General features: G+C 46.2%; 2 protein-coding genes across 4 annotated transcripts; one reads left to right on the top strand and one right to left on the bottom strand.

The window, feature by feature from the left end:
• Positions 1 to 19,858: 19,858 nt before the first annotated feature.
• Positions 19,859 to 48,950, bottom strand: EIF2S2 (eukaryotic translation initiation factor 2 subunit beta). The gene is made up of 9 exons (XM_068262418.1): positions 48,766 to 48,950; positions 32,288 to 32,468; positions 31,052 to 31,152; positions 30,830 to 30,965; positions 29,716 to 29,810; positions 27,734 to 27,882; positions 27,579 to 27,635; positions 23,121 to 23,206; positions 19,859 to 20,358 (listed from the first exon to the last, which is right to left on the bottom strand). The coding sequence occupies exons 1-9, from the start codon at positions 48,778 to 48,780 to the stop codon at positions 20,183 to 20,185; spliced, it is 996 nt and encodes a 331-aa protein (XP_068118519.1). The 5' UTR covers positions 48,781 to 48,950; the 3' UTR covers positions 19,859 to 20,182.
• A 65-nt stretch (positions 48,951 to 49,015) lies between these two features.
• On the top strand, positions 49,016 to 71,422 carry LOC137542176 (putative nuclease HARBI1). Of its 3 annotated transcripts, none has more exons than XM_068263901.1 (5): positions 49,016 to 49,095; positions 57,027 to 58,084; positions 62,563 to 62,931; positions 64,690 to 64,749; positions 69,562 to 71,422. In XM_068263901.1, coding segments are annotated over exons 2-4 (1,128 nt in total). In that variant the 5' UTR covers positions 49,016 to 49,095; positions 57,027 to 57,327; the 3' UTR covers positions 64,692 to 64,749; positions 69,562 to 71,422. The 3 variants fall into 3 exon arrangements, with proteins under 3 accessions (XP_068120002.1, XP_068120001.1, XP_068120000.1); XM_068263900.1 differs by lacking the exon at positions 49,016 to 49,095 and adding an exon at positions 49,123 to 49,201; XM_068263899.1 differs by lacking the exon at positions 49,016 to 49,095 and adding an exon at positions 49,508 to 49,751.
• The last annotated feature ends 66,584 nt before the right edge of the window (positions 71,423 to 138,006 follow it).

Here is a 138,006-nt window from a genome sequence, read left to right as displayed (position 1 = left end):
TGAAACGCTGGCCAAATGGGAATATATGTTCCATGTGTTCTCAATGGAGACAATGCAATTCATTATTGATGCAAGAAAAGCACAAACAGAAAATTTAGAGGAGGAGATTAAAGGAATACAGGAAAAATTGGCCCCCTTCAGATCGACGAAGGAATATTGTAATATGGAGGTGAGTATATATAATAGATTGGAGTTATTGGAAAAGGAAATAGTGACAAAAAAATTAAAGAAGTTCACGAGAGACTCAGTCCCTATGGAGGGAGTGAAAGAATTGAGAAGTATGGTAGAGGAAACTATGGAGGGAGAACAGTCCCAGTGTGTAACTATGATGGGAACACTCGAAACCATTGATGAGATTGGAGAAGAGACGGTGAATGAGGGAGAGGGGGCCAGATGCTCAACTCTACAAGAACTGGAGTTGGTAAGTGAGGAAGAACATTCAGATGATTTCAGTGAGGGTGAGGATCTAGAGAACATAACCTTAACTCAGTTTACACCCCATGGAGCCCTTAATATAAGTAATGGTGGGTATCCTAAAAAGAGAAGACAAACAGGAAGTAATCAACCTAGATTAAGTATGGGGAGCCCCAGGAGGAATAGCAGAGGGTATAGTAAGGGCAGGCAGAGCACGCCTAGCCCTGGAAGGTTTAGCATTACGACATCCAACAGATATTCACCATTGATTGGGAACCCAAATGATGGATTAGCCAGTATGGGGGACTCAGGCAATGGGAATAGGACACCTAGAGGTCAACCATTAAAAGGACAGGAGGCCTTTAGAAGAGGTAGGGGACATAATTTTCTGCCAAACCGGACACCCCAATCGAACCAAAAGGGGAAATGGGGAAATACTGTGAGAAATAAAAACAATATAATAGTGGAGGAACCACGAAATTCAATTAGCCACTATTTTTTACGGACACCACGAGTGGTAAACGGAAAAGGGGGTGCAGGGGGGGTAGGAAGAGACGTGAAAAAGAAATAAAGAATGAGGAGACAACCATTATGGCAAAAGGGGTATTTAACCTAAGTAAACGAGAGTTAAAGAGGGAGGAAACTCATCTTCTTGCAAAAGGTTTAAAGTTCGCACCTAACAATAAAGTCAACAAATTTGACACTTACATAAGTGTGAAGAAATTCATGAGAAAAATGTGTCTAAGGAAACACTTTTTGAAGAACCCTATACAGAAGGAGAATACACAATTGACTTCTGCACATACTACATTTAGAAACCCCTCAACTTTTTTCCCATTAACTGAATATAGTGAGGCAATGACGGCCTTTGAAAATTTGGTGGAAAAAGACATTAGACATTTGAAGGTCAATAAGTTTGGATATGATAACTTATCCTGTGGGGAAAGGAGAGCTCTACGGGAACTCCGAAATGATCCCGAAATAACGATACGCCCAGCAGACAAGGGGGGGGGCATTGTTGTTCAAGACTCCTCTGTTTATCATAATGAGGCATTGCGCCTATTGGGTGACTCAGAGACCTATCACGTCTTGAGTATGGACCCAACTATTAGATTTGCAGGGGAATTAAAAAAGTTGTTGGATGAGGGATCACAACAGGGGATCCTCAATCAGAAAGAGTATGAGTTTTTGGACGTAAAATTTCCAAGAAGGCCGCTGTTTTACCACCTGCCAAAGATACATAAGGACATTAATAATCCGCCTGGTAGGCCTATCATATCGGGGGTGGGATCATTAACTGCTAACCTTTCAAGATATGTAGACTCTTTTTTGCAGCAATATGTGAAAGGCACCAGAGCATATATAGAGGATACGAAACATGTCTTGAATATATTGGGAGGTTTGCAGTGGGAAAATAATTGGATACTGTGTACCATGGATGTCTCCTCCCTGTATACGATAATCAAACATGAAAAAGGACTGGAGGCAGTCAGATCCTACTTGGAAGGAGATGAAATGTTGAGTGAAGAACACAGAGGCTTCATCCTCCAATCTATTAAGTTTATCTTGGAGCATAACTATTTTGAATTTGGGGGGAGGTGGTACTTACAAACCGGGGGGACAGCCATGGGGACCCGGTTCGCACCGGCCTATGCAAACCTGTATATGTCCCAGTGGGAAGAACAGTATGTATTTGGAGAACAAGATGGTGGTGCGAACCTGGTCCTCTGGCGACGTTTTATAGATGATGTGTTGTTAATTTGGAGGGGGGATGAGGCATCTTTGGAACAGTATGTTGAGCACTTGGGTCAGAATGACTGGGGTATTAGATTCACTGTTAATATCAGTGCCAGCAATGTGAATTTTTTGGATTTGGACCTATATGTGGAGGCTCAATCTCTGAAAACGAAAACTTTTCAGAAAACAGTGGATGTTAATAGCTACATCCTATACTCCAGCTGTCATCTCCCACGGTGGCTGGACAACATTCCCGGGGGGCAGTTCACGAGGCTGCGCCGCAACTGCACTGAGATTGGGGAGTATGAGTTGGAGGCGAACAGGCTCGTGGACTGCTTCGTGGAGAAGGGGTACCCATTAGAGCAGGTGGAGGAATCGAGGAGACTTGCTGGATTGAAACCTAGAGAGGATCTGCTATCTACTGATAAAAATAAAAACAAGAAAGATTGGGATGCAAATAACTTCAGTATGGTACTTCAACATACCACACAGTCTAACAGAATAGCGGGAATAATCCGCAAACACTGGGATGTATTAAAGGAGGATAAGATTCTGGGGGAATTAATTCCTGAGAAACCAGAGCTAATCTTTAAAAAGGCACCGAATATTGGTTTATCGATAGCCACGGCGGCGAATGAGTGTAAACATGAGGGGGCCACACTACGGGAACATAGAAGAGGGGGGTTCACTAGATGTGGTCTTTGCTTAAATTGTAGGAGAACAGAGAACCCAGGAAGAATACTGGAGGTGGCAGGACCAGATCAGACTACCTATAGAATTAAAGATTCGATTACTTGTACAACGATGGGTGTGATTTATTGCATTCAATGCCCCTGTCAAAAAAGGTATGTGGGGAGGACTAAAAGGTCACTACAAAGGAGAATTGGGGAACATTTTAACAATATAGAAAAGAAAAGTGAGGGACACCCGTTGTCCAAACATTATAAAGAGAAACATGGGGGGCTTTTAAAGGGTACTATCTTTTATGGTCTGGAAATTATCCAACCTGGGAAAAGGGGTGGTGATTATATTTGTAAAATGTCACAGAACGAGTCAAAATGGATCTATCAGTTAGAAACACTAGCCCCAAAAGGTTTAAATAGCGAAATGGAGCTCTTTGCATTTTTTAAATAAATTTTATGAATTTTGATGTATTTTATTATGAATAGTATGAATGCAATGGTGATGAGGATGTTATGTTTTATTGGTGATCACAGAAAAAGAAGAATGTGTAATTGGAGTGTTTCCCCTTAAGAATTGAGGATTCCATGGAATATTTGCATAAGGGTGGAGCCAAACGGAGATATTGCAGCATAAACAGAGACGAGGTGACCAACCACTCTAGCATTACCAAATCCTCCTGATGAGGGCCAACGCTATTGGCTGAAACGCGTAGAGGTCGTTCTAATGCAAAAGTAATCTGCTAAGGAGCCCCAGGACAGAGCAGGCTGTGTAAGCGCGCAGCAGCCGCTCGTGAACAAAGGTCCAGAGGCTTACGAGGTGACGTCACCCGACCTGACACGCAAGCCGGATCAGCTGAGCGGAAGTGCGGCGAGCGGGGTTCTGAGTCTAACAAACGGAACCTACGTATGCCGCAACAGGACGCCGAGAAACGCTTAGGAAGGCAGCGGGCAGAAGAAGCTCATATGAGTGAGGAAGGTCCCAGCAAAAAGATGTTCATGCTTACGAGCAAATCTTTGTGAGAAACCACTGCAGATTATCCAGAATACTGGTCACGTGAGTTTATGTGGACACTCTCTAAGATATATCGAATGAGTTGAAATTTATACTTATACTTATACTTGAACTTGGAGGTTTACACCACAGCGCTTTCCCCAAAAAGGAACTTTAAGTAGTTACAACCATATATGCCGCAACTGAAGAACTATATAGGAGCATTAATCCTCTAGGAAGGGATTTAATGTCAGAAACTGATCGGATCTCAATAGGGGAATTTGAATAGAAGGGCCCTTCTATTGTATGTGTGAGCGTATGAAAGGGTGATCTATTTGCGTATTTGCACAATTATTGGCACCTGGTACATTGTGATTTTAACAGATTTTGAATAAATTGTGACATGGTATTTTTCCCGATTAGCGCATGTTATTGATGTTTTTATAATTTATTAAATGTTTCACCCAGCCTCATGAGCGGGCCGGCCCTGAGAACACAATCTGAACATGAAAGATTCCCCTACTATCTTTCTCCAGCAACACACAAAGGGTGCCCAAAGGAAATCAATCATTTATCATGTGGGGCAGGTATCGCACTACAGGAAGTATAGCCTGGTGTCTTTCGGAAGGATGGTGCCTGACAACCTGCATGTGTGTAGTACGGATAATAAATAGAACATTATTAGCAAAAAACATTGGATCAGACTGTCACAGTTGCAGTTTAGAATCCACACCACACACCCTTTGAACTTTCCAGCACTAAAACCTTATTTCAAGCTGTCTCTCACCGTTTCTTGGCTGTTTAAGCTCTTCAGAAGACAGGACTGATGTCGATCAAGCTGTGGACTGTCTACTGGAAAACAGAAAGGGACTTTCACATAATTTCCTAGTAGGGCTAGTATCATGTGTGAATATGATTATCTCACCATGTAACTTCAGGTTCATTTTAACCACTTGCCGACCGCCTACTGCATATTGGCGGCGGCAAAGTGGCAGCCCCAGGACCACGTAACGCAGAATGGCGTCGGGTCCTGGGGCACTGTTTTGCCGGGGATCGCGCGCTGGGATGTGCGTGCATCTGCCGGCAATAGGCTCCGCCCACCCGTGATGTCAACCCGCCGGCCAATCGGAAGCGCCGGCGGGTTGTTAACCCGACGATCACTGCATAGGAAGCGTATAATACGCTTTGTAATGTTTACAAAGTGTATTATACAGGCTGCCTCCTGCCCTGGTGGTCCCAGTGTCCGAGGGACCACTAGGGCAGGCTGCAGCCACCCTAGTCTGCACCCAAGCACACTGATCTGCCCCCCCCCTGCCCCCTGATCGCCCACAGCACCCCTCAGACCCCCCCTGCCCACCCCCCAGACCACTGTTTGCACCCAATCACCCCCATAATCACCCATCAATCACTCCCTGTCACTATCTGTCAACGCTATTTTTTTTTAGTCCCTAAACTGCCCCCTGGGGACTCCTGATCACCCCCCGCACCCCTCAGATTCTCCCCAGACCTCCCCCAGACCCCCCCCCCCCTGTGTACTGTATGCATCTATCCCCCCTGATCACCTGTCAATCACCCATCAATCACCCCCTGTCACTGCCACCCATCAATCAGCCCCTAACCTGCCCCTTGCGGGCAATCTGATCACCCACCCACACCATTAGATCGCCTGCAGACCCGACATCAGATCACCTCCCAAGTGCACTGTTTACATCTGTTCTCTCCTCTAAACACCCACTAATTACCCATCAATCACCCCCTATCACCACCTGTCACTGTTACCCATCAGATTAGACCCTAATCTGCCCCTTGCGGCAAACCAATCACCCGCCCACACGCTCAGATTTCCCTCAGACCCCCCCTTATCAATTCGCCAGTGCATTATTTACATCTGTTCTTCCCTGTAATAACCCACTGATCACCTGTCAATCACCTATCAATCACCCCCTGTCACTGGCACCTATCAATCACCCCCTGTCACTGCCACCCATCAATCAGCCCCTAACTTGCCCCTTGCGGGCAATCTGATCACCCACCCACACCATTAGATCGCCCGCAAACCCGCAGTCAGATCACCTCCCAAGTGCACTGTTTACATCTGTTCTCTCCTCTAAACACCCACTAATTACCCATCAATCACCCCCTATCACCACCTGTCACTGTTACCCATCAGATTAGACCCTAATCTGCCCCTTGCATGCACCCAATCACCTGCCCACACGCTCAGATTGCCCTCAGACCCCCTCTTATCAATTAGATCGCCTGCAGACCCGACGTCAGATCACCTCCCAAGTGCACTGTTTACATCTGTTCTCTCCTCTAAACACCCACTAATTACCCATCAATCACCCCGTCACTGCTACCCATCAGATTAGACCCCTAATCTGCCCCTAGGGCACCCAATCACCCGCCCACACCCTCAGAACGGCCTCAGACCCCAGCCCTGATCACCTCGCTAGTTTTGCATTGCTTGCATCTATTTCCCCCCCCCCCCCCCACACTAATCACACCTTGAGACACCCATCAATCATCTCCTGTCACCACCTAGTACCCCCTAACACACCTACCCATCAAATCAGGCCCTAATCAGGCCCTAATTTGCCCCATGTGGGCTCCTGATCATTCGGCCAAACCCTCAGATCCCCCTCAGACCCCCTTCCGATCACCTCCCCAGTGCATTGATTGCATCTATTTTCCTCTCTAACCACCCCCCGAGACACCCATCAATCACCTCCTGTCACCCCCCTAGCACTCCTATCCATCAGATCAGGCCCAATACAACCTGTCATGTAAGAGGCCACCCTGCAATCAAAATTTGCAGATGCTTATACCCCTGAACAGTCATTTTGAGACATTTGGTTTCCAGACTACTCACGGTTTTGGGCCTGTAAAATGCCAGGGCAGTATAGGAACTCCACAAGTGACCCCTTTTTAGAAAAAAGACACCCCAAGGTATTCTGTTAGGTGTATGAAGCGTTCATAGAAGATTTTATTTTTTGTCAAAAGTTAGCGGAAATTGATTTTTATTGTTTTTTTTTTTTTACAAAGTTTCATTTTTCACTAACTTGTGACAAAAAATAAGATCTTCTATGAACTCACCATACACCTAACGGAATACCTTGGGGTGTCTTCTTTCTAAAATGGGGTCACTTGTGGCGTTCCTATACTGCCCTGGCATTTTAGGGGCCCTAAACCGTAAGGAGTAGTCTAGAAAACAAATGCCTCAAAATGACCTGTAAATAGGACGTTGGGCCCCTTAGCGCACCTAGGCTGCAAAAAAAGTGTCACACATGTCGTATCGCCGTACTCAGGAGAAGTAGTATAATGTGTTTTGGGGTGTATTTTTACACATACCCATGCTGGGTGGTAGAAATCTCTCTGTAAATGGACAATTGTGTGTAAAAAAAAATCTAATATATGTCATTTACAGAGATATTTCTCCCACCCAGCATGGGTATATGTAAAAATACACCACAAAACACATTATACTACTTTTTCTGAGCACGGCAGTACCACATGTGTGGCACTTTTTTGCAGCCTAACTGCGCTACAGGGCCCAAAGTCCAATGAGTACCTTTAGGATTTCACAGGTCATTTTGCGACATTTGGGTTCAAGACTACCCCTCACGGTTTAGGGACACTAAAATGCCAGGGCAGTATAGGAACCCCACAAGTGACCCCATTTTAGAAAGGTGGCACCCCAAGGTATTCTGTTAGGTGTATGACGAGTTCATAGAAAATTTTATTTTTTGTCACAACTTAGCAGAAATTGATTTGTATTGTTTTTTTTTTTCACAAAGTGTCAATTTCCGCTAACTTGTGACAAAAAAAATCTTCTATGAACTCACCATACTCCTAACAGAATACCTTGGGGTGTCTTCTTTCTAAAATGGGGTCACTTGTGGGGTTCCTATACTGCCCTGGCATTTTAGGGGCCCTAAACCGTGAGGAGTAGTCTAGAATCCAAATGCTTCAAAATGACCTGTGAATAGGACGTTAGGCCCCTTAGCGCACCTAGGCTGCAAAAAAGTGGGGGGAGAAATATCTCTGTAAATGACAATTTTTTGATTTTTTTTTACACACCATTGTCCATTTACAGAGATATTTCTCCCACTCAGCATGGGTATGTGTAAAAATACACCCCAAAACACATTATACTACTTCTCCTGAGTACGGAAATACCACATGTGTGGCACTTTTTTGCAGCCTAACTGCGCTAAGGGGCCCTAAGTCCAATGAGCACCTTTAGGCTTTACAGGGGTGCTTACAATTTAGCACCCCCCAAAATGCCAGGACAGTAAACACACCCCACAAATGACCCCATTTTGGAAAGTAGACACTTCAAGGTATTCAGAGAGGAGCATAGTGAGTCCGTGGCAGATTTCATTTTTTTTTTTGTCACAAGTTAGAAGAAATGGAAACTTTTTTTTTTTGTCACAAAGTGTCATTTTCCGCTAACTTGTGACAAAAAATAAAATCTTCTATGAACTCACCATGCCTCTCAGTGAATGCTTTGGGATGTCTTCTTTCCAAAATGGGGTCATTTGGGGGGTATTTATACTATCCTGGAATTTTAGCACCTCATGAAACATGACAGGTGCTCAGAAAAGTTGGAGATGCTTCAAAATGGGAAAATTCACTTTTTGCACCATAGTTTGTAAACGCTATAACTTTTACCCAAACCAATAAATATACACTGAATGTTTTTTTTTTAATCAAAGACATGTAGCAGAATAACTTTCGTGCTCAAATGTATAGGGAATTTTACTTTATTTGAAAAATGTCAGCACAGAAAGTAAAAAAAGTCATTTTTTTGACAAAATTCATGTCTTTTTTGATGATTATAATAAAAAGTAAAAATCGCAGCAGCAATCAAACAGCACCAAAAGAAAGCTGTATTAGTGACAAGAAAAGGAGGTAAAATTCATTTAGGTGGTAGGTTGTATGACCGAGCAATAAACCGTTAAAGCTGCAGTGGTCTGAATGGAAAAAAAGGCTCTGGTCCTTAAGGGGTTTTATGACTGCAGTCCTTAAGTGGTTAAAGAAGGCAAAATTATATTTAGCATAGATTTTATTTTTTAGAAAGCTGACTTTTTGGTTTCTTCAAGCCCCTTAAAGAGACCAAAAAGCTGGGTCACAATGAACCTGCTCGATATTCTGTATACCTTTCATTTGTCACCAAGAAGTAGTACCCCAAGTCAGCCACCGGGTGGCAGCTGTGTACTGGCAGGAAATATTTTTCTATGAAATCACTGGTCCTCTTATGGCAGTGCTTTAACAGAAGAATAATTTGGCTACCAGGAGTTCTTTTGATTACATATTGATATTTCCGAGAGGTGTAATGTTTTCCCTTGTGCCAAGAGCAACTTTCAGACAGACAGCAGTGACCTCAAAGATGTAAAGGATAAGCAAATGTATAAAATGATCGCTCCCAAATGCCCCTTGTATCAATAGTAACAATTAAATTAGAATCCATTATTGATCTTACCTCTATGATGGAACTGGAGTATTTCCCATTGCCTGTTAGTTGCATGTTCCTCCCCTTTACTTACATATGGTGATGTGAATTATCCAGAGTTGCTGTGTATGACAGCCAGGGCCGAATTTACCATAAGGCACTGTAGGCATGTGCCTACAGGTGCCTGATGATGGAGGGGCAGCTCACTCCCCTCCCGAAGCTCCTCCCTCCCTCTTTAACTATGCAGACTAGTCCCAAGCGAAGAGTAAATGAGAACTTACTCACCTGGCTATTGGCATTCCACTGACGAGATCACCCTTCAGTTGGGGGCACCACTGGCTACTTAATAGTGAGGGTACCTCTGGCTACCTTATACTAAGGGGCACCTGTAGCTACCTACACCAAGCAAGGGAAGTAAGAGAGGAGTGATAGCTGGGACAACCAGCACACTTGTGGTGCGGTTCGGGCGGGGTTTGTAGGTTCATCGAGGGTGAAGTCTAGGGTGCCAGTACATCAGTGCCTATAGGCTCATGTGATGCAAATCCGGTCCGGATGAAAGCATTAAAAGGGGACCTTCCCCTAGCTGCATAGGACGGTCAGGTGTGAAGGAGAGTACAGGGTATGCAACTAAAGTCAATGGCTACCCCCTTCCCCCCTGTACTCAGTGGTGTAGCGGAGAAGCTTGGGGCCCCAGTTTGAGTTTTACATGGGGCCCCAAGCACTCTATTAATATGACAACCCAAAACTTACCAGTGTCAGAGAGGTGTAATCAGAGTAAGGAAATAGTTTGTTAAAAATGACCACTATTCATTGCACATATAGAAGTGTTTATTACCAACAAAGCAATAATAAAAAGCTAATAAAATGGGCGAGGAAAGGCCCCTAATGGGCCCCTATAGCCCAGAAGCCATTGTGCGCTTGCAACCTCTGCATCCCCTATTGCTATGCCACTATGTCAACTCCTATATTCTCTCCACAGCCTAAAGGTGGGCATACATTATTTGTTGGCCACCTGATCAACCATCTGAGAGAGCCCACTCTGATTGAAATCCTATTATATTACCTGCCGCCTGCTGCCCCACTATGTATTGGTATGCCTCATGTACATACCCCATTCCTCCTCCAATGACTTCTCTCTAATGCCAGGGGCACCAGTACATGAGACAATGGTCACATGGTACATGAGCTACCACAAGCAAAAAAATGCTTTCATATTCACCATGGGCCCGGGAGAGGGCATACTCATTACATGGGGGCGGGGGGCATTGACTATAGGAATATGGATGTCACCACTGAGCACCCAACCGAGCCCTTTTGAGGGAACATATTTCAGCATGCCGATCTTTCTTGGTTGGATGAAAAGTGATTGAAACAATCTATCCGGCAGTAATGTTGAGGCATCAAATCATTATAATAAAAAATGTACAAATCAAAACTCCAAGCCATCTTTCCTGTCTTGTGTGCTGCCCAGCGAACATGAGGAATCTAGCGCAGGAGATTTGGGCGCAGTCGGCGCCACCATAAACCGTAATAGGAATTACGGCTATAGCGGCACACAGTAAGTAACTTTGCCGCCATCAGAAGACAGAGCTGAAGTTACTTTTAAAACACTATAATTTGTCCGCCAGCAATAGCTGGCAGCCAAATTACATAATTCCACACCATCCCACGTGGACCTGGAGGGGGAATGGTAATTAACGCCGCCGGGACTTGTGCAGGAGCAGGATCAGCCCTACCGGCTATATCCTGCGCCCAAGTCTCCCGGCGGCATTTTCATACATATGCCTGCCCAGGGACATAACCACAAATCATAGGGACCCCCAGCAAAACTTTGATGGGGTCCCCGAATGTTCACACCCCTTCCCTTGCCTCCACTTGGTGACTCTCACAGCCTGGTGGCCCATCTTGCAGGGTCATAAAACAGGTGTGGCCATCATAATCTTCACACCCATAACAAATGTAGCCACAAAAACCCCTGATCAGGAGGATGGACCCTTTTATAGGAGGGAGTGAAGTAGTAATTTTGCCCCCTTACACCTCTAGGCCCCCCTGCAGTCACAAGGCCTGCTCCCTTGTAGTTACGCCCCTGGTGCTGCCTCAGGCATGAGCAGACTTGCCCCACCTTGTGATAGATTAGTAGAATACCACTTTAACTTAGTGCCTATATACCATCTTGAATCACTTGCTCTCATTATGGGTTTGTAACACATGAATCATACCTCTCAACTTTTTGAGATAAGAAAGAGGGACACTTAAATCACGCCCCTGCAACACCCTTGATCACGCCCCCATTACACCCCTGATCACGCCCCCCATCACACAACCTAGTCACGCACACCATACATATGTTGTTTTATAATTCAAACCACACTAGTCCTTTCTACCCTGTAGTATAAAACACTGTAGGAGGCGCCCATAGGATACAAAGTGGTAATAATGATATCAGTATGCTAAGGTAAGAAAGAAGTCTTACCTGATACGAAGACTCAAATACAGAGTAAATGATAAATAATTTATTTCGCACTAAGACTTTTCTAGTCTAAGAAATATATCAATGTAAAGGATGGGAATAAAGTTTAGCCGATTAAATCAATTTTTTCAGTAGAAAAAAACCATTTACATAGAACTGTACATGAGACCTGAAAGTGGGACAAATGAACAGAGCTTTAATAAATCACTGAACCAGCAATCAAAACAAATACAGGTTGCATTTTATTGACCTGAAAGCATCAAAGCTGGCTCAGGGCTACACTGAAGCACACTAATAATCCCAAGATCCCGCTAATAAAACAACATGCAACACTTTCATGAAAAGCAGACGTATGATCCAATATTGTGCTCACATAGCCTATATAATAAACCAATCATGAGACTGAAGACAAAGCGCAAGTTCTTTCACTGTACCCCACATTACACTGAGTGATCAGCTGTCAATCTACGACTCCAGAATCAACACAAGGAACATCCTCATTTCATAGCTCACGTTGTACCCAATTCAGCTAATAAGAAAGCCAGGAGATGTTTCGGCTGACAATGTAATCTGTAACGGCAATACATGTTGGAAGGAGGATAATAGATGCCGCTATAAACTATGAATAGTACTGTATGGATAACATAGTACACACACACTTAAGGTGGCCATACATCTATAAACTGGTGGGTGATTGGCCATCCAATTTGATAATTGCCATCAAGTCGGACAAAAATCGGTGCCGCCAAAAGCATGCCATGTGACCAATTTTGGATCGAAATGCTGGAAAATCTTGGGTTGACATGCTCATGGCGGTAAGGGTGTACAATATTCACAAACTTCGAGCTTGACGGAAACCCATCCCTGGCTGCTGTCCCTTCTAATGTACATGTACACTCCTCTTCCGGATTTGCACGCTACTTCGTTGCCAGTGCATTGCGTTATAACACGTGCGGGAGTTAGTCCACACAAAACAATTTGCACATTAACAGGGGTGCCGCGAGTAGGGAACAGCTAACCACTAAACCTGTTTGTACATAACAAACAGATAATAGTTACACTATATCTAACTCCCCTTTATCATAGGCCTTTATTGTGTCTGCATACACAGACATTAATACATGTTGTTTGTGGTCTCCATGACACAAGTTCACTGTACGTATTAATGTTATTTGTTGTTGTCCCGATCGGTTATGAAAATATATATATTTAAAAAAAATTACAGTTTAAGTGCCTGAGAGGCCTTTTCTTTTGGTACAAGTATAAATTATATATTCCCCCGAGTATTCAAACTCAATTAGTAGTTTTTGAAAGAAGGGAAGCAAAATGCAAAGGAGAAAGCGAACAATATCACCAACTGAACGCAGATTTCCAAAGAATAGCACGAAGAGATAAGAAGGCATTCCTAAACCCGCAATGCAAGGAGACAGAAGAAAATAAAGCAGGAAAAAACAAAAGATCTCTAAGAAAATGAGAGATCTCAAGGGAACATTTTACACTAAAATGGGTGTGATAATAGATGAAAAATGGTAGAGCCATAACAGATGTAGAAGAGATTAAAGAAACCATGTAACGAAAAAACCTCCCCTGGGGGGTACTCACCTCGGGTGGGGGAAGCCTCCGGATCTTATTGAGGCTTACCCCGTCCTCCTTGGTCCCACGGCGGCGGCGATAAAGCTCCCCGAACAGCGGAGATGTAAATATTTACCTTTCCGCCTCCAGCGCAAGCACAGTATCGGCTCTCTGCTCGGAGATAGGAAGAAATAACCGATCGCTGTTGGGCTGCTCTACTGCGCAGGCACAAGTCTCCTGCGCAGTAGAGCGGACCCGACAGAGATCGGCTATTTTCGCCTATCTCCGTGCGGAGAGCTGGAGCCAGGAAAGGTAAATAAATCATCAACTAAATAAATATCAGCGCTTGTCAGACTTGTCCAGGGAGGATTCCGGGACACTTCGGGAGAGCCAGGGCTGGATTGCCTGCAGCTACAGGGGAGGGGAAAGCCTCACTGGGACCCTGAGGCATCCACCTCCCGAGTTGAGTACCCCCTAGGGCAGTGGTCTCAAACTCGCGGCCCTCGATACAATATTTTGTGGCCCTCGCCGGCAAAAGCTTCCTTATAGTTCGCTTCAGTGCTCCCAAGTAATCTGCCGCATCCCTTCCACTAAACAAGGGCTGCAGAGCCCCCAAATCTCCTGGGGGGCAATCCGCTGGCATTTCCTGGAAGGGGCAGAGCTTTCAGCTTCAGCTCTGCCCCTCCTGACGTCAATCGCCGCACGGATCGCCGCCTCTCCCCGCCCCTCTCTGTAAAGGAAGAGTGAGAGGGGCGGGCAGAGGCGGCGATGCGCCGCGATTGTGAAATTCCTTATGCGGCCCAGCCTCATCCTGACTTTGCGTCCTGCAGCCCCCAGGTAAATTGAGTTTGAGACCCCTGCCCTAGGGGAACTTTTTTTTGTTACAGGTTCTCTTTAAGAAAATGTGCCAAGAATACACAGACGAACTTTACAAACAAGATCTCAACTTCACTGATAACCCCAATGGTATTTTTGAGCTAGAACCAGACATTCTAGAGCAAAGTTTCTCAAACTTGTCCTCGTGACTCCCCAACGGTGCACGTTTTGCAGGCAACCTCACCTATGCACAGGTGGGGTAATTAGTGTCTCAGCTGCATGGAATCTACTCAGTGGAGGCACTAATTACCCCACCTGTGCATAGGTGAGGCTGCCTGCAAAACATGCACTGATGGGTAGTCACGAGGACACACTTGAGAAACACTGTTCTAGAGAAAGCATTGCTAACAATGAAGACTAGTGGAGATGGCGGAATTCCAGTTGAACCATTAAAAATAATAAAAGATGTGCTGCACTCAATATGCCGGCAAATTTGGAAAACGCAACAGTGGATACAGGACAGGAAAAGGTCAGTTTACATATCAAATTTCAAAGAGGGGCAAAGCCAAGGAATGTTTTAACTACTAAACAATTGCCCTCATTTCACAAACTAAAGGTCCGTACACACGTCGGACTGGAGGCAACGACGGGTCCGTCGTCACCTCCCGCTGGGTGGGCGTTCCAACGACAGTCCGGCGTGTGTACGCACTGTCGGCGGACTGATACGGCTGTTTCTGAGCGATCCGCCGCGGATCGCTCAGAAACAGCCGTATCAGTCCGCCGACAGTGCGTACACACGCCGGACTGTCGTTGGAACGCCCACCCAGCGGGAGGTGACGACGGACCCGTCGTTGCCTCCAGTCCAACGTGTGTACGGACCTTAACAAGGTTATTGCTCAAGATTTTCTGGCTAGGCTTCAGCAATGTGTGAACTGAGAACTACTGGAAGAGCAAGCTGGTTTTTGAAAAGGCTTGAGAACCAAAGATCTAATTGCCAACCCTTGATGGATTATGGAGAAAGCAAGGGAGTTTCAAAAAGCTTCGTTGACTATACCAAAGCCTTTGACTGTGTTGATCACAATAATTATGACAAGTTCTTAACCTCCCATTAAATTTCCCTAGGATTTCTGTGCAAACAGTGGTTCAATTAATTTTAAATGTTTTTTTGTACTGGGGAAGCTATCAGAGGTACACAATGAGGGATCAGCACGCCAATGGTGAGTATAAGCCCCAGTATAGGTTAGCCATCTATAGGAGTCCCAGTATAGATAAAGCAGTATAGGTAAGCCAGTTATGTGTGTCCCAGTATAGGTAAACCAAAATAGGTAAGCCAGTTATCGGTGTGTGTCCCCAATCCCTGGCACTAAACAGCAAGTGGAGATGACATCAAGTCGCGTCCCAGTGCTGTGGACAGTAGACTGAGCTGTACGCGGCAGAGGAGGGTGTGCGGAGGCGATAAATCGCCACTTGCTGTATAGCGCCGGAGATCTCAGATGCAAGGAGGGAGGTGGGGGGGTCACAGTGGGCGGATTGCTGGGGAAGCGGGGTATGGCTGCAAGGAGGGTTGTTGCTGAGGAAGGAGGGACAGGAACACCACTGAAGGGAAGCCGCAACTTATCTGTCCCGCTGGCTCCATGTGGGCTTCCTTGGATGGCTGGATGCATGTTTGCGCACTGTGTGTAGCACAGATCTCTACCCTCTGTGTGCCAATAGGCATCCAGCCATCATAGGGAATCCCATATAAGTGAAAAAAGCAGAGCCGGCGGAGCAGGGCAGTTTTAAATCTCCAAGAAAGAATTTTCTAGATCACGCTAGTGTTTTTTTTAATAAAACTCAATTTAATCACAATCTTAATTGAATATCAAATATCTTGGTTCTATACTGATTTCACCATCTTACATCCCACACACTGTCACGCACAGATCACATCCACAATCCTACTGCAGAAGGTAAAAAATAAAATGTAAAAATATAAAAATATTTATAAAAAGTGTTGAAGTTTTAAATCTCCCTCAAGGCATGGGCGAGCCAGACTCATCCTTACCGCTTTTAGCTGGACGAGTCAGACTGATACTTACCGCAAAGGAGGTCAAAGATATGAGAGTACCGGATCACTTTACACATCCCCCCCGAGGAACTTGTATGCAGGTCAAGAAGCAACTGTGAGAGCTCAACATGGACCAACTGATTAGTTCACTACTGGAAAAGGAGTATGACAAGGCTGTATATTGTCACCCCATTTATTTCTGTTTCAAAAAGTTTATTGTAAATTTGAACATTGAACAATTACAACAGTTTGCAGAGTTCTGCGTGTTGTAAGAATGAGACACTAAAACATACAGATTATACAGGGGAAAGGAACCTCATAGTCGCTATAAGCCCTTGTCTAGAATCAAGAATGTCTACCTATTTAATTTACCATACAGTGGTTTGCAAAACTATTTGGCCCCCTTGAAGTTTTCTACATTTTGTCACATTACTGCCACAAACATGAATCAATTTTATTGGAATTCCACGTGAAAGACCAATACAAAGTGGTGTACACATGAGAAGTGTAACGAAAATCATACATCATTCCAAACATTTTTTACAAATACATAACTGCAAAGTGGTGTGTGTAATTATTCGGCCCCCTGAGTCAATACTTTGTAGAACCACCTTTTGCTGCAATTACAGCTGCCAGTCTTTTAGGGTATGTCTCTACCAGCTTTGCACATCTAGAGACTAAAATCCTTGCCCATTCTTCTTTGCAAAACAGCTCCAGCTCAGTCAGATTAGATGGACGGCATTTGTGAACAGCAGTTTTCAGATCTTGCCACAGATTCTCGATTGGGTTTAGATCTGGACTTTGACTGGGCCATTCTAACACATGGATAGGTTTTGTTTCAAACCATTCCATTATTGCCCTGGCTTTATGTTTAGGGTCGTTGTCCTGCTGAAAAATGAACCTCTGCCCCAGTCTCAAGTCTTTTGCAGACTCCAAGAGGTTTTCTTCCAAGATTGCCCTGTATTTGGCTCCATTCATCTTTCCTTCAACTCTGACCATTCCCTGTTGAAGAGAAGCACCCCCAGAGCATGATGCTACCACCACATTTGACAGTGGGGATGGTGTGTTCAGAGTGACGTGCAGTGTTAGTTTTCAGCCACACATAGCGTTTTGCATTTTGGCCAAAAAGTTCCATTTTGGTCTCATCTGACCAGAGCACCTTCTTCCACATCGTTGCTGTGTCCCCCACATGGCTTGTGGAAACTGCAAACGGGACTTTATGCTTTTCTGTTAACAATGGCCTTGTTCTTGCCACTCTTCGATAAAGGCCAACTTTATGCAGTGCACGACTAATAGTTGTCCTATGGACAGATGCCCCCACCTGAGCTGTAGCTCGTCCAGAGTCACCATGGGCCTCGACTGCATTTCTGATCAGCGCTCACTTTGTTCGGCCTAGAAGTTTAGGTGGACAGCCTTATCTCGGCAGATTTACAGTTGTGCCATACTCCTTCCATTTCTGAATGATCGCTTGAACAGTGCTCCGTGGGATGTTCAAGGCTTTGGAAATCTTTTTGTAGCCTAAGCCTGCTTTAAATTTCTCAATAACTTTATCCCTGACCTGTCTGGTGTGTTCTTTGGACTTCATGGTGTTGTTGCTCCCAACATTCTCTTAGACAACCTCTGAGGCCGTCACAGAGCAGCTGTATTTGTACTAACATTAGATTACACACAGGTGCACTCTAGTCATCAGCACTCATCAGGCAATGTCTATGGACAACTGACTGCACTCAGACCAAAGGGGGCTGAATAATTACACACACCCCACTTTGCAGTTATTTGTAAAAAAATGTTTGGAATTATGTATGATTATAGTTCCACTTCTCACATGTACACCACTTTGTATTGGTCTTTCACGTGGAATTCCAATAAAATTGATTCATGTTTGTGGCAGTAATATGACAAAATGTGGAAAACTTCAAGGGGGCCGAATAATTTTGCAAGCCACTGTACATGTGGAGTATATAATGCGAAATGCTGGATTGGATGAAGCAAAAGCGAGAATTAAGATTGTAGAAGAAACAACCTCAGATATGCAGATATGACTCGTTAGATTTAACAATATTACTTAAAATGCAGTATAGTAAAGCAAACTCAAGATGTCACTGTCTGTAATGTGCTGTAATCTCCATGGTATTGCGATTTCCTGTATTCATTGCATTCTTCTATGTTCTAAGTAAGCTGCATCGCCTCATGGTTGTGTATAATTTAGCTCTAGATATTTTCTTCAGTAAGGAGTTCTAACTTGTTAAACTGGGTAGCTGTGTGTACAGACCACTCTGCTCCCTCAGGTGTACAGTGTTTGGAGGGATTCGATCAGATAGATCCCTTTCTGATCAGATTATGATCCTATCTGTTGGCCATATCGGCCAATGTATTGCCAGCTTTAGGCCCAACAGTTCTGCTTCAGTATTGATAAAAGGTGTACACTATCAGATGTGGTAAACGATTGGTATCTGCCATTTTCCAGCTTACCCCACTCAATATTAGATCTGATCTCAGCAAAGGTCTCCATTATCTGCACCGCCAGATGCATTATAAAGCTAACACTACCTCGCTCGTATTACCACACTGCAAACTGCTGGCTCTGGATAAATGTATATCTGTATCACAAGTCATGAAACAGCAGGAAATGACATCACAGGTAATTTGCTAGCAATGTTCTTTGTAGAGTGAATATACCACAAGGGACGGGAGGATTGGTATTCTAATCACTATTAAGCTAGTGGAGCACACGATATGAAAAACGAGAGATTACTGAACTTTCTTTCTCCTGCGACACAAGCAGGATGCAAGCGTTAATCTGCCAATCACACAAAACAAAAAAGCAGACCATGTATGTACAGTACACCTCCCTTTGTAGCAGTCGGAGCCAGGCGCATGCATAGTCCACCCTGTGCATGTATTGTGCTAACACGCAGCTGCCATGGCCAAGAGCATCCTGGGTATGGCACAGTTTGGAAAGATTCAGAACTGCGCATGCCCAGGACGCTCCCAGCAGCTACACAGCTGTAAGGTGTACAGAGAAGGTGTATAATGTACTGTGCACGCACCCTGGAGATCTAACTGGAGCTCTGAACAGGGCATACAGCAGCAAGATAGAGGGGAGAGGGGATATAATAAGGAACCTGGAGAACATATAGATCACAGTGACAAGTATGCTTAATCAAACAACTTGAAGAACTTTTGTCAAGTAAAAGATGTGCAAACGACAAGGCGTTATCACTGATAAGAGACGACCAACGACTGATAAGATGCAAAAAAAAATTACACATGCCTGGGGCTTCCTTCAGGCCCCTTCACACTGATCGCTCCCTTGCTGTCTTCCACCGCCTCCTGGATCGAATGGAATTTGCCCCGCAAAGTCCTCCATTTGGCGCAGGCCGCCCACGCTTCCCAGTCGCACTCCCGTAACCAAGAGCGTTCTGCACCGTACTACTGTGCCGGAGCAGAACACTCACGGCTGGCCATGGGCAGTACGCCCCAAACCGGAGGACTTTGAGGGCCCAATTCCGGATGAACCAGGAGACTGAGGAGGACGGCAAGGGAGCTGGAGGAAGCCCCAGGATGTACATTTTTTTTACATTTCTCGTCTCAGGTTTACTTTAAGGGAACATTTAGTCGTCATACAGGAAGCATTTATCAGTAGCGTATAAAATAAAAGGCACATCATCTGTGAATGTTATAATAACTTTAATGTACTTTGCATTTTACACAAGTCTGGTTAAAAATGCATATTCCCCCCTTTTCCTCAATACAGCTGGTAAAATGTTTTCGGTGAGCGGTGACTTCGTCCAATTATCAGCCTCACTTTGGATATTTAGCAAAAGTTCCTTCTGCGCAAGACAAAGAAAAAAAAAAAAAAAGAAAGTAAAGAAAACAAAGCCAAGCTTTCCTGCCCAGTCTCACGGCATTGGTTACAATATAAAGGCCAGGAATCCCTGAGTGGCGGGCCTGGCCACGCAGAGTATCCACAATCTGTGTTGGTAAAATCCGCCTGCTAATTGGCTTTGGCACGGAGTTGTGCTCTCTTGCCCGTGACTGCCTGGAATCCGGTTTTGATGCTAGCCACAGAACAGCGAGAATGGCAGGTTTCGCACTGCAGGAAGTATAGCCGGGTGTCTTTCTGAAGGATGGTGTCTGGCGACCGGCATGTGTGACAGGTGACGTATTCCTCTGCAAGACAAAACCACAGAAATGAGAGGATGGGCATATTCAGCAGTAATGCATCATGGGTGATCTTTCTTGCTCACACAGCGCAATAACTGAAAATACCTTTTGTTTTAACGTGAACCTGAAGTGACATGAGAAACAAACACATAGGATACTAGCCCTACTAAGAAATTATAATATAAAGTCCCTTTCTATTTTCTAGTACAGCAAGAGTTAAAATACTTGAGTTATCTATGCAACAGAGCTTCTCGGAGCTTGTCTAGTCAAAGTCCGTCCCATTTTCTGAACAGCCAAGAAACAGCGAGAGAGAGAGCTTGAGATAAGTTTTACTACAAGAAAGTTCAAAGTGACATCACTTTTGCTTATCTTACAGTGTGTGGGTTCTAAACTGCAACTGTGACAGTCTCATGCAATATCATAAATAAACTTATAGAACTGACAATAAAAATATGAGACTCTTTCCTTTGCTACTAATGTTATATTTGTTATCTGTACTAAACAATTCATTATCTCATAAGTTTTCACTTCAGGTTCACGTTAAGACGGCAACATTAAGCATAGTTTGTTTGTTTTTTTTGTTTTTTAAATAGATGTCTTTTTGGTCTCTAATCCCTTATGCTGGGGTACACACGTTGTGATTTTTCGCATGATTCACCAGATCGATTCGATTATTTCTAACATGTTTGATCGGGTTTCGATGGATACAGTCGTCGATTTTGCATATTAAGTATGCAAAATAGACGGCTGTATCTCCATCGAAACCCGATCAAACGTGTTGGAAATAATAAAATCAATCGCGCGGGAAATCGCAACATGTGTACCCAGCATTTGAGAGACCAAGAATCTGGGTCCCCATGACCCTGCACGATATTATGTATACTTTTTTTATGTAGAAGAAGTGTCCTGTTTTCTTTTGCTGTCAAAGCTGTAGTACCCCAAATCAGCCACAGGGTGGCAGCTGTGAACTGGAAAATATTTTTCTTTGAAACTGGTCCCCTTGTGTCAGTGCATTAAGGACCCGCTTCGTCTAGTGCAGAAACCGGGCCGAATCCGTAGTAGCCTCGCGGGGAACCGCTGCCATAGGAAACAATGGCGTTTCCGTGCAGGAGGCTGCGAATCCCATAGCCGTGCATGGCGCGGCTCTGGGATTCATCAGCTTTCCCGCTGACCAGGAAGTGCCACCTCGTGTCTCGCAGCCGCACGCGGTGTCTAGTGGTAACGTCCCTTACAGAAGGCTAATCTAGCTACCAGTTCTCTGGATTACATATTGATATTTCTGAGAGGTGCAATGTTTTCCCTTGTGCCAAGAGCAAATTTCAGACAGACAGCAGTGACCTCAAACATGTAAAGGATAAGCAAATGTATGAACTGATCGCTCCCAAATGCCCCTTGTATCAATAGTAACAATGAAATTAGAATCCATTACTGATCTTACCTCTATGATGGAAGCATTTCCTATTGCCTGTAATTTGTATGTTCCTCCCCTTTGGTTGCATTCAGTGATGTGAATTATGCAGAGCTGCTGTGTACCGTGTACAGCGCTGCGATCTACAGCAGCACTGTGCTGGGGACAGCCATGTGACACCACTGTCCCCTCCAGAGTATCGGCGGTGCTCTGCTGTCTTAGGCTGAAGCCTATGACAGCCGATCACAGTGATTGGCTGGCGGGAGGGACCGGGATTGAATAAAATAAAAAAAAAGTGTAAAAAAAAAAAAACACCGGGGGAGCGATCAGACCCCACCAACAGAGTGCTCTGTTGGTGGGGAGAAAAAGGAGGAAATCACTTGTGTGCTGTATTGTGTGGCCATGCAGCTTGGCCTTAAGGCTGCAGTGGCCCATTTTACAAAAAATGGCCTGGTCTGTGGAGTCCTGAAGAGATTTAAGAGAAACTGTAAGGTGGAAATTAACTCCCCACCAGTGTAAAGCTGATGACAGATTTGTCAGAGAAAACCCAGTTCTCAATGGTGGGAAAGTCCTGCAGCCAATGGAAAGCCATCTGGAAAGGTGAAATCCCTCCCACTCAGTGACGTTGGTCCTAGGACTAGTTGAAATTTAGCCTTGGATGCACAGCCTTGTGGGTAATTATATCACATACAGTTACATCCTGATTTGCATAATGCTATTAAAGAGAGCCTGACGCAAATAAAAAGAAAAAACAGATACTTACCTAAGGAGAGGGAAGGCTCTGGATCTTTCCTGTTCCTCCTACGATGCCAGTGATGGATCCCCACCTCATTAGCAGTCTCTGACAGACTGCTTACTTCCGCCGCAGTGGGAGGCTTTTGCAATATTCAAAAGCCTGAGTGCTCCTGAAGACGGCCGATCCGTACTGCGCATGCACGAGAATGCGTAGTACAGATCGGCCGTGTTCAGGAGCACTCAGGCTTCTGAAGATTGCAGAATTTGCAGATTGTCTTCGACCGGCCGGAGACTTCTAACGGGGGGTCCAACGCTGGCACCGTAGGAAGGGGAAGGCACTATAGGACCCAAAGCCTTCCCTCTCCTTTGGGGAGTATCTGTTTTTTGTTTTCAAATTAGCGCCAGGCTCTCTTTAAAGGCCGGTATCTCAACACTCCAAATTGAGGCTAGGGAGGGGACCCTTCAAACTACCCAAGTGTCAAACCGCAGCACCCAGCAGCATAAGACTGCTTCGATATTCCCCATCTGGGGAACTAGCGGGACTGGGGGCTGCAACTTGGCACAGAAGACATCCAACATGCGGCACAATCACAGCACAAGAAGAGTAAAGTATAAACACACTTACTGATATATCTTCGCAAGACATTCTCTATCTGTTTCTGTTGGAATCGGCCTTTGATGACCAGCTGGTTGTTACCATCTATGGAGCCACTGTGATAATAGAAAATGAAGCAGCAGGTCAGAACCCAGCGGGAGGTAATCATACACACTGCAGTACTTTATATCTTATGAGAGCCGCTGGGATGTAACCAGAAGGGCAGCTCGGGATAAAAGTCAACAACATACCGTACCAGACACACTATCTGCCTTCAATTAGCACAATAACGGACATGAGCTCTACATACACACTTTATTTTCAGCCAAAAGTGTCATTCCTGATGGTTTTGGCTGAAAATCTTAAGTGTGTACAGTACTGTGCAGAATAGATAGGGGTGACATGACAGCAATAAACAATGTTACACAGGGACCTTATAGTATTCAACAATGGTACAAAAAATAAGTTGTAACAATGTAGGGATAAATATAGCAGAGAAGTCGCTGAGCCCATATGGTGGCAGAGAAAAGCACACTGGGAGGAGGGCCCTGCCAAACAGGCTCACAATCTAAAGGGTTGGGGTAGATGGACATATAATGGAGGGTGGGGTGTGTCAGCCACTGACAAATACTTCTGGGTAAGTGGCGTAAGACAAACTAATAGCACGTTAACACGTTTTGCAGGTGTGATCGCTAAATCCAGAGGATCAAAGAGGATAACATGCCTTTAGCAGTCTGATTGAGGAATACTCACATTTTCTGTAAGTCATAAGAACAGCCACAGGGAAACGATAGCTACAGGAGAAACTAAGCACTACCCACCACATGCAATCCTTAGGGCTGATTCACACTCTGGTGCTTCTGCAGAGCTTTTCAGCACTTAGCTGACCACCGGCAATCAGCAAAGCGATGTGACTAATGTATCCTTATGGGATCATTCTCACTGCAGCGTTGCAATCTGCATAAATCGCAAATGCACTGCATGCAACATTTTGGGGGTGATGGCGATGTGATTCTCGTTCCCTTCAATGGGAACTGCAAAGCGCAATCACAGAAAAATAATTTCCCATCGCAAAATCACAATAGCTAGCCAATCACAGTTTGAGTTTTGAGCCTGAGCCAGTCCTCACTCCCCTTCCACAGGGTGGATTGGTAGAACTACTTCTCCCAGTTCCAGTTGGGTGTGTTCCACACATATGCTGCCTCACTGTATCAGTGGGGAATGGAACCCACAACAGGCAGTAAAGGACACTGCGGTGAACAGAGGAAAATCCCAGCCTTATAACAGCACGCTCTACTATGCCAGCTGTGATCAGTGACCCAAGCATAAACCGTATGCAATTTGCCTTCATATTGTTGCTTTATATTGTTCATGTTTACAGCAATGTCTCTTCATGTCACATGTGGCTTAAAACACCAAATTTCTACTGGTGCTACTGGTTCCCCATAGGTGTTGCTAAGACCCAATAAAGAATTCACAAGTGTGAACTCGAAGCCGTCTTTCCTGTCTTACTCCTGTGTGCTGTCGCAAGCGTGAGTAGTCTTGCCCCACCTTGTGGTAGATTAGTAGAATGCGCACTCTTTGGCTCCTTTTCCACTAGCAATCGCTAGCGTTCACGCTAAACGCTAGCGATTGCGATTCAGCAAAAGTACAACATTTTGCGGTGATTTGCTGATGTTTGCGATTGCGATTTTGCTATGCTATGCACTGCATAGCAAAATCGTGGCAATAATCGTTCCGCCGCGCAATCGAGATTAGGTAAAAAATGAATCGCGGTAGTAGAAATGACCTACCGTGATTCCTATGTTAAAAGCAAACGTAGAGATTTGGAAAAATCACTAGCGGTGTGCGATTTTGCGATTCAGCAATCGCAAACGCTATAGTGGAAAAGGGCCCTTACTTTGTGTCTATAGCATACATGGAAAACTCTGGCCGTGGGCCAAATCTGGCACTCAGAGCCATTCAATTTGGCCTTCAAGTGGTTTCCCCACTTTGCATTACAGGATCTTCTCAAAAAAATTAGCATATTGTGATAAAGTTCATTATTTTCTGTAATGTACTGATAAACATTAGACTTCCATATATTTTAGATTAATTACACACAACTGAAGTAGTTCAAGCCTTTTATTGTTTTAATATTGATGATTTTGGCATACAGCTCATGAAAACCCAAAATTCCTATCTCAAAAAATTAGCATATTTCATCCGACCAATAAAAGAAAAGTGTTTTTAAAACAAAAAAAGTCAACCTTCAAATAATTATGTTCAGTTATGCACTCAATACTTGGTCAGGAATCCTTTTGTAGAAATGACTGCTTCAATGCTGCGTGGCATGGAGGCAATCAGCCTGTGGCACTGCTCAGGTGTTATGGAGGCCCAGGATGCTTCGATAGCGGCCTTAAAGGGGAACTGAAGAGAGAGGTATATGGAGGCTGTCATGTTTATTTCCTTTTAGACAATACCAGTTGCCTGGCAACCCTGCTGATCCTCTGCCTCTAATACTATTAGCCATAGCCCCTGAACAAGCATGCAGCAGATCAGGTGTTTCAGTGGTTCAGACTTATAAGTCTGATCTGACAAGACTAGCTGCATGCTTGTTTCTGGTTTTAATCAGATACTACTGCAGAGAAATAGACCAGCAGGGCTGCCAGGCAACTGGTATTGATTAAAAGGAAATAAACATGACAGCCTCCATATACCTCTCTCTTCAGTTCCCCTTTAAGCTCATCCAGAGTGTTGGGTCTTGCGTCTCTCAACTTTCTCTTCACAATATCCCACAGATTCTCTATGGGGTTCAGGTCAGGAGAGTTGGCAGGCCAATTGAGCACAGTAATACCATGGTCAGTAAACTATTTACCAGTGGTTTTGGCACTGTGAGCAGGTGCCAGGTCGTGCTGAAAACTGAAATCTTCATCTCCATAAAGCTTTTCAGCAGATGGAAGCATGAACCCACTTTTGAACCAGAAACAGTGGCAGAAGCGCCTGACCTGTGCTACAGAGAAGCAGCACTAGACTGTTGCTCAGTGGTCCAAAGTACTTTTTTTCAGATGAAAGCAACTTTTACATGTCATTCGGAAATCAAGGTGCCAGAGTCTGGAGGAAGACTGGGGAGAGGGAAATGCCAAAATGCCTGAAGTCCAGTGTCAAGTACCCACAGTCAGTGATGGTCTGAGGTGCCATGTCAGCTGCTGGTGTTGGTCCACTGTGTTTTATCAAGGGCAGGGTCAATGCAGCTAACTATCAGGAGATTTTGAGCACTTCATGCTTCCATCTGCTGAAAAGCTTTATGGAGATGAAGATTTCATTTTTCAGCACGACCTGGCACCTGCTCACAGTGCCAAAACCACTGGTAAATGGTTTACTGACCATGGTATTACTGTGCTCAATTGGCCTGCCAACTATCCTGACCTGAACCCCATAGAGAATCTGTGGGATATTGTGAAGAGAAAGTTGAGAGACGAAATACCCAACACTCTGGATGAGCTTAAGGCCGCTATCGAAGCATCCTGGGCCTCCATAACACCTGAGCAGTGCCACAGGCTGACTGCCTCCATGCCACGCCGCACTGAAGCAGTCATTTCTGCAAAAGGATTCCCGACCAAGTATTGAGTGCATAACTGAACATAATTATTTGAAGGTTGACTTTTTTTGTTTTAAAAACACTTCTTTTATTGGTCGGATGAAATGAAAAGGCTTGAACTACTTCAGTTGTGTGTAATGAATCTAAAATATATGAAAGTCTAATGTGTATCAGTACATTACAGAAAATAATGAACTTTATTACAATATGCTAATTTTTTTTAGAAGATCCTGTATGTTTGGTCCACTTTAGACCACCAGGGAAGCTATATTTTAGGTGAAGCCCTAGAATAGCAGGGAAGCTATGTGGGAGAGGTAGGGGGAATGCACTATAAACTAAGGAACTGTATAGGGGAGGGTGGGGGCCTCTAGAAACCAGGGAACTGTATAGGGGTTGGAGGGGGGGGGGGGGCAATAGACACCTGGGACCTTTATAATGAAGGAAGTTGGCCTGTAGATATTGAGGTTGGCCAGTGACTTGTTTCCAGTGTATGATTTCAGCTCACTTTGTATTAGAGTTTGACACTCCCGGTCTATACCATCTTGAAACATTTGCCATCATAATGAGTTTGTAACACATGAACAGAGCTGTAGTAAGTCACTAAACTGGCAATCAATAAAATGCATATATGTTAGTATTACTTGACCTAAAACGCATCACAGCTGGCTCAGGGCTACACTGAAGCACACTGATGATCCCAAGATACCGCTAATAAAACATGTAACATTGTCAGGAAAATCAGATGTATGCTCCAATATTGTGCTCACATAGCCTATATAATAAACCAATCATAAGACTGAAGACAAAGCGTGATTTCTTTCACTGTTACCCCACATTACACTGAGTGATCAGCTGTCAATCTACGACTCCACAGTCAATACAAGGAACATGGTCATTTCAGAGCTCACCTTGTACCCAATTCAGCTAATAAGAAAGCCAGGAGATGTTTCGGCTGACGATGTAATCTGTAACGGGAATACATGTTGGGAGGAGGATATTAGATGCCGCTATAGATCATGAATAGTACTATATGGATAACATCACAGCACATGACCACACTTACAGTTTGCAGATATCTGTGAAATTAACAAAGGAGGTTTTCTTTGTTCCTACTCTGACCACCTGCGGCGGCTTCATCACGAATTTCCTCTTCTCTCCGGCCACCATGTCCGGATTCTTCTCCCGCATGATGTTAAACACTCGGTTTAGCAGCTGCAAAAGAATAGAGTGGAAGAGAGTGTAAAGGGAAGAAGCTTTTACATTTATAGCAGGAGATAAACCAAAGGCACCAATAAGATTAAAATACACTAAAAACTGTTTAAAAACAGGAATGTAGTCGTGGACAGGAGACACAAGCGGTCTTTTTGAAAACACAGCTTTATTAAGATAAGACTCCACAAGCGACATTTCGCAGATCTATCCAGCTTCCTCAGGAGAACATACATACAGTATAGGAGTATCTGTCTTAAGTTTGGCACCTGAGGAAGCAGGTTAAACATTTGAAACGCGTCCCATGCGAGTGATTACTAAAGCAAGTGTCTACTGTTGTGAGGCAAGTCCACCACTAAGGCCCCATTCACACTAGAGCGTTTTGCCGGCGATTTCGGCAAAACGCTCAAGCGCTAGTGCTATGATACCCTATGGGCCAGTTCATACATGGGCAATTTGCTTTAATCGCCGGCGATTAACGCAAATTGCCAAATGCAAATGCGTAGCCTACACCATTTTCAGGCGATTTCTCAGCTATCGCGTTTCAGTGCTATAGAAGCGCTAACCGCTAACTGCAGTGTCCAGTTATTTTTCCGCGTTAAATCGCTGAAAATTCAATAACGCAAAACGCCGGCGTTTTGCGATTCCAAGTGTCAATGGGGCCTCACTCCCTTTTAAAACGTTTTTAGTGCTTACACACACTACAGAGTGCGACTTCTTAATCCAAGTGGGGTTGGGTTTGTTCTCTCGTCCCGCATTTACAGAGGTTGCCTTTGAGGTAACCCATGTTTGCGAGTATTACTACTTAGATTCAAATAGCAATCCTTTATCGCTACATACTACAGCATATCAGGCTCTCTGTAACTAATATCAGTGCTCAGCGGTTAAAACTCTAGGTGTGATCAGAAGTGGGAAGACAAACAGAAGCTAGCACACCCAAATATGCCACTACTGGTTTGTCATCACAGATTGCTGTACACACAGACATTTTGACTGACCAATTTAGCTACGTCCATGTAGTATGAGGGACAGATTTTGAATACTATGAACTGATCGTGTAGGTAAGTTCCTATACTACATGGAAATACTGTAGTAAGATTGGCCAATCAAAACTGTGCGCGCACTCTTAACTTCTTGAGGACTGCAGGGCTAAACGCCCCTAGTGACCAGGCCATTTTGAGTAAAATTGGCCACCGCAGCTTTAAGGCCAAGCTGCAGGGCCGCACAACACTGCACACAAGTGATCCCCCCCCCCCCCCCCCCCCTTGTTGGTGGGGTCTGATCGCTCCCCCCATGTTTATTTATTTTTTTAATAAATATTATTGTACGTGTTTTTTTTTTTTTTTTAAAACACCGTTTCTTTAACTCCCCTCCCCACAGCCAGCCAATTACTGCGATCGGCTGTCATAGGCTTCTGCCTATGAGAGCGGATCGCTCTCTTGTTCCCCAGGGGGACAGCCGTGTCACACGGCTGTCCCCAATGCAGCGCTGCTGCTGATCGCAGCGCTGCACAGTCTAAATAGATGGCAATCACGCCGTCTAACAGGAGACTGAAGGCAGGGCGGAACTCCGTCCTCCCAAGCAGGAGATGCGCACGCAGCCTGTGCGCGATCTCCTGCAAAACAGAGCCACAGGACTTTACGCCAATTGGCAATAGGCGGTCCTGGGAATGCCGCCGCGGCCACGCCCATCGGCGTGACGCGGTCGCCAAAAGGTTAAAGAGCACTGGGATCTCTCCCCCGCCCCCCCCCCTTTTTATGGATGAAAAGGAGGGTGACCGGCACTGGGGGGAAAAAAAAAAAAAAGTAAAATACATATGTTTCAAAGGATCCTTACCTCATCATATGTGTAATCTCTCTCTGAGCCAGCCCACGCCAGCGGGGAGCTGAAGGAAATTCCATCATCTTTCTTATTGTCATCTTCTTCGAAAGCTGGAAGACAAGACATGAACGTTACAGGAGATGAGGAGAATTTTTACACAAGGAATAGACCAGGCGGTTCATTCTACTAGTCACAAGCTGTGTCTGCAGGTGAACTGCAGTCTTGCAAAGGGATGCACTATTATGGGTGCAAATATCATCTGCCATGTCTGGAGAAGCATAGCTGGCTGAAGACTAGTAAGCAAAAATAACTTTTAATGACAAGTTAAAGATGGCTTGTGTAGCACTGATATAGGTAATTTTTTGTCAGTGCACATGTACCTCTTCTTTACAAATGCAGAATATCTTTAGAGTCTTCTTTCTGTATTAACACAATTGTAGCATCACTAGGAAGGCTGAGTACTGAATGTGAAAATTCTAAAAATGTGATAATTGTTCAGCACAAAACAGGACTCTATATGAACCATAGCTGAAGAAATGTATTACAATAAAGAGGACTCTGGGATTCCAGGAAGCACTTTGAGTTCTGGAACTTGTTGTGCTAACTAAGCAGAGACAGGGAACTAAAGCAATGTCTGCACTGATTGCATTGGACGGGGTGGGGTGTGTTGATACTATGCGCATTGCTGAGGAGGGATGATTCTTGTTGGTCCATTGGTCTAACCAATTGTAGCCTGATGCTTGTGATGGGGTTTTGGGATGGGTATTACAGCGGTACTAGCTTGCAGGGACCCAAATGGACAGCGTTGAAATACCCAAATGAAGGGCAACAGGTATTGAGCAAATCGTAGGTGCCGAGCATCCTAGTGAAAACTGGCACCATGCATTCGCATAGACTAGCATTCCATCAGCATCCGCCACCATGCACTTCGCCCGGCTGATCCCAAAAGGTCACACAGGACCCAGAGTTGAGTTCCGCTTATAGGAAAAGACTGAACAGATCCATTCCGAATGGACTGATGTGAATGGATCCTCTTGCTTTGGATAGGATCCGTTCCGTTTCTCTAAACAGAACATTTTTAGTGCCAGTGTGAGCACGGCCAAAAAAACATCCACACTGATAAACCTACCCTCATCTTTATCATTGAAATCGTCATCCTCTGGGAACTTGACGTTTTTCTTTTTCTTCTTCTTAGACAACATGAACTCCAGGTCATCCTCCTGAGACTCTGAGGCCTCCTGTGACTCCGCCTCTATTTTTAGGCTCTGTGGAGAAAACAGACAATAGACAACATTCTCAGGAGAGCTCCACCAGAGTAATGACAGAGTCTGCCTATCTCACTGTTCTGTACCTTTAGGCCTTCTTCAGCTTCTTCCAGATCAAACTTTTTGGCTTTCTTTTTCTTCTTCTTCTGATTGAAAAAATTCAAGTCGTCCAGATCATCAGGAGCGTCTGTGGCAGAAATAAATACTTGGTCACTATGAACCACCATCAATAACTACATGGTATTTAAATGCTGCCAAATGACTAGCAAACGCCAAAGTCTAATAAAGTTTAGTGTACGCACTAAAGATGGGTGGGAGTTAGGAAGCTATGCAGTCTCAAAGTGAACCACAGAAATTACAGCTAACCTGAGACGAGGGGGGGTAAATAATTCATACTTGCCTGGGGCTTCCTCCACCCCCATGACCACCACTGCCTCTTTCGCTGTCCTTCCCGGAAGGACGGCAAGGGAGGCAATGTTGGCTGGTAAAGAAATGTAATTTGGTGCTCCAGCTATTGCTGGTGGCCGAATTACAACGTTTATATCATAATTTGGGTCCAAATTACTCAGAGATCGCTGCTGTAGCCATACGTCACATTGCGGTCTATGGCGGACCCTAAATAGATGGTTAGACCCGGCAGTCAGTGCGCACAGATTTTCTATAAAATTTCATGCTGAAATGAAAATCTTCTGAAAATCTGTTTGTGGAGGGAAATTGAGCAGATAGATCACTCTCTGATAATGATCTGAGAAGGATCTATCAGTTGGCCACATCCGCAAGTGTATGACCAGCTTTAACCTTTAATATGCTGATATCTTTGCTATAAGCTGTATGCAGCTTGATGAACACTTTAATGGTAGGAGCTACAGACTAGGCACTTCCTGTCTGTGGGAGATGGGGGGGGGGGGGGGTTAAACTTACCCATGCTGTCGCCCATAGTCTATGTGCTCCACTCACGTTCCACGTCACTCTCATGCTTCCTTCTTCAACCCAGAAGGAGGAACGCGAGTGGAGCACATCGGCTATAAGTGGCAGCATTAGTAAGTTATCACCTCTCCCCCCCCCCCCCCCCCCCCCCCCCCCAAGGCAGGAAGTGCTACCCGTAATTTTAGTTACAAGCAACCTTACTACTAACCTCCTATGAAGTTGACGTGCTGCCGAACTTTTAAATACACTCAAGAAAAAAAAAAAGTTGACCACAGCCAAGAATAATGACTGGGGCTGTGCACTTCCACATGTGCGCTTGATAAACGGTTCCCACTGTGAGCTGCAGTGCCTCAGCCAGCTCCCCATAAGACACGATAACAAGACTTACAACCCACCTTTCTTCCTAAAGGACTCATCGTCTGCATCTGCATCCCTGTCCTCCACCGGCTCTGGCTCCACCTCTTTAGTCTCAGGAATCTGAGTCTCCTCCACCTGCTGCTCTCCTCCCTCCTCATCCAACATAAAGGGCTTCTTCTTCTTCTTTTTCTTCTTGGACATGGTCGGGTCAAAAATCATCTGCAAAAAGAGCGTGAGATTTCTGAGGATTTTAAAGAAGATCGCTACTTATACATGTTGAAAATAACACTTGCCTTGCCAGGGATATCTAATACTAGTTACTAAAAGCTACAAGATATACTTTCATCACCCAAAATACTTGTTTAATGGAAAACTCAGGGCCGGCCCGCCCATGAGGCGGGTTCCTCAGGCGGCAGGAAGTGGAGGGGCGGCACCAGATGAATGGCTGTGACTGAGCGGGCGGGGGGGAGCCAGAGCCGCGGTGAGGGCAGCCCGACCTCTCCCTCCCTCTCCCCGGGCCGCCCTCCATGCTCCCCCCTCGGACTTTAGGCAGCAGAATTAGCGCGCAGGGAAGCGCTGCTGTACACAGTCACAGCCTGTTACTCACCTCCCTGGATCCGATCGCCGCTCCCGCCCTGCTGGTCTCCTCTCTGCAATGTAGCCGCTGATACATTACACACGCGGCTGCTTCCTGTTTACACAGGAAGCAGCCGCGTGTGTATCAGCCGGCTAGGCAGAGAGGAGACCAGCAGGGCGGGGAGCGGCGATCGGATCCAGGGAGGTGAGTAACAGGCTGTGACTGTGTACAGCAGCGCTTCCCTGCGCGCTAACTCTGCTGCCTAAAGTCCGAGGGGGGAGCATGGAGGGCGGCCCGGGGAGAGGGAGGGAGAGGTCGGGCTGCCCTCACCGCGGCTCCGGCTCCCCCCTCCGCCATTATGAGGGGGCACCTACCTGGGCAAGCTACCTATCTATCCTATACTGTCCTATACTGGGGGGCACCTACCTAATCTAACCTGTTTTGGGGGCAGCTACCTATCTATCCTATACTGGGGGGCACCTACCTAATCTAACCTGTTTTGGGGGCAGCTACCTATCTATCCTATACTGGGGGGCACCTATCTAATCTAACCTGTACTGGGGCAGCTACCTATCTATCCTATACTGGGGGGCACCTACCTAATCTAACCTATACTGGGGGCCAGCTACCTATCTATCCTATACTGGGGGGCAGCTACCTATCTAACCTATACTGGGGGGGCAGCTACCTATCTAACCTATACTGGGGGGCACCTATTTAATCTAACCTATACTGGGGGCCAGCTACCTATCTATCCTATACTGGGGGGCACCTACCTAATCTAACCTGTTTTGGGGGCAGCTACCTATCTATCCTATACTGGGGGGCACCTATCTAATCTAACCTGTACTGGGGCAGCTACCTATCTATCCTATACTGGGGGGCACCTACCTAATCTAACCTATACTGGGGGCCAGCTACCTATCTATCCTATACTGGGGGGCAGCTACCTATCTAACCTATACTGGGGGGGCAGCTACCTATCTATCCTATACTGGGGGGCACCTATTTAATCTAACCTATACTGGGGGCCAGCTACCTATCTATCCTATACTGGGGGGCAGCTACCTATCTAACCTATACTGGGGGGCAGCTACCTATCTAACCTATACTGGGGGGCACCTACCTAATCTAACCTGTTTTGGGGGCAGCTACCTATCTATCCTATACTGGGGGGCACCTACCTAATCTAACCTATACTGGGGACCAGCTACCTATCTATCCTATACTGGGGGGCAGCTACCTATCTAACCTATACTGGGGGGGCAGCTACCCATCTATCCTATACTGGGGGGCACCTACCTAATCTAACCTATACTGGGGGCCAGCTACCTATCTATCCTATACTGGGGGGCAGCTACCTATCTAACCTATACTGGGGGGCAGCTACCTATCTAACCTATACTGGGGGGCAGCTACCTATCTATCCTATACTGGGGGGCACCTACCTAATCTAACCTGTTTTGGGGGCAGCTACCTATCTATCCTATACTGGGGGGCACCTACCTAATCTAACCTGTACTAGGGGCAGCTACCTATCTATCCTATACTGGGGGGCACCTACCTAATCTAACCTATACTGGGGGCCAGCTACCTATCTAACCTATACTGGGGGGCAGCTACCTATCTAACCTATACTGGGGGGCAGCTACCTATCTAACCTATACTGGGGGGCAGCTACCTATCTAACCTATACTGGGGGGCAGCTACCTATCTAACCTATACTGGGGGGCAGCTACCTATCTATCCTATACTGGGGGGCAGCTACCTATCTAACCTACACTGGGGGGCAGCTACCTATCTAACCTATACTGGGGGGCAGCTACCTATCTAACCTATACTGGGGGCAGCTACCTATCTATCCTATACTGGGGGGCACCTACCTAATCTAACCTGTACTGGGGGCAGCTACCTATCTATCCTATACTAGGGGGCACCTACCTAATCTAACCTGTACTGGGGGGCAGCTACCTATCTAACCTATACTGGGGGGCAGCTACCTATCTAACCTATACTGGGGGCAGCTACCTATCTATCCTATACTGGGGGCAGCTACCTATCTATCCTATACTGGGGGGCACCTACCTAATCTAACCTGTACTGGGGGCAGCTACCTATCTATCCTATACTGGGGGGCACCTACCTAATCTAACCTGTACTGGGGGGCAGCTACCTATCTAACCTATGCTGGGGGGCAGCTACCTATCTAACCTATGCTGGGGGGCAGCTACCTGTCTAACCTATGCTGGGGGCAGCTACCTATCTAATCTATACTGGGGGCACCTACCTAATCTAACCTGTACTGGGGGCACCTACCTAATCTAACCTATACTGAAGGGCAGCGACCTAATCTAACCTATACTGGGGGGAAGCTACCTATCTAACCTATACTGGGGGCACTTATCTAACCTGTATTGGGGGCACCTACCTACCTAGCTAGCCTATACAGGTGGCAACTATACTGGCTACCTATACTGGGGGCACCTACCTAACTAACCTATACTGGGGGTACCTACCTATCTAACCTATGCTGGGGGCAACTATACTGGCTACCTATATTGGAGGCACCTACCTAGCTAACCTGTACTGGGGGCACCTACTTATCTAACTTATACCGGGGGGGGGGGGGGGTGCCTGCCTATCTAACATACTGGGGGCAACTATACTGGCTACATATACTGGAGGCAACTACCTGGCTAACCTATACTGGGGGCAACTTTACTGGCTCACCCATGCCTGGCCACCTATACTCGGGGGGGACCTATAGCTGGTTACCTATACCGGGGGGGGGGGGGGGCGCGCAATTTTTACACCCTCGCCCTGGGTGCATTTTAGCCTAGAAACTGCACGGTTGCCGCCGGCCTCCGAGTCCGATGACTCTGAGCTCTGCGGCCTCTCCTGTCTCCTCCAAGGCTGCATGCTGGTGACGCTGCCTAGTGCCTAAGCCTGCTGATTTGATGGCGGCGGCTGCCGCCCGCTCTGCTGCCCTGGCTGCGGCTGATTGTCACGGTCAGTCACTGAGCAGCGAGCGCCGCCGACGTGTCGATAATGATGATAAGGCTGGCTGGCTGCCGCTCATGTTTTGTAGAAATATTGGGGGGGGGGGGGGGGGGCGCCTTTACGATCTTTGCCTCAGGCAGCAGAAAGTCCAGGACCGGCCCTGGGAAAACTATAACAAGAAATTGTAACATTTAAAATGCATGTAAAATCATACAAATAAGAAGTATATTTCTCCCAGAGTAAAACGAGTCAAATTGCTTTTCTAGTATGTTGCTGTCACTCATAGTAGTTAGTAGAAATCTGACATTTTTGGACTAGTGCATCTCCTCATAGGGGATCCCTAAAAGGGATGTATACAAAGATGTTGGCTGCCCAAGCCTGAGAATCCCCCATGAATAGATGGGCTATTCCAAAACCTGTCAGATTTCTATCACCTACTTTAAGTGACAGCAACATAGGAGAAAAGTAATTTATATAGCCCATTTTAGTGGTCCTTTAAGATTATTTCAGGTGACAGTAACTTGTGTACCGGTGTCACTCAATGTCAGCAGCTTCATCAGTGATCAGCTGATTTGGAATATTTCCAGTGGGACACCTCCTGTTCATCCTCCATGAAGAGAGGAAAGTGCTGCTTGTCACAGAGTGTAGCAGCAGATCTGCCAGTTGTGCAAGGAAACTGCCCTCTGAGGCTATCAGGAGAGATTGTTTCCTGTGTAAACATCAGCAGTTGTTGATTGAGAATCAATGGTGTAGCTTCACCAGGTACGGTATTTATTTTTTCCACTCTGTGCAGAGCAAAGCTACGCAGATGCCTTTTCTAGCCAGATCTTTGAGCAATGATTGGGGCGACTGCTAAACAGCTTAGGTGGAGAATCTAGCATGTGTGGAAACAATGTGGGCAGCTGCAAAGACACGTTAAAGGTAGCCATACACTGGCCCGATTTGCCGCCGTTCGACAGCAGATTAGATCACTGGGATCGAATCTGCTGCCAATCGCACCCTCCGATCCGATTTCCTCCTGAAATCGGATTGGTCCGTCGATCGCGCCGCGCGGGAAATTACCGTCGATCGCCCGCGGGTAGGGAGCGCGTCGCTAGCGGCGGCCGATCCGATACAGGTATACATTACCTGACGCTGGCTCCCGGGCATCTTCTCTGCGCTGCACCGCTCTGTTCCTGCTCCATCCCAGGGTACATTAACTTCCTGTGTCACTGCAGTGACCAGGAAGTTCAAATAGAGGGCGCTCTATTTGAACTTCCTGGTCACGGAGTGACATAGTGTACGCTGGGATGCGGTGCAGCGCGGAGAAGAGGACCCGGAGCCAGCTTCAGATAACGTATACGGGGGGGGGGGGGTTGGGCCAGGCGGCAGGAGCAGCTCAACAGATTGTGATCGGTTTCAGGCTGAAATCGATTCACAATCTGTTTGCAGTAAAGGCAGCCATACGATCCCTCTCTGATCAGATAGGGATCTGTCAGTTGGTCGATCTAATGGCAAATCGACCAGTGTATGGCCACCTTAAATAACTACAGAGGATGGGAAGCACAATGAACTTATCTATCTGTGACTGGGAGGACCCATGGTGTATATCCTGCATCACAGTGCTGAGGTCAGCAGTCTCCAGGCAAATTGCTGAAGCAGCTCCCACAAAACAGAGTTGCTGCAGGTCATATGGCTGAACAAGCCAGGCCACACAACCTAGAACAAAAGCACCATGGAGTGTCCTTACACAGTGAAATGTACGCTTAAAGGACATCTGAGGTGAAAAATTGATGAGAAATATAATTGTATCTATGCTCATTCTCCTAAAAATGACTTTTAGATATCCCACATCCGAGGTGACAAGTGGCATTATGAGATAGACATGTATGTACAGTGCCAAGCACACAAATAACTATGCTGTGTTCCTTTTTTAAATTCTCAGCATAAAGTTACGAATCAGGTATGGAAGTGACAGTTTTTGTCAGGATCGGGTCAGACTTTAGCATAACCCTCACTAATAAGGAATTACAGCCATAAAACACTTTCCTGGCAAAAAATGGCTTCTGAGAGCAGGGAAAAGATATAAAGGGTCAATAGTTCATAAATTTTAGCTCTGGCATACTTTAATGAGTGTCACTGAGAAGAGGCCATGAACAGTAAAAACTTAGAAAGCAGATTTAAAGAGAATCTGTACTCTAATATTCTTACAATAAAAAGCATACCATTCTATTCATTATTTTCTCCTGTGCCCCTCTGTGCTGTTTCTGCCACTCTCTGCTGCAATCCTGGCTTGTAATTAACAGTTTTAGGCAGTGTTTACAAACAAACTAACCAGCTTCTAATAGGCTCAGCTAAGCATAGTGTGTGAGTCATTCAGAGTGTGCAGGGGGCCTGCAGAGGGTGTGTATCGCTTCTACCAATCACAAGCAGCCCTGCACATTCCACACAATCAAGCCTTAGCCCGACAAACAGGACAGAGGAAAGATACATTGATTTATTACAGAGACAGTGTAGTTAGGAAAGACTGCAGTAAGCCAGAGCAGATTAGAACAGGCATAGGAACTTATAGGATAGAAGAACTAAGGCTGAAAAATTTGTTAGAGTCTCTTTAAATATAAAATAAAACTGTGGGATAGCAAAAAAAAATAAAAATCTTTTTTTGTAGTAGGAGGATAGATACAATGGTTTAGCTCAGTTTATTTTCACCTCGGATGTCTTTTAAATCTAGTTTTTACATTTTTTACTGTTTCATTGCCTCTGCTCAATGCCACCATCATTGAAGTATGCTAGAGCTCAAATCTATTAATTATTCAGGGCTGTGGAGTCGGAGTCGAAGAGTCGGAGCAAATTTGGGCACCCGGAGTTGGAGCCGTTGATTTCATAAACTGAGGAGTCGGAGTCAGATGATTTTTGTACAAAATCCACAGCCCTGTTAAGTATTAGACTAAGGAGTCAGAGTCGAGAAGTCGGAGCCATTTTGGGTACCCGGAGTCGTGGTTTCATAAATTGAGGAGTCGGAAGATTTCTGTACCGACTCCACAGCCCTGGAATTATTGACCCATTTTATCTCTTTCCTGCTCTCAGAAGCCATTTACTGACAGGAAAGTGCTTTATGGCTGTAATTACTTATCAGTGAGGGTTATGCTATAGTCTGACCCAGTCCCAACCCGGATAGAAACTGTCACTTGCATACCTGCTGTTTAACGTTTTCAGGCAGAGAATAAAAAAAAAAGGAAAACAGCGTAGTTATTTGTGTGCTTGGCACTGTGCATACCCATGTCTATCTCATGTCACCTCAGCTGTTCTTTAACCCAATTTTAAACTCCCTGACCTCTCCCTGTAATCCTTCCATAAACTCCTTCAGTAGAAATAAATTGGGAGTCTTAAACCACAGTTTGATCAGCTTTTTAAAGGAAACCAGAGATGTCAATAATGAGTGTTTATCAGGGCTGTGGAGTTGGAGTCGAGGAGTCAGAGTAATTTTGGGCACCCGGAGTCGGAGTTGGAGTCGTGGTTTCGTAAACTGAGGAGTCGGATGATTTTTGTACAAAATCCACAGCCCTGTTAAGTTTTAGACTAAGGAGTCGGAGAGTCGGAGTCGTGATTTCATAAACCGAGGAGTTGGAAGATTTTTGTACCGACTCCACAGCCCTGGTATTTATACTTACCTAGGGCTTCCTCCAGCCCCATGAGGTGCGTGGGTGAGGGGCTCCGACCATACACACACCCTTTGTGGTTGCTGGCGTACACATGGACATGTGGCTGCCAATACACAAGCGCCCACACTGCTCTGATAACCACATTGCCATAGCCTGGAGCCAGCGGTGGACACGGACAGGTAATGTATAGTGCACTGGGCACATTTAACATTAGAGACTCTGAAGCGAGTGAGCTAGGATTTGATTAGTGTAAAGCACTATAGGTAATGCTAAAACGCTGCTATCCCGCAGAAAAACGAAGGGTCTTTACCCCCCCCCCCCCCCCCCCCAAATCCCCTCTTCTAGGTCTGGGGAGCACTTCCGGCTTGAGGCAGAGCTAATGGCTGTAGCTCTGCCTCTCAGCGCGTCAATCCCGGCTGATCGCCGCCCCTCCCCGCCCCTGTCAATCTGCCTTCACAGAAAGGGGCGGGGGAGAGGCGGAGATCCGCCGGCAAAGCTGCAGCTCATAGCTCTGCCTCTATAAGCAGCAAAATCCACGACGAAGAAAGTAGTGGATTTTGCAGGGGGGATTTGGGGGGTAAAGACCCCTCGTTTTGCCGTAGGATATCGGCATTTTGGCACTATGTAAGGTGCTTTACACGAATCAAATCCTAGCTCACTCGCTTCAGAGTCTCTTTAAAAGGGAAGATCCGTGCAGACTCGCCGCAGCTCCTCTCCCTCCCAGCAGTGAAGAAGCCGACCTCGCCGGGTCGGCTTCATGTGCGCTCCACGGCGGGGGTCATGTGGTGTAAGGGACAGCATCGGGTCTGTACTGCGCAGGCGCAGTAGTTCTGCGCCTGCACAGTAGAGACCCGATGACGTCCCTACACCACGTGACCCCCCGCCGTGGTGCACACAGAAGCTGACCTGGCGAGGTCGGCTTCTTCACCGCTGGACACCGGTAGGGAGAGGAGCTGCGGGGAGGGCACCGATCGACTGCCAGGAGATGGAAGAAACCCCAGGTAAGTGCAATTTGTTTTTTATAGTCTGCGCGAACCTCCCCTTTAAGGTGGACAGCGTCGGGCCGGCAAGGCGGCGTCACAAGGCCGATTCCGATTGATTTCAACATTAATCGGGAATGGGCCTGCAGTGTATGGGCAGCAAATAGATCCCTCTCCAACCAGAATCAATTAGAGAGATTTGTCTCTTGGTCGAATCTGCCCATCATCGCTAGATGTATGGGCACCTTTATGGCCATGAAAAGAGTCATTAGCAGTTTGGCCACCGTGCTCAAGTTATCTCATGTGAGATAACTCAGCGCTGCCTAGCCCCTAAATGTGAAGTCGCACAGGGAGAGCACTTTGATATTTACCTGATCCAGGTTCGGCATGGGGGGCGGGGGGGGGGGGCGGGGGGTGACTTGACGCGCTGCATGTGGCAGGGCTGAACCTCCTTAGTGGTATGATTCTTCCCATATTTTAGTTTCTAAAAAGCAGTATAATGTTTTCTCTGGAAAGAATCAGGCCACTAAGTGAAGGCAGGGTTGTGGAGTCAGAGCAATTATGGGTACCTGGAGTCAGTCGGTGGATTTATAAACGGAGAAGTCGGATGATTAAAGTGTGAGCTAGTCTCATGATTAAAAATGGCTCTCAGTTTTTCTATGCTTATGGAGGAAAAAAAAAAAAAAAAAAAAAAAAAAAAAAAAACACGTGTGTTCCTATCCACATACATCAATCCCCTAAGCAGACCTGAACTAAGAACTTCCTCTCTGCTCTAAAAGACATGCAACAGCATAATAAAGTAGGACATCTTTGTTACAGCCGATACAAATCCTACAATAAATCTGCAGCGTGTCTACTTCCTGCTTTCATGGAAGCAGACTTATTGGTATCATCCTTTGTTTACCAATTAACTCTCTGCCATGGCAGTCAGCTGACACAGCTGAGGGATCAAATTACACTAGTGATTAGACACAGATGAAGTGGAATTAAACAGGTTAAACTCTCTAAATACATACAGGGTGCATTTCTCTGTGTTTCCCTTCCGTCCTGTGCAAGTGTTCAGGTCTACCTTAAATGATCAATATTAAAGCAGTGCAAACAGAATTACCGGTATTATAATTGTGTGTAACTACTGCATTTCCTTCTCAGTGCAAACCAAAAACGACAACATTATGATACAACAGCAAGAAAGAACTACAAAGCGCTGACTAACAGATGATGCGAAATGATGCAACAGACAGACATCATTCAGAATGGACTCATTTATAATGACAGCTGCTACGTAGATACTCTTGCCAGTGCTGAGTCACATGTACGGAAATAAAAGATGGCTCTGTCTCGATTAGCAAAGATTGCTATACCCAGCACACACACACTTACAACAATTACACACTTACACCAATTGCGTCCCTGAAAGACCTTTCCAGGAACAACTGCTGTACAGTCTATTCTGCAATTTGTTCTATTCAATAGAGATGTGAGAGATGAGAGCGAGTGGGGGGTTCCCCGCTGTGGGGACTACAATAGAGGACTATGTTACACTAAATACTCACCACCCGATCGAGGAAGATGGATCCAGCGATTTCCGCCTGACAAGCGTTCCACGATCCATCCTCCGGCCAGCGGGTACACACGACTTCACGCATTGGGCACAAACAGGAAGTCATGTGATTGCGGTACTTTGCGGAGTCGTCAGGGATCTCAAAGATCCGATCCACCCTGGTCATTAGTGACGAGTGCTAAACATTGTTCGCATAATTACGCACCTGTACCCAAGTCACAAGATTGCTGAAACGGTCGGTCAAAATAATAGTCGAGAAAACTGCATAGTGCCTTTACTGTAACATTCAAAACAATACCAGAAACATAGTACCTCAAAAATGTATGCAAATTCCACTTTTCCTCTAAAACCGGTCCCTTAAATCAACATGCAAATAACAGAAAACTTCCTATCGCAGATAAAATAAGGACACTATGGCAAGAAGGTAATTGACCCTCTCCAACAGAGTTTACACAGTGATGTAAGCTTGTTGCCTAGGTGACAACCTTTTGTCACTGTATATATTTTCACCCTATGTATGTCTTTCCCAGTATGTTGTTTGAGCAACTGCTGTGAGTTGTACTGCACAGGACCTAAGGTGGTTGATAACACCAGGGCTGTGGAGTTGGCACAAAAATCATCCGACTCCTCAGTTTATGAACACACCGACTCCAGGTACTCAAAATTGCTCCGACTCCCTAGTCTTATACTTACCAGGGCTGTGTATTTGGTAGCAAAATCATCCGACTCCCAACGCCTAAGTTTATGAAAACACTGACTCAAGGTACCCAAAACTACTCCGACTCCTCAACTCCAAAGCCCTGTATAACATTGCCCCTCGGACTTATCTACTCACCCAGTTGTATATAGCTACACCCCTCCCTGAGGCATACACAGGGAGGTGGGGAATCAGCAAGGACCCTAGCACACCAGTGTGGTTCACACTAGTACCTCCCACATAACCTGGTTGGGGAGGTTTTTATTTTCATATTGCCTGTTGCTACTTAAAGGGATACTGTAGGGGGGGTCGGGGGAAAATGAGTTGAACTTACCCAGGGCTTCTAATGGCCCCCTGCAGACATCCTGTACCCACGGAGCCACTCACCGATGCTCCGGCCCCGCCTCCGGTTCACTTCTGGAAATTTAGACTTTAAAGTCTGAAAACCACTGCGCCTGCGTTGCCGTGTCCTCAATCCCACTGATGTCACCAGGAGAGTATTGCACAAGTCCAGTATGGTCTGTGCCTGCACAGTACGCTCCTGGTGCCATCAGCGGGAGCGAGGACACGGCAATGCAGGCGCAGTGGTTTTCTGACTTTAAAGTCAGAAATTCCAGAAGTGAACTGGAGGCGGGGCCGGAGCATCGGTGAGTGGCTGCACGGGCACAGGATGTCTGTGGGGGGCCATTAGAAGCCCCGGGTAACTTCAACTCATTTTCCCCCGACCCCCCTACAGTATCCCTTTAAGCAAACATTTATATCTCTGTACTGCACAGGGCTGTCCTTAGGACCCTATATATCAGTGGTCCTCAAATGAGCACCCCCCGAGGCTTTAAATATCGGCATCCTGCATATAGAATAGAAGTGCTGGTACCCATCCACATACCGTAGAAGTCAGTGAGCAGTCATTCGCTGGCATCCAATTCTGCACACACTGCTGTCAACTGGAAGACAGGTTGTCACCTGGGTATGCTTCTCTGTCTGGTGCACAAAGAAGTTCTTCGGGCGTGACTGAATGGCTGCTGCTGGGAGTTCTCTTCCGGGCATGATGGGGGGGGGGGGGGGGGTTAAATCAATACCTAGATTCAATGTAATGTTTTTCAACATTTTATGTATGTTCCGGCCCCCCAGCAGTCTGAAATATGTTGACCCGGCCCTTGACCGAGAAAGTTTGGGGACCCCTGCTATATATTATGTCTTTCCCCTAAGTACAATATTTGAATGTAGTTTGTTATAGACTCTGAAGTGAGTCTAAATTTACTTTAACACGTAGTCATGTTAAGAACTATAACCCCTGCTAAACTGCCGCTATCCCGTGGCAAAACGAGGGGTTTATACCCCCCAAATCCCCTCTCCTAACTCCGGGGAGCGCTTCCTGAATGAGGCAGAGCTTATGTAGCTCTGCCTCTTAGCACATCAATCCCGGCTGATCGCCGCCTCTCTCAATCTTCCTTCACTGAGAGGGGCGGGGAAAGGCAGAGATCCGTGGTGGATTGACGCCCATGGAAGCAGAGCTGCACCTCATAGCTCTGCCTCCATGAGCAGCAAAATCCACGACCAAGAAAGTCCTGGATTTTGCAGGGGGTATTTGGGGGTATAAACCCTTCCTTTTGCCGCAGGATGGCGGCGTTTTAGCAGGGGTTATAGTTGTTAACATGACTGCATGTTAAAAAGTGAATTTAGACTCGCTTCAGGTTCTCTTTAAAGAGAACCCGAGGTGGGTTCTAAGAATGCCAATTGCACACAGAGGCTGGGTCTGCATATACTGCACAGCCTCTGTTGCTATACTGATCCCCCCACAACCCGCCCTGCGCTCTGCTTGACCCCCATAAATCATACGCCGAGCTGTTGACACGCAGTGTGTCGCAGCCAACTGTTTACCTCTGGATCTGTCACTCTCGCCACTCTCCCGCCTCCTCCATAGCACCGGTCCCCATCCGCTTCCCTTCCCTCCCCGCTGTTTGGAGGGAAGGGACGCGGGCCGGCGCTATGGAGGAGGCGGGGGAGCGGCGAGAGTGACAGATCCAGGAGGTAAACAGCTGGCTGCGACACACTGTGTGTCAACAGCTTGACATATGATTTATGGGAGCAGAGCAGAGCGCAGGGGGGGGGATCAGTATAGCAACAGAGGCTGTGCAGTATATGCAGACCCAGCCTCTGTGTGCAATTGGCATTCTTAGAACCCACCTCGGGTTCTCTTTAAGTTCAGGCATGGCTACCCCTCACACTGCGCTAAATGTATGGTTGATGTGGGAACCTTCTTTCATCTAATGTGGGCATGTCCTATTGTCAATTTATATTGTAAACAAGTGGTAAAGTTTATGAATGATCACATGGGCTGTGATTGAGTGTAATCCTAAACGAAGTTTACTCTGAATTTTTCCCGACACCCTATCGGGTAAATACACCAAGCTTTTATTGTTGGAAGTTCTACATAGTAGTTCGCAGAAGTTGTTAACCAAGCACTGGATTACAGCCATGGTTCCTACTTGCAGTGATTGTATCCGGGCGGCGGTAAACCACGTCTTACCTTTTAGAAAGCGCAGGGGTGCACTTGTCAAATAGGAAAGGATTTGGACATTGTGGATCTCATCTCGGTGGACACAACTGTAGAGCTGGGCTGCACAGCAGTGGCCACACTTCTACATGTTGTCCAGAGCCATTGACTGGTGACTAATCTTAAAATATGTTTGATTTCTGGAATACCATATCCTGTCCTCATATAACTTACCTTTATATGAATAATCTGCTCTTTCTGGTGAGCTTAAACATGCTCGTTCTACGGTATTTTGTTTTTTCTTTGACTGTTATTGTTGGATGTTTTCATGGTTAAAGGGAACCTTAACTAAGCCGAGAAAAAAAGTTTCACCTACCCCAACCCCCTGCAGCTGCCCTGTCTCAAACTGACCCTCCGGTACCCCACTGGCAGCTAGTTACGTTTTTGGGGATTGACTAGTTGCTGGCAAGTGCGTCTACGCAGTTCTGGCCGCGCGCGTACCCGATCGCACTACCGCCGCTGTGGCCGTCCTAGGTATGTGTTGCACGCATTCTGCGCCTGCGGAGGACGGCAACAGCATCGGGAACACAATGCGTACTGCTGAAACCGAAACTAGCTGCCCGCAGGGGAACCGGATGATCGGTGAGGGAAGGCACGGGCACAAGACATCTGCAGGGGGCTGGGGAAAGCCCCAGGCAAAAACTTTTTTTTCTTAGCTCAGTTAAGGTTCCCTTTAAAGAGAACCTGAACTGAAAATAAAAAGTCAAAATAACCATTCACGGGTCATACTTACCTCCCGTGTAGTCTACTAAATCTCTTTATCTTCTTTTGCGACCCATTTGGCCACTTTGATCAATGGAATTCTCTGTCCTCCATTTTAAAAATGGCCATTACACCATAACAGCTTCCTGGTCAGCACACTATTAAACTGTAATTTGACCCACTTGAGCCACAGGGAAACATGGACATTATCTTGCACATTCAGTTGTAACTGACAGCTGCTGATCTATAACTGACAGCAACTGGTATATTTCAGTTCTGACAAAATATTGTCAGAACTGGAATGGATCACTGTAAGAAAAAAATGGTGAGCTTCTGAGAGGAACTGATGTGAGATAAGTATGTAATATTCATTTGCAGCTACGTCATGTGTTTATTTTAAATAATTTTACTCACTACTGGTTCCCTTTAACCAAGTCTTTATTTCAATACTGCAAAGGTGTGTCCGTATTTGAGATTTTCTTGTACACTGACAAAATAAAGCTTGGTTTTATGGGAAAAAAAAATTGGATGGGCAGCACCCTCTCTGAATTCTAGGCTTCAGATAGGTTGTATTAATAATATGCCCACACTATTCTGCCAATTAGAATGTTTTAAGCTGTAGACTTACTAGGATTGGAGAACTGTTTCCTATGGACTTTCTTGTAAACCATACTAGCTCCAAAGATCATACGATGCAATCAGTCCCTCCTGATGGAAAGAGCCCACACAAGTCCAAAACATTCTTCCATAGTGATTACATGCAGTTACCTGCACTGGCTTATTGTACGTGCCCAACAATGACTCTGCAGACTACAAGTACATAATCACTCCACAGGAATTACATACTGGTATCTGTATGACCCGCTACAATAAGCCCATGCCAACTTTATTCAACCCTAGGGAATTACATCTTGATAAAAGCACTACCTGGCACGATTAAGTCCAAGCAGATCCATTGTAAGGCAGGTGCACACCAGAGCGGAAGCGTTTTTTAAAACGCTTGCAGGGGGAACACCGCTTGGCTAATGAAAGTGAATGGGACAGCGAACACCAGAGCAGGTCGTTTTTTTTCCAGAAACCCAAACTCGGGGGCTGCAGCATTTTTTAGATTTCTGGGGAGTTTCTGCCTAAAACTATAGGAAAGTGGAAAACTGCTCTGAAAAACGCTAGATCAGAGCGGTTTTCCGGCCGTTTTTGCTACAGAAGCTGTTTAGTAACAGCTCTACTGTAACAATATTTGTTATCTGCTACACAAAAACGCTCCAAAAACGCTAGGCATGTTTAGAAAACCTTGGTACTTATCCGTTAGCCGGGCGCATCCGGCAGGTGGCGCTAATTACTATTCCCCCTCCAGGCCGACATGGATAGTAGGGAAAGATGTAACTCTGGTGGAGTTTTGTCGCCACCTAGAGGATGCGCCCGGCTAACGGATAAGTACCAAAACCTCTCGAAACATGCCTAGAATAGCTCTGAAATCTGCTTCAAAAACTTCTAGCGTTTTGCAGATCTGCTAGAGGTTTTTGGTGTGCACTGGGCCGTAGATATACAAGCATAAAGTTCCTCCACAGAGATCACACACTGCTATCATCACAGCATGCAGAATAGCTTGATCCCATATAGGTCTATGCAGATTATACCTTTATACTGTGGACAACGATCATACGCTGTCACTCCATACAGATCACACACTGATCTCAGCAATGGCTGATATGAGTGATCCCATACAGATCATATACTAATTACAGCAATGGCTGATATAACTGATCCCATAAGGATCATATGCTAATACAGTATAAGCTCATTATAGTGAACTAAATATCCAGGTTCCCTGCCAAGCACCATTATAATTATATGGGAGTAAACTCTGGTATAGTAAACATAGACTTAATCCAATTCTGTTATAGTAAACCTGTTTTTTGGCACCAGCGGTATTCTGTACCCGGCTATAGCAAAAAGTGGGCGGGCAAATGCATCATAAGTCAGTCGGAAACCCTTGAGCCGTGATCGGTGGGCGGTCTGGCAGCCACCTATAGCCTGCTTGCTATCTGCACACTACTCTGGGCTTGCATGGATTACCTCAAAAGAACCAACCAGTGAGACCTACGCTTCCCGTGTAACCTGCTGCCTGATTACTGAGGGAATTGCCTGTCATCTATGACTTGCTTGTGCATGGCTGCAACACTACTATATCCTCCAGGCTGTTTAGAAATGTGGATAGCAGAGCACACTATCAGTACTGTACCTATATTAACTGTTGAGAGCCGCCTAAGCTTACTGTACAAGCTGTTGCATGATTACTGATGCAAGTCTATGCATACTGAGCACTGTGCATGTTGATTTAGCTTGGACACGGTCTGTGCTCACTTGCTGAAAAATTGAAAATAAAAAAATGACTTCCAATTATTGGCTGAAATAAGACACAGTATTATAGTATACTTTATGTGCTTGTGTATGACCATTTATTAGACATGAAACTACTTTGCTCAGTCTATGAGGCATTGCTGGATTCTACTGTCCCAGCAATGGCTGCTATGAATGAGCCCATACAGAGAACAAGCATGTAGGGATACTACATAAGGAACACACACTGCTAGCAGCACAGCTGGATGGAAGGAGCCCATACAGATCCATACAGATCCCCAGCGCTGGGCAATCATGTGACCATTAGAGGGGCAGAGGGCCCTGGGCAGGCCTGGCACTCTCATAGGCGCGGAAGCTGCTGCCCTCTCCGCCATGCCGCAGGCCTGGGCCTCCCACATGTCCCGGCCGGCACCTCGTGCTCCACTTCCGCCCTCACTCACCTCGTCCCCAGACATGATGCCGGCAAGTGTCGGCGCCGCCTTTGCTGCCTCAGTACAGGTGTGATCCGCGAGTCTCAGCTGCCTCCGCTGTCCGGTGTGACCGCTTCCCCGTCTCCGCTCTTACATCAGCTACACAGCCAGCCACACGGCTCTGCGCCTGCGCACTAAGCTCCACCAACTCTCCACTCCAGCACACTGTTCCAGCTAAGCTACGTGTACAGCGTGCGTCCGCGCAATGTGCCACGGGTAGGGTAGTCCCACGCCTGTGCCCAGCGCTCTACCAACACTCCAGCATCAGCAGTTGCGTCCTAGCAGTGCATCATGGGAGAGGTAGTCCTAAGTCCACAGTCTTGGGGTGGAAGAAGGGGCAGTGTTTCATTTTGTGATGCTGCTGAGGCCAGGCATAGCTGCTCACCCATTTGCATGATTTTGATGGGTTAGATGTTGCCTATAGTTTGCTTTTATGCTGTCAATATTTTTGTATAGTACTCTAAGCTGAATAATACACATCGTATTTCTACATTTTCTTTTTAAAATGTCATGCTGCATGCAATTTGCATTAAAGGACTTATCAGGCCAAAAAAATAAATGTAGTTTTACAGTACTTACCTGGGGCTTCTTCCAGCCTCTAGAGGTCATTTGAGTCCCTTACCATGGTTCAAGTCTTTTCCGGGGTCCTGCTGGCAGCCTAAGGATCGATGACCCCCGATGGGTCGACGTCTTCTGCGCATGTGTGCTTCTGCCTTGTGTGAGCACATGCCTAGGTCCCCGGGAGCGTACTGTACAGGCACATACATGCTCCCGATTAAGTGGGCGGGTATGGCCGCTCATGCACAGAAGATGCCTGTCCATCGGGGGTCGACGATCCGTAGCGGCTGACAGCGGGACCCCTGGAGAGGACCAGAGCGGCGGCTAGGGACCCCTGGAGAGGACCAGAGCAGCAGCTAGGGACCCAAATGACTTCTAGAGGCTGGAAGAGGCTCCAGGTAAGTAAAATTACGGTACTTTTCCGGTGGCCGGGCGTATCTACTAGGTGGCGATAAAACTCCACCAGAATTACATCTTTCCCTACTATCCATGGCGGCTTGGAGGGTATAGTAATTAACGCCACCTAGTGGATGCGCCCGGCTAACGGAAAAGTACCAAGATTACATTTATTTTTTTTCCTTGTATGTCCTTTACACTGGCATGCATGTATAGTGACCAGATTTTTCTGAAACCGTGTGTGTGTAGGGGGGGTTGGGTTGCAGGCCAATGCGAGGAGGCAGGCATGGGATATTATAGTACAAACCAACACAGGTTAATGTTGAAAAATATAGGGCAAGGAGTGATCTGCTGCTGTTACTTATCATTATACAGAGCCGGGCAGCCTGACGCATTTTTCGTGACTAAAGGTGCCCATACACTCGTCAGATTGGCAGCAGATAGATAAGAAATGCATCTGATGATCTATCTGATGCATTTTTAGAACATTTTTTACCAGGATAGAATTCCAATAGATTTCAGTTTGAAATCTATTGAAATTCGATCTGATGGCATTTTTTTGCCATCAGATTTCCATTAAGGCCAATGCAAACTGATAAGCAATCTCATCAGATCGACCTAAATTTTCCACCCTGCAAGTTCGATGGAAATCCATCGAAATCGATCGAAATCGGCCGTCGATCGGTCGATTGGCCAACCGATTTGCAATCGATCGATCGATCGATCGGGATCGATCGGTCGGCCAGAAAATCGGCTGAGTGTATGGGCTGCTTAAGAATGGTCTCTTCTTCAGAGGCAAACATTGCAAATAACGAGCTGTTACATTCCATCTCTAATCCTTGTTAGTGGTTACATTCTATCTCTAATCTCTGCTAGCGGTTACATTCCATCTCCTATTTCTGCTAGCGGTCACATTGCATCTCCAATCCCTGCTAGCAGCCACATTGCATCTCCAATCCCTGCTAGCAGTCACATTCCATCTCTAATCCCTGCTAGCAGTCACATTCCATCTCTAATCCCTGCTAGCAGTCACATTGCATCTCCAATCCCTGCTAGCAGTCACATTCCATCTCTAATCCCTGCTAGCTGTTACATTCCATCTCTTATTTCTGCTAGCGGTCACATTGCATCTCTAATCCCTGCTAGCAGTCACATTCCATCTCTAATCCCTGCTAGCAGTCACATTGCATCTCCAATCCCTGCTAGCGGTCACATTCCATCTCTAATCCCTGCTAGCTGTTACATTCCATCTCTAATCCTTGTTAGTGGTTACATTCTATCTCTAATCTCTGCTAGCGGTTACATTCCATCTCTTATTTCTGCTAGCGGTCACGTTCCATCTCTAATCCCTGCTAGCAGTCACATTGCATCTCCAATCCCTGCTAGCGGTCACATTCCATCTCTAATCTCTGCTAGCGGTTACATTCCATCTCTTATTTCTGCTAGCGGTCACATTGCATCTCTAATCCCTGCTAGCGGTCACGTTCCATCTCTAATCCCTGCTAGCAGCCACATTGCATCTCCAATCCCTGCTAGCGGTCACATTCCATCTCTAATCCCTGTTAGCGGTTACATTCTATCTCTAATCTCTGCTAGCGGTTACATTCCATCTCTTATTTCTGCTAGCGGTCACATTGCATCTCTAATCCCTGCTAGCGGTCACGTTCCATCTCTAATCCCTGCTAGCAGCCACATTGCATCTCCAATCCCTGCTAGCGGTCACATTCCATCTCTAATCTCTGCTAGCGGTTACATTCCATTTCTAATCCCTGTTAGCGGTTACATTCTATCTCTAATCTCTGCTAGCAGTTACATTCCATCTCTAATTCCTGCTAGCGGTCACATTTCATCTGTAATCCCTGCTAGTGGGCTCGATGCATCTCCAATCCCTGATAAGAGTCACATTCCATCTCTAATCCCTGCTAGCGGGAACATTGCATCTCCAATCCCTGCTAGTGGGCACATTCCATCTCTAATCCCTGCTAGCGGTCACATTGCATTTCTAATCCCTGCTAATAGTCACACTGCATCTCCTGTCCCTGCTAGCGGTTACATTGCATCTCTAATCCCTGCTAGTGGGCACATTCCATCTCTAATCCCGGCTAGTGGGCACATTCCATCTCTAATCCCGGCTAGTGGGCACATTCCATCTCTAATCCCTGCTAGTGGGCACATTCCATCTCTAATCCCGCCTAGGCGTCATATTGCATCTCCAGTCCCTGGTAGCGGTCACATTGTATTTCTAATCGCTGCTAGTGGTCACATTCCATCTCCAGTCTCTGCTAGTGCTCACATTGCATTTGTAATCCGTGCTAGCAGTCACACTGCATCTCCAGTCCCTGCTAGCGGTTACATTGCATCTCTAATCCCTGCTAGTGGGCACATTCCATCTCTAATCCCTGCTAGTGGGCACATTCCATTTCTAATTCCTGCTAGTGGGCACATTCCATTTCTAGTTCCTGCTAGTGGGCACATGCCATCTCTAATCCCTCCTAGCGGTCATATTGCATCTCTTATCCCTGCTAGCGGTCACATTCCATCTCTAATCCCTGCTAGCGGTCACATTCCATCTCTAATCCCTGCTAGCGGTCACATTCCATCTCTAATCTCTGCTAGCGGTCACATTCCATGTCAAATCTCTGCTAGCTGTCATATTCTTTCTCTAATCCCTGCCAGTGTTGCCAACTCATCCCTTTAATTACTGACACATATGAATTATACAGGTTTTGTGGCTAGGTAGATGCAGTTAAGGCACTGATTATGTGCAAATAGCCCCAGAACCTGTATAACTTAGATGTGTCAGTAATTAAAAAAAATGTAGTAGGGGTGGTTCAGCACTCTGTAGAAAAAGACACAGGAGACAAAAGACGGGAGCCCAGTAGTGCAATACGTCAATAATCGCAATGGAGGTAGGTAAATAAATAAAAGCACTACTCACAAAGGGAGGTTGCAGGGGGCAACCAACCACAGGAAGCAGTTGGAGACAATAAACCTGACTCCACTCGGGGTGGTCCTATCCAGAACCAGCTGGATGATGGCTCTCTTTTTGAAAAAATGGCGGAATGAGTCCACTGTGGGGACTCCACTAGTGGTCTATCACCACCCCTTGGACAAGGTATGTTTGGGGGTATACTTAGCAACAACAAGGGAAAGAGGCGCCCTGATATGATAAAAGCATCTAAAATCAACTTAAAAACGATAGAACATATGAGGTGGCTTACCTCAATGATGAATATCTCAGTAATGAATCTGAAAGATTTTTATTAGCACAGGCAACGCGTTTCGCAGGTCTCAGACCGCTTCATCAGGCCAATAGCAGTGCCAAATAGAATAAATCATCCAGCATAGGGAGCCTCTGTCAGCTGTGAATTCCAAGATTCTTAGATGATGGCATTGAATGATTGTGTCAGCCTTGGATCAGCTAGTGTATGGGGGGGGGAGAGATCCACCTGGTTGATAAATCCTCAACCACTGGTGTACCTCCCTTGTCTTCAATGCAGTGAAAAAGAGTCTTAACATTCATACCTCCCAACTTTTTGAGATCAGAAAGAGGGACACTTAAAGTGGATCCGAGATTAACTTTTACTCATTGCATAATTGTGTTCCTTTCATATAGTTTATAGGGTATTCCTCAAGCCAAATACTTTTTTTGTTTTGTTTTAATATTCATATTCCCTATAAACTAAACAAGCCTCGCCCACAGCTCCTTTTGTGCCTTGGCACTGTAGCAAGGGCTTATGGGCGCTCAGTCTGGGCAGGAGGAGGAGGAGGTTACTAGCCATTGATTTCAGAGGCAGAGGGGAGGAGGGAGGGGGAGAGGGGACTGAATTTACACACGGGCAAGCTGATAGCATCTCCAGCCCTCAGCCTGTGACAATGTGACAAACAGAACATGGCTGCCCTCAACAGGAATAAATAATCATAAACGTTTGAAGCTGTTTGCAGCTAGATATGCTGTGCAAACTATCTAAACTTTCGATAAGATATATAGACAAGTTACTTGTTATAGTTAGTTTTTCATCTCGGATCCGCTTTAAGCCACACCCCTATTCACGCCCCCAACACTCCTTCCCCCTCCCCCAGTCACGCATACCATAAATATTTCCAAAGAAAAATATGTTTCATAATTAAAAACAATCTGGTCCTTTCTGTCATTTTCCTTCATATTAACATTTGAAAATAAGAAATATATCAATTTAAAGGATGGAAATAAAGTTTAGAGTCAATTAAACACAATTTTCAGTAGATAAAATACATATATTTACAAAGCTCTGTACACGAGTCCTGAAAGAGGGACAAATGAGGAAGAAAGAGGGACAGGAGTCCCAAAGAGGGACTGTCCCTCCAAAACATGAGGGAGCTATGAACATTTGCACCTTATCCATTTGTGTGTGTGCTGCCTCTGTCCCGGATTGCCAAAGCTTCAAAGGAGTCATCAAGCAAATACTGCCCCCCTCCCCGATCTACTTACCCGGGGCTTTCTCCAGCCCCTTGCAGCCGACACGTCCCTTGCAGCATCTCCGCTCGCAGCCGCCAGCCCAGGGTCCCTGCTGAACAGTTCTTCGGATGAATAGTTTGCTGCAAACAAGGGGTGTTTGCATTCGCATCATCAGGCGAACACTAGGCGTGTTTGACCTGCCCCCTATACATTATAATGGAGCCAAAAATGTACCCCTCACCCCAGAGTCAGCAGACACATGGCAGCCAATCAGCTATCCCATCCACCCGGACCGCTCCCCACCACCACCACCACCTATCAGAATGCCAGCACGCCAGCCATTTTGCAGAATGTTTGGCTTCTGTGATAGGCAAATCAGGGTGAGCTGCTGACAGGGAGAGCGTTAGATAGGCCTGTGCAGAATTTTGCTGCTACCACATTGTCCTGAACAGCTTCTTTAGGGCTGGTACATTGTTTTTCTTGCTATTGCATTGCTGTTTTGTGTCCCGTACACCGACCATAACGCAATAATCCTTCACCACCACTACTGGCATCTAGTATCTACTGATCACTGCCCCCTGTATAAGGCCTCAGTGCAGAATCAGTGTTTGCTCACCTGACGTTTTCACTAAAGCTCTTTACGGTTGTTTGCGGTACGTTAAAACGCAGTGTTTCGTCTGTCATTGTTAACCGGGCCTAACCCTTACACTACCTTATCGCCATATATGCATGCCGGACGTTTTAAAGGGCTCTGCCTCTGACACAGGAGACCAGGGTTCGAATCTTGGCTCTGCCTGTTCAGTAAGCCAGCACCTATTGAGTAGGAGACCTTGGGCAAGTCTCCCTTACACTGCTACTGCCTATAGAGCGCGCCCTAGTGGCTGAAGCTCTGGCACTTTGAGTCCGCCAGGAGAAAAGCGCGATATAATTGTTACGATATAAATGTTACGATATAAATGTTACATGTTATTTGTCTTCTCTTGTCTAATTCCACAAATTTAGGAATGTACTGTGATTTTTGCCCTTTAGAGATTAAAACCCGACTCTGCGTCAACTCTGTAACTTTTGGTGGGACTTTTGTCATGGATCTCCCTCAGGCATACCACTGTCCAGGTGTTACGCCCCTTGAAACAACTTTCCCATCACTTTTTCTGGCCGGAAACAGTCCCTATAGGTTTTAAAAGTCACCTGCCCATTGAAGTCTATTGGTGGCTCCCCAGATTTGCCTGTTCACAAACTTTTTGCTGAAATTCACAGTAGTACCACTCTTGGTGACATGGGTGCACGGGCACAAGCCCGCGCATACGCCAGAGACACCGACCCATCCAGGGCTTGGCGATCTTCAGAGGCAGCCAGCGGGAGAGGGGAGAAGACCAGAGCTGTGGTGAGGGACACATGTGACTTGTAGGGGCTGGAAGAAGCACCAGGTAAGCAGGGCCGGCCCGTCACTTTTTGCCGCCTGAGGCAAATTTAGCAGAGCTGCTGCCGCCGACCGCCCCCCCCCCCCCCCGGGGGGCGGCGATGCAGGAAGTGACGTCAGTGGAGCGCTCGCTGGAACGCGGAAAAGGTGAGTCCTCCCCGCCCGTGCCTCTTACGATCTGGCAGCAGCTTACTAATTACAGGCTGGAGGGGAGCGCAGATCGGGGGACCCAGGCGAGGGAGGGGGGGTCCGACCCCCCTCCCCACCGCTAGGCCCAATACCCCCGACCTGCCCGCTACCCCTCCGGCTCGGCGGCCGGCCCCCCCCCCGGGCGGGTGCCGCCCTTTGAAGTTGCCGCCTGAGGCAAATGTTTCACCCCGCCTCATGAGCGGGCCGGCCCTGCAGGTAAGTAAATAAAATTATTTTTTTAATCACCTCATGAGTCATTTAAGGCTGGGTTCACAGTGGGTGTTACGTTCTCTGTAACAGTAGGAACACAACGGAATAGTGCTGCATGTTATTCACGCATTGCATTGTGTACAGTAAAGCATATCAATGAAGTATGCCTCGCTGTTACTGTTCCACACTGTGAATGTCGCATAGCTGGTGCATTGCAGTGCAGCAAGCCGAATTACAATGCAGTTGTTATGCCGCAACGCACCACTGTGAATGTAGCCTGAATGCTATTTTTAACAAAAATTCACTGGCATACCTCCCAACTTTTTGAGATAAGAAAGAGGGACACTTTAAGACATGCCCCTAATCACGCCCCAGCCACACCCCTCGTCACTGATACCAAAATGAATTCAGAAGCAAAATATGCAGTTTTATAATTTAAAGCACACTGGTCCTCGCTATCATCATTAGTTATTCTTCATTTTAACAATTAAAAATATATACATTTTATACATAGAAATAACATTTAGAGTGTATTAATCACATAAGTCCTGAAAAAGGGACAAATGAGGGAGAAAAGGGACAGAGGGATTTGGTTCCCAAAGAGGGACAGTCTCACCGAAAAAGGGGTTCCCAAAGAGGGACTGTCCCTCCGAAAAAGAGGTTCCTAAAGAGGGCCTGTCCCTTTCGAAAAAGGGACAGTTAGGAACTATGTTCACCGGGTTTCTTTTTTTACTGGCTAAGGAACCTCAAACTGCCTATAGAAAAAAGGAGAAATTTGCATTTGATTATTTGTTTAAGTAAATATTGATTTAAAGAACGTTTTTTTAAATAATCCAGGTATTATAGGTAAATATATAGAATTCTTCATCTACACATTATTAATAGATAGGCATGCTTGCATCTGTAGTTCTGCAAAGTGGAGAAATGCAATTCGCTTTTTACAATGATTATTATTGTTATTAGTAAAGCATTTTTATATTTTTTTTGTTTGTTTTTTTCCTCTTGTCTATTCTTCTTCAGGTTTGAGACCTATAAAGCCGTGTGAATTGCATTTTCACCAGGATCTAGCTAAAACCTTCATAAGATTTCCTCCCAAAATATATTGCCTTGAAAAAAATCATCTAAAAGTGACCAAATGCCTTGGAAGGCTAACAGAGCTTTGCTAAACAGGGGGAAATGTCCCTGTAAGCACACTGTACAAGCTGCATGCTGATGATGTCAGGTAGCCAGCCCACATTTCCTAAGGCCAGCCTATATTTCAGAGAAAGAGAACAGAGACAGCTCTGTGCTCTTAGGCCTCTGGGCATATTTACTATTGAAAATGGCCCTCATTGAAAATGAAGGGGGCATCCTGCTGCTTTCTCCTGCTGAAGTGAACAGCGATGAGGCTCAGCAAGGTCCTGCTGATGCAGAGGACAGAGACCAGCTACATGTTGTGCAAGTGAGGATCAGGCAGCCCCGTATGTTCAGGAGACGAGCCTATCTCCTAGAGGAGCTGCCGGAGGATGAGGTGGTGAAGAGGTACCGTCTCAACCGACCTGCCATCCAGGAACTCCTGGAACTGGTTGGGGAGGACCTGGAACCCAGGACTAGACGGAACAGGGCATTGCCCGGGATGTCCAAACTACTGGCAGTCCTGCACTTTCTGGGAAATGCCACCTTCCAGCCGGCCACCTCGCTCCTTATTGGCATGAGTCAGCCCACCTTCTCCAGAATCCTCAAGCAGGTGGTGGAGGCCATACTGAAGCACTCCCGGAGACTCATTTGCTTTCCCTCGTCCAACACGCAGTGGCAGAAAGTGAAGCAGGACTTTTTACAGCTGACCGGTCTTCCGAATTGCCTGGGAGTCATCGACTGCACCCACATCGCGCTCACGCCCCCTCGCGAGTCGGAGGAGATGTTCCGGAACTGGAAAGATTTCCACTCGCTTAACGTGCAGGTGGTGTGCGACTCCCACCTTCGCATTATGAGCGTCAATGCCGCTTTTCCGGGCAGCTGCCACGAATCTTATATCCTGCGCCGATCGGCGCTGTTTGATAAGTTTACGCAAGGACAGATGCCAGAGGGCTGGCTTGTGGGTAAGTCATTATCACTTGGTGCTTACTGTATTGCTTTGAAGGTAAATTTGTTCTCCATTTAGTCATAATCTACACTAGAGTTGTTTGCAAGGACAAACTTTCCACCAACCCTTACCTTTCCACATTTATTTGTAATCACTCCCAAAAAATTGTCATTAGGCTAGGTTTACAGAGGCGCAATGGGAAAGTTGCGCCACACGTTCTCCATGCATTGCATTACATACAGTCAATAAAAAAAGGGCACTAGTCTACTTTAGGGGACCCAGCAGAAAACCTCATAGGGAAATTCCACTAATGTGATTGGTTGGACAGCACCCTCTCGAACTGCCAGGTTTCCAATAGGTTGTAGAAAAGGTATTACTTTTACAAGACTTTTTTTTTTTTTCTTCCTACACAATGTGTTGTAGTAAAGTCCGCTGACACTATTTGGCCAATCACAACACTTTGTGCTGGAAGAGGGTGCTGTGATTGGAGAACTGTTCCCTATGAGATTTCCTGCTGGGTCCCCTAAAGTAACAATAGAGAAGACTGGGTCTCCACCTGGATTTCAGGCCAATTGGCCAAAATTTATTTGCAAGTAACACAGTGCGACAGCACAACGTTTCAACCCAAATGGTCTTTATCAAGTGCTTACAGAACTAAAGTAGTACTTTAGTAGAATAGCGCCACTAAAAGTATGTCACTATAAACGCGCACGTTTTGTGGTAAGGCGCTTTATGCAGTGCCCTGGGATGTGTAGGACGGTGGCGTAGTGGTTAGCTCTCTCGCCTTGCAGCGCTGGGTCCCTGGTTCGAATCTCAGCCAGGGCACTATCTGCAAAGAGTTTGTATGTTCTCTCCGTGTCTGCGTGGGTTTCCTCCGGGCACTCCGGTTTCCTCCCACATTCCAAAAACATACGGATAAGTTAATTGGCTCCCCCTAAAATTGGCCCTAGACTACAGTACTTACACTACATAATATAGACATATGGCAATGGTAGGGATTAGATTGTGAGCTCCTTTGAGGGACAGTTAGTGACAAGATATATATATACACTGTACAGCGCTGCGTAATATGTCGGCGCTATATACAAACTAAATAATAATAATAATGTAGCACACCATTAAACTGCAGTGCATTCTGGGAATGTCGCATAGGCAGTATATTGCAGTGCAGTTACAATGCGGCCAATATGCCACACCGCAACGCACCACTGTTAATGTGGCCTAAAGCCCCGTATACATGTACATGGCATGTTGTCCAGCTGGGATGGGCTCTAGATCCTTTGGGAGACATTGCAATGCTGAGGTTGTACAGATGTATCACTAGCCTGCAGGCATTTTGTTGCTATGCAGGGGGGAGGAGGGCTGGCAGTGTGGATGGATAGGTTTGATCCCTCTCAGATTCAGATCAGAGAAAGGGTTGATCTATGCGTGTATGGCCACCTTTACCACTCCTCACCATTAACCCATTAGCAGCTTCAATAGAGTTATCTCGGTGGAGATAAGTGCACTGCTTTTGACATAAGTCGGCAAAACTCGTTGTGCTGTAAACTCTTGGAATGCTTTGATCTATCTGCTAGCAGAGAATACAGAAGCTGAAAGCAGAAGTGCTCTGTTATTGTGTCACGCTGCCCTCTAGTGACAAGTGGCCACACATACACATTACAGCAGTACTATTTAGCAGCAAACAAATGTAACAAATAAATTAAAAAATTTGCTCAAATAAATTGGCAGCTAAAGGGTTACATGTCTGAACAGACTCATTCAGAAATCTGATTATCAGAAAGGAACACAGCCCCAGCTAGCTTTGTACAGCTGGATAATGTACAAAATTGTGTGTCAATCAAACACTGCTTCCTTTTTGCACTTCCTAGGCTATTCATGTCGATAAATCAAAACTCTTTTACAGTCAGCATTCAGTAATAAAACAATCAGTAAATAAGACAATTAAAAATCAAGTCCTTAAAGGGTACCTTAGGCCTCTTGCACTCTACACGTGATTCCAATTTTTTATACGATCCGATTTTTAATTCCGATTAAAAACGTAGCAGCATGCAGTACTGTTTTTCAATCAGAATCAAAAATTGGATCATTTAAAAAAAATCAGAATCGCATGTAGTGTGCAAGAGGCCTAAAAGCTATAAAAAAAATAAAAATAAAAAAAAAAGTTGAATGGTACTTATGTATTATCCCGTCTGGAAAGTTTGGCAGCTTTTATGTTAAAGTCCTGTTTGATCCCCTAGCCAGATCTAACCATTTTTGGAAAGCTGAAAGTCTCTGCTTTCCTTTGAACTGGGTCCCGAGTCAATGCGATGCCCCATTCCCAAGTTAGGGGGGGGGGGGATGGGTGTCCCCTGCACTTTGCTGCAGATAGCACAGTGGAATTGAGTCTCCTGCCCATGCCAGTAAAACAGAGGAGACGAGGGTGCATAGCTGCGCTGCTCCTTCATCTGTAATGAGAGACCCAGGGCACTTGACATCAGTTTTGAAGACACAGATTTATGCTGCGAAGGAAGAAGACCTACCAGGTGTGCTGTTTACTACTTCTTACTTCTGTAATTGCACTTTCTGCAGCCAAGTTCAGGGGACACCCATCTTCAAAACCCCATAACTTGAGAACTGAGCATCATACCGACTCGGGACCTGGTGCAACATAAAGCCGGGACTTTCAGCTTTCCAAAAATGGTCAGGTCTTCCTGGGGGAGCAAGGAGAACTTTAACAAAAAGCTGCCAAACTTTCCCGACAGAATAATACGTAAGTACCAGTTTAATTTACCTGTGGCTTCTTGCAGCCCCCTGTAGTCATCCTGGGCCTGCGCAGTCCTTCCGAGACCCTCCAGCCAGCAGCCATGACCCCCTCAAAGTTGGCCGATTGTGGTCAGTCACAGGCTATTGCGGATTGTGCAGCCCGAGGGGCATGCTCCCTGATCACGCTCCATTTGTCGGGAGCGTTCTGTGCATTTGCGGTAGAAATTTCCCGTACTGCACATGCACAGAACGCTGCCGTGTGCGGGGACGCGGTGAGGAGTCACGTGGCCGGACAGCTTTGAGGGGGTTGCCACTGGTGATTGGGGGGTCCCAGAAGGACGGCACATGCACAGGATGACTGTAGGGGGCTGCAAGAAGCCGCAGGGTAGTTAAACTGCTTTTAATTTTTAGACTTAAGATTTTCTTTAAAGAAAACCTTAAGGGCCCTTTTCCACCAGCGCGTTTGCGCTGGCTGAATCGCAAAACCGCAAACCGCTAGCGATTTTACAATCGCTACGGTTTGCTTTTTAACATAGGAATCGCGGTAGGTCATTTCCACTACCCCGATTCGCTTTTGTCGGGAACGCGAACGCGCGGCGGAGCGATAATTGCCGCGATTTTGCTATGCAGTGCATAGCATAGCATCGCGGCCGCAAACGTCGGGAGAATCGCCGGTTTTGCGATTCAGCAATCGCTAGCGTTCAGCGTGAACGCTAGCGATTGCAGGTGGAAAAGGGCCCTTAGCGAGAGGAATACGAAGGCTGCCATATTTATTTATTTTTAAACAATACTAGTTGCTTGGTATTCCTGCTGATCTCTTTGGCTGCAGTAGTATCTTAATCACCCCAGAAACAAGCAGGTGGCTAATCTAGTCAGATTTCTTTCAGAAACATCTGCATGCTTGTTATGGGTCTATGGCTAAGAGTATTAGTGGCAGAGGCTTAGCAGGACTTCCAGGCAATTGGTATCATTTAAATGGAAATAAGTATGACAGCCTCCATATCCCTCTCTCACTTCAGGTCCCTTTAAAGAGACGCTGAAGTCTCCAGAAAATGAGGTTTTTACTTTAAAAACCTTATTAACATTAATGCCCCTCTTAAAACGCTGCAGAACCGCGGCTGAAAACCCCCTCAATCACCCCAAACTCACGCGGGTACATTCCGGGCTCCTTCCACACAGAGGCAGCACATCTCCGCCTCTATGCGCGTCAATCAGCCCGAATCACCGCCTCTCCCCCGTCCCTCTCAGTCTCCCTTCACTGAGAGGGGCGGGGGAGAGGCGGAGATATGCGCTGATTGACGCGCATAGAGGCAGCAGCAAAATCCACAACCAAGAAAGTTGTGGATTTTGGATGCCGTGTACCCCCGTGAGTTTGGGGTGATTGAGGGGGTTTTCAGCCGCGGTTCTGCGGCGTTTTAAGAGGGGCATTAATGTCAATGAGGTTTTTAAAGTAAAAACCTCATTTTCTGGAGACTTCAGAGTCTCTTTAAGTGAAGGACTAAAGTTGACATTTACTTACCTGTTCCTCTTCCAGCCCAACACAGTCTTTGACGTCCCACGCTGCCCTCCACATCTGCTCGGTTTTGCCTCTGTGACCCCAGTTAGAGTCCATCACTGGCTCTATTGCAGACTAATGCGCACATGCGGCAAGCACTGCACCTCCACAATTATACTCCTGTGGCCGGGAGCATTCTACGCATGCACAGATCCACCTGGATTACATTGGTTTGTGATTTCTGTGTTTTTCAGGAAGTGCAGGATACGGGACGCAGTCCTGGCTGATGACCCCGCTGGCTTCTCCAGAAACAGCACCTGAAAAGAGATACAACCGTGCCCACCGCAAAACCAGGAAGTGCATAGAGCGTCTCTTCGGGGTGTGGAAATCCCGCTTTCGGTCCCTGTCTTGCACAAGCGGGAAGCTGCAGTACGCTCCGGCCAGGGTTGCAGAACTCGTAGTGGTCTGTGCGGCGCTACATAACCTCGCCTGCAAGCATGGAGTGTCGCAGGACATCGACGAGAGCCTTCCGCCAGAAGAGGAGGGCCCTCCCGCTGATGATGAGGTTTCCTCTGAAGCCGGTCTCAAAAAGAGGGCGGAGCTCATCAAATCCCACTTCAGCTGTGAGTATAGCAAACTCTATTCTCCAGGGCGTGTGCTTCTGTCTGCTAACAGCTTAAAAGACAACTGTAGTGAGAGGGATATGGAGGCTGCCATATTTATTTCCTGTTAAACAATACCATTTGCCTGGCAGCCCTGCTGATCTATTTGGCTGCAGTAGTGTCTGAATCACTCCAGAAACAACCATGCAGCTAATCTTGTCAGATGTGACAATAATGTCAGAAACACCTGATCTGCTGCATGCATGTTCAGGGTTTGTAGCTAACAGTATTAGAGGCAGAGGATCAGCAGTATAGCCAGGCAAATGGTATTGTTTAAAAGGAAAAAAAAATATGGCAGCTTCCATATCCTTCTCACTACAGTTGTCCTTTTAAAGTGGGATTACTCCAAAACCTAAAATTTCTGTGACTACTCTTAGTTACATAAAAGAACATTTGAAAGCATTCCCACACATTCCCTGAATGTAAAAACCTTTATTTTAATTGCAGAAAGCAGGAGAAGCTTGCAGCATGGTGTGGCATAGGGGCAGCACAGTCTCATAGTGAATAGCACTCTAGCCTTGCAGCGCTGCGCCTGTAGTCCAGGGAAAGTTGTGCATTGGGTGGAGCCACTAGTAGAATATTGGCAATGCTGCCGATATACTACTGTTGTACGCTGGATAATTGTGATATCTATTATCGCTGAACCCAACCTTCATCTAACACTAACCCTCTCTCTGTCTACTCTAACACTAACCTCCTTACCTACACCTAACGCTTTCCTACCACTATCTAAACCTAAATACGCTAACCTCAGCTATCAGTTTCAGTGAGGATGTTACTGAAGAAACAGATACAAAAACATTACAGTAAAAGATTGCTTGAGTGAGCTGTCCACAATAAAAGAACCTACCGCTATGAGAGCATACCACTAATCAACTCCTACCTTAGGGGTGTGAAACTCAAATACAAAATGGACCGAAATTGAACACTGGGACCAAGTGGCAGGCCAACCTCAACCAATGTCTAGTGGCCACTTTCCTCCCTTGTAAAGTTTCCTGGTATCTAATGGCTCCTCCCTCCCCCTCCACCTGGTATCTAACCCCTCCCTCCTCTATACAGGTCCCTAGAGTTTAGTGGTCTCCCTCTCCTATACAGTTCCCTGATGTCTATTGGCCCCCTCCCTCTCCTATACAGTTGCCTGATGTCTATTGCCCCCCCCCCCCCTCTCCTATACAGTTCCCTGGTGTCTAGCGGTCCTCCCTCTCTTCCCTATATAGTTTGATGGTGTTTAGTGGTCCACCCTCCCCTGTACAGAGTTGGCCGAACATAATGCAAAGTGGGGAAACCAAATTTCCTGCATGGATGGAAATACCCTTTTTGCTCCCAAAATACTGGTCATGTGATGTATGGCCGTCTTATGCCCTTGCTATTTCCCGTACTGCAGATGCAATGCACCTACTGTGTCGTTAGATTAGCCAGGAGGCTATTCCTGCAGCCATTTATAAGCCGAGTGCTGCTTGGTAATGAGTACTCAATGCTTTTGTTTGTAGTGATAAATGAAAGATCAGCAGGACATCCAGGCAATCTGCTTTGTTTTAAAAGGAAATCAACTCCTTTTCCTAAACTCCATATCCCTCTCACTTTAGGTGTGCCTTGACTGCTTTTCTTGCATGCAATTGACCTTATCTTTTGCTGAACAATTGAACCTGCAGCACGGTAATTCTGTATTTTTTTTGCTACACATTTGTGGACAATGAATATGCCTCATTTTATTTGCAGAACCTAAATAAAGATGGCTGACGCTGCTAGCAGGGAAAGCAAGGCCTGCCTCTCCCTTCGGTGAGTATAGCTTTTACTTTTTAAACTTTCTATTGTGCGTTACTTCCATCCCCGCCCACCCCCTCCTTTCTAAATCAGAACATTTACTGTATGTGCTTACTGTAATATTGCCATGCACAGACAGCACACTGCAATATTACTGTTACTACCGCGGCAACGTGTACCGCAAGTTACGCTATTAGCGCCACACTCGGTACTATAGTAGTGTGAACGTTGCTACGGTAACGCGTGTTACTAATGAACGAAGTTCCGTAGAAAAGTTCATGCTACTCGAGTACCGTGGGTTGCGCTAACTGCGTAACTCGCTATTCAGTAGTATTGCCGTGCCCTTTCTGTGCATGGCAGTATTACCACACTTTTGTGCATCAGGCCCTAAGTCTCTTAAAGGACCACTATCGCGAAAAAAGTAAACAGTTAGAATTTAACAGAACCGACAGGTTTTGGGCAAGTCCATCTCCTCATAGGAGATTCTCAGGGTTTTCTTTGTTTTCAACAGCATTTCCTGAACAACAGTTTAACTGCCAAAATAGGCAGATACCAGCCAGTGGGCCTAAAAGATAAATCAAATTTAAACCGAAATCGCGATCATCAAGATCACAATTTCGGATTTGTCAAAGCGGCGATTATCGCAATCACATCATTTCCAAATAGGGGACGTTTGAAGAAGCAGCTTCAAACTTTCCCAAAGTCTCGGCCCTCCCAGTGATGTCACAGCCTAGGCTGGTTAGCTAGGCGGAATTCTCTTTCCTGAGCATTCTGGGAGAGCATGTATTTTTTCTAAAGGCTTTGGAACACAATTTCAGATTGTAAATCACGGTGAGGAAAGATTGTACAAAGGACAAACACAATTTTATTTTTTTTTTATATACGATCCGATTTTTGATTCCGATTAAAAAAAAGTACTGCATGGGGCTGCGTTTTTTAATCGGAATCAAAAATCAGATCGTATAAAAAAATTGGAATCGCATGTAGTGTGCAAGAGGCCTTAATGATTTATAAAGTAAATACAGACTTACGAACGACCTGCTGATACGAATTGCCTGAAAATGTGAAGTTTAATTCTGTGGGAACAAGTTAATTTTTTTTTTTTTCAAAATGACCCCACAGTTTTTGAGAAAATCAATTTTAAAAAGAAATTCAAAGAAATTGTTTTTTACACTCAGTAAAATTAAATTTGTTCTGTGTACACATTTCATACATTTTAAAGCAAACCTGCGATCCAGCGCTGGGATCCACTGGAAGTTTGCGCCCACACTTCCATCTGTGAATGAGCGCATCCGCACTGTAAGGGCAAATAACAAAAAGGTGAAGGACAACAGGCAGGGGGAGGAGCCAGGGAATGCAGACGCCGCTGCACTCCACTAAAGCCTTTCTTCGGGACTTGCCCGGCTCTTTTTAGCTAGCTTTCTGGCCGGCCAAGGTCCAAATGGAGTAAGTTCTTCTTGAATTGCCCGCTTCAATCAGCCACTTTGTGTATTGGCCGGCCACATCCTGAAGTGGTTCTGGCCATAACGTATACATTGCTTGTAGCTGAGCACTTGTGCTACAGTTACTGACCTATACCCTTGTGCCGGTGTTTGCTTGTATGCATTTCTCTGTAAAAAATAAATGTACTCTTGTTTAAAGGCTAAATAAACACGTGCACAATGTCCACTCTTGAACAGTCTAGGGGCTTGATTCACAAAGCGGTGCTAACTGTTAGCACGCCTGTGAAAACCCCCTTAGCACGTCTAAACCAGCTTTTCGCGCATAAAACTTTACGCGCGCAAAACTTTATGCGCGTAAAACTTTATGCGCGTACTGCACAGAGCACAGGGCGCACCGCGCGAAGTGCCCATTAAAGCCTATGGGACTTAGCCCGCGTAAAAACTTTAAAGTTAGTGCACGATCTGATTGAGAAATCCGGTGCTAACCTGCTTAGCACCCTGGTTAGCGCGTCTAAAGACTTTAGACGTGCTAAGTAGGTTAGCACCGCTTTGTGAATCAAGCCCTATATGTTTAACCTATATTCAATCAGGAATGTGGTCCGTTTCCCAATGCTGAAACAACAGATCGTCCCTCTCTGGGGTAATGGCAGTACACAGCACAATTCCTCTCTGAAAATATAATGGCTTATACACACCATGCTATTGTTTCAAAAAACAGCAAAAGATTGGCAGCGCTCCTAGGCTGCAAATAAGATGAAACCAACAGAGGCATGCAGAGCCCCCCTCGGGACTTGAATACACCCCTTGGATACAAATCAGATGCAAATTATGCACTAATCCCTAATCTAAAAAATTGAATGCAAACTGAAGCACATGGATGCAGCTAGCCATAAGTATAGTTACATTTTTTGAACAGTAGGAGATATTGGCAGCACTGACACCATGCTATTTACTCATCAGATTGACGGGTCGATAATTGCCAGCATGCCTGATCTGCTTCCGGTTGAGAAAGAGACCGATTTTATGCAGTACTGATTTCAAAATTGATCCCTTTGTCAATTGGAGGCAGATTGGACATGCTGGAACAAGCTGGGAATTTTCTGGTGGGAAAATTGCATAAGCCTTAACCACTTGAGGACCCACACTTTACCCCCCCCCCTCTACAGCCCCCAGAACAGATCAAACACCAGGCAGAGAGATCAGATCACCCCCCTTTTTTCCCCACTAGGGGGATGATGTGCTGGGGGGGTCCGATCTCTCCTGCCTGCGTGTGGCTGGCGGGGGGGCACCTCAAAGCCCCCCTCCGCGGCAAAATTCCGCTTCCCCCTCTCCTACCTGGCCCCCTGGTGATCGGGGCTGCACAGGACGCTATCCGTCCTGTGCAGCCTGTGACAGGACGTCCCCTGTCACATGGCGGCGATCCCCGGCCGCTGATTGGCTGGGGATCGCCGATCTGCCTTACGGCGCTGCTGCGCAGCAGCGCCGTACAATGTAAACAAAGCGGATTATTTCCGCTTGTGTTTACATTTAGCCTGCGAGCCGCGATCGGCGGCCCGCAGGCTATTCACGGAGCCCCCCACCTTGAATTGACAGGAAGCAGCCGCTCGCGCGAGCGGCTGCTTCCTGATTAATTAGCCTGCAGCCGGCGAGGCAGAACTGCGTCGCTGGTCCTGCAGCTGCCACTTTGCCGACGCGCGGTATGAGTGCGCGGTCGGCAAGTGGTTAAAGGACAACTGAAACGAGAAGGATACGGAGGCTGCCAAATTTATTCTCTTTTAACCACTCTGCGACTGCCTAACGCCAATTGGCGGCCGCAGAGTGGCCCCCCCAGGACCGCCTAACACCGGTTGGCGTCAAGTTCTGGGAGAGGAGATTAGCGTGAAATGCATCTACGCTGATATTATAGCTTCCTTGGTAGTCTAGAGTGGGCAAAACGTAATGCAAAGTAGGTGATTAACTTGTGGGCCAAATTTCATGGCTCTGTGGGCCAGAATTGTCCCTTGGGCTTGTGTTTCACTTGTATGATCTAACCCTATTCTCGCTTGAACCCTCACTGTTTTTATGACCAACCGCGCTCCTACCCCCCACCCACCCACTGCACCACATTTGCAGCTAAAAAACCCTTCTGCAGATACCCCTGTTGACTTAATATGGGATTTATTGGCGCCCATTTTACTACAGAGCCACCAGCGCTCAAATTACCTCCTTTGCTCCATCTGTCACCACCAATGCTGATTTCAGGTTGTCCATATACAGAACGCCCCATCCTGTGACAACACTTCCATCTCACAGGGAATAATGGTAGAGAGTTTAACTGACAGCTAATCATCCTGCTACCCCCTTTGTCTGCTATGCATCCAATAATGTCATGCCAGCCACCATATCCTTCACACCATGGCCCTGTTCCCCCACACTGGGAAAAGGGGGTGGTTATTGGCTGTAACAGACCCCTTCCCCCAATAGCCATAAAGCGTTTGCTACACCTACTACCAGTAGGGACTTCTGGAAGCGGTGTCACTTGTATCATGTGGGGGACCCTATGAAAAAGACAACAGAGTCCTGACTCAAAACCCCATGTGACATCGGCCCTGGAGCTTTAAGAACCTTTGTAAAGAGTGGGGGGAAAGATGGGTTTGGAATGGAACTTTCCCTACCGATAGGTGGTGGTGACGGAGTTGGAAGACCTTTATCATGTAGCTTCATGTGTTAGTTCCAGTAATAATTTGATTTAAGGTGTGTAGGTTATTAGCCTTTAGCACCTGATCCTCCGATCCTGGTGGTGGGGCTGCCACTTAAGCCTTCCAGGCTCACTGATTTTCTCTCGGGGTTCTTTCACTAAGCCTTTCAAATTCAACTTCCACCACAAGGCAGAGTTGCTAGTTTTGGTTGACCCTGGGTTACCCCAGTACATGCCATATCTTGCCAGTGTTCCCTGATCCGCCACCCAAGAAAGCTTCTGATGGGAGACCAGAAACTCCACATACAAGGCATCGCTTCACTTTAGCCATCATGTTCGGAAGTTCCTGTCAGGCCTTCATGGCTACTGTAGAAGCACCAGGTGCACAAAGTCCCCACCATACTTCACCTCATTACTTGACGTTGCCCAGATCTCACCACGAGGAGCTAGCGCGCATTATTGACATCTCCAAAACGTTAGGCAGCAAGGATTAGCTTATGACAATGGGCAGGTTATGCAAATCATTGCTTTATGCTTTTGAAGACCAACATTCATCTTTACAGCACCGCTGTAGGAATAATGTATTCCAGCTTCCTTACTGATGACCTGTACTTCAAAAAGAAAATGATACACAAATAACCATTTATGATTGTGGTAGAAATGTTTTCCTGGAACTGTTTTGTGATGTTTTCTTTTTTTTCCCCACAGACCATCTCATCTTGGAGAAATTGTGTTGATACTGAGATATTGTAGTGTTTGTACCCAAGAAGTATTAGAGCGATGAGCCAGCCAAGCTGACCGACCACATATTCTTCCAAGACAATACAGCTTCTTAAATGAGCCAATCCCAAACCTGTGACACTTCCATTCTATTGAACAGAGGAACTGTAAAAGGAACACTGGTTCTCCTTGCAAGAAATTGTGTGTGACCCTCAAGGCCAAGGAGGGACTCCCAGACCGCAGGATTCCATCCTTGGCAGAACTTGGCTCAGCAGCACTCTATGAGGTGGACCTGGGCCATGCAGGGGGCACTGGTCATGGACTTGTCATGGTCATAGGAGAAGTGAGAGAGCAGGCTGCAGTGCAGATCCTCTCGTAGGTCAGGCCATGGATAAAGAGTCATCATACTCATCAGAAAGTGTTTGAGCACACTTTGCAACCCACGTTTCTGGACCAGGCCAGCAGATGAGCCAGCATTGTAAGAAGCTTCCCGTGGGTGTATCTAACTACAATTTTCTGTTAGATTCTTCTGTTAGATTTACCTACAACATGGAAAAAAGCTATCTGGCAGGTAAATCTAAGAGAAAATCTAACAGAAAATTGTATGGTGTGTACCTAGCATAAGGAACTTGGCCTGCAGAACTATGAAGTGGAAGATAAGGAGGACTTGGGACTAATGAGTGAAGCTTTGGTTGCCTGGTGTCTGATCAATGTTTAACAGAGATCTTGTGAGACTTGGCAGGTGTATCTCCTGGAGAAGTGACTTAGTAGTTTGTAGTGGACTGTGCCTTTGATCTTTTGCTGAGACTTGTAACGTTGCATCCTAGTTTTGTGATAGAGGGCTCCGATGGCTGGAGAGGGCTGCCACCAAGCCTGAGAACCAACTTGCTGCCTTTCAAGAAACTGTGACACAAGGCGGCAGGCTGCCTCTAGATTTTCCATGAAACGTGGCATACCCTCTTGGGAGACCCTTCAGGTCTGATAAATTGCCTACCAAAGAGACTGGACCTGCCTGGGTCACTCTGTAAATTGTTACCCCTCTTTGTATATATAACAAACTAAAAGCAGCCATCATTTTCTAGTGTGCCAGTAAAGTATGAAGTTCCTCCTTACCATGTTGTCTGTATGTCTTCAATGTGTCCTCCTCTTGTGTGGGACTTCATTGCAGAAACATGACATTTGTGATGAAATGTATTTTATCACAACAATAAAAGCACTTGCGTAAGACTAATCATAACAATACTGTACGTGTGACTTTGATGGGACTCTAGAACAGGAGAGGTCTCCTTTGAGTATGTCCACCCTACTTTCATCTGAACTTTAAGTGAACGTGAATGTGAAAAAAGTTCTCCTAGTGGGTACTTACCTTGGCAGAGGGAAGCCTCTGGATCCTAAAAAGGCTTTTTCCTGTCCTCAGCAGAGGAGATCCAGTGGTGGTACCCCCAAAGGTCCTCTTGTCTGTGCTTGTCAGCACTGCACTCAGGCACAGTAGTGGCTTTCCACTTGAAATCTGGTGGAAATAGCCCCACCTGATTGGGTCCACTGCCATGTGTGCCTGCTTAGCTTAGCTGACTAGATGGGGCTTGTCTATTTCCGCCAGAGCCCGACATGGAAAGCCACTACTGTGCCTGTGTAGGCAGGCCTCTGTTGTTATTGTTTTTTTAACTGTTTGAGCATCCCAGCATTGAATCGGGCTGGCTGAGAAGGTAGGGAGAAGCCTCATTAGGATCTAGTGGATTCCCCCTCCTGAGGTAAGTATCCGCATTTTTAATTAATTCAAGTCACGGAATTTGTTTAAAGTGTACCTGGATTGAAAATAAACTGATTAGATAAACAATATTAACCATAATTATGACTTTCCTTAAGTCCCACATTCTTATTTTGGTTTTAAATAATTAAAATCTAGGTTTGTGTATTAAAGCGGACCCAAACCAAACTTTTTTTAAATTCAAAATATTTAGTTGCACCACTCTGACACATACAAAAGTTAAACAAACACTCCTTCAAGCCTATGAGCATTTCAGTGCATGCTTTTCACCCTTCTCTTTTTATAACTAGGGTTATACAGGTTGCAGCCATTACTTCTGAGCTTAGTAGGAGGTTTTAGATCATGGGTGTGTTTGTCATCAGCTACCCTCCCTCACAGGGGCGTCGTCTATGTGAAATCTCACACAAGCTGAGATCACCTCCCCGTGACATCATCAGTAGCAGCCTGTGTTTTGTTTTTGTCTCCTCCACCAGTCTGCCGGATTCTGTCCCAGCAATATGAAAGGATGGGAGGGTTCCTCCAATAAATGTAAAATATTTTATATTCGTCATCATGCAGCTGAAAAAAAGCTGCCATTTATTATTATCAGTTAGAAAATAGATTTTATTTCTGAAATCTTGTATTTTTAATTTGCGTCCACTTTAAACTGTCTCAGTGGCTTGACTGCTGTTCTTAAAGGACACACAAGGTGACATGTGACATGATGAGATAGACGTGTATGTACAGTGCCAAGCACACAAATAACTATGCTATATTCCTTTTTTACTTTCTCTGCCTGAAAGAGTTAAATATCAGGTATGCAAGTGACAGTTTCTGTCCGGGTCGGGACCGGATCGGACTATAGTGTAACACTCACTGATTAGGAATTACAGCCATAAAACATGTATGTAACACATTCCTGGCAGAAAATGGCTTCTGAGAGCAGAAAAGAGACCAAAAGGGGCACTAGCTCATAGCTTTTAGGTCTGGCATACTTCAATGAATGTGTCATTGAGAAGAGGCCATGAAACAGTATAAACTAAAAAAATTAGATTTAAATATAAAATAAAACGGTGGTATAGCTAAAAAAAAGTCATTTTTAGGAGAAGGAGGATATATTTGTATCCTAAAAATGACAATTGTTTATCTCATTTTTTTTCACCTCCTATATCCTTTAAAGTGGATCCGAGATAAACTTTTACTCATTGTATAATTGTGTTCCTTTCATATAGTTTATAGGGCATACCTCAAGCCAAATACTTGTTTCGTTTTAATACTATAATTCCCTATAAACTAAACAAGCCTCGCCCACAGCTTCTCCAGAGTGCCTTGGCACTCCGAGCCTTAGCAGCAAGGGCTTATGGGAGTTCAGTCTGGGCAGGAGGAGGAGGAGGTTACTAGCTAGAGATTTCAGAGGCAGAAGGAAGGAGGGAGGAGGAGAGGGGAGGCAAATTTTCACAGGCTGAGGGGTGGAGATGGAGAGCAGCTTGCCTGTGTGTAATGTGACAAACAGAACATGTTCGCTCTCATTGTTTCACAGGAATAAATAATTATTAACTGTTGAAGCTGTTTGCAGCTAGATTTGCTGTTTAAACTAAACTTTAGATAAGATATATAGACAAGTTACTTGTTATAGTTAGTTATTCATCTCGGATCCGCTTTAATGTTTATCCAGCTCCCTTAGGGCTCAGACACACTATAAGCGCTTTTCTGAACGCTTTTTGGCCATCTGAGCTTTCTGAGAGCTTTTTTAAAAACTGCTCCCATTGACTTATCTTACAATCGTGATAACTGTAAAATCACGTGATTTTATAGCGATTTCAATGGATGTCAATAAGTTTGTTTTTTAAAAAGCTCTTAGAAAGCTCAGGTGGCCAAAAAGTGCTCAGAAAAGCGCTAATAGTGCCCTTACAGAGTAAGAATACCCATAGGTTATTCCATTTTTAGCATTGTTATCCTGCCGGTTATCCTGCCAGTCAAAGCTGACAGATATCAATACAGCAACATGACCACCTGATCGATCGTTTCAGACGGAAATCAGTCAAAATGATCCATCAGGCATGCTGAAGGTGTGCGCTGATAACGGTGTTCGTTGTCTTGACGACCAACTGACCCCCGGCCGGTCTCCCCCAAAGAATATGTGTTGTTCCCTGTCCAGCACTCCCTCCGTGCCTATGGGGAGTACGGAAGTGACTCTGGTGCCCAGTATCCTTTTGAATTGTCACCGCAAGTGCCTGTACCACATGACACCGCCACATGTACTGATGTCACCAAATGCGCCGGTGTCGTATGGAACAGGCACCAGTGGTGGCAATTCAAAAAGATGCCAGACAGTGCAGGTGGCAAGAAGTCACAACACTCACCATGGGTCCGTGTGTGTGGGGGGGGGGATTGGTACAGACGTGAGGGATGGCCTGGCAGGCAGCAACAATAGAGTGCTTTACAATAGATTTCATGCTGAAACCTGTTGGAAGTCTAGTGGAAGATCATCAGGTCTATGGCCACCTTTATAATGACCTACACAACTTTCCTGCTGTGAGAAGTGTTTGTCATAGCCATTAGCCACACACAGGTTATAAGTTGTCAGAGAGAAGAGAGCTCTCTGACAACTAAGCTAAGGCAGCGCTGTACTGTGACAGCCATGTGACATGGCTGTCCCCCTGGGAGGCTCAGAAGCGATCGGCTGTCATAGGCTGATGCCTATGACAGCCGTTCGCTGTGATTGGCTGGCAGGGGGAGGGAGGGGAGGGGAAAAAAAAGGAGAATGTATTTAAAAATAAATACCAAATAAATAAAAAAAATGCTGGCAGGGATCAGAGCCCACCAACAGAAAGCTCTGTTGGTGGGCAGAAAAGGGAGGGGGGGGGGGGATCACTTGTGTGCTGGGATCTCAAGAGCAAAGATCTTTCCAGTAGAGAAAACAACAAGGGTTGAAAAGGTGCCCAGGATGAATAAAACTTTGTTACAAGCAAACTAAAAATAGGAAAATGGAGGTGGCTTACCTCTCAAATGATACTAGAGAGAAAGGTAAAGCTGATTATTATTAGCACAGGCAACGCGTTTCGTGGGTGCAAGCCTATTTCCTCAGGCCTCTGAGGCGTTCCTTGTCTTTTGGCTATACACAATTGGCACTTTTACTGGCCTGAAGATGTGGGCTTGCACCCATTAAATGCTTTGCCTGTGCTAATAAAAATCTTTTTAACCTTTCTCTCTAGTGTAATTTGAGAGGTAAGCCACCTCCATTTTTCTATTTTTAGTTTGCTTTTATCAAAGTTTTATCCATCATGGGCCCCTCTTTAACCCCTTTTGCTTGGGAGGGGGTTATTGGACTACAATGGCACTGCCACCTGCAGTACCTTCATTTTCTAAGAATGCGACTGACCACCTTCACCCACCTATACCTGGAGTGCCCGAGTGGAGATGGGATAGTGTTCTATATCTGCTTCATGTTGTTGGTTGGCCCTTGCTGCATCCCACCTTTGTGAGTATAACTGCTTTTGATGCATCTCTAAAAAAAACTAGGGGCATATTGTGCTATTGGGCTTCCATTGTCTCTGTGTTTTTTTATAAGGTGTATCCTCACCTCACTCCTTTGATTTCCAGTAGAGTCTCTGATGCAAGCAAGAAACTGAACCAAAAATAGAAAATAGTTTCAATACAAAAAAGGAATTCACTAGAGTCTAAGTAGACCTACAAACAAATGTATAAGCAACAAAAAACCTATTACATGGATACATGTAAAAACAACGCAGGATGAAGCCGATAAATGCCTTACTCTGGTCCTAACCATGTCCCGGCGGTGTTAATTACTATTCCTTCTCCAGGCCGCCATGGATAGTGGGGGAAAGATGTACAGTAATTCGGCTGCCAGCTATTTCTGGCGGAGGAATTACAATATTTTTATGCAATTTGGGCCAAATTGTTCTGTTCGTATTTACATGGGTCAAGCTTGGCACTGCTGTACAGCTTCCTTCCCTTCCTCTTTGTGCCCAGCTGGTGGGTGGGTCAATCCAGGGCCGGCACTTCCATTGAGGCAAAGGGGGCAATTGCCCCAGAGCCTGTGGGGGCCCTCCAGGGTGCCCTTCCTCCTCTCCAGCTATGGTGACCCATGACAACAGGGATGCTGTGTGTTTACTTTGTATAGGAAAGGCAGTAGGTGAATAATGGGGACATATGATGGACACCTAATGATATTGTGCGATGGTGGGGGTGTTTGATTGGATTGGGTTGGGCCTGGAAGCCGGCTCAGGGGCCAATGAGGGTGATTTGGTTGGAATGGGGGGGGGGAGTTACTTTTGCCCCGGGCTCTATTGTAGCTTCCCAGTCCATCTTGGTGCTTTGCAGGGTGCATTCAAACATATCCGACAAGAGCTTGTCAGATGCATACCCGTGGCCCTGTTACCTATCAGCGTGTCAAACTGCGGCCATACCATGCTTGTGTGAGTATGGTGCACCTGCATGGTACGTCAAAGCTGCATCGTTCATGAGTGGTTTCAGCGTATTGAACGGGCGTGGCCGTATTCACATATGCGCAGTACACCCACACTTGTGAATTTTCGCCAAAGTCGAAGGCTGTAGCTCTTGAGCGCTTTGAGTCTAACAGGAAAAAAGCACTATACAAATGCTCGGATTATTATTATTATTTTCGCATTGAAAATGCTGTTTTTGATTGCGAGAAAATATTTGCGAAAATACATTGTATGTATGTAATATGGTTAAGGGAAATGAATTTGTCTTCCCGAATTGCATTGGAGGACAGCAGAATATGGATTTTTTTTTTGTTTTAGTGTGCAGTCCATCATACATTGTTCGCTCTCTGCATTCTCTGTTTGTGACAGTAGATGGCGGTATAAGTTTGCTTACACATAAGAAAAGAAATACCACTGGCACAAGTTTCTATTTTAGCAAATTGATGTATTATTTAGTATTTATATAGCACCAACATATTCCACAGCACTGTACAGACATTTATGTCTTGTCACTTAACTGTCATTCAGAGGGGTTCACAATCTAATCCCTACCACAGTCATATGTCATAGTGTAGGTATTATGTAGTGTATGTATCTTAGTCTAGGGCTAATTTAAGAGGAAGCCAATTAACTTGTCTGTATGTTTTGGGGATGTGGGAGGAAACCAGAGTGCCCGGAGGAAACCCACACAGACATGGGGAAAACATACAACCTCTGTATAGATAGCACCCTGGCTGGGATTCAAACTAGGGACCCAGCACTGCAAGGCGAGTTTGCTAACCACTATGCCACCACGATGTACAGTATATGGGTTATCAAATAATTATAATAATAATATTATTATTACACATTAAGTAGCAAAGGGGTTATTGTACTTTTACCTATAGATGTTAAAGGATACCCGAAGTGACATGTGACATGATGAGATAAACATGGGTATGTACAGTGCCTAGCACACAAATAACTATGCTGTGTTCCTTTTTTTCTTTCTCTGCCTGAAAGAGTTAAATATCAGGTATGTAAGTGGCTGACTCAGTCCTGACTCAGACAGGAAGTGACTACAGTGTGACCCTCAGTGATAAGAAATTCCCCTTTTTAGCTCTTTCTTGCTCTCAGAAGCCAGTTTCTGCTAGGAAAGTGTTTTATAGTTAGAATTTCAGTGAGGGGCACACTGTTGTCACTTCCTGTCTGAGTCAGGACTGAGTCAGCCATTTACATACCTGATATTGAACTCTTTCAGGCAGAGAAAGAAAAAAAGGAACACAGCATTGTTATTTGTGTGCTAGACACTGTACAGACACGTGTCTATCTCATCATGTCACATGTCACCTCGGGTATCCGCAATCTAGCAGGCTGATGTTGGAGCTCCACTCCGTCATTCAGCAAGGATGTGTGCGCAATCCTCGATGATCTCTGCCCACCGCTCTTGACGCCAATCGGCGTTAGGTGGTCCTAGGGGAGCCACCTTCCCTACGCCTATCGGCATTAGGAGGTCGGGAAAGGGTTAAAGTGACCCTGAACACAGCGAAAAAATGTCATACTGAACTTCCCTGGGGCTTCCTCCAGCCCCCCGTAGTCTGTGAGGTCCCTCCCTGTCCTCTAGGCTCCCTCCATTCTCCCGCTGGTGGTTCCATTAGCTGTGCGACTTGACTGGGAGTCGTGCACAACTGCGCATGCACAGTTCTCGAAAGCATGAACCAAGCATGCACAGAATGCTCACAGTGACGATCGTGTACTCTCGGACAAGTCGCGCAGGTAACGGAGCCGCCAGCAGGAGAACGGTGGGAGCCCAGAGGATGCCAAGAGGGGGGGAGGACGGGCTGGATAAAGCCGCAGGTATGGCATTTTCTCGTTACTATCAGGGTTACTTTAAAAGACACATTATTGCAGTATACTTTAAAGCAGGAAATTTGGGCACTTAATCTTTATCCATCAGTTTTGCAGTTGTATACAGAAAAAAGCAAGGGATTTGCTACCTGGGGCTTCCAAAATGAAGAAATTCTGAGCTAAATTCGGGGCGTTTCTAGCCTCTTTGTCACTCCAGGCAAGAAGTCCTGTAACAACCTCCCCCGAAAAAAAAAACATGACACACTAAAGAATATAAACCATGTGCCGAATAGGGTGGATGCATAATACTGGGGGGTCCCTGATATACAAACAAACTGGCGGTCCTGTCACATTTCAATGCACACCCCCTTCCTGGACTACCCTAGTTTAGTGTGTAAAGGCAGGGTATAGTGCAGTAGAAGCTGTGCTCTCACCTCTGCGCTGGAGTCCAGTGCTGTGCTTCTGCCTGTCCGCTCACCACTCGCCCTAGTGCCCAGCATCTCCTACCACATGGAGCGTGATTAAACGGTACATGAGGAGAACCAGCACTAGAGGGAGCAGAACACAGGCAGAATGGTCGCACAGGCACAGCACTGGACTCCAGAGAGGAGGTTAGAGCACAGCTTCTGCTGCGCTATACCCTGCCTTTATACACTGGGCTGGGGGAGTGCAGGAGGTGGACGGGAACAGATGGTGGTACAAGGGGACAGAGGGAGGTAAAAGTGGGACAGAAGGAGGCACAGTGGGACAGAGGGAGGCACAGAGGGATGCGCACAGAGCAGGATCATCCACTAGGCAACATAGGCAGGTGCCTGGAGAAAGTCTAGTTGCTCAGCTTATGCCAACCCCAACAAATGTCAAAAAAGCTAGGTGGCCATCAAGTGTAGACCCAAAGTCGTTGCTTGCCTAGGGCACCATTTAACTTGAATCCGTCTCTAGATGCACAGAGGGGCAGAGGTGGCACAGGGGGACTGAAGGTGGCGCAAATGGAGACAGAAGGAGGCAAAGGGGCACAGAGGGACACACAGGGGGCAGAGGTGGCACAGGGGGTCTCAAGGTGGCACAAACAAACAGAAGGTGGCACAGGGGGACTGAAGGTGGCACAAAGAGACAGAATGAGGCACAAGGGGACCAATGACACTCCAGGCAGTGGCCTGTAATGCCTATGCATAAAAACGCCTCTGGCTAAATTTTAGTGCTTTTGCCTGAGATAGCTGTATAGCCACCATAGTAGTGCAGTAGGGAACCCTGGAAAACATATTATTTACTTTCTAGGGGGAAGAGTGCTCCTTGGGGGTACTTACGGTACCTTGGTAGGGGGAAGCCTCTGGATCTTAATGAGGCTTCCCCATCCTCTACCGCCAACACGATCCAGCGCAGAGACGCCCAAACTGTCTACAAGCAAAACAATGCTGTGACGCGCCTCATGCAGGTGCACCAGTGGATTACCACTCAGGCTCTGGCGGAAACAGCTGGGGCCAATTGGTTTGCTCTTCTGTGTAGGTGTAGACAGCTCACCCCTGTGCAATAGGGCAGACCGACTGGGCTCAGCTACTTCCAGCCTAGAGACCGAGAAGTAATCCACTAGTGCTCCTGCGCAAGGCGAGTCACAGCATTGTTTTGCTTGTGGAGCCCAATGACTACCGTGCCTGATTGAGATGCCTACAAGCCCTTGTTGACGTACTTTTGGGGTTCCATAGAGGCTTCCCCCTCCCGAGGTGCACTTTTTCTACAACAGGTTTAGTTTAAAGGACAACTGTAACCTACTAACGCAAAACATGTAGAGGAGCAAAGGCTCTGGGTCCCTTAGAGCCTTTCCATTCCTCTCTGCATCCCCTCATTTCACTGCTGGGTCCCCATTCAAATCTCCCGCCTGCTGCATATTTGGGTCTACTCGGAAACACTTCTAAAAATGAGTGGAGTCGCTTCTCCTCAAAAGGACTCCTAGACTTGTGTACTTTAGTAGCCTTCTGAGGAGACCTGAAGGCCTCTTTGACAATAAAGTCGGAGGCTTGAACAGGGGGCTTTTTGGTGGAACAAGGAGACGCAAAGAGCAAGGGATCCAGAGCCTTCCCTCTTAGATGAATATCTATTTTTTGTGTGTGTGGTTACAGTTTAAATGCCCAAAAAATAAATTGTGATTAAGTGAATGCAATCTGTTCTCCAAAGGGCAATTTATAAAGTTATGTGTTTTTGGATAAGCTAGATGCGGAAAATGGAAATACTCAAAAACAAATAAACCAAGATTTTTTTTCCAGCATGGAAATCATTTATTATGACCGCATTTAGTACAGAATAAATAATTGGATTTGTCAGCCTTGTTAGTTCACAGCGTGGTATCTGTCTTCAGAAATAATAACGGCTACCTTGGGCGTATTGGATATTAGCTGAACTAGGGTAGTGCCTCACTAGATACATTTGTCAAGAACAAGTCATGATGACATACACCAACTCTTTACTCTTGTTGTTTTATTGTAGTTATATCATTCATTCATAGGAGTTTGTAAGTCTATTTTAAGGACTTCCCTCATTTGCAAACTGCATTTATCCAATTATATGGACAAGGTATTCATAACACCGCATGCTGGAAAGTTGGGGGTGTGGACAGGGGGGGAAGGGAGCACTTATGGAGCAACATTGAGCTCCCCGTAAGAGGGATTGCCAGCCCAAAAATCATATTCCATTTACCCACTGCTCTGTGTTTAATATGCAGCCTGCAACCTTACCCTGCATTGCAAGCACTCCAATCTGTTCAGAAATAGTTCTGCTGTAATAAATCGTATCTCAGTCAGCCTGGCTCTATTTTTGCCGTTGCCAATGAGAAGGAAGCTTGTCGTCATCCCTCCTACATCCCTGCTCTTCACTGATTGGCTGAGGGCAGTTCAGGGCTGAGTAATTGAGTGAGGGCAGAAAAAAAAGTAAGGGAGGAAATTACAGTACATCAGGATTGGCTTCAGTTAGAGGGAATCAAGATGGCAAAAGGAAGAGAATTCTCTTTATTTACTATATAAAATCCACCGAAATCAAAATGTGGACAGTACAATACATAGGTTATGTAAGTAGAACAAATAGTTATCTACTTATATATGTGTGTTATTTTCCTGAGATAGTATGGCTGACCCTGCTGATTTATTAATAAGTGGGACTCAATCTCCACCTCCTACCAAGTAGATAAGTAAAGGGAGTCTTTTTGTGTCTCTATACTGCATTTGAAAAAGAGCTTAAGTGTATACTGTAACTTTAATTTAAAAAATAAGAGTAAAATACTTATAATTAAAAAATAAAAATGGTCACCATTCTCTTCTATTTTCTTCTCTAGCCCTCTTTCTTATCTGTAATCTTCTTCCTTCTTTCTTCTCTTCTGTAATCTTCTTTCTACTTCTGTATGCTTCAAACTTCTAATGTCATATTTTCTATTTACTCCAAACTTCTTCTGTCATTTTCATCTATAAGTTTATTTCTTTCTTGTCAATCTTCTGGGATCTTCTGTTCTGACATTCATTTTTATACTTTTCCATCTTCGGTCTTCTTGATTGCAGGCCATTCTTGACTATCTAAGGTGCCATCAAGGCTGAATAAAGTATATCAACATATGAAAATGCAGAACGCTGACCCCTAGTGCCACTTCAATGGCCGGACTAGATTATGAAGGTAAACAATCATGAAAGATCTCAGAATGTTGAAACCTCAGGATTTCTATTCCATAACCATAGTTTTCATAACTTTAGGGCTAAAGAGCCCTCAATGAAGTGGCTTGGCCCATATCAAGTTTGCAAAAGTAGCTTTATTGATCTTGGGAAACTCCTAACCGGATCCATGGTCACTATACCCTCTTACATTTCTTCTGCGTATATTTTAGGATACTAGTTAACTTTGCATTGATCATAAGGTTATTCATACCTTGTGCCTACCTTGACCTTGTGGCGGTCATACGTAGTCTTTCTCCAATGATGTGCTATAGTGCTATAGTCATTTTAGAAGCAAGGAAAAGGAAAGCGGCTAAATCTTTAAATTGATGATAAGACATATTGGCTATTGTTCTTCAGGAAAGAGAAGTCTTACCACTGCCTCTCTTTCTTTAGTTTTTTTAAACATTTTATATTTTTGGGCGCCTCCACCTTTAACCACTTCCTGCAAAATCAATGCTTTAAAACGTTCTGTTTTGCAGGGCAGAGGATCGGGAAGCACCACCATGTTAACACGAACGCGAGTGCATGGCCACGTTCCACCGCCTATAGGCAGTCGGGAAGTGGTTAACCTACAATTACACACAACTCCTTTGGAGGTTGTTGTTCTAGTTCAGTCCCCCTCCAGGGACTCCTCTAAGATCCTGGAGTGCGACTGGCGAGGATCCTCATATACCCAAGCGGTAGCAGCCAGGATTCCACCGTATGCCATATTGGCGGTTGCACTTCCCTTGCAACCTTCTCTTTACTCAAACTATTTCCTTATATGCGACATATTGCACTACTGGCTTCTGTGTTTTCTCTTTTGTGTTTTTTTTCAGGTCCTTTGATTTTCTGGGTCCTTACTTTTCCAAACCTGTTAAAGCGGACCCAAACCAAACATTTTTTTAATTCAAAATATTTAGTTGCACCACAGTGACACATACAAAGATTAATAAACACTCCTTCAAGCCTATGAGCATTTCAGTGCATGTTTTTCACCCTCCTCTTTTCATAACTTGGGTTATATCGGTGGCAGCCATTACTTCTGAGCTTAGTAGGAGGTTTTAGATCATGGGTGTGTTTGTCATGAGCTACCCTCCCTCACAGGGGCGTCTATGTGAAATCTCACACAAGCTGAGATCACCTCCCTTGTGACATCATCAGTAGCAGCCTGTGTGTTTTGTTTTTGGTTTTTTTCTCCTCCACCAGTTTGCCGGAAAAATCCTGGCAATATGAAAGGAAGGGAGGGGTTCCTCCAATAAATGTAAAATATTTTATATTTGTCATCATGCAGCTGAAAAAAGCTGCTATTTATCATTATAATTTAGAAAATAGATTTTATTTCTGAAATCTTGTATTTTTAGTTTGGGTCCACTTTAACATGCCAAACAGTACGAGGCTTGATATGGTACAGTAAGAGGGTGCCACGCGCTCACTGCCCTCCATTTTTTGATGATTTTAATGATCTGGTTTAGCAATAAGAAGATCCTACCCTACACCATTTTTTTTTATTATTATCACATCATCCATAGTTGTATGGTATTCACATGCCCCTGTGATGACAATAAGTTGCTAAACTGCCCTGTGCTTGTTTATAATTTAACAGCATGGTGGTTATCACTCTCACCCTGCAACACTGGGTTCCCGATTCCAATCCCAGCCAGGGCAGTAGCTGCAAAAAAATGGTATATTCTTCCTGTGTCCTGGTTTCCTCCCGACACTCCAGTTTCCTCCCACATTCCAAAAACATACAGATAAGTTAATTGGCTTCCCCCTAAATTGGCCCTAGATTACAATACATACACTACACAATACATACATAGACATAGGACTATGGTAGGGATTCGATTGTCAGCCCCTCTAAGGGACATTTAGTGACAAGACTATATACACTCTGTACAGCGCTGCGGAAGATGTCGGCGCTATATAAATACTAAATAATAATAAGAATAACACTCCCTCCACTGACTTCAAATATTCACATTCATAATTAAATGCACCTAATTACTGATATCCGCATGTCATTACCACATCTGTTTCCTGCAGTCCATTTTTTCCTTTGCTTCTTATTTCACGCGCATAAAAATTGTGAAATGGACAAAGAAGTGGAAAACAAGACAAACACAGAGGCGAAAAACACAGGCGCTATGAGAAAGGAAAAACTGGAGAACTTTGATGATTCAGTTCTGGATAACTTCACTTTGTTTTCTTCAAGCTTTGAGTAAGACACTAACTGCCTTTCAAAGGGGGGAAAAACAGCTTTCGAATAAAATTAAGGACAACATAAAAATACAGACACATTCCACATTAAAGAACAACACATCAAATGTGTTTACAATTAGCGAAATATATTTGGCAGAACGTCTTGTTTCATGCCTCAGTAAGTATAATTTGTTAAAGCGGTTTAAAACCCTGACATAATATTCAATAAAAAACAGGTTTTCCTACTTTTTATATGCCATACGGTTATCATATATGCATTTGTGCATAAGTATTATTATTCATTTAGAAATTATAGGTTCCCAAAAGTACAGTTTTTTGCTTTGTTAGCTGACTTTGCATTTTATTAATAACTGGTTTTATTCATTATGTATTGAAGGCAGACATGCTTTGACTCTCTGTCTGTGTTGAGCTGCTTCTCCACAGTCAGAGTATGTGTCACATTCCTCACTTGATACATTTAAGTAAACACAAGCTAACATTATCTACAACTTCTGATGCGTCCAGATTTCACTGCACTGAACTTTCAAGCTCTGTGTATAACCCTTTGGATGCTGGTCTAGTAAAAAAAATGCTGGTTGCATATAATATGCTGTAAATAATGTTTTAGAGCAAAGATGAATTCCGCTTTAATGGCAGTCACTAAACCTGCAGCTTTTCCTACAGCTTGAGCATGATAATATGTAACATCATCACTGACCAATTAGATAATTACTGTGCCAACCTATAATAGCTATGAGGTATGAGGAATGTTTTCTAGAGGTTCCAAATGTGTGTGTGTGTGTTGGGGGGCGGTACCAGGGCCGGCCTTAGGGTCACAGCGCCCTGAGCGAAACCTGATTTTTGTGCCCCTCCCCTTCATCCTTTCCCACGTGCATATACACGCACGCACGCACGTATACACACACACACAGGCCCATATGCAATTCCCCTTTTTTGCTGAGATATCTCCTAGTACAGTGGTTCTCAACCTTTTTGATGTCGTGACACATCATGCCAAATGCTCAGATCTCCGTATGTATAATAGAAAAATACTATTAATATCCACGAATGGATGGAAAGAGTGCATTATCATGAATACACTTAAAAATGAAGTCTAGAACCTTTCAGGAATATTAATAAAAACAATCAGTGGGACAGTTGGCCGCCTCCTCCACCATTTAGAATGATAGCACAACACTGACAATTTGCACCACGCATTATAGCTGCAGTGCGCCCCCCCTCCCCCCCCCCTCCAAAATGCCCTCAGACTCAGTATAGATAGGTAGCCAGGAATAGGTGCCCCCAGTATAGGAAATTAGTTGAAGGTCTCCATCCCCCCCCCCCCATAGGTAGCCAAGCGTAGGTACCTCCAGTATAGGTAGCCAGGAGTAGGTGCCCTCCCTCAGTATAGGTAGCCAGCTATAGGTGTCCCCAGTATAGGAAGTCAGGTGTTGGAGCCCTCAGTATAGGTAGCCAGCTATAGGTGCCCTCAGTATAGGAAATCAGGTGTAGGTGCCCTCAGTATAGGCAACCAGCTATAGGCGCCCTCAGTATAGGAAATCAGGTGTAGGTGCCCTCAGTATAGGCAACCAGCTATAGGCGCCCCCTTGGAAGCCGGCGCCCTGAGCGACCACTCCGGTCGCTCATATCAAAGGCCGGCTATGGGCGGTACCACAGATGGGAAGAACCAAAGACAAAGCTCCCAACTGTCCGTTTTTTGGAGGGACAGTCCCTCTTTGGGAACCCTGTCCCTCTTTCTCCCTCATTTGTCCCTCTTTCAGGACTGATGTACAGATCTTTGTAAATATACGGTACATATTTTTCTACTGAAAAATATGTTTGACTAAACTTTAGTCCCATACTTTTTAAATTTATATATTTCTTATTTTCAAATGTTAATATGAAGGAAAATTAACCAGGATAGAAAGAATTAGTGTGGTTTGAATTCCAAAACATATTTTTCCTTTGAAATCTTTATGGTATGTGTGACTAGGGGTGTGTTGGGGGCGTTATTAGGGGTGTGGCTTCAGTGTCCCTCTTTCTTATGTCAAAAAGTTGTGAAGTATGCCAAAGAGTCCATGAGATGGCAGAGGAAAAAGAGGATAGGAGAGGAGTTAGAGGAGGAAGATAAAGAAATAAGAATTCTAGGTAAGGGTTTAGCCTCTCTGGAGTTTATTTTATGCAGGATTTTTGTACCAAAGGAGGTACACTTTTTTTTAAAGGATACCCAAGGTGACATGTGACATGATGAGATAGACATGGGTATGTACAGTGCCAAGCACACACATAACTATGCTGTGTTCCTTTTTTCTTTCTCTGCCTGAAAGAGTTAAATGTCAGGTATGTGAGTGGCTGACTCATTCCTGACTCAGACAGGAAGTGACTACAGCGTAACCCTCACTGATAAGAAATTCCAACTATAAAACACTTTCCTAGCAGAAAATGGCTTCTGAGAGCAGGAAAGAGATAAAAAGGGTCAATAGTTCATAGATTTTAGCATACTTCAATGAATGTGTCATTGAGGGCCCGTTTCCACTAGTGCGACGCGATTTCGCCGGCATTCCGACGCTTGTAAAAACGCATGCGGGTGCGTTTCCGCATGCGTTTTACCCGCGATTTCGCGTGCGATTTCGCATGGCAGGGTGCCATGCGAAATTAACCATGACACTGCCAGGACTAAATTACATTGGGAAGGGTGCGAAATCGCACGCGAAATCGCGGGTAAAAACGCATGTACCAAACGCATGCGTTTTTACTATTAAATACATTAGCGGCGATTCGCACGGATTCCCGACGCAGACAAAAACTGTGGGTCCCGCCGTGCAGATTTGGCCCGCTGCCAAATCGCTCCCGCACGCCGCACAGGTGGAAACAGCCCCATCCACTAACATTAGCTATGCGAATCCGCATGCAGTGCCCGCATGCGGATTCGCCCTAGTGGAAACGAGCCCTGAGCAAAAACAATAAAACAGTTAAAACTTAAAAAGTAGATTTAAACATAAAATAAAATTGTGGAATATCTTAAAAAGTCAGGAAGGAAGGAAGATAGATACAATTTTTTTATTTCATATGTTTATTTTCACCTCGGGTGTCCTTTAAGCATCTCTATATAGTGTGAGCATATTTGAGGACCGCATGCAAGTTGCGGACTTGCAAGCTGCCCGCAAGCATGCAAGCAATATAAAAAAGCACTATCTGCACGGAGTTTGTATGCTCTCCCCGTGTCAGTGTGGCTTTTCTGCACGAAGCAGGTTGTTGTGCTGAATTAGGTGACGCTATGTCTGCAATGCTAGTCTGTGGCACGCACACGTGAAATTTGGGTGCCTGTAATAGTTGAACCCCAAACTACACGTCTCCCCCACCAAGTTGCTACGACTCTTTAAAATAAATAATTTTCAACGCTGCGGGAATTTCAGCAGCAGCATGGTGAGCTGTTTGGCTCACACTGCGCCCAACTCACCAGCAGAAATTCCATACGCACACTTCCACCAGGCACTCCAGTTTCCTCCCACTGTCCCACATCCCAAAAACATACAAATAAGTTAACTGCCTCCTGCCTAAATTGGTCCTAGACTGTGATGAACATGTGACTACGGCAGGGATTATAATGTGAGCCCCTTTGAGGGACAGTTAGGGTTGGTTCGGACGGATGTCTGCGTGGCGTCGCGTTTTGGGGCGTTGCGGCGGCTGCGCGGTCAGGCTTTCAGTAGTCTTTGCGTCACATTCCGATGCGGTCGCTTTTTTCTTCCCCCAGGGGACATTAGCCGTCGCAGTTGGCCGCCCCCTGGAAGCTACATGTCGCTTCCAGGGGCAGCTCGAACGCTAACGAAAATCGGGACCCGAACGCTGCGTTCGTGTAAACGCGCGCAAAAGCTCTGTGTAAACGCTCTCATTCACTTGAATGGGAGCATTTACAGCAACGTTCCGAACGCTTGCGGTAAACGCTCCGCAAGCGTTCGTCTGAACCAGTCCTTAGTGACAAGATTATATATACTATATAAATACTAAATAAATAAATAGTGGATACATGGTTTACTTTTGAACAATTCTGGATTTAGACATACAGCATAAACAATGTTTTTTGGTTGTTTTCAATGTGCTTTTCAAGTGTTTTAAACTACTTATAACATTTTTTTTTTTTTTTATAATGTCATATTTCTTATAAAAAGGAGGGCCCAATGAATAGACAAAATGTAATTGCTGGCACAATCGAACATACTACTCAGAGGAATAGGTCTGTGTTCAATCCTAATGACACAAGTAAAAATGGCATGATTGAAACAGTTGGTAATTTGAGCTTTAAGCTACATACTCACGGGGGACAATTGTCCCCCGTTGCATGCGCGCGCGCGCGCGAACAGGGAGCGACAGCTGTCCACACGTCTCGCTAGAAAGGCAGAGACGCGGCGGAAGCGGTTTGTGAATGGAGTATCCCCCGGCCGGATGCTCCATTCACTCGCGTAGGTCTCCTGTCGCTAGCCCGCGTACTCACGCGGGACTAGCGACAGTTCCGGCGCAGTCGCGGCGACAGCTGTAGCCGGCGATTGAACATGTCAATCGCCTGGCGACAGCTCCGACGGGCAACAGTTCGGGGCGCGCGCGTTATACACACGGGCGACCTGTCGCCGCAACACGCGCGTGCTACCTGGCTGCGGCGATGACCGTACCCTGTGTGTATGGGCCTTTAGAAAGAATCGATGAACAAAAACAGAATGGGGCTAATAAGATCAACCAAGATATAAATCAACTGGCAGAGAACAAAAAACTTGATAATCAAGCCAGCGGAAAAATGGGGCTGTGTGGCGGTTTTTGTACACTCGTGGGTGGGCTAAATGCCATTGTAATGTTTGTATTTTAGACAGGACATGTTGTTCGGGCAAGCCCATTGTTATTATTTATGTAATCTGATTAGGTGGTATGCGTTTTATAAATTCTTTCTGGGTTTGTCATTATTTGTCTAAAAATGTCTAAAACTTTGAGAACTTGTAAGTTGTAAACAGGCAATATTACTTGTGCACAAAAGCAAATATGGTAACTGTATGGGTAATAAAAAGTAAGACAACATTTTTTATTGAGCGTTATGTCAGTTTCAGACCACTTAAAGGATTACCACTATCCAATCCAGCGCTCATTATCAGCATAGCACTGATAAAAAGCTAATAAGATGGATGAAGGAGGGCCCCTAGTGCGCCCATCTGGTCCAGGGGCCCCAGTGCGGTCACAACCTCTGGCAATGAATATAGACTACCCAGCAAGGTCATGGTTAACCATAACTCATTGGAGTGTTTTTAAGGGGCTACAATGAACCAAAAAGCCCTTTTACTGAAATACTATGGAAAACAAAAGTTTGCTTTCTTAAAACAGAAAGTATTTGCGATATTTCAGGTTGGAGTGAGCTCGGAGACGTCTCCCAGTGCATCACAGCTGAAATATGCAAATCACCTATTGTTGTTCCTGTGAGCTAAACACGTCTCCAGATCCGCTGGAATGCAATGATGTGTCAGCTTGTTAATTGTACAGAGCCATAATAATCCAACATGCATAAAGACTGTTTCAGATTGGTTGAGCCTCATCAGTGCATGGCATGGGTTACTGTGGCTCTATGGGGTAGGACTTGAAACACCCAGAGGTACAGAGTACCCAGCAAGCTCATGGTGAACCAGAACTCCTAGGAGTGTGTAAGGGGCTACAATGGACCAAAAAGCCCTCTTACTAAAATATTTTGGAAAACAAAAGTATAAAAGGAAATTCCATTATTGTGATACAAACCCAAACAGGCTACTGGAACCCACCTATATATGATAAATATCCCTCCTAACTCCTAAAAACAGGAATTAAAGGAACACTATTGCTTAACATGTTTTTTTTTAACCAGGGATTGAGAGAGTTCCTGAAGTGCTGGTAAATAATGATGTATACATTTCATTTGATTATTTCTTTTGTTTACTGTATCAGATTCCTATCACTCTAAATTGACAGCAGTCTGCTCTAATCTGACAGCAAAGTGAACCATGAGGGGAGGGGGAATTCCCTCACAGTGCATCTGTTAACCCCGTGAGAGAGAGAAAGTCCTGTGTCTCTGACTGAAGTGTCTGAAGGGAGCAGAGGAAATGTAACTTGTTATAAACATTTGTAATTGTCTGTGACACTACAGCTTTTCATACTTTTTTTTTTTTTTGCTTTCAGAGAAAAATACTCTGTAGTCTGATAACAAAAAAACAACACTGGCTGCGCATTGTAGCAGACACACCTTATGAGAATGATTTTTCCCAATAGAGCTAAATCCTACACACAATGAATTAAAGCTTTTGCCTCTGATATTTAAGCTGAAAAGTAGGACATTGTTCACACAGTTATTTGTCATTTTAGAACACTTGGTTTAAGCGTGCCACCGGCTAGCCCACAACCGGGCTCACCTATCACTGCTCAGGTTGGACTGGTCCAATACCTTCATGCACCTGTGCTCATAAACACACAAGTCAGCATCCGATCAACCAGTATCTGGGTCCCTGATCCAAAATTCCAGCATGCTAGCAATGACAATGCAGTCCTGATCTTATGAATTGGCATCCATCCAGCGTTTCACCACAATGCCTGTGCAAAGGATTGCTGATCCAGCCAGGTGTCCTAGCACATCTCCTGCCTTAAAGAGAATCTGTACTCTAATATTCTTACAATAAAAAGCATACCATTCTATTCCTTATGTTCCTCTGTGCCCCTCTGTGCTGTTTCTGTCACTCCCTGCTGCAATCCTGGCTTGTAATTAACAGTTTTAGGCAGTGTTTACAAACAAATGACTGGCTTCTAACCAGAGTATCATAGGCTGAGAGGAGCTTACTGTGTGATTCATGCAGAGCTTGGAGGGGGTGTGTAAAGCTTCTGCCAATGACAAGCAGTGCTGCACATTCCACACATTCCAGCCTCTTGCCGACAGACACGACAGAGGAAAGAAGATAAGATTTATTACAGAGACAGTGCAACTAGAAAAGGTTGCAGAAAGACAGACCACATCAGAACAGGTATAGGAACTTATAGAATAGAAAAAATAAGGCTCAACATTTTGTTACAGAGTCTCTTTAAGTACTGTGTTTGAACACCACAGCCCTGTGTAAGCCAGTCTATAGCAGGGGTGATTCCAGCCTCCTATCTGCCCACATGTTTCACTCAGTACTACTGATCTTTCTCAAGGAAATGGAAAGCTGTTGTGGGCTTACCTGTGGCATGTTTGATTCCTGTTTTTGGCAACTGCACACACCTACACCGCATACACATGCTAGATGAAACTCGGCTAGGCAGCCGATAATGACAGCCTAAGCCAAGAATCTACTGTTAGTATAGCCACCCAGATGCACTCCCTAAGTTCCACCTAGCAATCAGCAGGTTGGCCCTCCGCTCCACCGCATAGTTCTAATGCTCAGGCTAGTGGCACGTCTGTACAGCCTCGGCCCAGCTATTTTGTTGACGGATAAGGTCCAAATCCCCATCGGGCAGCATGCCTCGTACGTGTGTATGTGCCTTTAGTCTATGGGAGAGCAGGACCAATGGCAATATAGATTACAACAAAGAGGAAATGTGTGCATCAACCAAGTTAAAACCTGATAAATCTGGCTTTGCAAATTTGGCCTAATTGGCTTATCACAAGACATTGCTCATGCAAATATGCATTTGCTTTCGCATGCCAAAATATGCAGGGTCTAAAACTAACACCGCAAAGCGGTTGCCCTACGGGGATTAGTTCATGCTACATTAGCACTATCCAGGAGCACCACGAGAAGGCTCCCCAATGCCCCCATACAACCAGGGGGCCGTGGGGCCCCGGGCCCTTTCACCGCTCGGGAACCACAAAGCGGCACCCTGGAGAGGGAGGCTGGGGGGTGCAGGCGACCCCCCCCCCCCCCCACAGCATGGCCAGCCCCAGGAAGAGCTGCCTGCACCCATCTCCCAAAAGTAAAAACAGGTACTTACCTTAACGCCCATTGCGTTCTGCTGCATGTGCATGACCTGGGAGCAACACATGGGAAAGGAGTAAAGCATGGGGCCCCCAAGCTTGTAGGGCTCAGGGGTCGCTCTCACGAAACACTCCGGGGTGGGGGGAACGGGACAGGAGCAAACAGCCTGCTCCAGGGCTCTCACCTCCTAGAACAAGCCACCCACCGCTCGCCTCCAAAGGATAGAAATGCAATACTGATTACAACAAAGAGGAAATGTGTGCATCAGCCAAGTTAAAACCTGATAAATCTGGCTTTGCAAATTTGGCCTAATTGGCTTATCACGAGACATTGCTCATGCAAATATGCATTTGCTTTCGCATGCCAAAATATGCAGGGTCTAAAACTAACACCGCAAAGCCTGTTGCCCTGCGGGGATTAGTTCATGCTACATTAGCACTATCCAGGAGCGCCACGAGGAGGCTTCCCAACCTGCTCAGGCCCAGTCCGCGATGATGCCAAGTGAGGCGACTTCCTCAGGCGGCAAAAGTCTGGGGACAGCACCAGGCAGAAACAGGAAGTGAAGAGAGTGCCTGGCCAACCTATACTAGGTGCAACTGTACCTGGCTAACCTATACTGGGGGCAACTGTACCCAGCTACCAATACTGGGGGCACCTATACCTGCCAACCTACCTATACTGAGTGTGATTTTGGGGGGGGGGGCTCACCGCAGCTATAACGTGCAGTGCAAATTGTCGGTTGCTGTGCGATCATTCCATTCCATCCTCACAAGTTTGCCTCAGGCAGCAAAAAGTCTAGAACCGACAGTGAACCTGTTGTCACAGTCCTGGGCTCTATCTCAGACAGCTGCATGCTACTACCTACAAACAAAACATGCTGGGGTATGGGATAGTCCTGAGCTACTCAGCACAAAATTATTTTTTAAAATACTAAGATAATCTATAATCTTTAACAGTAATACAAATAAGGAAAATGACTCCCTTTTTCAACGAAACATGACTGAGTGTGTACAATGGCAACCTAAACATTAATAAATCTACGCTGGTGTGACTCCTTTGTACAAAAAACCCAAACAATGCCTCTAATTCTTACATGGTTGTCTCAGATTGGCTCAGAGGCTGAACCACAATGGGGACACGTGAAAATTAATGTTTTCTTTTTCTATGGAACATTGTGAACTGATTTCCCAGAACTATTTGCTTGCTTCCACAAGACCATGTAATGGTGGCAATGAATCTAGACATCCTGTTAGGGACCAGCACACATTGATCAGTACAAAACATTCTTGTTACTCAAGTCAACTATTATTATTATTTTAAGAAAATAAAGAATCTGTGCTTTAATGGTGTATGTAAAAAAAAAGATTTTATTTAACCACCTCAGTACTAACACATAAAACCCACTTAACCTCCTGAGCGTTACGCCGCTCGGGAGGTTTTGCACTATCATGCCCCCCCCCCCCCCCACGCTAATTTCTTAGTTTAATTGTATCCATTACATACTAGCTAGCACCAAGCTAGCTAGTATTGTTTGCCGGCACCTCCGGACCCCCCAGATCCCCCTGATTGCCTGCTTGATACATTACCTTGCCTGGCTCCCGCGATAGGTGCAGCCTCCCCGCTCAGCTCCAGTCTTCACTATGGGGAGGATCATTCATGACGTCTTGACATCACCGACGTCATGCGCAGTCCCGATCCTTCCCATAGTGAGTACCGGAGATGAGCTAGAGGCTGCTCGATCGCTGGATCCCAGCGTGGTAATGTTGGATACATTACCACGCTGGGATCCAGCGATCGAGCAGAGGGGATTGTGGGCAATCGGGGGGTGCCGGCAGACAATACTAGCTAGCGTAGTGCTAGCTAGTGCTAGCTAGTATGTAATGTAGTATGTAATGCTAGTATCTAATGGTTACAATTAAACAAATAAATGAATTCCGGCGGGTCCCGATCAGCAGGAAAACCTCTGCAGCGGCATGCCTGACACAGTGTCGGGCATACCGCTAAGGAGGTTAAGGACCAGAGCAGTTTTGAAGTTTTAGCTATGTCGCTATGCAATCAGCAATAACTTAACCACTACTTATATATATTGTTTTTTTCAGAACAAACTAGTCTTTCTTTGGGAAGTTTTCCCCCACAAGATTTATTTTATTATTTATGCTTTTTAAAGCAAAAAAAAAGTAAAAAAAAAACCCTGAAAAAATACATTAATTCTTTTTACCCATTATTGTTTTAAAATAAAAAAGTGCTAATGTACATAAAAAACTGAAAACGTATTGGGCTAGTTCTCCAGTTTATCACAAAACTTAAATTATGTTCCTGGTAATGGTTTTGGATTTTAAATAAAGGTGGATTTTTGCTACAGTGTAATTTTTTTGCCTTGAACTGAAAAAAGAATACAAATATTTTTAATGGTAAAAATAAGAGATGTAAGGGTTAACGGAAAAGGTTAATTAGTAATATTATTATGTAGAGGGCGTAGTCTTAAAAGTGGGTGGGGTTACGAGCGCAATTGGGGTGCATACGGCCCTGACACACAAGCACATTACAGAATGCCTAGGGGCAATGTGAGGAAACGCGGAAAAGCCGCCGCAAACGCTCAGAGTGAGGCGGCTGTTTCCGCGTCCAACATGGCGGCACAACGCGAAGAAACCGCCGCATGCCGCATGGGCAGAGCGGTGGAGTCCGCGTTGGATGCGGCAGATTGCGCGCATGACAATGTTAATGACAATGTGGTTGGATGCGGGGAGGCCGCCGCTTGCTTGGAGAGCAGCGTGGCGGCTCCCGCGCCCGAGTCAGCAGATACATTGCAAAACATGTCTGGTGTGGCTGGGACTGATAGTCCACACAGGTTCAGGAGGACGCGCGCACGCGCTGAGAGGCAGAGCTTAAATGACAGCCAGAGGAGAGTCAGCTGACCAAGCGGGTCAGCTGACATTTTCACCAGTTCTCATTGGTCCAGCACTTAGGGGTGGCGCTGGAGAGCGCTATAGTATATATACTGGGTGCTGGTCATTCTCTGGTTGTCTGCCTTTGCGATCACTACGTGGTAGCACTCAGACCTTGTCTGTATCTGTGTTCTAGCATAGTTTCCAAAGGTGTTGATGATCAAGGAACTCACACCTTAGCATTAGGAATATTGAACTGTATTATTTGTTATGACCTTCTGCCTGCCTGACTATTCCTCTGAACTCTGATTCTGTACCTTGCTATTTCTGATATCCTGTTGCCAAACTCTGCTCGTTCCTGGACTCCGTATTTGCCTCCTGACTCTGTACCTTGCTATTCTGATACTCCGTTGCCAAACCCTGCCTGTTTATTGGATTCCGTATCTGTCTCCTGAATCTGTACCTTATCTGTCTGTGTGTTAACGACCTGGCCTGCCCGACCTCGAGAACTGACCTTACTGTTAGAGGCAGTTCCCAGACCTGTGACACCCTCTCTCTGGTGTCACTCACGCTCTGTCCTTCCTACTCTCAGCCTAGCTCCTCCCCGGGAGAGTCTAGGCCATCAGAAGGAACATACTTTTGCGCCGTACGCTAAGTATCTGTTGCATCTAAACACTCACTTGTTATCAGGTGTCCAGAGGTTAGTAGATATATCTGATTATCGGTGATCCTGCAGATCACCAATAATCGGGTATATTCTATATTCTCGGTGATACTGCAGTTCACCGGTAATCAGACCCTCTCTGTGTTACATCGATCGTTACAGGCAACTAAAAAGAGAGACTGGGATGGCCACAGGAGGATAGGAGCATCCCAGGAGGATGGCAAGGGAGGCCAGGGGGTGGAAGAAGCCCTAGGTAAGTATAAATGCTTATTTGTGGGTACACTTTAATTTCCTGGTGGTCCAGTGGGTCCCTTTAACTCTGTGGTCTAGTGGGTGGCAAAGGTGCCCCGTTTAGGTGGCCAGCTATGGGTGCACCTTTTATAGGTAGCCAGGCCTAGGTGCCCCCGCATTGCACAGGAGCGCAGCAGAGACATGTGCACAACCAGTCAGGTCCATGCACAGAAGCGCATGAGTGGCCACGATGGGCCAGATTACCAGATCAAGTAAACGGAGCTGCCAGAGAGTACAGTGAGGGACTCCATGCACCTCATGGGGCTGGAGGAAGCCCCAGGTATGTATAAATAAACCCAATTATCGCATATCTGGTATGCTTTAATAAAATCGCACTAGTGTAATACCCTGCTTTGTGCCCTACCAAACAACAGCTTTGTATCCCTTCAGTTTTGCGTCCCTTAAGCCACGTGACTCATCCATCTTTATCTGCTGCTCCTCTCTGCCAAGTCCCTTATTAGCTGCCATGAGATCCACTTCAAACTCTTAATCCTAACCTACAAAGCTCTCCAAAAATACACCCCCACCACCAATACATCTCTTCACTATACTCGAAATTCCATCCCAACTGCAACCTCTGCTCTGCACATGACCTTCTGCTACCCTATCCTAGAATCACTTCATAACATTCACGTATACAGGACTTCTCATGAACCTTTCCCACTTCTGGAATTCCCTTCCAAAACACATCCGAACCGTCGCTCTCCAAACCTTGTAATCTTCAAGTGCACCATGAAAACGCACCTCTTTAGAGAAGCTTATAATCTAACCTAAGGCTACATATCCACTATAGCGTGACATTTTCGCCTGCAAAATATCATATAAGTTTTTTCTGATTGGTGAAAATTTGCATGTAAAAATTTACACGTTTTTATGCGAATTTTCGTACGTGAAAATTTGCATTAGTTAAATATAACATAATCTGCCTAGTAACAGCTTGGTCATGACTGCTGACAACTTCCTGTAACCATGGATCTAATGCGAATTTTCAGGCAAGTAACGCGAAAATTCGCATTGCCTATACAAAGCATTGTACGCAAATCGTACGCGATGTCCGAAAAAATAATACAGGACCTCAGATTTTTTTTCACGCATACGAACGCTAATGAAAATTCGCATTGAATGGAAACAGCCCCATTCACTACCATTAGTTGCAAAATCAATGCAAATTTTCTGAAAGAAAAATCTGACACAACGCACAAATGGAAACCAGGCCTAAGACTTTCACACTCAACTTCGGACCAAGCTGTGCTCCTTTAAGTATATAATAAGGAAGAACACTACACCCCTGGATGCAAACCTTATGTATTGGCCCACCTCTTGTTTCACCTCTGTAAGGGCAGATTTCTTTCCCTTTTGTCCTTTTCTGTCTTGTAAGTTGCTGTACAGTTTATTAATTACAATATTTGTCACTATCACAAAGATATTGTCTACTACTTCTGTATTTTGTACCAATGTCTGCATTTTTATGTACCAATGTTTGTTTTATTATGATTTATATAGCGCCAACATCTTCCGCTTCACTGCACAGAGTATATTGTCTTTTCACTTAACTGTCCTTCACGGGGGCTCACAATCTAATCCCTACCCATAGCCATATGTCTGTATCGTGTAGCGTACATATCGCAGTCTACTGCCAATTTTTAGGGGGAAGCCAATTAACTTACCTGTATGTTTTTGGAATGTGGGAGGAAACAGGAGTGTCCAGAGGTAGCATACACAAACATGTGGAGATCATACAAACTCCATGCAGATAGTGCCCTGGATATGAACCAGGAACCCATTGCTGCAAGGCAAGAGTTCTAACCACTACGCCACGTGCTGCGTGTTTCTTACTCTATACAGTGCCATGAAAGATGGTGGAGCTTTATAAACAATGCTAATAATTATAATAATTTATCAACTCAATGCTGTTAGGGTTCATCTTGTTCCATTTTAAGTCTAATCAGGCCTTAGGATCTGGCCAATACTTGAGCCAGATCTTCAACGGCCAGAGGAGCCGACAGTACAGTATTCATTCCGATGATCTGTCCGTTTGGAGTCCAAAACCATTTCCACCATAGGCTTCTACGGCATCTTAAAAAAAATCATGCAGGTCAAGAAGACTTAGCATTCCGATCACTGCAGACTGACAGGTGTGAATTGATCCTATTGGAGCTGCCAACTTGTCATAGGATCTGTCGACATGTCCGTTTGCCAATCCGTAAAATGGACATACGGTGCCTGTTTTTAGGCTCAAGTGTAAACAGAGCCTAAATTTTCTTTGTAAAAATACTAAGGGAAAGGTGTATTGCAACATCAAATTAAAGTAAGCATTGAGTAATTTCACTTGGACTTGAACAAAACCAAAATTAAGGGTCAACTTTCTTTCAAAATGATGGAAAATAGCTTGCAAAATGAAACGTCAATGCAGCTTAGAAATTCAAATTAAAATGTTTTGTGATTAGGAGAAACATTTTGGCAGTACTTCTTGTTTTGTGCCTGGAATAGCGTGATCTGTTTATGGAGCCATTATAACGGAAAGCTAATCAGTCTGCAGGTTTGTCCAGAACACGACCCAACGAGAAAACAGAAACTTTAGTGCTCAAAAATATTATTTACACTTCAAAGAGAAACTGAAGCGAGTTTATTTCAAAGACAAAATGACATTCTACAGGATTGTAGAAAATAATTACTACAGGCTGTAAATTTGTAAATAATTATAATATACTGTAATTAATTCAAGAATACTGTTATTGTTTGTTTTCTACATATTCTATTTAATGACCAGAAAAGTATTACCCATTGTCTAGAACACAGGTCACAGAAAGGCAATAAGTGGGGTAGGGGTGTAAGCAGGGGTGTAGCAATAGCCATAGCAGCTGTTATGGGGCCCTGGATCATAGGGGGCCCAGGTGGTACTTAATGGTTCCTCCACCCTCAAACGTTGTCTCACTGCCAAAGAAATATGTGCAGTGTTGATTGCCTGAGAAGATGTATTGCCCAATCAACTCTACATCTGAGGGACTCATGTAAGTTTTATTATGGGGCCCGATGATCTCTAGCTACGCCACTGTGTGTAAGAATCTGCCTGCTGTTTGTGGAGGGTAAGGTGTGAAGGGTTCATCAAGAAATTTGCGGAGGGTTACATTTGTTTTGGTAGTTTGAAATAACATAGGTAAACAGAGCATCTCTGATGTATCTGTTGGTGCCGTGTTCGCCAATCACCAGCAATCACTTGGGCCATGTGTATGGACAGAGGACAGTGCCCAGAGCCAGCAGTGGCCGTGGGCAGGTAATGTATAGTACACTGGGCACTGGGGGATACATTGAGCTTTAGGTGGACAGCGTTGGGGGTTTCACCACATTCATCGCCCTTCCTGATATCTCTCGCCCTTATGGCCATGCACCCAACTGACCATGGCAGGCACACATCTTGCAGCATGTATGACTGATTCATTTTCAGCCTGAAATTGGTTGTATCTTCGATCGGGCAAGCACTTGACTGCACCGATTTGCATCCAATTTAATTATAATAATTAAATTGGATGGTCGATCAACCGACAAAGTTGCCTGACATATGGCCACCTCAACACTCTGGTGTTTGTTAATTCTCTCCATTTTTGGGCAGGTTTCCAGCTGGGCATTCCAGTTTTCTCTTCCAAGTACATACTGATAAGTTAAGTGGTTCCTCCTGCAAGTGACTGTAGACTGTATTAATGATATCAGATTATGGCCCTTATGCAGTTCTCCTTTTTTCCTAATGGTAGCCATAAATCTAGCGATGATGGGCAGATTCGGCCAAGAGACAAATCTCTCTCTAATCGAATCTGATTAATGAGAGATCTGTCAGCTGCTCATACACTCCACTACATCGATGATGTGCTTGTCGTGTGGAAGGGTACAGCGGAAGGGTTTGCCGATTTTGTCGAAGCCTTAAACAACAACAGATGCAATATACGTCTGACATTCTCGGTTGATCTGGAGAGGATTACCTTTCTGGGGCTCGAGATTGTGAAAGTAGGTAATAGGACTTATCGTAAACCTACCACTGGCAATACGATTCTACATGCGGTAAGCCATCACCCGGCGTCGGTGGTGGCGGGATCCGGCGTAATTGTGCGAACACGGATCAGTTTGAACGCGATGCGGGCGAGATGTTTAGGCTATGTCGGGAACGAGGTTATTCGGATCGCTCGCTACGACGCAGCTACGATAGACCATTGCACACGGATCAGGAGTCCTTACTCTGCCCCCGTGCTCACCCCATCCTCCCCCCCCGGGTGTGAAGGAGATGGATATACTAGGATAGTAACACAATATAATGCTGATTGGAAGGAATTGACTTCAATCCTCCAAGGGTGTTGGGAGATACTACAGTTGGATCCAAAAATTAAGAGAATTGTGGGACCCAGGCACCTGGTGACTGCACGTCGTGCTAGGAACCTGAGGGATGTTCAATCTGAGCTGTCTAAAATCGAGGGGGGTACATGGCTAGATCACATTCCACTTCCTTTGGGGATGTATCGGTGCGGTAATTATAGGGCTTGTCCCTTTGTGATAAGAACCGACACCTTTTCCTATCAGGATGGGAAAAGGGACTATGAGCTTAAAAAGTTTATGAATTGCAACTCAACATGGATAGTATATCTCATTATTTGTCCTTGTAACAGATGTTATGTGGGCATGTCCACACGATCGTTTAAAACACGACTACTCGAACATTTGGGTAATATCGCGAGTGGCGAGAGAAAATCGCCACTCTCGGAACATTTTAAGGATATGCATAATGGCTCAATTGTTGGGCTATGAGCAATGTGTATCGATTGTGTGGACGTCCCCACTCGTTCTGAGAGGACGGAGGAGATGTTACTTCACCGTGAGGCGATGTGGATATACTGACTTAGGTCAAGATCCTCATACAGTCTTAATGTGGATTTTTCCATAAAAAGCTTTCTGTGATAGAATGGAGGGTAATTAAATTCATTAAGTGGAGTTGTTCTCCTCTCCCTTTCCTTGGTGGGAGGAGGAGGGGTCCCAGGGACGAATCTATGGTGACATATGATGATGTAGAGCTTATTGTCCTATTGACGACCTGAATGCCACGTGCCCATTTATAAAGAGCTTTTCTGATTCTTTTAGATTTTTCAGACTTTCAGATCTTTTTGATATAATATATATCGGCATCTCCTGACCATCTGCATGTATTGTGAGTTGTTGTGAGTGCCTGATGCCCCGCATTTAGTAGCTCTTACCGGCCCACCTATATAGAGAGTTATATAGAGACTGAAGTAAAATCCTTGTTAATGCTATTTGCCTTATAGTTGTCTTTACAAGTATCATCCTCACGTTTATTATGAGAAGACTCTGTATGCATAAGCAATTGTTGTTACATAAAGACGATCAGCCACAATTGGAGCATCTCCTGGTTTAGATGTGACTCACTTACCCAATCAGCAGACAGGAGGTGGAGTTAGAGTAACCTATGAAGGTCTGGCCCACTGTATGTTTGTCCCGCCTTGAGGAAGAACGGATGTGACGGTCGAAACTAGTTGGCCTTTCAGCATACTCAGCTGACCCGACCGTCACTTGGTCGCAGCAACGCTGTCCCACTGAGATCCTGTGAGCTGTGCACGGCTCCGGATTGACACGCTATGGAGTGCAGACGCCAGCACATGTGTCGCTCACCAGACGCCAGATACTGAAGAGGAGTGAGAGCTGTTAGTCCCACTGGTCTCGTAGATATAGCGGTGACTGCTGATGCCATCCCTAAAGTGCGCAGTGAGCTCTTTGAACCGCGAGGCGGTCTGGATTAAAATCTACTCTCCTGGGTTTCGGGAGTAAAACAGCTGGACTTTGATGCATCTAGGGGGCCCCCCCAACGTAAGTTTAACCTGCTACCTCCAGAGTGAGGAATACATGTGACCGCTTGGACATGTGGATACTGTGCCTGTTCGCTTGCTGGCTTTTGGCTCCTACCTTCTTTATGAGCTTAGAGCCAATTTGCTTGGCATGTGGCCTTGTGCTTGAACTGTCAGTAATTCCTTGATTTCCATCGGACCTGGATGACCCTAACTGTGAGGTAGCCTACTAACTCTGGGGCCCGCATGCGCTTGGTCAGGCTGTGGCTGGTTGTGTGATTGGATCAGTGTGGAGTGTGGTGGTAGTTGCAACAGCGCTGTTTTTATTGTTGTGTCTTGCTGTACACTTTTAAACTTTGCATATTACCTAACAAATTACCATTTTTCTAATTTGCTTGGCCCTTGTCACGTGTGCAATTGTTATAAACAACAGGTGTGGGCTAGGTTTAACTTACCATGCAAAACAAAGTTAAACCTAGCCCACATGCTGTGCCGCCCCGATGCTGTGCCCCCCCAATGTAAATGTGCCCCGTATAAAGTATACTTTACCTGTCTGGGCCTTTGCTTGTCCCCTGCTGGCTTCCGGGATTCCTCCTCCATATACACGCGCACCCTACGTGGTTTCCTAGTAAGTGCGCGCGTGTGTGGCGTCACAAGTGTGCCCTTACTAGGAAACCACGTGGGGCATGTGTGTATAAAGAGGGGACAAGCAGAGGCGTTGGAAAGGTAATGTATACATTGCACCTGGGCACCAGGGTTACATTTACGAGGCACATCGTCGGGGCGGTTTGTCAATCGTCAGGAAATTGCATGCCGTTCCCACCGCGCACCCGAGAGAGCAAGTCGGCCCAACATCTTGCAGCATATGCGATCGAGCATGTGTAACGAAAAATCCGCAACGCCGGATAGATTGCGGAAATATGGTCGCATCCAGTCCGGCAAGCAGACCTTCCAACGCGGGATCCGGAAATTCGTCCGCATCCGCTGCGCAAACCCGTCCGAGCACTCTGCTCCAAACTCACCAGCATGCTGCTCACCAGGGCTCTGCCATCTTGCCTCTAGGGTGTGCGCGCGCACGCCAGACACGCCTTTATACTCTTAGAAAGTGTGTCAGCTGACCTAGAGGTTAGCTGACATTTTAGCCTGCTCTGATTGGTTGCTGCCTGGGGTGGAGACTTCTCTCCCAGGCAGTATATAAGGAAGTGCTTTTCAGTCACACTTTGTGTTTGCGATACCCTGTGTCAGCACTCAGACCTAGTCAGCCTTGTCTCTGAGATTGTGTTATATATTGGTTTATCGCCAATATATACACATATTATACTGTCTTGATTTATCGTGTAGGATTCTGTGCTTGTCTTGACTACTCTTCCGCTTCCTGATTCTGTACTTCGCCAGCCCGTACCGTTATCGACTATTGGCTTGGTTTCAGACTATTCTCTTGTCTCACGTTTCTGTACTGCTGCCGCCTGATCTGTTGCGGAACCTCATTTTTGTCTGACCTTTCTCCCTTCAGTGAAACGTCTCCCACTGTAGGGTTCTATCAGAGGCTTGCCTCTTTGAGACGACCGCCACTAGCAAACCCTTGCTGCTAGAGGCCGAGACTCCTCCACTCCGTCCTTTGGAGGATCTCACACACGGGGTTCCCATTCAGAGGTAACCACACCTCTGAGGAATTACGGTGTGGTGGATATTTCCACAGACTTGAATTTACGCTGTATATTATTATTTTTGTCTGCTGTTCCAGCTTGCTGGAGGTTGTATCTCTGTGCCCTATAGAGATACTCTATTGTACCAAGCACCCTCTTGCATACGATTGTATCGGGTCACGCTATACTTGCATTATCGGAGATTCTGCAGATCGCCATATAATCAGGTATAGCATCTGTATTATTAGTGATACTGCACATCACCAATAATCAGAATATCTGTGCTTGCTGACACCAATCGTTACAGCATGCAACCAATTTTCATCCCGAAATTGATTGCACTGTTGGTCGGGCATGCACTTGGCAGCACTGATTTTCATCCAATTCGATTATTATAATGGAATTGGATGGTCGATCGGCTGCCAAGTCACCTGATGTATGGCCACCTTGAGTTTTCTTCCAGGAGATAAATTTTCATCTTTTTAAAATACATTTTCAGCATTCTGCAACTGGAAAAGTACCAAAACATAGGTGAAAAAGCACTGACAAAATTATTCTTGCTTGCTGGTGGACTAAAAGTGCCTGGATAGTGTACTGGTTAAGAACGAGACCTGGGCTCTATCTCTGACACAAAGTACATGGGTTCAAATCTCGGCTCTTCCTGTTCAGTAAGCCAGCTCCTATTCAGCAAGGAGACCTTGGGCTAGACTCTCTAATACTGCTAGTCAGCCCCGTTTCTAGGGGCGTGCAGCCCGTGCAGCCCCCGAGGGGGGGGGGGCGCCATGATGGATGGGGAGCAGCAGCTGTGGGGAGGGTGGCCCGACCTCTCCCCGGGCCGCCCTCCGTGCTCCCCCTTCGACTGCAGAGTTAGTGCAGCGGAAAGCCTTGTATACAGCAACTCACCTCCCTGCGTTCCAATTTCCGATCACTTGCCGCTGATCTCCTCATCTGCATAGCCGCTTATACACACTCTACCTATCTAACCTATACTGGGGGCTCCTACCTATCTAGCCTATACTGGGGGCACCTACCTATCCAACTTATACTGGGAGCACCGACCTATCCAACCTATACTGGAGGCACCTACCTATCTAACCTATTCTGCGGGCACCTACCTAGCTAACCTATACTGGGGGTGCCTACCTAGCTAACCTATACTGGTGGCAACTATAGTGGCTACCTATATTGGAGGCACCTACCTATCTAACCTATGCTTGGGGCAACTACACTGGCTATCTATATTGGAGTCACCCACCTAGCTTACCTGTACTGGCGGCACCTACCTATCTAACCTATACCGGGGGCACCTGCCTATCTAACCTATACTAGGGGCAACTATACTGGCTACCTATACTGGAGGCACCTACCTGGCTAACCCATACTGGGGGCAATTATACTGGGACACCTATGCCTGGCTACCTATACTGGGGGGACCTATAGCTGGCCACCTATACTGGTGCACCTATGCCTCGCTACCTATACTGGGGGGAGCTATAGCTGACTACCTATACTGCGGGCAGCTATCCCTGGCTCCATGGGGGGGGCGTGCAATTTTTACACCCTCACCCTGGGTGCATTTTAGCCTAACTGCCCTGCTGCTTGTGCCTAGAAAGCATGCCCTAGTGGCTGCAGCTCAAGCGCTTTGAGTCCGCCAGGAGAGAAGCGCAATATAAATGTTATTTGTCTTGTATTAAAAGGCATTTTATTGCTAAGGAGTGAAAATATAATCTAGGAGAAAAAGTGAATTGAATAAGGGCCTATGACTATAGTAGGGAATAGATTATGTGCCCCTCTGAGGGTTAGTAACTTGACTATGGACTCTTTAACCACTTGAGGACCGTGGGCTTTACCCCCCCTTAAGGACCAGGCACTTTTTTTCCATTCAGACCACTGCAGCTTTCACGGTTTATTGCTCGCTCATACAACCTACCACCTAAATGAATTTTGGCTCCTTTTCTTGTCACTAATAAAGCTTTCTTTTGGTGCTATTTGATTGATGCTGCGATTTTTACTTTTTATTATATTCATCAAAAAAGACATGAATTTTGGAAAAAAAATGATTTTTTTAACTTTCTGTGCTGACATTTTTTCAAATAAAGTAAAATTTCTGTATACATGCGCGTGAAAAATGTGGACAAACATGTTTTTGATTAAAAAAAAAAACATTCAGTGTATATTTATTCGTTTGGGTAAAAGTTATAGCGTTTACAAACTATGGTGCAAAAAGTGAATTTTCCCATTTTCAAGTATCTCTGACTTTTCTGATCCCCTGTCATGTTTCATGAGGGGCTAGAATTCCAGGATAGTATAAATACCCCCCAAATGACCCCATTTTGGAAAGAAGACATCCCAAAGTATACACTGAGAGGCATAGTGTGTTCATAGAAGATATTATTTTTTGTCACAAGTAAGCGGAAAATGACACTTTGTGACAAAAAAAAAAGTTTCCATTTCTTCTAACTTGCGACAAAAAAAAAAATGAAATCTGCCACGGACTCACCATGCCCCTCTCAATACCTTGAAGTGTCTACTTTCCAAAATGGGGTCATTTGTGGGGTGTGTTTACAGTCCTCGCATTTTGGGGGGTGCTAATTTGTAAGCACCCCTGTAAAGCCTAAAAGGTGCTCATTGGACTTTGGGCCCCTTAGCGTAGATAGGCTGCAAAAAAGTGCCACACATGTGGTATTGCCGTACTCAGTAGAAGTAGTATAATGTGTTTTGGGGTGTATTTTTACACATACCGATGCTGGGTGGGAGAAATATCTCTGTAAATGACAATTTTTTAATTTTTTTTTTACACACAATTGTCCATTTACAGAGATCTTTCTCCCACTCAGCATGGGTATGTGTAAAAAATACACCCCAAAACACATTATACTACTTCTGAGTACGGCGATACCACGTGTGACACTTTTTTGCACCCTAACTGCGTTAAGGGGCCCAAAGTCCAATGAGTACCTTTAGGATTTCACAGGTCATTTTGCGACATTTGGTTTCAAGACTACTCCTCACGGTTTAGGGCCCCTAAAATGCCAGGGCAGTATAGGACCCCACTACTGACCCCATTTTAGAAAGAAGACACCCCAAGGTATTCCGTTAGGTGTGTGGCGAGTTCATAGAAGATTTTATTTTTTGTCACAAGTTAGCGGAAATCGATTTTAATTGTTTTTTTTCACAAAGTGTAATTTTCCGCTAATTTGTGACAAAAAATAAAATCTTCTATGAACTCACCATACTCCTAATGGAATAACTTTGGGTGTCTTCTTTCTAGAATGGGGTCATTTGTGGGGTTCCTATACTGCCCTGGCATTTTAGGGGCCCTAAACCGTGAGGAGTGAGGAGGTCTTGAAACCAAATGTCGCAAAATGACCTGTGAAATCCTAAAGGTACTCATTGGACTTTGGGCCCCTTAGCGTACTTGGGGTGTAAAAAGTGCCACACATGTGGTACCACCGTACTCAGGAGAAGTAGTATAATGTGTTTTGGGGTGTATTTTTACACATACCCATGCTGGGAGAAATATCTCTGTAAATGACAATTGTTTGATTTTTTTTTTTTACACACAATTGTCCATTTACAGAGATCTTTCTCCCACCCAGCATGGGTATGTGTAAAAATACACCCCAAAACACATTATACTACTTCTCCTGAGTACGGCAATACCACGTGTGACACTTTTTTGCAGCCTAGGTGCGCTAAGGGGCCCAACGTCCTATTCACAGGTCATTTTGAGGCATTTGTTTTCTAGACTACTCCTCACGGTTTAGGGCCCCTAAAATGCCAGGGCAGTATAGGAACCCCACAAGTGACCCCATTTTAGAAAGAAGACACCCCAAGGTATTCCGTTAGGTGTATGGCGAGTTCATAGAAGATTTTATTTTTTTGTCAAAAGTTAGCGGAAATTGATTTTTATTGTTTTTTTTTCACAAAGTGTCATTTTTCACTAACTTGTGACAAAAAATAAAATCTTCTATGAACTCGCCATACACCTGTTAGTGAAAAATGACACTTTGTGAAAAAAAAACAATAAAAATCAATTTCCGCTAACTTTTGACAAAAAATAAAATCTTTTTATGAACTCGTCATACACCTAACAGAATACATTGGGGTGTCTTTTCTAAAATGGGGTCACTTGTGGGTTTCCTATACCGCCCTGGCATTTTACGGGCCCAAAACCGTGAGTAGTCTGGAAACCAAATATCTTAAAATGACTGTTCAGGGGTATAAGCATCTGCAAATTTTGATGACAGGTGGTCTATGAGGGGGCGAATTTTGTGGAACCGGTCATAAGCAGGGTGGCCTTTTAGATGACAGGTTGTATTGGGCCTGATCTGATGGATAGGAGTGCTAGGGGGGGTGACAGAAGGTGATTGATGGGTGTCTCAGGGGGTGGTTAGAGGGGAAAATAGATGCAATCAATGCACTGGGGAGGTGATCGGAAGGGGGTCTGAGGGGGATCTTAGGGTTTGGCCGAATAATCAGGAGCCCACACGGGGCAAATTAGGGCCTGATCTGATGGGTAGGTGTGCAATGGGGTGACAGGAGGTGATTGATGGGTGTCTCAAGGTGTGATTAGAGGGGGGAATAGATGCAAGCAATGCACTGGCGAGGTGATCAGGGCTGGGGTCTGAGGGCGTTCTGAGGGTGTGGGCGGGTGATTGAGTGCCCTAGGGGCAGATAGGGGTCTAATCTGATGGATAGCAGTGACAGGGGGTGATTGATGGATAATTAGTGGGTGTTTGGAGGAGAGAACAGATGTAAACAATGCACTTGGGAGGTGATCTGACGTTGGATCTGTGGGCGATCTATTGGTGTGGGTGGGTGATCAGATTGCCCGCAAGGGGCAGGTTAGGGGCCGATTGATGAGTGGCAGTGACAGGGGGTGATTGATGGGTGGCAGTGCCAGGGGGTGATTGATGGGTGGCAGTGACAGGGGGTGATTGATGGGTGGCAGTGCCAGGGGGTGATTGATGGGTGGCAGTGACAGGGGGTGATTGATGGGTGATTGACAGGTGATCAGTGGGTTATTACAGGGAAGAACAGATGTAACTAATGCACTGGCGAATTGATAAGGGGGGGTCTGAGGGCAATCTGAGCGTGTAGGCGGGTGATCGGGTGCCCGCAAGGGGCAGATTAGGGTCTGATCTGATGGGTAACAGTGACAGGTGGTGATAGGGGGTGATTGATGGGTAATTAGTGGGTGTTTAGGGTAGAGAACAGATGTAAACACTGCACTTGGGAGGTGATCTGACGTCGGATCTGCGGGCAATCTATTGGTGTGGGTGATCAGATTGCCCGCAAGGGGCAGGTTAGGGGCTGATTGATGGGTGGCAGTGACAGGGGGTGATTGACAGGTGATCAGGGGGATAGAGGTATACAGTACACAGGGGGGGGGGTGTCGATCAGGAGTCCCCAGGGGGCAGTTTAGGGTTAAAAAAAATAGCGTTGACAGATAGTGACAGGGAGTGATTGATGGGTGATTAGGGGGGTGATTGGGTGTAAACAGGGGTCTGGGGGGTGGGCAGGGGGGGGTCTGAGGGGTGCTGTGGGCGATCAGGGGGCAGGGGAGGGGGAGATCAGTGTGCTTGGGTGCAGACTAGGGTGGCTGCAGCCTGCCCTGGTGGTCCCTCGGACACTGGGACCACCAGGGCAGGAAGCAGCCTGTATAATACACTTTGTAAACATTACAAAGTGTATTATACACTTTGTATGCGGCGATCGTGGGGTTAACATCCCGCCGGCGCTTCCGTATGGCCGGCGGGATGTTGCGGCGGGTGAGCGGAGTCAGGCGCCGGCGGAGGATCGCTCCGCCCATGCCCCTACAAGGACCGCCGCCTCTGTGGGTGAGCTGGTCCTTGCGGGGTCCACTTCCCGGCCGCCTCTGTGCGTTAGACGGTCGGGAAGTGGTTAAAGCACTACGGAAGATGTTGGCACTATATAAATACATAATAATAACAAAAAAGAAAAAGCAAAGAAAGCAGAATTAAGGCAGAAGCAAGGCATAAAGTCCCAAAACATCAAACAGCATTGTCAGAGAGGAGTTCCACAGTTAGTAATTCAGACCATGTTGACAAGTACTGGGCTTGGTCTATGCTGCTGCCTCAAATAGAGGTTCTGCTTTGCATCATGCTCTCTTCCAGATTAATGATGTAGCAGAATCCTGGCTCGCCAAGCGATTCTGCTACATCATTAATCTGGAAGAGAGCATGATGGTTACAGATCTGTTTCTTCTCTTTGTCAGCCTTTCACATTGACAGGAATCTCTGAGACAACAGACAGTTGACGTACAACAAACTCCTTCAGCATCCCGAAATCAAACCCAGATAGCTTTGAAAAAGGAAAAAAAAAAATGTTGGAACTGCAGAAGAAGGGGGTGAAGGTCCTCTATGTCAGTGGTGCTGTGCAGGTGCAGAACAGAGCTATGGCTTTCCATTTGGTACACTCATGGGAGTATATCAATGACCCAAAGACGAATTTCATCTCTTCTCAGAATCCAGGGTAGTAAACCGTAGTAAATTACATTGGGCACACGTGTGAGTTGTGCATTGCATAATCTGATTAGCATTCAGTTCAGTTTACAAAAATTGTTTCTACAGAATGTAGTGGCGTGAAAGTTCTGGAGAAAATACACCAATGACCATCCAGGGAACCCAACCCTTTCACACCCCAATCTCCAAAAAAAATGTACCCGGGCGGCAGGCAAGACTACTATTGACATGTAATGATTAGGAGTAGACAATCATGAAACACATTGCCTAAATTACATCAAAGTGTGTTGGTCGTCGGAGTAGGAAAAGGATAACACATTGTCTCCCTTCACCCCTACCCCATCACCATCAGTGTAATCTAATGTATGAGAAAAAAAGCAGCCAAAATATCTCAATATTCGATTTTCAAAAGCCCCAGTTTGCCTTGCAAATCCATCAAGTTGTACCATCTAGTGTAATTGAATGGTTCCATAAAGGATTGAATTTCGTCCTTAGTATGGATAATTGAAATAAACTTTTTACAGATAGTTTAAAAACAATGTTTTTGTGGATTTTTCAAGATGCATAAGCATGCCCAACTTCATCACATGCACTAGTTCTTCCTTCAACTGCCACGTTATAGGTATAGATGCATAAATCCACTTGCTGAATATTGTCTTCTCAGCCGCAATTAGCATAAGATGAGCTAAATGGGGTTTTTCCTTTGGGGTTCTCATTTATAACGGATTTTTCTGCATCCTGGGAATTGACACAGTGAAATAAAAAAGCCTGTGAAGAAACCTCAAAATCAACTCCACACTTTGGAAATATACAACTTGATTTCATGCCAATAGGCTTTAAAGAGGGATTGTCAGCCACAAAATCAAATTCCATTTACCCCCTGCTCTGTGTTCATTATGCAGCCTGCATTGCAAGCACTTCAATCTAAGCAGAAATGTTTCTGCTGTAATAAATCTAATCTGTCAGCCTGGCTGTATTTGGTACATTGCCACGAGAAGGAAGCTTTTTATCACCCCTCCCACATTCCTGCTCCTCACTAAATAGCTGAGGGCAGTTCAGTGTGAAGCTAGTACTACAACCTGATCTTGCTGTGCTCACATGTTTACAAAGCAAGCAACAATGACAGTGCAGATTCTAGGAGAAAAAAAAAAAAGGAGTAAGGCCTCGTTCACGCTGAGAAACGTGTAACAGCGCATGATAAAAATGCATGCGCTTGTGCATGCTTTAGTGCGCTTTTCTGTGCGTTGCGGTGCGCTTTTTCAATGTTTTGCTTATTGTAGCAGTTGCCAATAAAGCCATGTTTTCATATGTAAATGTATTTTTTTTCCAATTAGGGGTAAAAAACGGCATGCGCTTCTATGTGCTTGTATGCGCTAAAAAAGCGCACCCATTCACTTGCATTGATGTGTGCTTTACAGCTCAACGCACAGAAATGCATGCAACGCTACGTTTTTGTAACGCTGCTCAGCGCAGCGTAAAGGTGTGAACCAGGCACACGTAATTACATGGGAAAATCAATACCTTGCAGAACGTACAGGGCGATGCGATGTGAAAAGCGCACAGAAACGCCCCTAGTGTGAACGAGGCCTAAGGGAGGAAACAACATCAGAATAAGCTTCAGTCAGCGGGAATCAAAATGGAAAATGCCTACAACAGAATTCTCTTTATTCACTATATAAAATTCACTGAAATCAAATTAATCAAATCAAATGTGGACAGTACAATACATCTGTCATGTAAGTAGAACAAACTACTTATAGATGTGTGTTTTTTCTTGGCATAGCATGGCTGACCCTGCTGCTTTAAAGTTAGGACATCGCCATGTCAAGTATGTTAAGAAACAATGTTACACAGACATACTGTATGGAAGAATACTGTGCTGGGTATGGAGGCATCCAAAAACATTAAAACAGTTTAAAACAATAAATCATATCCAAAGAATGGAAGAACTCATACTATCTAGTGATGTTCGAAAATGCCGATTCCATCTTTCTGATTTCTACGTAATTCTGCGGAAATCAGAATTTCTGTCAACAAGCTTAGTTAATTGTAATTAATTGTAGTTAATTGCTATTTGCGCTGTTATGCGTAGGGTGCATTTCCGATTGGCAACTGCGGTACATCTCTGCATTCTTTGATTGGTCCAATACTTTCATGTCTTGTGATATTTCCAAGTCTTGGTAATGCAGTATTCAGCAGAATTCCGATTTTCTCATACCGATCTCCACATACCGACAGGGTTGGTTCTAAACTTTTTGCTGCCTGAGGCATCTCCTGCGCATGCGCAGTACACCCAGACTGGACCCAACTGAGCCTGTTATCGGGGCTGACTGCAGCTGAACAGCAGATCGCTGGAGGATGGCGTGGGACTCAGATGAGGTTATGGGGCTGGAGGAAGCCCCGGGTAAGTATCAGAGCTTTAGAATTTATCATCTCTGGTACACTTTAAGGTGTAACTAGGCAGTTTCCTCTCTGCTCTAAAAGACACAGCATGATAACCTTTTATGGACAAGAAAAAATGCCTTCATTATAATTTATGGAAAGCCTAAAAAAAATCAAGTTTACAATTTGGTTTCACTTTTCTGGGAGCACTGAAAGAGTTAAGCCTCCTTGTTTACTGTATGGGGATAGCAGCCTTGGCAGAGCTCCTGCAGTCTATTCACAGCTGCTGATAAGAAATGATTAGTCACTTTGATCTGGCTAAAGAATCATTTCGCTACAACCATTAAAGTGAACCAAGCACCATTTTTCCAAAACGTTTATCCTGATTTCTAATAGCTATAGGAGCTGTCATGCCCCTCCCCTTTCTAGCTGCTCTTATTTATCCAGGGGCAGGTGTGAAAATAGCATGTGTGACTTCTCTAAGCTGTTTGCAGCACAGAGTACTATCTCTCCCCCTCTTCTCAGCTGATGAAAGCTTTAGTTTGTTTTCTGGTAAAGAGTGCAATAACATAATTACACCAGTCCTTATCTGCCTGAAATTTCTGCTGTTGGGCAGATACTGCGATCCACAGAAGTAGGGTAATAAAAGCCTCTGCTAAACTTTTAAATGTAAAAAGAATCCCTTTAATACCTATGTAGTAGCTTATGGACTACTACCCGGCTTGGTCATCTGATTACTTATTAGACGCCTGCCAATCCCCATGCCCAAATTACCTGATCCACATGTGGCGGGGGAGCTTTTCAAGACAAGGAAATTGTTTTGTTGGGAGGGTAATTTGAAAGAACTGCTAGAAACATAGATGGGAAAAGTATCTTTTGGAGACATTAGGGTTTGGGTGAGGAGGCACAAGTATTTTGCTGACATTAATACTGCTCTGACTAATGGCCCCGAGCAGTGAAAGCCTTTCGTACGCTAAGCAGTAGAGATGGCTCGAACCTCAGATTTTAGGTTCGCGAACATTGAACACGAACGTCCACAAAAGTTTGCCTTTGCGCGAACCATGCGAACCGCAATAGACTTCAATGGAAAGGTGAACTTTCAAAACTACAAACACCAATTCTGCCCACAAAAGTGATGGAAAAGATGTTTCAAGGGGTCTAACACCTGGAGGGGGGCATGGCGAAGTGGGATACACGCCCAAAGTCCCAAGGAAAAATCTGGATTTCACGCACAGCAGGGTTTTAAAGAGACTCTGAAGCGAGAATAAATCTCGCTTCAGAGCTCGTAGTTAGCAGGGGCATGTGTGCCCCTGCTAAACCGCCGCAATAGCGCCGCTAAACGGGGGTCCCTTCACCCCCAAACCCCCCACTGTGACACTTGGTCACAGGTTTGGTCGCTCCTGGAGGCAGGGCTAACGGCTGCAGCCCTGCCTCCAGTCGCGTCTATCAGCGGCGCATCGCCGCCTCTCCCCCGCCCCTCTCAGTGAAGGAAGACTGAGAGGGGCGGGGGAGAGGCGGAGATACGCGCTGACAGACGCGCGTGGGGCAGGGCTGCAGCGGTTAGCCCTGCCCCAACCAGGAAGCGCTCCCCCGAATTACGGAGGGGATTTGGGGGTGAAGGGACCCCCATTAAGCCGCGGGATGGCGGCGGTTTAGCAGGGGCACAAATGCCCCTGCTAACTCTGAGGTCTGAAGCGAGATTTATTCTCGCTTTAGACTCTCTTTAAGGGCAGAAATCACATTGCATTGCTAAATTCGAGGCATAAAGTGCTTTAAAACATCTTGCATGTGTATACATCAATCAGGTAGTGTAATTAGTGTACTGCTTCACACTGACAGACCAAACTCACCATGTAATGCACCGCAAACAGCTCTTTGTGTAGTGATGACCGTGCTGGACAGGTGCGCACCATGGCGAGAATGCAGGCGATGGTAGTTTTCAAGCCCATATGGTCAGGCTGAAGTAGCTCAATGACAGAACAACAGTGACTGAGTGTCCAGCTGATCGAATTTGGTCTGTCCACAGTGAAGCAACGACCTTATTATCTTGGGTGTGCCCCCCAACACACTCATATAGATCATTGCTTCTTTGTGATACGCAAGCCCCTTCACCGCGGCAAGGTAACGATCACGAAGGGTAATTGACACTTGTACATGCCTTTTGTTTTGTTGTTGCAGCCGCAGTGCAGCCAGAAAAATTAGGCAGGCATGTACACGCACCAGAAAAAAAGATAAAAATTCAGGAATCCACCTGGAGTCCTGGACCCTGTTGGTGGTGGCAGAAAAGGCAGTCAAGCAGCCTGCAGGCAGAGATGCTACGTGAAGGGACTGACTTATTCTTGGGGCAGGCAGCAGCGGCCGGCAGGCAGGCAGAGATGCTGTGTGGGGACTGACTTAGTCTTCGGGCAGGCAGTAGCCCTCTGGGATCCATGCCTAATTCATTTTGATAAAGGTGAGGTACTGAACACTTTTTTGACCTAGGCGACATCTCTTCTCACTGACAATGCCTCCAGCTGTGCTGAAGGTCCTTTCTGACAAGGCGCTTGAGGCAGGGCAAGCCAGAAGTTGGATGGCAAATTGTGACAGCTCTGGCCACAGGTCAAGCCTGCGCACCCAGTAGTCCAGGGGTTCATCGCTGCTCAGAGTGTCTCCATCCGCACTTAAGGCCAGGTAGTCGGCTACCTGCCGGTCGAGGCATTGGTGGAGGGTGGATCCGGAAGGGCTAAGGCGAGTCGTTGGACTAAAGAATGTCTGCATGTCCGACATCACTATGAGATCGCTAGAGCGTCCTGTCCTTGCCTGTGTGGACATGGGAGGAGGAGGAAGGTTACTGGCAGTGGCACCTTTATTCCGTTGTGCTGTGATATCACCCTTAAACGCACTGTAAAGCTTGTTCTGCAAGTACTGCATCCTTTCTGCCTTCTGTAAATTTGGAAACATCTCCGCCACTTTGTGCTTATACCGAGGGTCTAGTAGCATTGCCACCCAGTACAGGTCATTCCCCTTGAGTTTTTTTATACGGGGTCCCTCAACAGGCTGGCCAGTATGAAAGCCCCATCTGCACAAAGTTGGATGCCAACCTACTATCCATCTCCTCTTGCTCTTCCTCAGTGATGTCAGGTAAGTTCTCCTCCTCCCCCCAGCCACGAACAGTACCACAGGAAAGGTGAGCAGCACAAGCCCTCTGCAACGTCTGCTGTGGTTGTAGTTCTGCCTCCTCCTCAAAAAAAACACCTTCCTCATCTGACTCCTCTTCCCCAGACGACTCTCCTCCTCCCCCTCCTCTGTGCTGCCGAATGGTGTTGACAAAACATCTGGTTCAGGTTGTGATGGCTCCCACAACTCATCCTCCTCTTCCTGTTCACGCTCCTCTACAGCTTGATCCACCACTCTACGCACAGCACGCTCCAGGAAGAAAGCATATGGGATCAAGTCACTGATCGCGCCTTCACTGTGACTCACCCGGTTTGTCACCTCCTCAAACGGACACATACGCCTGCATTCATTACGCATGAGTGTCCAGTACCTCGGCAACAAAATCCCCAGTTCCCAACCTTTGACCGTAGGTATACAGATACTTGTTGACGGCTTTCTCCTGTTGTAGCAGGCCGTCAAACATGAGAAGCGTTGAATTCCAGCGGTCAGTCTATTGCAAATCAAGTGCCTCACCGGCAAGTTGTTTCTCTGCTGAATATCAGCCAAGCGCGCCATGGCCGTGTAGGAATGCCTGAAATGCCCACACACCTTCCTGGACTGCTTCAGGACCTCCTGTAATCCTAGGTACTTACACACAAATCTTTGGATTATAAGATTGAGCACATGTGTCATGCTGGGTACATGTGTCAACTTTCCCAAACTCAGAGCCGAAATTAGATTGCTGCCCTTGTCACACACCACGTTGCCGATCTCCAGTTGGTGCGGGGTCAGCCACTGATCCACCTGTTTGTTCAGAGCAGCCAGGAGAGCTGCTCCAGTGTGACTCTCCGCTCTGATGCAAGACATGTCTAAGATGGCGTGACACCGTCGTACCTGGCATGCAGCATAAGCCCTGGGGAGCTGGGGGTGTGTAGTTGGAGAGGAGATCATAGAACCAGTAGAGTAGCACTGCCACACAGCTAAGGAGGAGGAGGAGGACGACAGCGAAGAGGATGTAGCAGGAGGAGTAGAAGGAGAGGAGGTGGCAGCAGGCCTGCCTGCAAGCCGTGGAGGTGTCACAACTAGATCCGCTGCACAGCCACGTACTCCCTGCTTGCCAGCGGTCACCAGGTTGACCCAATGTGCCATATAAGTAATTTACCTGCCCTGATCGTGCTTTGCAGACCAGGCATCCATGGACAGATGGACCCTTGACCCAACGCTGTGTACCAGAGATGACACCACTTGCCTTTCAACATCACGATACAGTTTGGGTATCGCCTTTGAGAAATTGCGGCCTGGTATCTTCCACTGTGGTGTCCCAATCACCACAAATTTTCGAAAAGCCTCAGAGTCCACCAGCTGGTATGGTAACAGCTGGCGAGCTAACCTAACAGTTCCACCAAGCCAGCTGTCAGACGCCAGGCAAGGGGGTGACTGGCAGATATTGGCTTCATCAGCTCAAAGATTTCCTTCACGGACACCTGGTTGCTGTGGGCAGAGGAGCAGGAACCGCTCAAGGTGAGAGGCGGAGTGGAGGAGGGTGGCTGTGAAGGTGCAAGGGATAAAGTGGCTGAAGATGCTGCACTTGAAGGAGGAAGAAGAGGCGGAGGGTAGCTTAGCTGTTGCGTGCTGCTTTTACTCAGGTGGTCATCCCATCGCCGTTTGTGTTTTTTCATCATGTGCCTTCGTAAGGCAGTTGTCCCTACGCGGGTCTTGGTCTTTCCACGGCTCAAATTTTGGTAGCAGAGAGTACAGATGGCATCGCTGTCATCTGAGGCAGACACAAAAATTTCCACACCACTGAGCCCTGGGATGATGGCACTGTGGTGGTAGCGGCAGCAGCTGACCTTGAAGGGCATGTTGGCTGGCTGTCCATAGGTGGTGATACATGACAACGAGCTCCCCCTGCTTCTTTCAGCAACTTGTCTCCTCCTACTCCTCTCTGACTCCCCCTCTGAACTGTCCTCCTGGTCATCATGTCTATTGGGATGCCATGTGACATCCATGGCAGTATCATCATCATCATCATCACCACCATCATCATCCTCCTCCTCCACAGCTTCACTTGTATCAGACACCTCCAAAACTGCACCAACAACAGGTACTTCATCATCATCCTCACACCTTACGTCCATACTGACGCCTAACTTAGACATATGAGGTGGTGTAACTTGCTTAGCATCTTCATCTTGTTGTAACAATAATGGCTGTGAATCAGTTAATTCCCCACCAAATAACTCCTGCGCAGTGTCAAATGGAGTGGATGTGGTGCTAGTAGTAGCACTGGTGGCTGCGGAAGATGAGGTGTTCTGTGTTAAATAGTCAACTACGTCCTGACAATCTTGGGAGTTGATGGCACGTGCCTTGTGAACACTGTACTTTGGTCCAGGGCCACACAAAATCATGTCAGCATGACCTCGAACAGACCTGCCGGGTGGCCTGCCTCTGGCTATGCCTCTTGTTTTGTCAATATTGGAGGGGATGAAGTGAAAGGTATGCACTGACTTGACTAATACAATGTGCAGTCACACAGGTGCAGTGAAAAGGTTGCAGTGACTGCTGGTATAACAATGTGCAGTCACAAAGGTGCAGTGAAAAGGTTACAGTGACTGCTGGTATAACAATGTGCAGTCACACAGGTGCAGTGAAAAGGTTGCAGTGACTGTTGGTATAACAATGTGCAGTCACACAAGTGCAGTGAAAAGGTTGCAGTGACTGCTGGTATAACAATGTGCAGTCACACTGTTGCAGTGAAAAGGTTGCAGTGACTGCTGGTATAACAATGTGCAGTCACACAGGTGCAGTGAAAAGGTTGCAGTGACTGCTGGTATAATAATGTGCAGTCACACAGGTGTAGGGAAAAGGTTGCAGTGACTGCTGGTATAACAATGTACATACACACAGGTGCAATGAAAAGCTTGCAGTGACTGCTGGTATAACAATGTGCAGTCACGCAGGTGCAGTGAAAATGGATGCACTGACTGCTGGTATAACAATGTGCAGTCACACAGGTGCAGTGAAAGGTATGTAGTGACTGCTGGTAGAACAATGTGCAGTCACACAGGTGCAGTGAAAATAAATGCCCCTTCTGCAAGTATATAAAACAAGAGATAGGTAGAACGCTGCGCTAGGGTAATTGAGGTTAATGTTAGGCTGCACGGAGATAACGGGCCAGTGTTCAGTGGCTCGTAACACAGGATAAATCAAGAAATGAAAAAAACTCCTGCGCCTGATCAGATTTCATATAAGTTTGTTTATATGCATAAAAATAGTTTGAGTAAATAGTGAATCAACGTATTGACACTTTATCATAAGCTAAAAACAACATCGGATAACCCCTACAACATACAGTGCTAACTAAACCAACACTAAAGCACCAGTGCAAATTGGCCCGTCTGAGCAATTCAGACGGCCGTCCCTGGTACCTGGTCGGTAACTTCGTACACCACTGAAATGTTAGAGGAGCTCACAGCAATGCAATACAATAAACTACAATAAAATTCATAATCTGAGGTTCATATTCAGAAATTCATCACCTAAAAATAAAAGGGTTAGTAGTAGCTAAAAATGCTTAAGAGGCACGGAAAAACTTAAAATGAGCTCTATAGGCAGACAAATGTTAGAGCAGATTTCCTTGTTGAAGTATGACGGATGATACCGTATGTGGCTGCGTATGCCTCTATTAAAGTACAGAGTTAGTCGTAAGGAGGCAAACCCACGGCTGTAGCGCTACAGCCGTGGGTTTGCCTCCTTACGACTAACTCTGTACTTTAATAGAGGCATACGCAGCCACATACGGTATCATCCGTCATACTTCAACAAGGAAATCTGCTCTAACATTTGTCTGCCTATAGAGCTCATTTTAAGTTTTTCCGTGCCTCTTAAGCATTTTTAGCTACTACTAACCCTTTTATTTTTAGGTGATGAATTTCTGAATATGAACCTCAGATTATGAATTTTATTGTAGTTTATTGTATTGCATTGCTGTGAGCTCCTCTAACATTTCAGTGGTGTACGAAGTTACCGACCAGGTACCAGGGACGGCCGTCTGAATTGCTCAGACGGGCCAATTTGCACTGGTGCTTTAGTGTTGGTTTAGTTAGCACTGTATGTTGTAGGGGTTATCCGATGTTGTTTTTAGCTTATGATAAAGTGTCAATACGTTGATTCACTATTTACTCAAACTATTTTTATGCATATAAACAAACTTATATGAAATCTGATCAGGCGCAGGAGTTTTTTTCATTTCTTAAGTATATAAAACAGTGTGCGGTCACACAGATGCAGTGAAAGGTTTGAAGTGACCGGTATATAAAACAGCGTGCGGTCACACAGGTGCAGTGAAAAGGTATGCACAGGCTGGTATATAAAACAGCGTGTGGTCACACAGGTGTAGCGAAAGGTATGCACAGACTGGTATATAAAACAGCGCACGGTCACACAGGTGCAGTGAAAAGGTATGCATGGGCTGGCATATAAAACAGTGTGTGGTCACACAGGTGCAGTGAAAGGTATGCACGGACTGGTATATAAAACAGCATGCGGTCACACAGGTGCAGTGAAAGGTATGCACGGACTGGTATATAAAACAGCGTGCGGTCACACAGGTGCAGTAAAAGGTATGCACGGACTGGTATATAAAACAGCGTGCGGTCACATAGGTGCAGTGAAAGGTATGCATGGACTGGTATATAAAACAGCGTGCGGTCACACAGGTGCAGTGAAAGGTATGCACGGACTGGTATATAAAACAGCGTGCGGTCACATAGGTGCAGTGAAAGGTATGCATGGACTGGTATATAAAACAGCGTGCGGTCACACAGGTGCAGTGAAAGGTATGCACGGACTGGTATATAAAACAACGTGCGGTCACACAGGTGCAGTGAAAGGTATGCCGTGACTGGTATATAAAACAGCATGCGGTCACATAGGTGCAGTGAAAGGTATGCATGGACTGGTATATAAAACAGCGTGCGGTCACACAGGTGCAGTGAAAGGTATGCATGGACTGGTATATAAAACAGCGTGCGGTCACACAGGTGCAGTGAAAGGTATGCACGGACTGGTATATAAAACAGCATGCGGTCACACAGGTGCAGTGAAAGGTATGCCGTGACTGGTATATAAAACAGCGTGCGGTCACATAGGTGCAGTGAAAGGTATGCATGGACTGGTATATAAAACAGTGTGCGGTCACACAGGTGCAGTGAAAGGTATGCACGGACTGGTATATAAAACAGCGTGCGGTCACACAGGTGCAGTGAAAGGTATGCACGGACTGGTATATAAAACAGCGTGCGGTCACATAGGTGCAGTGAAAGGTATGCATGGACTGGTATATAAAACAGCGTGCGGTCACACAGGTGCAGTGAAAGGTATGCACGGACTGGTATATAAAACAACGTGCGGTCACACAGGTGCAGTGAAAGGTATGCCGTGACTGGTATATAAAACAGCATGCGGTCACATAGGTGCAGTGAAAGGTATGCATGGACTGGTATATAAAACAGCGTGCGGTCACACAGGTGCAGTGAAAGGTATGCATGGACTGGTATATAAAACAGCGTGCGGTCACACAGGTGCAGTGAAAGGTATGCACGGACTGGTATATAAAACAGCGTGCGGTCACATAGGTGCAGTGAAAGGTATGCATGGACTGGTATATAAAACAGCGTGCGGTCACACAGGTGCAGTGAAAGGTATGCACGGACTGGTATATAAAACAGCGTGCGGTCACATAGGTGCAGTGAAAGGTATGCATGGACTGGTATATAAAACAGCGTGCGGTCACATAGGTGCAGTGAAAGGTATGCATGGACTGGTATATAAAACAGCGTGCGGTCACACAGGTGCAGTGAAAGGTATGCACGGACTGGAACAGCGTGCAACAGTCACACTAGGCACTGAATGTTCAAGGGTTTAAGGTGCGTTTGCAGTTTCTGGGGGGGCTCAGCGCAACTCTGATTCGAGGCCATTCGGAGGCGGCCTGGTGATGCGATGATCCACCTTTTGCGTAATTTTCAATTTTCGAATTTACTTAATTAGCTGCACCCAGGCTATGCATATACATAAGTTAGGATTTAGTTAGTGTTAGGTCCCCTCCCATGGAGGATTGACTTCTTCACAGTGGGAGGGATGAGTACTTAATAGGTTGCATGCAAGCTGTTACGGAAACCAACATCCTCCAGTGGTAGACAGGTCATGTGTATGCTAGGTGTGTATTTTATCCCACAAGTGGGGCTTGCACTCTTTTGCAGGTAGGCACTAGTTGTCTATTTTTAAGTAGCGCTGCTCATTTCCTTGCCATGTACTGAATGTGCTGGGCCTGGCACAGTATAGCAATTAGCAAGGCCAGCTGCGACAGACAGGGCTGTATATGCAGTGTCAGTGGGCCACAAAAAAAAAAAACACATCACAAGAACATTAGCTTTTAAAAAGAGCTGTTTTGGTGGTGCTTTTCAGCAACAAATATCAGTAAGGAGCAAGCTAACAGACCTAACTATCGTTTTCCCTATCTCTCCAATGTCTCTCCCTTCTCTCACTAAATACAGCAGCACACAGAGTGAGAAAATGGCTGACGCTGCTGCCTTATATAAGGGGGGGGGGGGGGGGCTCCAGGAGGGAGTGCAGCCTGATTGGCTGCCATGTGTCTGCTGACCATGATGTAGAGGGTCAAAGTTTAGCCCAATGATTTAGTATAGGGGGCGGGTCGAACTCGCTTAAAGTTTGCATTTCGACGCAAACCCGCGTTGTTCACGCGAACAAGTTCGCATGCGAGCAGTTCGGGCCATCTCTACTAAGCAGTGGGGGAAGCAGTAGAGGGAAGTCAGTGACCCTGATCCAGTGCAATGTTTACTGTGTCGGACTGATTTACAAAAAGAGGTTCCATTTCACTTCAGACCTAAGCAGGGATTTTATTATTATTATTATTATGAATGGGCTGGAGTGATGTGTTTATTTGCTTTCAAGGTGGGATTAGCCTCGTCTTATTGTTATTTCTCTAACCTCACCTTGCCAAATGTTTCAATTCCCCAACCGGCGTATAGAATTTGTGTTTTCCACTTAATGTGAATTTCACACTCTTGACTAGGAATTAGACTTCCCGATTTCATAACAAATCTCACTTACATAGTGTTCTTGTAGTCTGTGGACACAACTTTTTATCGCTCATAAATCATTCCCAGCTGTCTGTTAGGCCTCATAGATTGCTGCCCTTCCAGCTGCCCTGGACTCTGGATAAACCTCCTGAACTGAAGCACGTTGTTAGGTCAAATCCTCAGCCATTTGTTGGCAATCTGCAACGTGATCTTGGTCAACATGTATGAAAGACTCTTGTTATGGTTCTCTAAACGGCTTCTAATTCCAGGATTTTATTACCCACCACTTCAAACTACAGCTATTGCTTTAACCTCTCTCCCAGTAAGGCCGAGTAATCTGTTCGGCAAACATGGAGACAACCTGGAAATAAGAGTCAGGCCTGGGTTTTAGCAGGCAACGTAGTTGGCAGGAAAAGTGTTTAGCAGAGGAAAGCTATGTGATAGCAGAGCAAAGAAGAGGAATACGTTACTGGAGGCTTGGGTGAACCAGATGTGATGTGGAGGACTAGTCAGGCATACATGGAACACAGCATATCCTTGTAAACCCCAAGGCACGGGAAATTGTTTAGGGTCATATTAATAGTCATAAAAATGTTTTGAATTGCTGCCACTCAGTTCTGACCAGCAGTTCTTCGGGCGATCTTTGGTCCATTCTTGAAGAGGAACTTTACTGTATATAACTTTATGAATAAAAGTGCTTATTTTTTTATTTTTTTTTAATATTAATTAAAAATGATTTAGTCAATGTTTGCCCATTGAAAATTCATGTTGATTTACACTCTTCAAGAAATTCTGAAGCAAGTCTGGATCCTATAGGGCCTTCCCATTCTCCTCTTTGTGTCCTTGTTACAGTGCTGTTACCCATTAGAATGTACTGCTTCCAGCAACCCTCGGAAGCACTCCTGTCCCCGAGTGCTTCTGAAGACAGGTGGCTCTATACTGGGCATGTGCGAGTGCATAGTACGTGTGCTCACTCAAGCATGCCCAGAATTGAGCCACTTGTCTTCGGAAGCACTTAGAGACATAAGTGCTTTCAATGCCTTCCGAGGATTTACGAAGGTGTATTCATTCAACCGGTTGGTTTAATACCTGCAACATGAGTGACAGTGCTGGAACAAGAAGATTGAGAGAGGACTGGGAAGGCTCTATAGCAGTGGTAGGGAACCTATGGCTCGGGAGCCAGATGTGGTTTTTTTGATGGCTACATCTGGCTCACAGACAAATCAGTAGGGGTTGATTCGCTAAGCTACACTGCTTTTCCATCTGTGTAATAAGCAGTAAGACCAGTTGATCTCCTAGAGTGCTATGGGACAGAAGGCTGCATGGCATCATAGCCAAGCTTTAAAGCTAATGTGAAGTGAAATTAAAATAAACAAAAACAGGTACTTACCTATTAAGAATCCTACTGGGTCCTACGGAATCCTGGGTCCTACAGAACCTTCCTATTCCTCTCATGGTCCCCTCGTTCCTTCACCTTGACCCCAGCAAGAACTTTTCAACAAATTGGTCAAATACAGCTCTGAGTATCCTCAGCAGGCTTTGGTAGCCAGAGAGCTCCCGAAGATGTGCCGCTATGTACTGCACATGCATGAGCACGCTCCCATGCGCATGCCCAGTATGGATCAGTCCAACTTCAGGAGCACTTGGGTTCCCGAAGTCTCCCATAGTGGCAGATTTGAACCGGGGTGACAGTGTTGAAACGGGGGGACTGTGAGAGAAATGGGAAGGTTCTGTGAGATCCAGATCTTCCCTCTCCATTTACATACCATGGAGTTTAACACCAATATACAGAAATATCTTTATAGGAAGTGTTTCTGATGCTAAAACCAGGATAACGCTTGTAAAAAATTGTTTCTGAATACATCTTTATGTTCTGCTATAAGTTGACAAAGGGCCTCTTTAACCCTTTAGCAGCCATTTTGAGTTCTTATTTGCTATGTTTCCAAGCTTCTAATTAATACTGCTGTTATGTGTATTTATGGCCAATTGTCACTAGGGGGCAGTGTGAGACAATAACAGTGGATTTTTTGTTGGATATGGTTTCTATGTTGGCATAAGTGTGGAAACCGTCCCAAAAGAATGGTGAAAAGTAAAAACAGCTGGCGGTGTTTACAGAAACTAAAGTGAGATCCTGTTCAGCAAATCCACATCTGACACTATGCATTACCCTTGGGAACAGAAACAATCAGAGCTGGTCTAGCGACTAAATAGCCAGCGAAACTGGTGTTATCCTATCTCAAAGAATGGGACCCTTGTGCTAAAGCCATAAAAACCGAGAGGACAATGGAATTTCTCATGGGAACAGTCTACTTATCAGATGGACAATAGCTAGAGAGTTTCTATTTGTCTTGAGGATGCCTGAGAAAGTTTCTGTGAAAGGAAAGGTCAACTTTCAGATCCAAACACCTGTATGATAAATGAGGTTATAACGCCATCTAGAGGTCCAAAGAAGACATAACTGGCAAGGACAGGGGGGGGGGGGGATGACACCTTAGCTGGAGGTGGTCATGTGGGTGTGTGTATGTGAATGAATGAATGAATTTCATGGCTTGGCTATTTAAGGGACTCCATGAGAAGAGAACTTGCTTAACATTCCAGAAGAAAAACTTCCATAAGGTTCTATGAGGTTCCACCAGCAGGAGCATAGAGAGACATCAGACTCCACAAAGCCTCCATTTTGATGTAAGAAGTAGCCATCTTGCTTAAGATATAGTTCCTGCATTTATACGCAATTAGTCAGAGTAGAAGACTAGAGGAGCGAACCGCAACTTGTAATTTGATTCTACTTTGTTATACTTTCTTTAATTTGGAAAAACAATAAATAGCGTTACTGCAACAAAAGACTGTTATGTACAAAAGTAGAACTAGGAAACCAAGTAGCAGATATATCTTTGGCACCCCAAGATAAGCGTGTAGATAGTCAAATCTGCATAGAACTCCACAATATCGTAACTGCTACAGAAAACGGATCGAGGAGGGAGCATCCAATTGCTGCAATCCTAGGTTCTCTAGACGGTTGATGAAATCCACTTGACGGTTTCTACAGACAGGGGCGTTTCTAACCATTTTGTCACTCCAGGCAATAAAACCTGTGGCGCACCCCCCCCCCCCCCACACACACACTTAGCGCCAACCATTATCCCCCCGTACTCCCCATCATGTCTCCTACAAATGAAATGCAGATAACACGTTCCCCACAGATCAAATGCACATAACATGTCCCCCACAGATTATATGCAAGTATGTTTCCCGACCGACCCCCATAGATCAAATGCATATAACACGTCCAGAACAAGGAAAGACTTGATTTCCCACATAAAACTATCATGTCCACCACAGATCAAATGCAGACAATGCAGATAAATGCAGAAGATGTTACACATGCTTTTCCACATGACAAGCCTAGAGTGAAAACATCACATTGTGACGATGATCGCCACTGGACTGTAAGCTTCTCTGAGAACAGTCAGTGACATCTCTTTTCACTCTGTACAATGCTGCTAAAATAATATGGTAGGATATGGTGGTACATTACACTATGACTATGGTAGGATTGGATTGTGAGCTCCTCAGAGGACAGTCAATGACATGACTATGTACTCTGTAATGTGCTGCAGAAGATGTCAGTGCTATATAAATACATAATAATAATATGGTAGGACATTAGACTATGACTATGGTAGGAATTAGAGTGTGAGCTCCTCAGTGTTAGGTCCTGGTTAGGTTTCTCTTCAGTCCCTGTTGACCCTCCCACGAAGGAAGAGGCGTTACCCAGTAGTGGAGTCTAGGTGACCACGGGTCTTCACCCACACCCCCTTGAGGGGAGTGCAGGACCACAACCCCAGGAGGGGGAAGTGGAACTTAGCTGACTAGTGCCCTACCAGGTCACTACTGGGATAGCCTCAGCGAGTGGTCAGGAGAACAGGTGACACTAATTGTGGAGTATGCTGGGTCAAACGATGATTGTAAATCCAGGCCAGGCAGAGTGCAACAGAGGTCGAGGTCACAAGCCAAAGGTCAGGGCAGGCGGGTATCAGCGGTATCGGGTACACAGGCCAAAGGTCGGGGCAGGCGGCAGACAGCGGGAATCCAGGAACAAGCCAGAGGTCAGGGCAGGCAGAGATCAGCGGAAGTCGGGGTCACAGGCCAAGGTCACAACAGGGAATCAAATCAGAATCAGAAATGCAGGAACACGGTTCACCAAACAGGCTAGCCAAACTGTCAGAACGAGCAGCACTGCAGTAAAGGGCAGTGCTGCTTATATAGTTGAAATTGGCGCCGAAATTAACGCCCTGCGCATGCGCGTGACGTGCGCAGTGCTCTGCGCATGCGCATGCGCACGCGTACACGCGCGCAGCGGCACACGCGCATGCGCGCGCAACTTCATGCGCGCGCAATACTTTGCGCGCATGCGCACTGCGCGCCGCGCCGCGCGCCGCAGCTAAAGTGAACACAGGACAGCGAATGAGCCCCTGCGCGTGCGCACCAGGGAAGGCATCCCCGAATGTCGTGACCGGCCGCCATGGTGAGTGTGACATTGCCCCCCCCCCCAGGGGCAACCTCCGGGTGCCCCTAGGACCTGGCCTATCAGGGAATCTTAAATGGTACCTTCTCACCAGTCCAGGAGCATGTACATTGTTTGCAGGTTCCCAGGAATTCTCCTCCATTCCATACCCTTTCCATTTAATGAGATATTGAAGGGAATTTCTCACTCTCCTGCTGTCCAGAATCTTTTCTATCTCGAATTCTTCTGAGCCATCAACTAGAACTGGCGGAGGAGGAAGAGAAGACCGGCCCGGAAAGCTATTAGGCACCACCTTCTTCAGGCAGGAAACGTGAAAGACCGGGTGAATTCGTAAGGATGCGGGAAGAGATATCTTGAATGCCACCGGATTAATTTGCTGCAGGATAGGAAACGGACCGATGAATTTTGGTGCTAACTTTTTAGAGGGGCAGTGAAGTTTGAGATTGATAGTCGATAACCAGACTAGATCCCCCGGGATAAGAGCTGGAGTTTCTCTTCTGCGTCTGTCAGCAAATCTTTTTCCGCTCTCTTGTGCTGCTTTCAGAGCTTGGTGAACAATATCAAAGTTCTTTTGGAGCGATGAGAGCCTCTCCTGTACCCCAGGACAGGGTGAGGAAATATCCAACCCAGGCAAGAACGAAGGATGGAAGCCATAGTTGATAAAGAATGGAGACTTATGCGTGGATGCATGTGCGGAATTATTAAAGGCAAATTCAGCCGACGCCAACAGCGGAAACCAATCGTCTTGGGAGGCGGAGGTAAAGCACCTGATGTATTGCTCCAAGGTCTGGTTCGTCCGCTCCGTTTGCCCATTGGACTGAGGATGATACCCAGATGAGAGGGAAAGATTAATTCCCAGGCCCTTGCAGAGTTCTTGCCAAAACTTAGAGGTGAACTGCGACCCACGATCGGAAACAATATCCGACGGCAATCCGTGGAGACGGACAATTTCTCGGATGAACACCTGAGCAGTCTCTGCGGCAGAGGGAATCTGTTTGAAAGGTAAGAAATGGGCCATCTTTGAGAACCGGTCTACGACCACCAGGATAGTGGTAAACCCTTCAGAAGGAGGCAATTCCACCACAAAATCCAAGGCAATGTCCTTCCATGGTCGAGTTGGAACAGGCAAGGGATTCAAAAGGCCCCAGGGTCGAGTACGGGTGCTCTTGGAACGGGCACAGATCTCACATGAAGAAACAAAGGAGTTGCAATCCTTGGAAAGTTCCGGCCACCAGGAATTTCTCTGGAGAAGTTCTCGAGTTCGAGTGACCCCAAAGTGTCCGGCTAGACGGTTGTCGTGACAGGATTGAAGAACAGCCAAACGAGCGTCAGCGGGCACATAGATCTTGTCCTGGAAGTAGTAAAGCCCCTCCTTTAGCGGTAACTCTGGAACCGTGCTGAGACAGGAGGAGACTTGTCTGAGATGATCCAGCAAGCTAGACTGCAGGAGAAGAAAATGTTGAGAGGACAAGATGTTCTCAGGAGTGGGATCAGCAGTAGCTTCTGGTTGGTACATTCTGGACAGGGCATCAGGTTTAGAGTTCTTAGCCCCAGGACGATAAGTCAGATGAAAGTTAAATCTGGAGAAGAAGAGGGACCACCGGGCTTGTCGGGGTCTCAACCTCTTCGCAGTCCGGAGATACTCCAGGTTCTTGTGATCGGTGAGTATCAGAATAGGTTGCTCCGCACCCTCCAGGAGATAACGCCACTCCTCGAGAGCTGCTTTAATCGCCAAGAGTTCCCGGTCAGCCACATCATAGTTCTTTTCAGCTGTGCTCAACTTCCTAGAAAAGAAAGCTACTGGATGAAGAACAGCCTTCGGGCCGAAACGCTGGGACAAGATAGCACCCACGGCCACTTCAGAGGCGTCCACCTCCAACACAAAGGCTTTGGAGGGATCAGGGTGTTTCAGTATGGGTGCGGAGGTAAAGCGGGCTTTCAGCTTCTCAAACGCGGATTGAGCTTCAGGAGTCCACCGAAAGGTCTGACGAGTACTGGTCAGCTGAGTGATAGGAGCTACTATCCGTGAGAAGTTCTGGATGAACTTTCTGTAGAAATTGGCAAAGCCAATAAAACGCTGTACAGACCTTCGATCCACGGGGACAGGCCAATCGAGGATAGCTGAGACCTTCTGAGGGTCCATCTCCACTCCTCCCGGGGATATCTTGAGGCCTAGAAACTGAATATTCTCCCTATTAAATTCGCACTTTTCAGGCTTGGCATAGAGTCCGTGCGTGCGAAGACGACTTAAAACTTTCCTCACATGCTTCTGGTGTTCTTCTTGGGATGGAGAAAAGATCAGGATGTCGTCTAAATAGACTACCATGAAATTATCGATATAGTCTCTGAAAATATCGTTTACAAAGTGTTGGAAAGTTGCCGGGGCGTTGCACAGCCCAAAGGGCATCACCAAGTACTCAAAATGCCCAAACCGGGACCGGAAGGCAGTTTTCCACTCATCTCCCTCGCGGATTCGGATCAAGTTGTAGGCTCCTCGCAAGTCCAACTTAGAGAAGATGCAAGCGGAACGGAGTCTCTGAAACAAGTCAGGCATGAGAGGTAGAGGGTACCGGTTCTTGATGGTAATCTTGTTGAGTTCCCGGTAATCTATACACGGTCGAAGGGAGCCATCTTTTTTCTCAACAAAGAAGATTCCAGCCCCAGCAGGAGAAGTAGATGGCCGAATGAATCCCTTCCTAAGATTCTCTTCAATATAGTCTTTAAGTACTAGAGTCTCAGGTTCCGAGAGTGGATATGTTCTTCCGTAAGGAATGGGAGCTCCCGGTTGGAGTTCGACAGGACAATCGTACGGACGATGAGGAGGAAGAGAGTCTGCTTTAGATTTGTCAAAGACATCCAAGAATTCATGGTATGCTGCGGGGATGATGTCTTTCTTAGGAGAGTTCAAACAGAACAGAGTCCCCGCTCGTGGAAAGCAAGAGCGTCGGCAGTAGTCAGAGGGAAAGGATACCTCGTGAGAAACCCAATCGATGGTAGGATTATGGGTCTTTAACCAGGGCATGCCTAGGATCGCAGGAAACAAAGGAGAGGGCAGCAGATCAAAGCTTAGATATTCCTGATGCTCCCCTTGGATGGTGACCAGAAGTGGCAAAGTTTCCATAGTGATAGGGCCGGAGCCGATAGCTGATCCATCTGCCAGCTGGATGGCTAGAGGTAGGCGTTTCCGGCAAGTGGGAAGCATAAGTTGTTGAGCCACTTGACAGTCCAGAAAACAAGAACAGGCTCCTGAGTCCACGATGGCCTTAATCGTAACGGTTCTTCCTTGCGGGCCCTGTAACGAGAGGGTGAGTGGTATATGAGAGGAAATAAGCGGAGGAGAAGGAAAACCACTAGCACATATTAGAATCTCAGGCTCACCAGTGGGTCTGACCGGGCAGTTGATGCGGAAGTGACCGGACGCCCCGCAGTATAAGCATAGATTGGACGACCTCCGGCGTTGTCTTTCTTCCTGTGAAATGGCCGGGCGAGCCAGGCCTATCTGCATTGGTTCAGGTTCGTCTTGGACTGTAGGAGTAAAAGGCACAGGGGCAGAAGATACTTTAGGAGCAGGCAGGCTCCAGGCTGGTCTGACAGCTCCTGATCTCTCGGCCCTTCTCTCCCTTAGACGCCTGTCTATCTGGATAGATAACTGGATCAGATCCTTTAACGATTCAGGAACTCCGACCCTGGCAAGCTCATCCTTGAGTGTATCTGAGAGGCCTTGGCGAAACTGGAATCGGAGCGCGGAGTCGTTCCAGGTGGTGTCTGCTTCCCAGCGGCGGAAATCCATAACATACTCTTCCACCGGTCTCCTACCTTGCTTCAGAGATTGAAGAGCAGTCTCAGCCGAAGCTGCCCTCCCAGGGTCGTCATAAATCTCCGCCATAGTTTCAAAAAAGGTATTGAGACTGCTGAGAGAAGGATGACGTTGCTCCACCAACCGAAGGGCCCAAGCTTGGGGTTCCCCTTGGAGAAGTGAAATGACAGCTCCAACTTTTATCTCCTCATTCGCGTAGGTACGAGGCATCAGTGAGAAATGGAGACGACAGGCGCTCTGAAACCACCTGAACTTGGAGCGATCTCCCGAGAACCGCTCAGGTAAAGGTAGTCTGGGTTCGGGCAGAAGGACAGCAGCCCCCTCTACTGGGGCTGTCCCATCACCGGCTGGAGGAAGCATCGCAGGAGCAGGGACAGGGGCCGAGGCAGGAGCCGACGCTCCGTCAGCAGCGGGAAGAGTGCCGCGAAGTTGGTCCCGGATCTCCTGATAACCCTTCTGGACTTCATCGATGGAGACACGCAGTTGCGTGACCAGTTCATACAAAATCTCCACAGGAGAACGAGCTCCACTAGTGTCCATCCTGGCTGCTCGTTACTGTTAGGTCCTGGTTAGGTTTCTCTTCAGTCCCTGTTGACCCTCCCACGAAGGAAGAGGCGTTACCCAGTAGTGGAGTCTAGGTGACCACGGGTCTTCACCCACACCCCCTTGAGGGGAGTGCAGGACCACAACCCCAGGAGGGGGAAGTGGAACTTAGCTGCCTAGTGCCCTACCAGGTCACTACTGGGATAGCCTCAGCGAGTGGTCAGGAGAACAGGTGACACTAATTGTGGAGTATGCTGGGTCAAACGATGATTGTAAATCCAGGCCAGGCAGAGTGCAACAGAGGTCGAGGTCACAAGCCAAAGGTCAGGGCAGGCGGGTATCAGCGGTATCGGGTACACAGGCCAAAGGTCGGGGCAGGCGGCAGACAGCGGGAATCCAGGAACAAGCCAGAGGTCAGGGCAGGCAGAGATCAGCGGAAGTCGGGGTCACAGGCCAAGGTCACAACAGGGAATCAAATCAGAATCAGAAATGCAGGAACACGGTTCACCAAACAGGCTAGCCAAACTGTCAGAACGAGCAGCACTGCAGTAAAGGGCAGTGCTGCTTATATAGTTGAAATTGGCGCCGAAATTAACGCCCTGCGCATGCGCGTGACGTGCGCAGTGCTCTGCGCATGCGCATGCGCACGCGTACACGCGCGCAGCGGCACACGCGCATGCGCGCGCAACTTCATGCGCGCGCAATACTTTGCGCGCATGCGCACTGCGCGCCGCGCCGCGCGCCGCAGCTGAAGTGAACACAGGACAGCGAATGAGCCCCTGCGCGTGCGCACCAGGGAAGGCATCCCCGAATGTCGTGACCGGCCGCCATGGTGAGTGTGACATTGCCCCCCCCCCCAGGGGCAACCTCCGGGTGCCCCTAGGACCTGGCCTATCAGGGAATCTTAAATGGTACCTTCTCACCAGTCCAGGAGCATGTAAATTGTTTGCAGGTTCCCAGGAATTCTCCTCCATTCCATACCCTTTCCATTTAATGAGATATTGAAGGGAATTTCTCACTCTCCTGCTGTCCAGAATCTTTTCTATCTCGAATTCTTCTGAGCCATCAACTAGAACTGGCGGAGGAGGAAGAGAAGACCGGCCCGGAAAGCTATTAGGCACCACCTTCTTCAGGCAGGAAACGTGAAAGACCGGGTGAATTCGTAAGGATGCGGGAAGAGATATCTTGAATGCCACCGGATTAATTTGCTGCAGGATAGGAAACGGACCGATGAATTTTGGTGCTAACTTTTTAGAGGGGCAGTGAAGTTTGAGATTGATAGTCGATAACCAGACTAGATCCCCCGGGATAAGAGCTGGAGTTTCTCTTCTGCGTCTGTCAGCAAATCTTTTTCCGCTCTCTTGTGCTGCTTTCAGAGCTTGGTGTGAGGAAACGCGGAAAAGCCGCCGCTAGCACTCAGAGGGAGGCGGCTGTTTCCGCGTCTGACATGGCGGCACAACGCGAAGAAACCGCCGCATGCCGCATGGGCAGAGCGGTGGGGTCCGCATTGGACGCGGAAGATTGTCCGCATGGCAATACTACTAGCGCGTCTCAACGCGGAAAAACCGCCGCAAGCCGTCCAGGCAGAGCGGCGGAATCCGCATTGGTAACGGCGGAATCCGCATCAGAGGCGGCCCCCGCATTAGATACATTGCATGACAGTACTGGTGTGGCTGGGACTGGTAGTCCACCAAGACTCAGACTTACACGCGCGCGAGCACAGAGGCAGAGTTTAAATAGCAGTTAGAAGGGTGTCGGCTGACCAGCTGGGTCAGCTGACAAATTCCACTGCTCCCATTGGACCAGCAATTAGGGAGGTCCTGGAAAGGTCCTAGAGTATATATACTGCTGGTTGTTCACTTGCTCTTTGTCTGGCGTGCGATCACACATGTGGGAGCACCCAGATCCGTAGTCAGATCCGTTAGTGTGCCGGGACCAGCTGGAGCTGTAATCCTACACTAAGCTAGATTTCGTTGATAGCTTAAAGTACTAGTTTGATTGTGATTATCTGTTATGACTTCTTGCCTGCCTTGACTACTCTTCTGAACTTTGATCTTGTACCTCGTTATTTCTGATACTCCGTTGCCGAACCCCGGCTCGCTCCTAGACTCTGTTTCTGCCTCCTGATTCTGTACCCCGATATATCTGATACCCCGTTGCCGAACCCTGCCTGTACTTTGACTCTGCCTTTTGTCTGCTGATCTTGTACCTTATCTGTCTGTGTGTTTACGACTTGGCTTGCCCGACCTCGAGAACCGACCTCACGATTGGAGGCGGTTCCTTGTCCCGTTAGTGACACTTGCGTCTGAGTGTCACTTTCAGACTTTCCTTCCCACTGTTAGTCTGACTCCTCCCGTTTTGGGAGAGCTCAGACCTGTGGAAGGTATCTGTGCAGTACTCCTTGCTGCACTGAGGCTTGTCCTCTGTATTACTGTTGCACCAAACACAACGCTCTACTCGGGTGAACAGAGGTTAGTTTGTATATCGGATTATCGGTGAGACTGCAGATCACTTATAATCTGGTATATATCTGTATTTCCGGTGATACTGCAGATCACCGGTAATCAGATACTCTCTGCGCCCACCGATCGTTACAGAACGCCAGACCAAAAATGCAAATGGACGCACACACTGACCGTCTGGGCGCACTTGCCACTTCGGTGGAAAACATCAACCAAGTGCTGGGTAGCCACAAGACTATGATTAATGTCCTGTCAGGCTCTGTGCAAACCCTCCAGACGTCAGTTGATTCAGTGCGATCCTCTCCTAGTACTGATATACGTATGCCTGTACCTGATAAGTTTTCCGGCCACAAGTCTGACTTCCGGAATTTCAGGAGTAGAGTGTTGTCGTATTTTGACTTGAGACCCCGATCCTCGGGGACGGAGACCCAACGGGTCATCTTTATTAAAACTTTGCTGACTGGGGACTCCCAGTCTTGGGCATACAACCTGCCTCCTACCAATATTGCCCTGACCTCGGTGGAGGAATTCTTTAAGGCCATGGCCATAATTTATGACGACCCTGACCTCGCCGCGTCCTCTGAGCGGAAGCTCAAACTTTTGCGGCAAGGCAGAGGCTCGGTCGAGGATTATGCGGCAGAGTTCCGTAGGTGGTCAGTCACCGCTAGATTCGATAACTTTGCTCTGATGGATTACTTCCTTTCTGGGTTGTCGGAGGAAGTCTCTGATCTAATGTTGACTATACCCGAGCCCGAGACAGTCGATGAGGCCATATCATCGGCCATTCGAGTTGATCGTAGGTTACGCCATCAGAAGCAGGTTAGGGGTACTCACCACGACAGGGTGACATCTTACGCGGCACCGTCCGCTACACCCCTAGTGACACCTTCTCCGCCTGTCTCACCCTCTCCGGTCTTGCCTCCGGCCGAACCAATGCAGATTGGTCGTTCGAGGTTGACCCAGGTGGAGCGACGGCGGAGAATGACGGAACAGCTGTGCCTGTATTGCGCAGCAGCAGGGCATAGGGTGCGAAACTGCCCTACCAAGTCGGGAAAACGACTTTGTCTAGGAGTAGTGGAGAGTGACACCCTAGGCACACAATTTTCACCTCTTAAAGAGAAAAAATTGCTTCTCCCCTGTACTATCACATGGGAGAATAAGTCTGTAGCCACTGAAGCGTTTGTTGATTCTGGCTCGGCGGCTAATTTTATGGATCTTGAATTCGCTCAGGAGTTGGGTATTCCCCTCACTCCAGTGAGTCCCCCCATTCAGGTCACGGCAGTGGACGATTCCCCTCTGCAACGGGATCGCCCCCTGTCACAGACCCCGGAGGTGAAGGTCGTCATAGGGGTACTGCATGGGGAGCAGTTACGATTTTTTGTGTTACGCATGTCTACCTCGACTATTATCCTAGGCATGCCGTGGCTGCAAATCCATTCTCCGCACATAGACTGGGCTACGGGTCAGGTAACCAGATGGTCCGATCATTGTCACCAACGGTGTTTAGGGAAGGTGACATTGGGTCGGACCAAGATTCTTGTGGAGGGGGTTCCCGAAGAGTATGCAGAATTCTCTGATGTATTTTGTCCTAAGTCTGCTGATCAGTTACCCCCTCATCGCCCGTTCGATTGCCCCATTGATCTCCGTGCTGGTTGTATGCCTCCTAGGGGTCATCTGTATAACTTGTCCGGTCCAGAGAAGATGGCTATGCAGGAATACATTTGTGATAACTTAGCCAAGGGGTTCATCCGGCCCTCCCGGTCGCCTGCTGGGGCCGGTTTCTTTTTCGTTAAAAAGAAAGACGGGGGTCTCCGACCTTGCATTGATTATCGGGGCCTCAATAAGATCACGATAAAAAATCGCTATCCGTTACCCTTGATAGACGATTTATTTACGCAAATCACAGCCGCAAAGATCTTCTCTAAATTGGATCTGAGGGGGGCGTACAATCTAATCCGCATCAGAGAGGGTGATGAGTGGAAGACGGCCTTCAACACACCCGACGGGCATTACGAGTACCTAGTGATGCCCTTCGGGTTGTGCAATGCGCCAGCCGTCTTCCAAGAATTAATCAATGAGGTATTCCGGGAGGTTTTGGGTAGATTCGTATTGATATACCTCGATGACATACTGATTTATTCCAATAACCTCGCCGAACACAGGGTTCATGTAAAATTTGTCCTAAACAAATTAAGACAGAACAGGCTCTACGCGAAGGTGGAAAAATGTATATTTGAAGTGACCACGGTCACGTTTCTGGGATACGTAATTTCCACCTCGGGCCTCTCAATGGATCCTGCCAAGGTCACAGCCGTGTTGGAGTGGCCACAGCCAGTGGGGTTGAAGGCCCTGCAGAGGTTTTTGGGGTTCGCGAACTATTACAGGAGGTTCATCAAGGGATACTCCACTTTAGTCGCCCCCCTTACCAGTCTCACAAAAAAAGGGGCGGATACCAACCACTGGTCTCCTGAAGCCGTGACGGCATTTGCTTTATTGAAGAGATTATTTTGCTCAGCACCAATTTTGAGGCATGTTGACACGTCCTTTCCCTTCATTGTGGAAGTTGATGCCTCAGAAGTTGGGGTGGGGGCAGTGCTGTCGCAACGGTCTGGGTTGCAGGGCAGATTACACCCATGTGCTTATTTTTCCCGCAGGTTTTCACCTGCAGAGAAAAATTATGATATAGGCAATCGGGAACTTCTGGCTATTAAGTTGGCATTTGAGGAGTGGCGCCACTGGTTAGAGGGGGCAGAACACACAATCACAGTTTACACCGACCATAAGAACTTGGAATACATCGAGGGGGCGAAGAGATTGAGTCCCCGTCAGGCCCGATGGTCTTTGTTTTTTACAAGGTTTAGATTTATAATCACGTACACCCCAGGCAGCAAAAACGTCAAGGCAGATGCCCTCTCCAGGTGTTTTGAACCAGAAACGGCACAGCCACCCGCTCCTGAGTCTATCATCCCGCGGGAACTAGTGTTAGCCGCAACAGAGACTTGGGAGGATTGGACGGAGGTTTTGGGTCCATTTCAGCAGGACGTTCCTGAGGGAAAACCCGAAGGGGTTATGTTCATCCCTTTGCCCTTTCGTTTACAAATCCTGCACCTCTTTCACGCCCATAAGAATGCTGGTCATCCGGGAGCGGCTAGAACACAGGATCTGATTGCCAGGTGTGCTTGGTGGCCTTCTTTGGCAACAGATTGCAAAGAGTACGTCAGGGAGTGTGCGGTCTGTGCCAGGAGTAAACCCTCCCGGCTGGCATCTGTAGGTAAGCTGCAGCCTTTGCCCACCCCGAGTGAGCCATGGACCCACTTGTCCATGGATTTTGTGGGAGAATTGCCCAGGTCTGAAGGAATGTCGGTCATTTGGGTGGTAGTCGACCGTTTTAGCAAGATGGCCCATTTTGTGCCCCTGAAAGGACTCCCCTCGGCTCAGGAACTGGCCGAGTTGTTCATCCTTCACGTCTTCCGGTTGCATGGCATTCCGGAAGACATTGTGTCGGATAGGGGAGTCCAGTTTGTCTCTGGTTTCTGGAGGGCATTTTGTCGCCAGATGGGCATGAAGTTGTCTTTTTCGTCGGGCTACCACCCACAGACCAATGGGCAGACGGAACGTATCAATCAGTCTTTGGAACAATTCCTAAGATGTTACGTTGCGGAAGCACAGACTGACTGGGTGAGGTTTTTGCCCTTCGCGGAATTTGCACAGAATAATTTGAAGAATTCCTCATCTGGGTTCTCTCCATTCCAGATTGTGACAGGGAGATCACCCAAATTTTCCCCTTTTCCAGTCGTGTCATCCCCATTTCCAGCACTGGAGGATTGGCAAAGATCACTTAGGGACAATTGGGGAATTGTTAAGGGGAATTTGCAGAAGGCGTTCCAGAGTCAGAAGGGTCAGGCAGACAAAAGACGATCCGTGGAATGGAAGTTTCAGCCAGGGGAGTTAGTCTGGGTGTCTACACGTCACTTGACCCTGAAGCAGCCTTCTACCAAACTGGGTCCCAGGTTTGTGGGTCCATTCCCAGTAACCAAAAGAATCAATAACGTGACTTACGCCATTGATCTTCCTGCCAGCATGCGGGGCGTAAGGTCGTTTCATGTGTCCCTACTCAAACCTGCGGTCCAGGTGGGTTCTGCTCCTCCTCCCCCTGTGTTGGTAGATGATCAACCTGAATATGAGGTGGAAAAGATTTTAGATTCACGTGTTGTGCAAAATTCAGTACAATATCTCGTACACTGGAAAGGGTACGGCATTGAGGAAAGGCAATGGGTACCAGGGACGCGCATGCATGCAGACGAATTAAGGAGAGAATTTCATGCCTCACATCCCGAGAAACCTGGTGGGAGTTGTCCAGAGTCCACTCCTCGGGGGGGGGTACTGTGAGGAAACGCGGAAAAGCCGCCGCTAGCACTCAGAGGGAGGCGGCTGTTTCCGCGTCTGACATGGCGGCACAACGCGAAGAAACCGCCGCATGCCGCATGGGCAGAGCGGTGGGGTCCGCATTGGACGCGGAAGATTGTCCGCATGGCAATACTACTAGCGCGTCTCAACGCGGAAAAACCGCCGCAAGCCGTCCAGGCAGAGCGGCGGAATCCGCATTGGTAACGGCGGAATCCGCATCAGAGGCGGCCCCCGCATTAGATACATTGCATGACAGTACTGGTGTGGCTGGGACTGGTAGTCCACCAAGACTCAGACTTACACGCGCGCGAGCACAGAGGCAGAGTTTAAATAGCAGTTAGAAGGGTGTCGGCTGACCAGCTGGGTCAGCTGACAAATTCCACTGC

Source organism: Hyperolius riggenbachi, chromosome 12 (genome assembly GCF_040937935.1).
Source record: "Hyperolius riggenbachi isolate aHypRig1 chromosome 12, aHypRig1.pri, whole genome shotgun sequence".
Taxonomy (NCBI): Eukaryota; Metazoa; Chordata; class Amphibia; order Anura; family Hyperoliidae; genus Hyperolius; species Hyperolius riggenbachi.
The sequence above is the reverse complement of the archived record's forward strand: the minus strand, read 5'-3'. Positions and strand labels throughout refer to the sequence as shown.

Excerpts from the sequence above, each read along its gene's own strand:
- EIF2S2 (XM_068262418.1), bottom strand. Across the intron at positions 29,811-30,829 it reads TTTCAATGATAAAGATGAGG|CTTTCGAAGAAGATGACAAT; the intron begins GTAGGTTTATCA and ends CTTGTCTTCCAG. Across the intron at positions 27,883-29,715 it reads GAGATTACACATATGATGAG|CTGCTAAACCGAGTGTTTAA; the intron begins GTAAGGATCCTT and ends ATTCTTTTGCAG.
- LOC137542176 (XM_068263901.1), top strand. The coding sequence starts at position 57,328 with ATGGCCCTCATTGAAAATGAAGGGGGCATCCTGCTGCTTTCTCCTGCT. Across the intron at positions 58,085-62,562 it reads GCCAGAGGGCTGGCTTGTGG|GAAGTGCAGGATACGGGACG; the intron begins GTAAGTCATTAT and ends TGTGTTTTTCAG.